This window comes from Pleurodeles waltl, chromosome 7 (genome assembly GCF_031143425.1).
Source record: "Pleurodeles waltl isolate 20211129_DDA chromosome 7, aPleWal1.hap1.20221129, whole genome shotgun sequence".
NCBI classification, from domain to species: domain Eukaryota; kingdom Metazoa; phylum Chordata; class Amphibia; order Caudata; family Salamandridae; genus Pleurodeles; species Pleurodeles waltl.
In genome coordinates this window covers 494,247,048-494,391,226 of record NC_090446.1, presented here as the reverse complement: position 1 = coordinate 494,391,226, position 144,179 = coordinate 494,247,048, and the positions used below count along the sequence as shown (strand labels likewise).

Sequence of the window (144,179 nt, the reverse complement as noted above, 5' to 3'; positions counted from 1 at the left end):
TACTTGGAGACATACGGCTGGCACTTGGATACTGGAGGTAATGAGTTGACAGATGGGTGAACCATAATGTACAGATTGCAATAAATGCAAAATTCTAGCGCTGGCATATTATATGTATGTTTTGGCACAGGGCACCCAATGCAAAATCCTGTCACAGTGAAGTTCATTTTTGATACATGGAGACAATCATAGCAAATTGGGAAAATAATAGGGTTAACTCCTGGGAAGTAACAGGTTTTATTGGGAATGGACTTGCAAATGAGGACCCCTTCAGACACTTTGAGCAAATTTATGTGGAAATTGTACTTTAAAATGTGCTATTTGACCTCGATTTTTCAAAATCTTCTCAGAGGAGAACCACCCCTCTCCCAAAATGAAAGTAAAGCTTACTAGCTTCTTCTGCTTGCTACAGTTGTGTGCAGTTGTTCAATACACCACTGTCAATGGTCTTGTCAGCACTTTATTATTGGTGGTATGCAAAACAGATATTTGTATGTGCTGTACTGTTACACCAATCATTCAGTTATAATCGAACTTAAGTGAAGTCAACCACTGTCTTGTCATTAGGATTAAAATCATGAGACCTTACTTTCTGGGAAGATTCAGTGCCAAAGGCCATATTAGGTCACTTCCTGTGATGTCACTTAGGCCAAAAGGTGTGTGATATCATTTTAATAAAACAATGTCAATGGTCATCATGTCTCATGTCATAATGTCTCTCCATTAATTTGATGTGAGTAAATCCTGTTTTTCGATACATCTGGATTTCTTGATTGTTCTGTTTTAATTCACAATTACTGAGCCTTGACTTTTAGTTTTTTCTCTTGTAATTTCTTTTGATAAATTATTTTAATTTTGGATTCACACAATCTAGACAATTGTGGTGTTTGTAATTAGAGATTGAAATGTTTTACTTTTATCTCAGGTCCTCTAACTTACATAGAAGGAATTTAACTTGTCCTCCAAAACCAATGTCGATAAGCTGTTCTGAGATTGTGAGAAGCCGCCAGACTTTTGAGTCTCTTTGGGTATTAGTGTATATGGAGAATCCAGGTCTTTAAGCCGACGGGTACTGCAAAGTTTAAGACCCCACAGTAATTAAACAGACTTTGAAACTGGCCCCTTTCAGGCTCTACATTAATACCCTTAACTTTATGGACAAAACACTGATCGATTTCTCAATAATGACTGTAAATACCCTTAAGGTAATGCAAGTCAGTTATGCAATCTCTGTTTATATTTCATGATTTATTTCATCTTGCACTACCTTTTAAGGCTTACCTATGGACTGTGCATGTGCTGTCCCTGGTAGGGGTATTGTTAGAAATGGGGTCTCTAGTTGGCAGTGGTTTGCACCCTGTACAAGCAGGGACCCTCACTCTGTCAGGGTAAGGGAGCCACACAGCTAAGATAACCCCTGCTCACCCCCTTGCTAGCTAGGCACAAGCAGTAAAACTTATCTCAGAGGCAATGTGTAAAGTATTTGTACACACACAGTAACACAGTGAAAACATCACAAATGTACTCCACTCCAGTGTAGAACAATAGTCAGTATTTATCTGTGTAAAACAAGACCAAAACGACAAAAATTCAACATACATAAGCAAAGAGACAAAATTTTAAAGATTAAATATCTCAGTTAAGTGCTTATAAACACAATAGCTCCAACTAGGGCTATAACCACATATTGACTGAGTCATTCCCAACAGTCCAACGCCACTCGCGAGGGAGGGCAGGCCGGTCCTGGAGTAGCATCGACCCCAGGTACAGTATCTTTGGAAAACGAGTAAACAAAGATGTAGCACAGAGTCGGGGAGCTGAGGCGTCGCTGGAGCTAGTGTGGCGTTGGTTCCTTACTGCTACCAGAGTGGTGAGGCATCGGTTCCTTATGATCTGGCAGGGTTGATGAATCCAGCAGGTCAAGGCGCAAGGTGTCGACTTTGTGGTGTCACGATAACACCACAGAACCACTGGTGCTGTGGTTGAGTTGGGTGTTATGGCCGTCGGGAACACAACTCGGACTCACAATGTCATGGGACTTCAGTGGCACTGCAGCAGCATTGAGCCTGTGGTGTTGACTGCGGTTGTTGCACTCAGCAGGGCCACAACTCCAGTGCAGGCAGCGAAACAGAGTCAGACAGCGGTGGCGGTCCTGAAGACACTCTGGAGTCGATGTAATTCTTTCTTCTTGGTTACACCCGAACTCACTCCCAAGGGCCCAGGAACTCGATTTGGCACCACTTGGCGAGTCAGGGCTCTCAGCAAGAGAGCCCAGGTGCTGGCAGATGAAGCCTTTGATGTCCCTGAGACTTCTAACAGGAGGCAAGCTTAGTCCAAGCCCTTGGAGAACCTTTGGAAGCAGGATTTAGAAATCAAAGTCCAGTCCTTTTACTCCCAAGACAGAAGCAGCAGGCCAGAAAAACAACAAAGCAACAGGCAGAGTGGCAGTTTCTCCTACAGAATCCAGCTCTTCTTCCTGACAGAATTTCCTCAGTCCAGAAGTGTTCTAAAGTTGTGGTCTCAGTGGTCCAGTACTTATACTCACTTCTGCCTTTGAAGTAGGCAAACTTCAAAGGAAAGTCTTTATAGTGCACAAGACCCTGCCTTTCCTGTCCTGGCACCAGACACATTCCAGAGGGTTGGAGACTGATTTGTTTAAGGAAAGGCACAACCCTATTCAGGTGCAAGTGCTAGCCTCTCCCAAAATCTCTAGCCCAGGAAGACCCATCAGGATAAGCAAGGCACACCTCAGCAACTGTCTAGAGTGAATTCCCAAACAGCCCAACTGTCATCCTGATCCAGACATGTATTCCACAGAAAGGCAGAGGCACAGAATTGTTAAGCAAGAAAATGCCCACTTTCCAAAAGTGGCATTTTCAAACTGCAATTTAAAAACCAATTTAATGTATTTTTAAATTGTGAGTTCAGAGACCCCAAACTCCAGGCCTTTATCTGCTCCCAATGGGAAATTGCACTTAAAAGCTATTTCAAGGCAATCCCCATGTTATTCTATAGGAGGGATAGGCCTTGCAATGGTAAAAAACAAATTTAGCAGTATTTCACTATCAGGACAGGTAAAACACACCAGGACACCACAACACTCTTTATCCTGGTTACATGGAATGTCCTGGGACCCCTAGTGGAGCCGCTCCCGACAGTCACTGTCTCGATCCAAGTCATCAGGTAAGTCCCACAAGACAAAGAAGACTAAGAAATCCAAGCGGTCTTCAACTTCTCCACACTGGTACACGAAGTCAGCTGGAGGTTGCCCCATCTGAACCTTCCCTCCCATTCAATGAAGCCCTTACAGATGTCCTCCTTGGGGCCTGGTCCAAGCCGTGCACAGGGACTCGTGTGCACAGGACAATTTCCTTCTGCCATCACCTCACTCCTGAGAACCCCAGTTTCCTCACCATGTTGAATCGCAATTTACTCAGCGGTAGACCCTGCTTCCTTCCCCAACCAAAACTGACTATAGTGACAGATGTGCGACTCCTGGGCTGGGGTGGCCATCTGGGGGGTGGTGGAGATCACAGGATTCTGGTCTCTGGTGGAGTCCTGGCTTCACATCAACCTGCTGGAGCTCCAGGCTATCTGATTGGGATTGAAAGCCTTTCTTCCTTCAGTCAAGGAAATGTCTGTGCAGTTGTTCATGGACAGCACCACCGCCATGTGGTACTACAACAGAGTGGGTTGGGGTCGTGGACCCTTTGTCAAGAAGCTCTGCTCCTCTCGATATTGCCGGAATGTCAGGGCATTTCCCTGCTGATTCAAGACCTGCCTATCTCTCTGAACGCCAGAGCAGACAAACTCAGCTGTTAATGGCTAGCAGATCATGAATGGCATCTCCGTCAGAAAGTGGTTCAAGGCCTCTTTCAAGAGTGGAGAGAGGCTAGGTTTGATCGATCTGTTTGCCACCGCTGAGAACCCACAATGTCAGAAGTTTTGCATGGTGGAGTTTCCTAGGTGGTTCTTGCTCGGAGACTCTTTTCATCTTGAGTGGAACTCCCTCCTTCTTTCTGCCAAAACCACTCCTGCCCAGAGTTCTCAAGATCAGGAATGTCGGGTCCAAGTCATTTTTGTGGCTCCGTATTGGCACTGAGAGTCTGGCATCCTGAACTCCTTAGCAAGACCATTGGTCATCTGTTCAGGCTGCCCCTTCGGAAGGACCTTCTGTCATAGCAGCAAGGCAGGGTCTTGCACCAGAACCTGAGCACCTTTTGAGCAGATGCACAGCTGCCTGCTTACCAATAAGGTGGCTTTTCTAGTAGCCATAAGATCAGCCCTTTAGGGACAGCGAACTGGAGACACTCTCTGTGCACCCTCCTTATACCACCTTGTACCCAGACAAGCTGGTTCTGCGGACCTGTACTTCATTTCTCCTGATGGTTGTGACATCTTTTTGCGTAGGTCAAACCATCAACTTGCGGCCCATCTTTGCTCTGCCTCACCCTCCTAAAGAATAGGGAAAATGCTGGTGCTAGGAAAGGGAAGGCCATGCAGAAGAGGACCATCTCACGATGGATAGCACTGCATCAAGATCTGCTACACATTGGCCAAAAATCATTCTACAAGATCCACTGCATTAGCTTGTGGAGTTCCTGTCCTGGTCATCTGTTGGAGACTAACGTGGGCATCTTTGCACACGTTTACCAAACACTACAGTCTGGTTGGTCAGTGTTGGGGAAAATATATATTCACATGTATGTACCTATAAATATTATACTTTAGTTCCAACTCTCTTTACCCTTATCTGAATCCCAGTAAGACTTCCCTACTGACCTCTCTGACACCTATGCCAGTTGTACAAACAAACCTCTCCAAGCCACGGTGTTAAGTTTAGCTCGGTCTCACACTTTAAGTTCAGCCAGCAACCCAGCCCCCATTTCTTTAGGGACCACCTGTTGTCTGTTCACGTGCTCATGCTCACACTGCATTCTGTATATTTTTACACTATGGACTTCTAGTTTTGTATGTGCAGCATTTCTTTTGTATGTGCGTGCCCATGTTTGGACTGTGTCACCTTTTTGGGTTGTACAGTGACAGCACTTATCAACATATATAAATGCCTGACTTATATGCTTCAGGGCAGAAGATGCCAGCTTGTAAGACGTTACACTGGGATGTGCGTCTGCCTTCTGCCTTGGCCTGCCAATAAACCTTGGTACCTCATAAAAGCATTTCATCTTTTCCGGAGCCTTGCCTGGTGTTTGTGTTTTCTTTGCGTCACTCTGAGGAGGGTTGAAGAATAGTTTCCTAACAAATGGCGTCAGAAGTGGGATGTGTGAAATGCCACCACGGGTAAGTTAATTGAATGCCTGTTGTTGTGGCCTTTCAACGCTTAGCTAAGAGTTAAACTGGGGATTGATATAAATAAAAATATAGCTGGCTATTTAATAGGTGACTGAGGAGTAACTAAGTTATCCGTATCATTGCGTTAAATGATAGTGGCAAATTTGTGCGGCGAATTTTAATTCCACGCAGGAGAACCTGGCCAGACTGAAGATAATTTTTTCTTAAATAGGTGACTGAGGAGTAACAAAGTTATCCGTATCATTGCGTTAAATGATAGTGGCAAATTCGTACGGCGAATTGTAATTCCACGCAGGAGATCCTGAACAGAAAGAAGAGAATTTTGTTTTTGTTTAACGGGAATCCCAGAGAGAAAATAAATTAATTAATTATTTAAAACCCTCCTGGAGTGTAGCTTGGGAAGCATTTGATCGGCTGGCGCCGGAACACAGGAAATGATTTTGAAATGCGCGCAAACAAATAGTCTGTCATTGATCAATGGCTGTATTTGAATTATGTGTTGATTAAGTGTAAATGCGTCACTATGTTTCATTGCAATGATTTTGAATTATTTGTAAAGTAGTGCAGCACTGCAATAGACAAGAAAAACATGTTTTATGTTGTGCCTCTAAATTGTCAACAGCTCTTGGTTTCTCTATCTCTCTCTCTATCCACCACTGCATAACATTTTTTCCCCTGTTTAACAATTTTTTTGCAGGATACAACCATTGTGTTTATTTTTTCAGATTATAAAATTGTGAGGGAAGGGCACAATGGGCAGCGGCAAGTCTAAAGGAAATGTAATGGTGGTAAGCCCTAGAATGCTGAAAAAGACTAAAAAGTTGTTTAAACAGTTGACAGGAGAGAAAGGTTTCAAATTACCTCCAGATAGCCCTGCAGCCCAGGTTCTAGAAGATACAAAATGTCTGGAATATGTGACACCTTTCTGCGCGCTAGTTTGGACTTGGAAAGGGAATAACGGGAAGTGGCCTAGATTTGGTTCTCTTGAGGTAGAGGATATTGAACTATTGACAGAAACTATAGAATTACGGGGTGACCCATCATGGGATTCACACTACATAAGCGATTGCTTGCAGCAGTGGCTTTCCATTGCTAAGAAGAAAGCTCTCCTTTCAAAAAGAAAAGGCAAGGAAATAGTCTCCACAGAGTCCAGAGACTGTTCTACAGTGGCAGTGGTGAACAGGGAATGCGAAAAACATAATAAAAAGGAGCTAGAATTAGCAAAGGATTGGCCCACAACATATAGCCAATGTTTATTGGAATTAAGTAACTATGTGCAAACAGAGCAGCATTTTTTGTCACTATGTAACCACTGTGGTTTGACAACAGCTGAAGTAGACAGAGTTAAAACAATACCAAATGCCACTACTTCAAGAAGGGCTGCTGCTCTGCTGTGTATTTGGACTCACCGCCAGGTGTATATTGATATAAATAAATTGAAGAAACTGTTTATCACCTCCAAGCCTCATGGCCTTTATGTAAAATTGGGGGAAGGAGGGAATAATGAGCAAATAATGAGTAGTACAATAACTGAGGAAGAGATACTGTTATTTACAGAGGAAGAAAGGAAAAGACAGAGATTGGATGTGAATAGTGAGTTCAATTCCTGGAACACAGGTAGAAATAACAATGAGAGCAGCCCCCTAAGATTGGATCAAAGCATCCATTCTGCAGGGCCAGTTCCACCTCCTCCAACAACTTCAATTTACCCATCACTTTCAGGCCCCTATGTACATTGTGAAAGAAATAACACACACATGCAGGCTCTGGGTCCAAAACAAGGCATGCCCTGTGTGCCTTATTTCCATATTTCCCTGGAGGGTGATTTAACTAGGGTATCTGACATGCCAACTAGTGCCAGAGAAGGTGGTGCCACAACACCGGTCCTGAATAGACACCTGTCCTTTGGGGGGGACATACCGCTTGCTTTTGAAACCCCTGTACCAACTTCCACTTTTGGTCTAAGGGAGGATTTAGGGATGAGTGCACAAGGAAAAAAGAATGAGGAGGAACACAGGCAGTTAGCTCAACGAAGGCGGGAGACAGACAGGTTCCAGGAAGAAGTGAACACAGAAAGGGAGAAAATACAACGCTCCATTCAGAATCTCCAAGATAAGATAGATAGCAGAGAACGGCTGATACTTACACAGTCTTGCACACGGGCGCTAAAAGGAAAGGGTGAGAACTCCTATACTGATGATGCACTATTAAACGCTAGAATGACTGCACCAAAAATAGTGTTAGGAGGGACAGCAATGTTAAAACCATGGACCCCCTTGGAAGCAGCTCAAATGGCTAAGGATGCCCCAGACCCATTCACAGCCAGTGTGAAATATAATGAATGGCTCCATAAAATATGCATTGCTTATACCCCCCTTCCCAGAGACGTAGAAATGTTACTAAAACTAGGATATGGTAGCAGATGGTCTTTAGTAAAGAGTGCGTTCCAAATTCCACAGGAGAGGGACTGGACAATACTGACTAATAATATAGATGTCACAGAAAATAGATTGATGAATTGGTTAGAGTCTGTCAGGGACACAATAAATGGCTTAGCAGTAAAACATGGTGATTTTTCTCAAGTAACAGCCACGTTGCAGAAATCAGGGGAATCAGTGGCTGATTACATCCTAAGGTTCAATGAAGCATGGGATAATAGTGCAGGTGTACCACGCACAACAGAGGCATATAAAGTATTGGCAACTCAGACCCTTATGAATGGATTATTAGCATCTGTGGCCCATAGTTGTAAACTACGCCACCCTGACTGGTCTGCTAAGGGATATCAAGAGTTGTGCACACTTCTGGCAACTATGGAAAGGGATGGCATTTTTAAAGTAAAGAAGGACTCAGCTAAAACTGACAAAGGAATGATGTTGCAACAAGTACAGCAAGAGGAGGAGCCAGAGGGAATGTACTATCAGGGGCGCATAATAGACAGGATGAAGGACAAGGATACCAGAGAAGAGACGTGGCTAGGGATCAGTGCTATGTTTGCCTGAGGTATGGGCACTGGGGCCGAAACTGTAAAAATTATAGAGGTAGAAGAGACAGAAATGACCGGTATGAGAGAAAAGACAGAAACAACAGGTATGACAGGTTTGACAGGGACAAGGTCCAGCCATCAGCACCACCCATGCCTAGAGACATCAACCAAACACAGCACTCCCTGAGGAATCCCTTTCAGGAGCGACATGGATCAGCATAGGACCACGTGGAGAGAGAGATGACCCAAACAACAGAAAACCGGCGAACACAGTGCTTTATGATGAAGGTATCTGACACGCCTGAGGAGAATCCCATGTTCCCAATTAAGGTAGGAGGTAAGGAAATTGATTTCCTAATAGACAGTGGTGCAACTATCTCTGCAGTAAGAAACAAATTGGGTCCCAGTAGTGGTAAAACAGTAACTACTGTAGCTGTAAATGGAATGCTGATGCATGAAGAGTTATCAGAACCCCTTCCTGTTTCTGTTGAGGATTTCACAACGACCCATCAGTTTCTCCTGTCACCAGATGCACCCATCAATTTGCTGGGAAGAGACCTCCTCTGTAAATTGCATGCAACATTATATTTTTCACAAAATGGGATTTACTTACAAGTGCCTGAGGACAGATTAGAATTGGCTAATAGAGCACTTACTGCTTGCAAATTGAGTGAGGACTCTATGCTATGTCCAAACCCAGTTTTGTCTCTCTCTCCAACACGATACCAATGGACCCCGTTACAGGGAGATTTCTACAATGACATGTTTAAAGAATTGTTTAAATACAGCACTGACATTGAGATTGACTTGATGACCAAGTTAGTACAGTTGGCATTAGTACCTGGGCCAAGACACTGTACTGCAGCATTTTTTACAGGCCCAGTGCCTGAATGGTACGCCTACATGGCAGACAAATATTTGTACTGGACAACGGAGTTGCATGAAGACACATTGTATGTAGGAAAAGAGGGTTGTGCTGTCAGCATTAAGCTAGGATCACAGGAAGAGAGGTTATTTCAAGTACCAGCTTCAGAACCACATGTGTCCATAGCTGTAGCACCAGGATTTTACCCTAAAGATTTGGGCCCCATGGTCCAACGTCTCCGGGTCTTACCAAGAACTAAGGACTTTACATTTCCTTTGGGAGTTGTGTCTGTGTTGGGAGATGGAGAAGGATGGTGTTGGACGTTGTGTATGCTCAGAAATGACAGGACTGCAGTTTTTGACAAGATTGAAGGGAATATGGCTTTACAGCTGACAAAAAACAAGGTCCTAGAACAAGTGAACTCAGAGGTTTGGGCAAAACACAAAAATGAGGCAGGATTGTTAAAAACATGCCCTCCCCATAAAGTGAAGCTTAAGGAGAATGCAGAACTACCTTATGTGCGTCAGTACAGACTGTCACCTCAGGCAGAGGAGGGAATTAAACCTGTGATTGAGTCCCTTTTACAACAGGGTATCATTAAAAAGACCACTAGCCCCTGTAACAGTCCAATAATTCCGTTGCCCAAGGGCAACACTGGGCAGTATAGATTCATACAGGATTTACGCCAGATAAACAACATTGTGGTTCCCTTAGCACCTGTTGTGCCTGACACCAATACTATATTATCTTCTATACCTGCTGAAGCAGAGTTCTTCTCAGTTATAGATCTCTCAAGTGCGTTTTTTAGTATTAGAGTCCATCCAGAGAGTGAGTACCTCTTTGCCTTCACAATAAAAGATACCCAGTACACTTTCACAAGACTGGCCCAAGGCTTCACAGAGAGTCCCACGGTCTATGCACAGGCAGTAAAGAGAGACCTGGACAGCCTACACCTGGAAGGCAACAGTGTCATCTTGCAGTACGCTGATGATCTGCTTGTGGCATCCCCATCACTAGAGGCTTGTGAAAAAGACACTGTAGCTCTGCTGAACCACCTCCAGAAGAGAGGACACAAAGCCTCATTGTCAAAATTTCAGTGCTGCCAAAAAGAGGTGACTTACCTTGGTTATGTGATATCCAAAAGTACGCGCTGCATATCACCTGACAGAATAAAAATGATTCAAAGCATGCAGCCACCGTCCACCAAGAAAGGAATGATGTCCTTCCTGGGGATAATGAACTACTGCCGCCAGTGGATCCCTGAGTACAGATCCTATGATGCATTATTGAGGAAATGCACACTACAGGATGCACCCAACAACATTGTATGGACTAATGAACTTGCAGAATGTTTCAAGAAACTGAAAGGGACATTGTGTACTGCGCCAGCATTGGGGCTCCCTGATTACAAACTACCCTTCCATCTCTATGTGTCAGAGCAAGACGGCATTGCAAATGGTGTACTGACACAGCAGCATGGCTCTGGAAAAAGACCTGTGGCGTATTACTCTGTGACTTTGCCTTCGGCAGTGACTGGGCATCCAGCCTGTTTGAGAGCAGTGGCGGCAGCCGCTGTGATGGTAGAGAGGTCGGCTCCCATTGTGATGGACTACCCTTGTATTGTTTATGTGCCACATTCGGTACAGTTGTTGTTGTCATCAGCAGCAACACAGCATTTTTCGGCAGCCAGGCGCACAGGTTATGAGGTCACATTGTTGTCTAACACTAATATTACCCTTAAAAAATGCCTCCCCTGTTAATTTGGCAACATTATTACCTGCCATAGGTGATTCTGATGAGACCCCTGACCATGATTGTGTTGAGGTTGTAGAAACATGCACCACACCCAGACCAGATTTACAACAGACACCTTTAGAAAAGGCAGACTATGAGTGGTACACTGATGGTTCCTCCAGTAGACTAACAGACACCGATTACAGAGCAGGGTATGCGATAACAACAGTAGACACCATAATTGAAAGTGCAGCTCTGCCCCCTGGCACATCTGCCCAGCAAGCTGAGCTGTATGCTGTAACAAGAGCATGCATCCTAGCCGATGGGAAAAGTGTTAACATTTATACTGACTCACGTTATGCCTTTGGAGTTGTCCACAATTTTGGCCAGCTGTGGCAGTATCGTGGTTTCATAACAGCAGCAGGGCGCCCCATCCAAAATGGCCTTTTAGTAAAGAACTTGTTAAAAGCAATACTACTACCCAACAGCATAGCAGTCATAAAATGCGAGGCACATACAGGGGCTAACACCAAGATAGCCAGAGGAAACGCCACGGCTGACACAGCAGCAAGAGAAAGCATGTTACAGCCAATACAAATGGTGCCCCTAATGGCAAAAAGCATTCCTAAAATTCAGCTTATTCAGAGACAGTTGTTACTAGCTGATGGAAAGGAAGCACAATGGTCTGCAGCACTAGCTGAGGAAAGAGTGTGGACTGATGCTGGGTGTTTGCAAAATGATGAGGGATTGTGGGTCCACCAGGATGGGAGACCTGTGGCTCCATGTAGTATGTTCCTTCCCCTTGCAAGGCTTGCTCATGGACCCACTCACATGGCACAAGGGGGGACGAATGAGCTAATTAGACAGGAATGGTTTGCACCAGGGATAACAGCCTTCACTGCACAATTCTGCTCCCAATGTCTTGTCTGTGCCCAGCATACTAAAGGCCGGTCCCCTGCTACACATGATCACTTACCAGTACCACAGGGGCCGTTTACCAATGTCCAAATAGACTTTGCCTATATGCCCCCAGTGAATGGATTAAAATATTTGCTGGTGTGTGTGGATCAATTTTCAAAATGGGTGGAGGCGTTTCCCACAAGGAAGAATGATGCGGCAACTGTGGTGCGATGCTTGATGAAAGATATCATACCCCGATTTGGGGTCTCCCAAGGCATTAATAGCGACAGAGGGGGTGAATTTGTGGCTGCAGTGGTGCAAAAGATGTGTGAATGTTTGGGAATAGAGTGGAAACTGCATGCCCCTTACCACCCCCAAAGTTCAGGACAGGTGGAGAGGATGAACTCCACTATAAAAAATAGATTAGCAAAAACAACTGATGCAACAGGCCTGAAATGGCCTGATGCTCTACCATTAGTGCTACATGCCATAAGGGCAACTCCATCTAGGACAACCCTTTTGTCCCCCCATGAGGTACTGATGGGGCGGCCTATGTCTGTGGGGTTGAGGTTGCCTCTACAAGCATCTCAAGCAGCACTGCTGTGGACAGATGAAAACATTTCTGACTATGCTATAAAATTGTCATCAGTCTTGAGGCATCACCATCTCCAGGTGAAGGAAGCCTTGCCCCATCCGTCCTCAGAGCCCACACATCCTTTTAAAGCTGGAGACATAGTCCTGGTGAGAAAAATAAAAGATGTTTCTCTTAGTTCTAGGTGGACTGGACCACACCTTGTGATACTGGTAACGCGGACGGCGGTGAAGGTACAGGGACGTCCTGAGTGGATTCACGGCACTAGGTGCAGATTCGCACCATCAACAACAAAGACCGACGTGCCTACAACGGATGAGCACATGCAACCCGTGGAGCAGCACAGCATACCAGAAAAAGGGGAGACAGACCAGACCATTCCCAAGAGCCACGCTGAGGGTCCGTCATCAAGTGTCAGGTGACACCAACTGAAGCAGTTGAGTGAAGCACACAACGTAGTCTCGAAGAAAGGTGATAGTCACACCTGCAGAAAAATAGACTGAAGAGGACACTGCAGGGCAGGTCAGTGAAACCGCCCTTGAACAAGACTACTGCAGACTAGTAGGGAAAGACGAGGACAGCACACTGCGTGCCATTGCCTTACTGAACAGACTTCATATCTATTTCTATAAATTTTGGAAAAAAAAAAAAATGCATTGCATAGTACAAATATTATTTTTTAGTACCTTAATTTTGTATGTACTAACAGTATTTAGACAAACAGCTGACCATCCCCTCATTGCGGTAGATGAGAAAGTAGCCCAAGTCTTAGGTCTTGAAAACTGCTGGATGTGTAGAGAATTATCCAGAAACCCCAATGACCCCATTGGCTTACATGGGACACCTGTGCCTATACAGAATTATGCACAAGGAAAAGGATGCCTTATACCAAATGTAACTTGGGACTGTGGAGAAGGAAGGATTGGATGGTACCCACGTTGTACTATACTGCCCAATATTCAAGCTGAATACCCAGTGTCACCTATGAGAGAGAACAATGCAGAGGACAGTGCTTTTCCTGTATGTATAAAGCATCAAGTTTCAGGATGTAACCCAGATTCCCGATACTTAGGATACCTCGCAAGTAGCAAGTGTCCTAACATATTAGAATTTGATGATACCACGGGTAATTGGAATTTAAAGGACAGACAGTTAATAAGTAGGATCTGGACAACTAAGAGGCAAGGAAAGAAAGTTACCTACACTTTACATTACTGGAACATCACTATTCTTGGAGAAACACTGTTGATAACACCTGATGGTCTTCTATATGATCCACTAATTGAACAAGAAAATTATTATACTAGGGCACCAAGTGTGATTTCTAAAATATTAGAATATCCTTTATGGTCAGCTCGCTGCTCTTACATGGCGCCGTGGGCAAATGTTACTTTTATAAACTCTGCATGGATTGATTATAAATGGTGTGACCAGTTTCAGAACTCTTTCCCTGAGGGGGTAGGCCTTCCTCTCAGTAAATATCACACATTGGACACACAGTTACAGGGCAGTATGTATTTCATTTGTGGAACTAAGGCTTACAAGGTGCTTCCGCGGCATTGGGAAGGCATGTGTACTATTTCTTATCTAACACCAAACATTTCAGTTGTACCGCATATTGCAGCGCATGAGCCATTAAACTTGGGGAGTTTTGCTCATAGGTATCAAAGAGATATACATACACCTATTCTGGAGGCTAGACAAGGTCTATTTTTTGAGCTAATGCGTATATTAATCCCTGGATATGGCGTATATGATTTGGAATTGGCCCTTGTTAACATGTCTGCTGAGCTAGCCATAGCATTCAATGCAACAAGAGATGCACTTCAAGAGTTGCAGGTGGAAATTAATTCAGTGGCTGCCATGACTATCCAACATAGAATTGCCCTTGACCTCCTGACACTACAACAAGGAGGACTGTGTGTTTTGTTGAATTCCTCTTGCTGTTATTTTTTAAATAAAAGTGGAAACATAGCAAGGGATGTCACCCAAATTAAAAAAGCAGTTAGAATATTTCATGGAGCAGAGAAAATGTCCGATTCTGATGATTGGTCCTGGCTTTGGTCATGGTTACCAACAGGATGGCTGAAGAGCTTAGTTCTAGCGCTATTCGGTATCTTTATAACAATAGTGGTACTTTTGTGTTGCCTCCAGTGCTGTTGCTCCATGCTCCAGCAGTTCTGTAGTAAGAACATCTATTCATTTTCTGCTGTTAAAGTCCTACATCCTACAGAGCAGGAGATAGCCCTCAGATATCTTACAATACAACAAGATGTAGAGGAAGCACACAAAGAAATGTTTGATTTAATGGCTATAGACCCATAACACATGAATGCTTTAGATTAAATACTAGCATATAATTTAGTCTATGTTTAAATAATGAATACCTCATAGATGTATATCTAGATTACAATATATGTGTTTCATCTGAACAAAATGTGTAATGCCATCCAAAGATATGTATTTTTGATACGTTATTACTATATTTCTGCAATGTATATATATATATTTTTGCAATCCAGTATGATATTACTATCAAAAAGGAGATATTGTTGGGAAAAATATATATTCACATGTATGTACCTATAAATATTATACTTTAGTTCCAACTCTCTTTACCCTTATCTGAATCCCAGTAAGACTTCCCTACTGACCTCTCCGACACCTATGCCAGCTGTACAAACAAACCTCTCCAAGCCACGGTGTTAAGTTTAGCTCGGTCTCACACTTTAAGTTCAGCCAGCAACCCAGCCCCCATTTCTTTAGGGACCACCTGTTGTCTGTTCACGTGCTCATGCTCACACTGCATTCTGTATATTTTTACACTATGGACTTCTAGTTTTGTATGTGCAGCATTTCTTTTGTATGTGCGTGCCCATGTTTGGACTGTGTCACCTTTTTGGGTTGTGCAGTGACAGCACTTATCAACATATATAAATGCCTGACTTATATGCTTCAGGGCAGAAGATGCCAGCTTGTAAGACGTTACACTGGGATGTGCGTCTGCCTTCTGCCTTGGCCTGCCAATAAACCTTGGTACCTCATAAAAGCATTTCATCTGTTCCGGAGCCTTGCCTGGTGTTTGTGTTTTCTTTGCGTCACTCTGAGGAGGGTTGAAGAATAGTTTCCTAACAGTCAGGTCCATCACGATGGACACTTTGCCCGTTCAGTCCTGCAGGATGTTTTAATTTAGGGGCTGATTACAAGTTTGGCGGTCAGAAAATCCAGACCGCCAAACTCCCAATAAGGAGACCGCCATGGTGCTGGCAGGCTCCCCACTGGGCCCATTACGTGGTACAGGAGGCCCCCCTAGCACCCTAGCATTCTGACAGTGCTGGGGAGGACGGCCCCAGCACTTGTTGTCCAGCTGAGCGGCCATGAAAAGGCTGGTGGAGAACTTGATTGTAATCAGCACGGTGGTGCTGCCATTAGCGCTGCCGTGGATGATTACAACCACGACCACCGTCATCCCATCGGGATCCAAGATCCTGGCAGCGACGACGACATTTTGGCGGTCCACCATGAGTCTGGCAGTCTTCGGACTGCCAGCCTCGTACTAGGGCACTTAATCTGTCTCGCAGCCCCACCTCAGGCGAGGTATTGCTTGGGTATCTCTTCTAAGGTGGCAAATCTACACCTTGAGGCCTCTATCAGGTGAAGAACTTACATGCCTTCAGTAATACCTTATTTGGTAGAGATACGATCTAGCCACAGCTTCCTTACAGACCCCGTTATCCTCCCTGCCCTGCAACTTGATTTTATAGGGTCACCCATCTAATGGCCTTAGCAATACACACCAATGTGTCAGCATTCTTTGTGGCTCTGCATTTCTGGCATGGAAAGTCACAAAAAGAAACTGACAACCAGCGCGCCGGGGTGGTGCCTTTGTAAGCACCGCGCATGTAAATTCTACTGTGGCAATGCAGAGCTGAACAATGCCACTTACCAACATTCAGGGGTACTGCTTGAATTTTTTTGGATCCAGTCTGATGCCTGGGGAACATTCTGAGGTAAGGAATCTGCAGCTAGACAGCGCTTCTACCAGATATGGGGGGTTATTACAACTTTGGAGGAGGTGTTAATCCGTCCCAAAAGTGACGGTAAAGTGACAGATATTCCACCAGCCGTATTACGAGTTCCATAGGATATAATGGATTCGTAATACGGCTGGTGGTATATCCGTCACTTTACCGTCACTTTTGGGACGGATTAACACCTCCTCCAAAGTTGTAATAACCCCCTTGGTGTTACTGGAGGTAAGTAACGTGTTTAACAAGCTCCTGTATCGGATGAAAGGCATGAGCTAGTTGCATATATATCGTAGGTCTAGATAACTGGTAACATGTTTGATTATATTTGCATTTATATAGGACATGTCTTTAAAACACTATAGAGCAATTCACTGGCAACTTAGGCGGCAACTTTCCATACCACACAATGCCACTCCATTCCACACCAAGCCACACAGTACCACTGCAAACCACACAATGCCAATATATTCAATTCCACTCCACAGAATTCCACTGCAATTTATGCTACACAACTCTAATCCATGTGACAGTTCCTCTCCACACCACTGCAACTCACACAGTTCCTCTCCGCTCTAAACAATTCCACACCACTATACGCCACAGAATTCCACTCCACGCAACACAATGCAACTCCACGCAAACCACTCCAGTTAACACAATTCCACTCAGCGCCACAGAATTCCATGCCACTTCACACAATTCCACGCCATACAATTGCATGCCACACAATTTCACACCATCTACGCCACACCATTCCACTCCATTAAGTTGGGTCTGGTTCCACACCCAAGCAAAAAGCACCAAGCAAAAAGGCTTAGAGTCATTACTGTTGGCAACCTGATCCTAAAACCACAAATTGGTGCTGTAATTCCATCCTGCAAACTAATGCTAAGAAAGATTTTAAAAATTGCTATGTCTCTCTCAGGCAAAGTGTTAAAAATGGTAATTTGGCTGTAGTAATATCTAAACTAGACTTTGCAAATTCCTTATACACAGACCTTGCCAAAATGTGGATGTATAGGCTAAAAGTGGTTCTGAATCAAGCAACTAGATTGATCTGTAAGGCATCAAGGTATTAACACATCTCAGAGAACTTCATTGGCTCGCTGTGGAATATAGGATCAAATTCAAGATCTGTTGTCCTACCTTCAAAGCGGTAGTACAGGGGTCTCCAAACTTTCTTGAAAGTGAGAGGTATTTCTTATCGGTGAAAATCATTGTGAGCTACTGAGGGCTAAGCAACTCATGCATTGTTATCAGACACCACCATGCCCAGCTTCTGTGACTTTGAGCCTAATGTCCATAGAGCCAGGTACTATGGTTTGAACAAAATAATTTGGCTGGGGACACTATGGCAGGGGTGACACCGCCTGTGGCATATACACTTGTGACACAGGCTATTTCTTTCACCATCTGTGGCACAATTACATGTATAACACAAACATAGCACCATTGTGTTTTAAATAGGAGAGATTTATATGGCAGAAAATTGTTTTGCGAAAATGTTCATAATATGGAACTTTTTTGCACTTCAAATTTCTCTCAATTAAAATAAGGGGTGTATTTTTCAGTTATAACAATGCACCAAATCTAACAGCCACTGAGAGCAAAATGCCTGCTGTGTGTAAAGGTGACACTTTGAAATGGAATAAAATTAAGCTGAAGACTTAACTTTATGTTTATATGGATTTCATAAAACTCATCATTTAAATTTTCTCCTGTTTCCAAGTGTCACATTTACAAACAGGCATCTTGCTCCCAGTAACCTGTGGACACTATGTCATATTTATAACGAACATTTCAGACATTCATTTAAATAGGGAACATTTAAAGTGAAGAAAAATGCTTCATAAAACAAGACATAATTGTCTTAATTGAAAGGGCAGAAAGACATTAGGGCAAAGTTTTATAGAAATATTTTTCCTCACTACGGCACCCAAAACTTTCTCTGAACTTCCCACCAAGCAAGCCTGGCCAATGTAAAATCCGTCCGTTGTTGTTTTTCCCTCGCGGAACCCTGATAAAAAGCTCCAGATGGCAGAAATCCAGCACACGGTCCCAAGTAATCACTGTAGCCAGCAGCAGCACAAGGGGTGTGATGGGAGGCATGGTGCAAGCTCAGAGGAGCACAGGCTCTGCGGGGGCAACTAGACCCACCTCCTGCCAAAGGAAGCCTCAAACAAGCCTAGCCTGCAGTGCGAGCCTGACAGACCACTGAGGTGGTCATTCTGACGGTCGTGAATGACGGAAGCACCGCCAACAGGCTGGCGGTGCTTCACTCGTCATTCCGACCGCCGCGGTCGCCCAGCCGGGTCTGGCGATTTCCCGCCGTTTATCCCCCGGCTGGGAGAATCCGCCATGGCAGTGCTGCAAGCAGCGCTGCCATGGGGATTCTGACCCCCTTTCCGCCAGCCTGTTTCTGGCAGTTGTCACCGGCCAGAAGAGGCTGGCGGGAACGGGTGTCTTGGGGCCCCTGGGGGCCCCTGCACTGCCCATGCCACTGCCCATGCCTAGCAGACAGTGAAAAGCGCGACGGGTGCAACTGCACCCGTCGCACGGCCGCAACACCACCGGCTCCATTCGGAGCCGGCTTCTGTGTTGCAGCCCTCCTTCCCGCTGGGCATGGTTAGCGCCCGCCGGCCCAACGGGAAGGTCGGAATGCCGGCAGCGGTCTTTTGACGGCATAGCGGCCAAATGGCGGTTCCTGCCTGGGGGGGGGCAACCGCCGCCCGCCAGAGTAGGAATGACCACCTGAGTGTTTACACAATAATTTTAGAAGGCAGCACAACTTATTCATGCGCCGCCCACTAAAGAGTAACTATAAACCCCTCAAATGTGATCTAAGGTGTGAGAGTGAGACGCTTCGGGTTTGAAAAGTGTCTGTTAAAGGGCATAGGCTCAAGTTCCCTGCAAAGGGCATAGACTTAAGTTCCCTGCAATGTGTGGTTTGTTTTCAGCACTTGGGGCCATATGTACAAACACATTTTCCCATAGACACAAAATGGGCAAAACGGTTTGATACATATGGCCATTGGAGAGGGCGATTGTGTTTTTGGCCACTCCAAACGCACATTTTATTTTTTGGTTTTCATCGTTTAACACAAGAGCTTATTTTTTCAGGCGCTTGTGTTGGGTGCTGAAAACAAACTAAAAAAGTAGCCCCTGAACACTAATCTAAAATGGGAGGAGTGGATGAATGGTAGTACTTGGTCCTTGCTCTGGGGGAGGGATAAAGACAGGAAGAGGCATGACAAATGAGGAGTATGATTAGAAGAGCAGCAATAGAGCAAGCAAATTAGAAGCTTATGGCTGGGCTGAAGCCCACGAAGTAGATACAACATCTCTCGGTTTGAGACAGCGCATTTACACTATCTACTACCGAGATCTAAAAATGACTGCACTTTTGTGTTTTATGTTTTAATCTGACCACTTCCTTGTATTGTGCGTTCCTGGTTTCCTGTTTTGCTCAATTTTTATGGTTAGGTGTTTTTAATATTGTGTGTGTACCTTTTATTAATAAAACTTTAACCTATTTGAGCTCCGATGTATTGCGTCCTAACATCAGCCTTGGCCTCAACTGTTGCAATGTGTTTTTAATCTGACAGTATTTTACTGTACATGTGTGATAGGTTTGCTTTTATGGTTTATTAATTTAAATCAAAATAAAGCTGATGAATTTGAATTTGATTGAACTTTTCAGTTATGAATATAGCAGAGTGTGCACTGCCAACTGAGAGTTAAAGGCCTCCGGTTTGCACATGAAACACTTTAAAATGGGAGAAAGTTAAAATGAAGAGTTTATTAATCATTAGGGTAATTTTTCATTTTAATTCCCTTACATTTAAAAGCACTTAAAAAACATAATTGTGTTCTAAGCTCTAATATTGAATGGACAAGGACTTATTTAAGTGTTAAATATCTCAGAGCTTCAGTTCTTCACCTCTGTGCCCTAGCCTGGGCCATAAATCTAACTTAGCACTGCTCATTATCAGGGCCTAAGGTCTGCAGCTGATGATAATAATGTAAAATAAACTTAAGGTTCCCATAACTTTAAAAGGAAAATGTGACCCTGTGCTTATATAAAAATGAACTCAAGGCTGTGAGTTACTCTGAAGGTGTCTGTGACTTATTGGTAGACTGCTATCAACAGGTTGGATACACCTGCTTTAGTAGGAGAGGGATCTCAATGAGGAAATATTACGGAGGTATTTTCTGATGTGGAAGCTTCACTCTTAATCTGGGTCTCTGCTGGCCATCTCTAGATTCAAGAAAGTAGGAATGGGTGACCGCAGTTTTCCTTTTATGCACCCCTCTATATGGAACTTTCTTCCTTTTTCTTTTGGGTCACATAGTAATTAGGTTTCCTTTCAAAAATAACTAAAACTTGGCTATTCAGACAGGCATATACAGGCTTTAGGTTTACTTTTTCGCTTCACCATCAATTCACCCCACATCACAAAGAAACCGTTGGAGGTGGTGTGCTCAATACATAAAAATTATCAGAACACTGCACGCCACACAATTTATTCCACCTAATGCAATGCCACACTGTTCCACAATTCCACGCCACACAATTCTGCTCTTCTCCACACACTTCTACTCTATGGCATACAATTCATGCCACTCCACACTTTACCACACCACTCAATTCCAGTCCACTCCACCCTTGCACTAATCCTCTCTACTCCACACAATCTCACACCACAACAATCTACTCCACACAATTAAACTCTACACAATTCTACTCTATTCCACACAGTTCCACTCCAGGCAATTCTGTGCTACATATTTCTACTCTATGCCATACAATTCCACTCCACACAATGCCCTTCAATCCATGCCACACAATTCCACCCCACATAATTAGACTACACAATTCCACTTCAAACCACACAATTCTACTATACTCCACACAGTTCCACTCCACACAGTAACATTCTACTCCACACAATTCCATTCAATTCCAGAAATTCCACTGTACTCCACAAAATTCCAGTGAACACCACACAATTGCACAACACATAATTACACTTGTCACCATACTATTCCACCCCATACAATTCGACTCCAATCCACTCGACTCAATCCCATGCCACTTCACAACATTCCACTCCACATAATTGCACTACATGCCACACAGATCTACTACATGCCTCACACTCTAACTTTACTCAATTCCACATCACACAGTTTTACTTCACAACAAACAATTCTACATCACAGAATTCCACTCCACACAACTTTATTCCATGCCACACAGGTTCATGCCACTCCACTCAATTCCACTCCACACCACACAATTCCACCCCATGCCACACAATTCTACTTCATGCCACACAATTCCACTCACACAGTTCCACTCCCTGCCACACAATCCTACTCCACACAATTCCACTCCACGCTGCACAATTACACACCACAGAATGCCACTCCATCCCCATACTCACAATTCCACTCCCCAACGTTTCATGCCACACAATTTCAGTCCACACAGTTCAGTGCCACTGCATGCCACACAATTCCACACCACACACTGCCACTCATCTCCAAGCCCCACAATGCCACTCCATTGTACACCATGCCACACAATGCCATTCTAATCCATGCCACATAATACTGTTCCACTCAAAACCAGTCCACTCTTCACAGTGGCACTTCACTGCACACCATATAATGCCACTCCACACCATATAATGCCACTCCACAACACACAATGCCACTCTGCTCCATGCCACCCAATGCCACACAATGCCACTACATACAACACAATGCCACCCCACTCTTTGCCACACAATGCCACTCCACACTACACAGTCACAAAACACAATGCCACCCCACTCCATGCTACACAGTGCCGCTTCATGCCACACAATGCTACTCCACTAAGTGGAGACCCACTCTATTGTAATTGTATGCAATTGTAACTGTTGTGTATTACCACTTACCTGACGATGCGTTGAACCACTTTACATGCCACTCCACCCAATGCCAACCTACTCCGTTCAGTGCTACTGCACAAAATGTCACTTCACAGTATGTAATATCACTCTACTCCACACAATGCCACCCCACACCAGTTCACTACACTCCATACCTCACAGTGCCATGCCACACAATGCCAGTGGTGTGTCAAAACTTGAGGAGACCCCCCGCAAAGTACTTGAAGGGGCCCCCTTCCGGACTCACTCTTGAGCTCTCGGGCCAGGGTACTGTGCTGAGGGAGGCCACTGAAACTCAGGGGCACCCCCACACTGCAGGAGCTTTTGTTAAACCACTGCACAAAGCTACTCCCTATTCCACCCGTCAAAATGCCACTCCACTCCAACAAAGCCAATAATTTCACATAGGTGAGAAATATTGGCTTTCCCAAACCTTGTTTGAAGATATGTTTCTATAGTTTGTTTTTTTTGCAACATCAACCCTTGTGTAGTGCATATTCTGAACTGATCCCCCTCCAAGTGTCTGAGTGAGTTCAGATTGTGGTTATTTATTTATGGAAGTGCATGATTGGGAAGTTGAGACTGAAGGCAGTGTGAGTTTCTCCCAGTGTCCGTCACTGGGTTATAGAGGAGTGCAAACTACATGAAAATCCATTGCTAGGCCTCTCTGCAGAGTGCCCAGAGTGACTGTTGCATATGTGCCAATGGCAATTGTGGAAAAGAGCGAGACAGACAGATGGAGGTCTTCAGAAAGATGTAGGGAGAAAAGGGGTGTAAGTATCCAACAAAGAGACTGTAGAAGAAAGTGGTGTGAAAGGTGAGCACTAGTGTCTGCAACCCTTTGAAGCCCACAAGCCATTGCACAGATCTTAGTAATGTTTAAGTTGTCATTTATTTATCTAGTACAGCATAACAAGCACTGGCAAAGCCAAAAGGACTGGTTTGTTTTGAGTATATGTATTTATTGTTGTGTAGCACGTCTAAGTGCAATACCAAAAAACTCACAGAGAGGTACCAAGTAATGATCAGCCTTCTGGAAAGGATTCTTAGTGATGCTTTTCTGGCCACACCCTTTTCAGAGACTGGCCCACTTTTTTCATCCCAACTAAAGCATTGGGGAAAGGATAAAAACATTATCATTAACATTTTTATTAGCTCTATTCTGTGGCACCTCTGTACCAACAACCCAATAAAAGCACAACAGGACATCCTACTAAAAATACTTTATTAAGTTAAAAAAGAATATTGCGGCATTAAAAGTCTTGTCCTATTTTGGAGATGAGGCAAAGGGGTCGTTAGAATACAAAGCGTAGGAGAGGGGTGGCTTGACAGTCTTTATAAAGGGTATTTCTTGGCCAGTAGGCCAATGTCCTTGTCGGTCCGGAGGAGCCAGTGGTGGTAGCTCCGGCACACATTGTAGCCAATTACCTTTTCCTGGAAGTGGTTGGTGGCGCTCAGCTTGGGTGGAATCGACACCGTGGGCAGGTGGCTACCCACCAACTGCAGCAAAACAGCCAGATTATTGTGCAGGCCCTGAGCCTGCGGTGCAGCGCTGCCGAGCAGGTCCAACAGGCGGATGGCATGGGGGTTCAGTTGCTGTTGCCAGTGTAGCACAGTGCGTAGGTGATCAGGCAGCACCCCATAGGCTACGTAGTTCTGACGCAGACGCTCTGAATCGCTCAGGCTGATCCAGGCCTCTTGGGAAATATCAGGCGATGGTAGGCCAGGGATCGGGCGAAGAGGCGGGATGAAGTCAGGTTGGCCAAAGGGGTCCCCTTGGCTCACCAACTGTGGAAGAGAGTTATAGGCATTATTACTGCACGTAACACTGCACATCACTGTATGTATTGTCAGTGCTCTATACCTCATCATGTCATACAGACTGAACTAACTGCACACATCTCTTTTCTGTTAGCATTGTGTATGTCCATTTTATTGAACCGAGTTCACTGCATTGGTCGTGCAGGTCAGTGAGGTATGGCATGCTCTAGCCTTGCTCTGGCCAAAAGCGTTGCTCTGACTCAGCTCTGACTCTAGCTACTACTGAAGAGCCAGGGCGCTACCCCCTACTACATGTAGCTTGGAAAACGGGAGTACAAGCAGGGTCCTCAAATGAGGAAGTGCCGTTGTAGCATAGTAGGGGCATAACTAAAATACAAGAGTTGTTCCTATTTAATTACACAGATCCATGGCTCAATGCTGTGCATTTGCATCTTCCTGCACACCTCTTCTTGTGTATCACTGTATGCCAGTGCTTAGAATGTGAAATATAAAAGTGCATGTACCTATTGCATCGCTGTGTAGGATTGATAACTTCCAGTGCACGCCAATTAAATGTATTTAGCCATTGAGGAGATATTTTGGTACTTTCCATTTAATATTAAGGTAGTACAGGTACTGATTAACACAGAATACTTGTCCATGTAAAGCGCTGCCATAAACATCCTGTGTACTTCACAGCATGGCATGCCTTCTCTGCAGTGAATGTACTATATCACGCCTGTAATCACCAAAGTACATAACTACCTCTTCAACACACTCTACAATGGTGCACTACACATGTAATTCACTATATAAATCACTGCACATATAATCTGAAAACTAAAAGTGCAGGGCTGCGCATGCATTAACCACTCGTCAGCAATACACTGTACAGACAATGTTTTACTGTGCAACACTTTTTATGGAACCTGCACTGCACAACACAGTACCTTGTCTATGGAAAAGCGCTACCCCCCAATATGGGGGGAGCGCGGCCCCTTAGGAATCAGGTGGCCTGAACCTTCCGCACTAGTTGTGTGTCGGGCTGGCCAGGAACTTCCACCCTCACACCTCGCGAGGTGAGGGGGCGGAAGTTAGGGTATGAGGAAGACGTGAGGGCAACGTCTTTCCAGTTCCAGCTGCCGCGCTCCAGTTGGGGGGCTACTTAAACACCCCCCAGAAAGGCTCGGCCTGGTTTCTGGCGCGGCGGCGAGGAGATACTTTGGATCCGGCATTGTCCCACCCACCCTCTCCCTTGTTTTATGGTTGGAGAAGAAGTACTAAAGTAACCAGAACCAACAGAGGGGTCCCCAAGGCTGTGGTCTCAGGATAACACCAGAGTTAGGATCCTGAAGCCCTGAAACAACCTGCGGATGTACACACCAGCTTAGGGGTAAGGAGCCCAGATAGCTGGGGTCGCCATGGGGCTCCCGCTCCTGGTCGCCCAGTTACACCCCTTGGCAGATTGGTGTTTGGAGAGGGGGCGAAACCCTGAACGTGAGGACAAGGAACAGTGAAGTCGGGGGAGCCGCCTCCCCTAGGGATACAGGTGAGGTACGGTTCACCTGTGTGGTCCAAAGGAGGTTCAGGAAGGGATCCTGTCACATTGATTTATGGTTATCGAATAAATCTTATTGAAATGGTTATTATGAAAACTTGTAAATATGTTTTGAAGTGATTTATTGCTAATTATGTTTTATGAAATGACTGGTAAAAAGTTATAAATAAAACTTCTTCCAACAAATGAGTTGGTCAGTCTGCGTGTAGCAGGTGGTGGGGTGAGGGCTTTCTGGTGGTCTCCGAGTTCTATGCAGTGTATGGCACTGCTCATTTATAGTGCTGCCCTGCACCCCGGTACTGCAACATACAGCACTTGCACATCTTCTACGGTCCACAACACTTCAGTGCATGTGCACCTTTACTGTAGAGTATGTAGTGTGAAACGTACGTGGTTCAGAAATCTGGAACAAGGGTGTAGATTGTCACCTCTAGCCCGAGGCGGGACCAGGAAGAACCACTGGTTTATTTACTTATTTTGAGGTTTCTCATTGGCAGTGCTGGTAACTCAGTGCTATGAGTGGGTGTGAGCATAGTTTCCCCCAGACATGGCCAGTTGTGTGTCAGGAGTTAGGGCGATCCGGGTCTGGGCATTTATGCACTGTGTAAGCAAACTTAAAAATGCTTCTGGCTTCGAGGTAGAGTCACATGGTGCAGTTCAGGATCTGAGTGATGTAGTCAGACTCCCATGTTCCTGGTATCAACCTCGCAGCTCCTCAGACTGCAGCCTTCAGGGGACACATGGAGTTTTGGGATCCCGGTTAGTACTGCATTTCTAGAGTCAATCCTAGAGCACACTAGCAAGTGACAGCCAGCCTCAGGGATGAAAGTGTTCATATAAGTTAAGTGTATAGTCTAATACTGTGTGCCTGTGGCTATGAAATTTAGGGATACTAAGCTTGTCACGGGCAACACAAGACTCTCATGTTACATCTTTCCCTCCTCTCTGTACCTTAGCGCTTCAAGAGTTAGCCCTAGTTTGAAAATTAAGTTGAGCTTCTGAGTTCATTTCTGATGGAGCACACTGCAGACTCTTGCATCAAGAATTAATGAGAGGTTCAAGGGAGCTGTTGGGGCTTCGATTTGGAGAAGCAGTTACATTTGAAGATTCTGGAGAAACGTCTTCCTGTTTATGTCATAGGGGATGCATTCTTAAATCAAGCAAATATTATTTCAAAACGTTGCTACGCTTGCTTGAATTAGAATTGAAATGGTCATGAAACTGCTTATTGAGTAAGTTGATGGGTCCGGGCAGGATTCTATTATTAGTTAGTTCCCTCTCCGATGATCTTTGTTGTATCTAGGGCAATGTGGAGAATTTGAGAGAACACCTTGTGACAGACTGTCCTACTTGGTTAAAAAATACCAGGCCTTTAATGGCTGGTAGAGCAAGCTACAGCAGGTTCTAAGGCTATTAGAACATTCTGCCACTCAAGGGCAGAATGTTCTATCAAATAAAACAAATTCCTCATGATGCCCGAGGGGATTAAACTCCCCTCAGACTCCGAAAGGCTTTGTTCACAGCTATTGCTGTGAACAAATAGTACATTGGAATATTGACGCTCCGGGCTTTTACCAGCCAGTAAAAGCCCGGAGCACTCCACTGTCTGCAATGGAGCCCCCAACATTCCAGTGTTCTAATATAGCCTTAGAACCCGCCGTAGAGGGCTCTACAGGCTATTAAAGTCCCGCTCCCACGTTAAAGGCCCGAGCCGAAGGCTATTAAAACGTTCTGCCATTAGAGGGCAGAATGTTCTCATAAATAAAACAAAGGCTTCATGGAACCGGAGGGGATTAAAATCCCCTCAGGCTCCGTGAGGCTTTGTTCACTGTGAACAAAGAAGATTGGAATGTTGGCGCTGCAGGCTTTTACCGGCCAGTAAAAGCCCGGAGCACTCCATTGTTTTCAATGGAGCTGCCAACATTTCAATATTCTAATAGGGATTTAAGGCTAGGAGTATCCATGAGTTTGTAGGTGTTTCCAGTAGATAAAGAAGTGTTTCTGATATTCTCTACTTTGCTAATAAAGAAGTTAGGTATTTTCTCACATTCTTATTGAGAAAGGGAAATAATGAGGGTTCAGTTTAATGAATCTGCAAGTGACGCCACCACCTTATAGAGTGTCCTGGGACAGTCTTTGATATCTGAGATTTTCTTGGTAAAGTAAGCAGCCTTGGTGAGTTTACAATTTTTCTAGTATGTCCTTAAAGCATTTTTATAAAATGCCTTTTCACTCTGTAGATATGACTTACGTCAATTTCTTTCCAATTTTTTTTTTACAAACTTTCTTCTCCTTATATAAAGAGTCAATGAACCAAGTAGCCGGGGGTAGGGATCTATCCTGGCTTCTCTAGCTCATTGGTGCCAACCTATCCACTGAAGTTCTAAGCCAATTATCTAGTGTTTGTACTGCAACATCTATTGAATTATCCAAAATAGACATTGATTCTTCTAACAGCGTATTCCATTTTTGAACATCTAGTTTAGACCAACTTCTCGCGTAGGACGTGGGCCGTTTGAGCCTATCCCATAAGCAAACATTAAATGAGAAGGAGCATGGGATGACAAAATGACCTGTCCATGTAAGGTGTAGGGGAAAATGAGACTGAATAGTGCCAAGGTTCGAGAAGATGGGGTCCAGTAAGTGCCCTGCTTTATAGGTAGGAAGATGGTAATCAATTCTAGCCGTATTGTTGAGAAACCCTCAATTAAGGACATGCCCATTTTGTCTTTTTGGTCCTCCAAATGGAGGTTTATATCTCCCATCACCGTAAAATTGGCGCATTTGAGTAAGGTAGATGATAATTCTTCGGCTATCTGTGACACTCAGTTATTGATTGCCTCAGGGAAGTGATGTATGAGGGCACCTGATATCATAAAATGTTTGGTTAAGCATATAGAAAAAACTCAAGGCCTTGCAATCTCGAATTGCAAGCTTCTCTGCAGAGCAATGAAATTAATCTTTTGTTTATAACTGCAATCCTGTCCCGTTTTTTGGCCTTGCAGCCAAAGTGTGATATACAGTATTCATACGGTAAGGCCGCTATGATATCTGGGCCAGAGGACTCTTTCAGCCATGGTTCTGAAAGGAACATAGCGTTAGTGTTATAGTCGGTTAACAAGTCAAATAAGTCTTGGTGGTGTTTGCCCAAGGACCCCCAGTTTAGGTTAAAAAAAACTAAAAACTCTTCCAGGTGCTCCCTCCAGGAAACTATCTTTCCTAATAAAGGTATTAGTGGAGTTCCCATCGGAGCTCCTGGTGATCCTAGGTGACAGAGGGGAGCCAATCCCTAGTAGTAAAGTGAAATGAACAGTGCTTACAGCTTACCACCTTCTCCTGAATATCATTTGAATGCCTACAATTCTTCTGAATATAAAGGCGTAGCCCAGGTAAGGCAGATGAGGAACAGCTGAGGAGACCTGAGCTCAGGGGTGCAGCCTCCCCGGCCCCATTCGCGCATGGAAGGGCACAGACAGGCTTGCCTTTTGTGTGCCAGCAGTGCCGCTGCACCGCAGCCACCATTAAATAGGTGAACTGTTGAAGGAATAAACCGCGGGGTCAGAAATGAAGTATTTCCTATTCCCTTTTCATTAGCCCAGGGTCAACTACAGTTAACATTCCCCCTCACACCAAAATTAGAGATTGATTCCATATATGAGGCTGTGAAATTTAAAAGTTAAAAGTCTGCAGTGCAGTGCAATATATATACAGATTACACTACACTACTCCCACTGATACAATCCAATCAGTTGAGAAGTCTGTGTGAGGATGACTGCAAATGGGTATTCTTTGTTATTAACATTACAGTGACAGGTATCAAACAGTTGCCACATCACACCAGATTTCAGTGCATTATCCCCTTTACAATACAGTGTAACTTCTTTCTCATTTGCTCTTGTCTTAGGCCAGGGGCATAGCAAGGGTGCCATGGGCCGCAATACAAACATGGAAAAATGCCCCTCCCATTTACACATGGGTGGATTAAGGTAAGATTAAGGTAATACCACAGGAGTATAATGCATATCTCCTCTAGGACTGGATGACCCGGGGAATCTGCACTGGGATGCACATCATGTCACATCTATGACTGTATGGGCTGTGGACATTGGCAAAAAGATATGACACCCATTATCTACACAGCTGGATGGGATCAGGGCATTGACTCATGGTACACAACGTATCATCTCAATAAGTATATAGGTTAAGGTCATTGGCAAAGCAGTGCACCTCAGGTCACTTCTAGGATTGGATGAGATAAAGGTGTTTTCTCAGGAGTTGTTCAGTATGCCACCTCTTGGACTGGTTGGGTGGGGCATGGCATATGGATGCACAACATGTCACCAACAGGACTTGATGGGTTTAGGAGATGGGAACAGCCACAATCGAGGATGTTGCTAGTTCTGCCCCAGTTGTATCCATGCATGCATGGCCTTTTCCAGTTCCCTCCAGACCATTTCACCTGTGCTCAAGCCCCTTGGCTCAGGACTGGGTACGACAAAGCGAGAGAAGTAGCAGGACCTGTGCACGTACATATTCCCGGAGAAGGCTCTCTGAGCGGTTCTTGTGCAGTGTCACCTGTCGCTGTAACTGGTCGATCTTCTGAGCAAGATCATGCGGCTGTATCGACGTTAACCGTGCTGCGCGTTCAACTGAAACAAGAAGAAACAAAGAAGTGTGAAATTCTAAAGCAACCCTACAAAGATGATTGGTAGGGAGGTTATGTCATTACATTATGGTTGAAATATTGAATACCGCATTATGTATATCAATTACCAATATATCGTTATGGTATGTAGATGCGGCGTTAAGAACAGTAAATCTATACTTACCTTAGTAGTATAGTGAAATACAATATTTTCTGCAGGTTATTTCGACTTTAATATAGCGACACAAAACCTTCCTTGTTCCTCCCAGTTTCTGACATGTCTTCTCTCTGTTCCTTTATGTTCTATATGTCTGTGACACTCTGGTCTATGGAGCCCGTTGCAATCCATGCAACCTCTCTACGGTAGTATCTCCTGCGATGCCCATTCCTCCATCTCAGATCTTATCCTTGGAGCCCTAAGCACTGTGATTGGATAAAGCCCCCTAAATACAAATAGTGTTCCGCGAGGTGTGCGTAATACCGAAACGAAAGCTCACCTCAGAGCCCTTCCACACAAGTGCGCTCACCAACTCCAGCATCAACATCTTTTGTGGTGGAGTATGGTATGACGGCCATCTATTCATTGTCAGTCTCTTGATTCTTCATCCATCACTTATATCTGTCACCTCTGCACTAGCGGTGCATCGCACCTACTGGGAATAAATGAAATGCGGCTATGATGTGTTTGACTAGCCTCCAGCTTCGGTATTCTTCCCTCAACCAGATCAGCATCCATGTCAAATGCATCTCAATCACTGGCTCATCCAGATCTACTTCACCCCACCCACCCCTCTCTTTATAAGTGGACAAAACAACTTGCCCACTTGTATTTAGAAACTCCACCCCTCCCCTCCGATATGCAGTGGTGATTGCCCGTGATCCTGGCATTAAACTTAGATCTCTGTCAAAAGCTTTTTTTGTTCTTCACTAGCAACATTTAAGATTAAGAAACTACAAGATCTTCCATAATCTTGTCTTCTGCAGACCAATCACTTCAAAAGACTGTTATCTGAAAGCTTCAATCCTCTACGCTAATTTAGACCAGGCAATACATCTGCAGAGGCCTCATATAAAGAAAAATGATTTTTTTAAAACAACTATTTTCAAAATAACTCAGCATATATGTCTCACTACCAAAATGTTTTTTAACAGCTTTATCCACTTTCCACCTGTTGTACAAGTGGATTGATTTTTTTATTCCAATTCCAATCTTAGCATATAGGCAAGTGCTTATCAGTGGGCAATAGTGCAAACTGATTTTTTTGTAGGGAGATGTTCTGTGTGATAAATACTTTGGCAGTTGATTTTTTGAGCCTACGTTTTTGCAATCCATGTTGTTCATTCTGTTTTCACAATGTTACCCTGTGTGATTTTCGAAAAAATGTTCAGCTCACCGTCTCTCCAACTGGCTTCTTGGTGGAAGTGAAATACCAGGGGGTTCGTGCACAAGAACCTGTTCCTCGTATTGTGATGCAGTGCACTTCAGAAACACTTGCAGCTAAAGGGGAGGCTTCACAAACAATAGCAAACCGCGTGCCTCATTAATATAAATGGGCGGCCCATTATCCCAGCATTCACAGCGTGAGTGCATTGTTACCGCTTGTTTCCACAAATAGTGGCGTACTGTGGACATTACCTCGGGGGCAGCATGCTGTTGTCGCCATACGCCACAAGAAAAGTGTAAAAATATTGGCAGCTTATGCTATGTATATGGTTGCCGCCTGACCTTGATAGGCACTAAAATTCTAAACTTTAAAAGTATAAAATCGATCGTAAAGCTTTTAAGGATGTTCCGATTGGCAAACGCTGGGAATTCAAGCTTTGTATTTTACTTCTGCACTGGCTTTACAAATACAGGCCCTTGTGTATACTTTTTGGGGCAAAACTGCACTAATGCAGTTTTGCACCAAAAAGTTTAGCACCGGCTTGCGCCATTTCTGTGCACCAGCCGGGCACCATAGTTATAGAATGGTGCAAGCCGGTGCAAAGGGTAGGTTAGTGTAAAAAAAAAAAAAAAAAAAAAATCACGTTAGTCGGGTGGGTCTGGCGGTATGGAAGAAGGGGGTTTTCCAACAAAAAATGACGTTAGGCAGGTTAGAGTAGAAAAAAATGACTCTAACCTGCCTAGAGTTATTTCCTGACACAAAACCATCCATACCACATGATTCCTGCCTTAGAAAAGACAGGAGTCATGCCCACCACCCCAATGGCCAGCACACGGGACCAGGGTCCCCTGGGCAAGGCCATTGCACCCAGTGCCATGTAGGGGGGGCCACTTCAGGGGCCCCTATGGCACTTTAAAAAATAAAATAAAATACTTACCTGTACTTACCTGCGATGGGGTCCTCCATCCTCCGCTGTCTATCTGGCGTAGGGGTGTCCCTGGGGCCTGGGGAAGGCACCCGTGGGCTTATTCCATGGTGTTCCACCATGGAAATAGGCCGACAGGTCCCCTAACGCCTGCTGTGACCCAGGTGTTAAAAAAATGTGGCAAAGCAAGCTTTGCACCATTTTTTTACCCCTCCTCCCTCCTGTGCACCATTTTTGCCCAGGAGTATAAATGTGGCGTTAAGGCCATAGAGTCATTTTTTGCACGGGAACACCTTCCTTGCATCTCATTAAGGCAAGGTAGGTTTCCACGTTCAAAAATGACTTTAACTCCATAAATTTGACGCTGGACGGGTCTAGCGCCAAAGTATAAATATGGAGTTAGTTTTGCACCGAATTAGAGTAAAAAACAATGACGCTAATTTGGTGCAAACAGAGTATAACTATGCCCCACAGTCTTCGGCTCATTAGGGCCGAGAGCACCAAAGAGTTTCCCCTCCGTGCGTGCCCACCTGGGAAGCGGTCGTCCTGCTCGTGCAGCACTTGTTCAGACATGAGACTGTCCAGAAAAAAACACTCTTATGTAAATACTAATTCACATACGTACAATGCCGTCTGCTGCTTACCCAAAGAGTACTTGCTCACTTACCGCTCCTTACCGAAGAGCATTGCAATCAGGTGACCAACGGGGGGATAGCGGGATGTGGCAGAAGGCCAGTTAACGTCACCCTCGTCCTTATTACCCTACTCCTAACATGTCTCCTCCTTGGTTCGCTCACCTTTCCATGCGCGAGGATGCAGCTTTACATTCAACTTTGACCTATTCGGTAATTTTGCTGAGTCCCCAATGGCCAAGATTGTGATCAGTGCACCAGTAAGTGCCCTTTCCTCTCTTTAGCTCAATCCCCACTGCAAGGTCACTCATTCTTCCCCCGGTGATGCCGCAACTTCTCCAACCATTTCCGGGCTACTATCCAGATTGTTCACCCTTCTCTGGTTCTTTCCATGTTCGCACCTTGTTAGGCGAGATGGAAAGTAAAATGCAAACTTGACTGTTTCTTCCTCACGTTTGTTTCATATCATTCTTATTTAAAAAAAATGAAGGCTCAGCAGTAAAATATTGCGATTTGTAAACAACTGATACTTATGTACGAATTAAATGAATAAAAAGTACTGTAAAAAATGTGGAGGCCCGGTCAATCGAAGATCTAATTAGTATGATGAACGCACGCTGGTATTGTACTAGTCATACAGAGAAAGCAAACATTCGTTTTTAAAACAGCGAAGTGCTGGTGATGTGCAATGTACATTGTTTTTGGACAATCCGGTGCAAGTAAAGGGTGAGTTTCTAGGGTTCCAAAATAAAAAAAATGAGGTAATTCATGCCATCTATTTAGTAGTAAACCCAAACATGGTTTTACTGCTCATGTGTCTGCTTGTAAAGCTGTCAATGCTTCCCTGTTGTCTAAAATGTTTGTGGGTCATCATCAGGACAACTAAACGTTATTAGGTTATCTGTTTGTTATCAAGTAATGCAATATTCTCAAAGGAGAAACGCTGAATGTCCTTTAAGGCATAAGGAGTCCAAAAACAAAAAAAACAAAAATTGTCAAGAAGTGAATTCAGAAAAAAAAGTTGTCCTATCAGTGCCTGGAACAAGAATTAAAATACTTTTCATGGATTTAATGCATACATAAATTTTGGATTGTTAGAAATGGGATCTTAGGTTGGCAGTCAGGTTACCCCCTGTCAAAGCAAGGACCCTCACTCTAGTCAGGGTAAGTCACACACAATCCAGATTATCCTGTGCCCACCCTCTGGTAGCTTGGCACGGAGCAGTCAGGCTTAATTTAGAAGGCAATGTGTAAAGTATTTGTGCAATAAATCATGCAATAACACAGTATTAACACCACAAAATACACCACACAGTGTTTAGAAAAATATAGAATATTTATCTGGTTAAATGCAGGTCAAAACAATCAAGATCTGATAAGTACACATTGAAATATCACTTCAGAGAATGATAAAAAGAGTCTTTAGACTTTAAAAACCAACAAGTGTCTCTTGCAAGCACAAAGTACCTGGTTTGCGTTGAAATTATCCGCAAAGGGCCGCTGAGGAGATGCATGGAAAATGGGGAGGTGTGCGTCAGTTTCTCCGGGCGCACAGAGACGATGCATCAATATTTTTCCACGCAGTCAGGGCCTTGCATCGATTTCCGGCACAAAATCCTGGATCCTCTTTGGGTTGCGGGGTATTTGGACGCCCCGGGGATAATGCGGAGAAATCCTGGGCGTGCAGGACAAAGGCACAGGAGCTGCGTCGATCCAGTGGGCGATGCGGGGAACTTTTTGTCGCACTGCAGGAGCTGCGTCAATTCTTCTTGCAGGAAGTCGGGCTGCATCATTTAGGCTTGGCTATGCATTGATCCAGTGGGCTGTGCGTCAAAGTTCTGGTTGCAACGCTGGCGATTTGTCAATCTCCTCTTGGGGAGCCGGGCTGCGTTGTTCCGGCTGGCGTGAAGTGATTTTCTCACTGCAATGCAGGCTGTGCGACGTTTCTGGCAGGCTAAGCGTCGACTTTTCGCAGAACAAAGAGTTTTTTGCAAGATGAAGTCTTTTTGGCCCTGAGACTTCAAGGAACAGTAGGCAAGCTCTATCCAAGCCATTGGAGAGCACTTCTCAGCATTGGCAGCAAGACAGCAGGGCAACAGCAGGACAGCAGTCCTTTGCAGAAAAGCAGTCAGGCGAGTCCTTTGGGCAGTCAGGAAGTTCCTCTTGGCAGGTTGCAGGTTCTCGTTCAGAGTTTCTTCATCAGTGGTATCTTGTCCAGAAGTGTCTGAGTTGGTAGGGTCAGAGGCCCTGTTTAATACCAAAATGTGCCTTTGAAGTGGGGGAGACTTCAAAGAGTGGCTTAGAAGTGTACCAGGTCCCCTTTCAGTCCCATCCTGTCTGCCAGGGTCAATCCTTTCACCTGTTGCATTTATGGCCATGCTTTCCTACTCAATTTGACTGTGATGCCACGCTCCTCCACCAGGTTATCTGTCTTACCTAGTTCTCTTTCTTCCAAACTCACCACTCCAGACCTAAACTGACAAATCCTGTGTACCTGTATCCTCCCTCCAGACTTTCTGAACACACTACTATATTCACTGCTTTCCTCTAATGTTGAATCACTTTCTCCTCCAAAGGATCGCCATTGATAATCATAAACACTGAATAGTCCCAGGATCCTGGAGCACTTCTCCCAAAGTTGTATTTTATTTAACAGCTTTGCCTTACTTCAAAACGGCCAGGAAGTACATCTGACATAAATGCACAATTTAGCAGTCTAAGGAGGCTCTACTACCAATTCCATTGATTTACTTCAAAGGTGTAAAAATATATAAAGCCTGAAAATGTCACTAGAAAGAAAGAAAACTTTTTTTTTTCTTTTAAAGTGAATAAATGGGGAAAACAGGGCAATGTAGGTCTGTAGGCTGCAGCTATGATAGAGTGAAAAAAGACACTGCACATTTACAGATTACCAGACATCGGTGTCTCATCATGCCCTGAGGATGGCAGTTACCACATCTCTTATTTATGGCTCTTGGTGACAGAGTCTTAAAGCACTGAGCTCAGCCTATTTAGGACTTTTGCCCCCTCAAAAACATTTCTGAACCTTCTGAAAATTGTTCACTCAACACCCTTAAAGAATGAAAGTATTTTTCTGCTTTTTTCTTGACTGGAACATATCTTTTTTTCTTAAAGACTAAGATGTGGATGAAAAATGGCTAAAAAGGACTGTAAACAGCTCTGCATATATTGTGCCTACCAGAATCTCACAGTTTCAGAAGGTGTCATCACTGCATCGTCCTCTCCAGGTGTATTTTGAGACTGCATGAAAAGAGTCGATTTCATGGTCAAGAAGAAAGGCAGAAGTGGCAAGAATCACTTTCTGGAGGAGGATCTGAGGAGCGAGGGGTGGTTGCTCCATCTATCAGTGATCCTGTCTCACTCTCTGAGAGCAGAGGGATCTTGCGGGGGGGATTCAAAAGGAAAAGACACAGTGAGAAACAACATCCTTACTCCATGTCAAGGACACTGATGTCCAGAAGAGGTGCAGTACCTTTCTACTCACATTTGAGGGCTGGGTTGATATCGAGGACACATTCGATGTTGAAGAGGAAGAGATCTCGACATTAAGGGATCATCAATGTCAAGACATCATTCACCATTGAGGCATTCATCTGTAGCTGAGGAGGAGACCGCAGGGTGGCTTAGAAAGATGAAACATCAGAGACTTCTTTTGGAATCCGACAGAGTGTATTCACTGTCTAGGACTTCTCCAATCCTCATACTGGACTCATCTTCGCCGCCACCATCAACGTATCCTCCACTTTCTCCTCTGCTTCTCCCGTCTCATCGACAATTAACACCTTCTCCATGTCCAGCACATCACCAGTTATTCCTGTTGAGCTGTCTCCTTCTAGACCTCCCCCAAAGATTCCTTCAGAACCCACAAATGTTCCTATGGGGCTGGTTCCAAGGTTTTACAGGGTTCTATGATAGAATATATCGAAACCACAAATCTTGTGATATGGAAATATCATGTCAAAAGTATAATTTTCATATACATATAAATGATAAGTACAAAAATATTGAAAAAAATGTTAACACTAATATTGAAAAAAATATATAGTTTTTTTCATAAATATATGTAGTTAAAAACAGTAAGGGCCTGATTATGATCCTGGCATTCGGACTGTCATACAGCCATGACAGTGGTCGAGAGAAAGCAGCCAAGCTGGCGGTCTCCTGACCATCGCATTGTAATGTTCCCATGGGGCTAGCGGTGCAGTCAATGCAGGAGCATTGGCTTCGACTCTCAAAAGAGAGCCGAAGCCAATGCCTTCTGTACTGACTGCACCGCCAGCAAGTCAGGTGCATTGTTGCCATGCACCATGTTAAACAAATACACACACAGATATATGTATAGGTTAATGTTTATATACATATATAACATGTATTGTAAGACTATTATAACAAATATTAATTATAACTTTCAATTTTTTAAATTTATTAATATATACATTTGCACAAGCATAAAAATACAACAAATACATTTAAAATAATTCCAATTTAATTATATATAAAAAGTAAACAATGGATAAAAATACATTCAACTAAAAATATGTTAAAAGCTACGTACATTTATACATATAAATTATATAAAATTAAATACACAAACATGTAATAGTAATATATATTTAAACAATATTAACAAAATTATTAAACTATAGCAATAATAAATATACTACTCCCACTCTAATCTATACAACAGTAGGGACAGCAGTGGACTCAGGCGGTGTAAAATTTACTATTCCCACTCCAATCTGTGCAACAGTATAGAAATCGTTGGACAATGGAAATATAAAATTTACTATTCCAATCCAGTGTATGCAACAGTAGGGAAAATGTTATACTCAGAAGAAGTAAAATTTACTATTCCTACTCCAGTCGGTGCAACAGTATGGAAAACATTGGACTCACGAAGGCTAAAATTTACTATGTGCAACAGTAGGGTAAGTGTTGGATACCAGAGGGGTGAAATTGACTATTTCCACTTAAATTCACGATTCCCACTCCAGTAAGTGTAACAGTAGGGAAAGCGTTGAACTCAGGAGGGGTAAAATGTCCTATCCCATTCCAGTGTGTGCAACACTAGGGGAACTGTTGGGCTCAGGATTGGCATAATTTACTACTCCCACTCAAATATGTGCAACAGTAGAGAAAGCGTTCGACTCAGGAGAGTTACATTTACTATTCTCACTCCAGTAACTGCAACAGTAGGGAAAGTGTTGGACTAAGGAGGAGTAAATTTACTATTCCCCCTCCAGTCAGTGCAACAGTGTAGAAAGCATTAGATTCAGAAGAGGTAACATGTACTACACTCACTTAATTCATTGGTTCAGTACAAAGAGAATACTTCACTTCAAACAAACAACATATTTTAACAACTCTATTACATACCCCAAAGTATAAAATTCTAATTATAAAAATGAAGGGCCTGGATAGGACTTTGACAGTCTGACCACCAGTCCGCCGCAGCGGTCGGGAGAATGCAGCCCAGTTGGCGCCATTCAGACCGCCGCATTGCGACATTCCCACTGGGCTTGAGGTGTGTCAGCGGCGCAGTGAAGAAAGCAGCATGCTTCGGTTTAGAAGAGAACCTGAAGCCAGTGCCTGCTGCCCTGCTGCGCCTTCAGCAAGTCGGACGCACCATTTCCTTGCACCATGTTGCGCATGGCAAACAAATGCATGCACCTAAATTGCAGGCATGGAGGGGGACAACATTAGCCCCAACCCCAATCCACATGGGCTTATTCTCCCTGGGGCCCTTTTTTGAGCCCTTTACCTGCCTTTCTGCTGACATTTTCGTGGCAGTGTCCCTGCCATAAAAAGGTTGGCGGAGAGGCAGATCATAATACACACAGCAGTGCCAATGTCAGCACCGCCACCATTGACCACTGCTGTCCCTACTGCCGCTGCTGCGTTAGATCAAATGTTGGCGGTGGTCTTGTGGTGGTCCAACGGCACAAATCGTAATCGGGCAGTTGGACCGCTGAGGAGGCGGCAGTCCAACCACCAAAGGCAGTATGGCGGTCCCAAGACAGCTGAAGTCATAATCGGCCCCTAAATCTCTTAATTTTAACAAAAACTCCAAAAATAGCATAACTATTACACATTTGAATAATTGTTATCAATTAACACAAATATTATTTATATAATTAAAATACCACATTATACTGATACAAACATAACAACCAACAATTAAAATGTAATAAAAAGAAAGAAAGTATAACACAATTAACCTATGAAATAATTAAAAAAGATTATTTTGAAAAACTGAACACCTTTCTTTTTAATTTATAATCAAATACCTTCCTCATTACTCTACAAACTAAACAACACACACCTAAAATATAACTTGACATATTTATCAGTTAAAAAATAAACAGTAACGTAATAATTACCAATAAATGATTTATTACCTTCTAACCCTATAACTTTTATTATAATTAATTTACTTTCCACCATATATCCCTACAAAACTTACAACCCAGACCTAAAACTTAACTGGAAAAACAAATTAAAGAATTTACATAATTTTCAATTAAATAATCAATAATAATAAAAAATGAATTGTAAATTAATTATAATTAAATTACCTCACACCCTATACGCCTACAAAACCAATAGCCGGCACCTGAAACTGAACTTAAAAAGTAAATCAGAGAATTTACATAATTATAAATAAAATCAGTAACAGTAATTACAAATTATTTTGTAATCAAATTACTTCCCACACTGTACCCCTAAAAAACCCACAACCTGCACCTAAAACATAAATTAAAAATAATTTAGAGAATTTAGTTATCAATTAAATCATTAATAATTAAAAAGTAATGATTAATTAATTGTAATTACATTACATCCCACCCTATAGCCCTACAAAACCTACAACCCGCTACAACACTAAAAATTACAATAAACAATTAAATTAAAAAACAACAAAAAACGTACATACTATATTAAAAAACATTAACAATATTTATACAATGTATAACATATACAATTAAAAAATATACTAAACATAAACAATATTAACAGATATTTTTAACATTGATATTTACAACATAGATATATTTAATATTGATATTACTTACCTCTATAATCGATACTCTTGCCAACGATATTTGTCCAAATACCATTTTCCATGTCTCCATCATGACATTCCAGACCTCCTCAAGGTCTGGGACAAGGTTAAGATCTCACCGGTGTACATATCGCTCAATGCATTTACATTTACAACGCAGACAGGGTTTCACATTCCAATATCTCTCATTAAGGGGCTCATATTCTACATTATCTAAGGGGAGATAGTCTCCTGCTCTGATAGACTCTCCTGATGTGAGAATTTCTCCTATTGACAACACTAACACCTCTGAGGATGTCGTTATAATAGGGACAACAAAATACAACCCCCCCTTTACAGCTACGTCATCCACCACTCCTGTCATTTTTGAGAAGACACTACAATATTGACTTCTAAGTAAATACAGACCTCCAGGTCAGGATGTAATGGCATGGACCTTCTTCTGGATTCCGTCTTTGTGTAGACTGCACACCAGTCCCATGCCACTGCTCCTCTGTGTACAGTGTCTCCTAACAAAGAGCGCAAGAAGCTGGCTTCTGTGGGGACAAATGTGTGCACTTCTGCAACTGCAATGACAACAGCGAGCTCCGCAGCATTGTTGGAAGGGTACGTCATATTGCCCCTGAAAGGCCTCAATATTAACACCAACATCAGCTGCAACATCTTTGTAGGTGCCAATCTGGAGGCGGAGGAGGCCATTGGCAGTCTGCCCCAGCCACTAAACCCATCACTGGTAGGAAACAACACGTTCCTGCTCCCCCCTTTTGCTGCCCACTTCTGTATGTAGAAGCATTTCATTTTACCAGAAAGAGTGGAAATCCATAGCCAGAAACAAATCTGAATATTGTTGAAAATGGATACTTTCTCAGGTTCAGATACCCTCCACCAGTGATTCCACCAAAGAAATCATCCCCTATACACAGGGAGCAACTTTGGCAAGAAGTCTTTATCCTCCTGTGAAAACAGGCTTTGTGGGAAATCCTTACACCTCAGAAAGAGATGTGAATGTGTTCCTGCTTCTTTCTAATGAAGAAAAAAGAATCAAGGCACTCATTTATTCTAAATCTCACGATGATGAAAAAATGGATTCGCAAAAAAAATTTAGAAATTTTGTAATGCATCAGATTAATCCAATTTCATTAAGGGATTCGGCAATGTTCCATAAACCTCCAAGATGCGTATGTAACAACAGACAAAAAACATACAAAATTAATGAAATTTAAAGTAGCAAACGACCATTAACTGCACAGGGTCCTTCCTTTTCATCTAAAGTCTGCACACAGGACCTTTTGTAAAGTTTGGCATCAGTGAAGCACATCTCAAGAAGCTGAAGATCTTAGTCTACCCCTGCCAAAACGATTGGCTGATCAAACCATTAATATATCTACATGCATGCCAGATTGCGATTGCTGCTCTCAACTGATCGGGCATGCATGTAATCACGAAAAACTGATTTCCTTCCCAGTGCAGTGTCTAAACTATCTGGAAGCAGTTTTGAATGCAGCAGAAACAAAACTGTTTCCTTTAGAAGAGAGAAGATTAGCTATACTTCTAAAATGGCACATTCTGAAGAAAAATTCCATCCAACATAAATTTAAATATTGCGTCTTCTATGTTCATTGGTGACCTGGATCTTCCAAGTTCCAAATACACACCTAAATACGGTCTGAAGTAAATTTCAGGTAAATGAAAAGACTATCACTGCTGGCGGCACAATCTCTCAGTTGGTGGTGTCGCCCAGAGAAACTGCTTTGCGGAGTGTAATCCCATCAAAACATCCCAAAGCAGGCAATAGTAACAGACACCTCTGTACCAGCCGTGGGTGCTTACATTGATCATCTTCAGATTCAAGGCACTTTGGCCCTCATTATGAGTTTGGCGGTCTTACAGCAAGACTGCCGCAGTTGCGTGTGCCAAAAGACCGCCAGTGTTGGCAGTATACCTCCTGTCGTATCAAGAGTTCACAAAGCATTTCACCCAAAAACAGCTGCAAATTCAACACCGCCAGGACAACCGAGGGAGGGATAGAGGTGGTCTTACCACCAGCACTGCCACGCCAAACAAATATCTCACTCCATATTACGACCCACAAATCAGCACAGTGGTCATTGCACTGTGGAAAACCCTTGGCGGTGTGAACCGCCGGGGCCCAAAAACACACTTCGATCAGAACACAGCACCACATTGGACAAATCGAATACTGAACACCTGACACACATACAAACATTAGACACAACAACACACACCACTACAAAACACACAACTCACAACCCTTTGCAACCAAAATGAAATACACCGACAGTGAGGACCACACAAACCAGAGACACTGCACATGTACACCATACGCACAATCACACACAACACTCAGCACACACCACACAACTGCACCATTGACACAATAAACACATCGTCACAGCACACAAATACCACAAACAAGCACCCCCACACTACCAAGTACCCAACACACCACCCTTGCAAACTACACACACCCCTACTCACAACCACCATGTCCCGTCAGAAACACCCACGCTTCACAGACGATGAGTTGAGGATCATGGTTGATGAAATCATCACAATAGAGTCACAACTGCACAGAGCACAGGTCCAGCAAAAAACCATAGCCAGGAAAATGGAATTATGGCAGAGAATCGTCGACAGGGTCAACTCAGTTGGCAACCATTCACACACAAGGGAGGCCATCCGGAAGAGGTGGAATGACCTTAGGGGGAAGGTGCTTTTCATGGCATCCAAGCACCAAATTGCTGTGATGAAGACTGGCGGTGGGCCCCCACCACCTCCACCATAGTTTGCATCGTGGGAGGAGAAGGTCTTGGACATCCTGCATCCTGAGGGCCTGACTGGAAAACCTGGAGGACTGGACACTGGTATTGTACCCACATGCCTCTAGCACTAATTCAACCCACCAGCATGCTACCCCACCATTCTATCACTTCCCAAGTCACCCCATCTTCCACTACACCTACCACAGCATCACCTAAAGCCCCTCCCCTGCATGCCACCCCACCACCCAGCCACAATGGGCAGAAAGTCCCTGCGCACTGCACAGATAGCACTGCCAAACACCATCACTACGACTCCCAAAATGCCCCTGCGCATCCACATAAAAAGCAGATCTGTCCACGTCACAGTGCAACACCCGCATGTACAACACCTGCATGTGCAACTATCACATCTGCAAAACCAACAGGATGCTGCGACTGGGGACCTATTCATGGCAATGACAGAAATGCAATCCTCATACAACAATCCTCAATGGAACTTGCAACCCATATCACTGTACATTACCTACAAAGTATGTAGTGCTGCATCTGTTATTGCCATAACTGGGAATTGAGTTAAGCCACTGTATGCATCAGACACAGAGACCAACATTCACATCCCCACCATGTGATATGCTCCCACTTACTTCGCAGCTACCCCTGCCACTGCCACAATGGAGAGGGCGCCAGAGACAGCCAGCCCTCCCAGGGATATTAGCCCCAGTCACACCAACGCTACAGGATGTCTAGACATCGACGACTTACATGGCTCATGTGGCCTCTGGTCAGTCCACCACTCCCAGCCTCAGCCTGCCCACATCCAACCTCACCCCAACCTTTGGCATCTACATCTCAACCAAACCTTGCTCCCCACACCTGTGTCCCAAGGACTGGTCAATCAGCAGCGTGCCCCACAGTATAGGGACCTGAGTCAACCCCTCACACCAAAGACAATGACAGTCATGGGGTAATTAGGAGTGGGCACACCGTGCCAGGGGCACAGGCACAGGGGGTCAAGGGCCATGGGAGGGCACTTCTGGGTCAGAGGATGGAGCCCATGGGAAACGACTTGCCAGGAAACCATCTCCCCAGTCCTGGGAGCATACTAGCAATCCCAGGGCAAGATGGGCCAAATAATCACCATTCTGGAGGAAAACCAAAGGCTGCAGAGGCAATACCACCATGAGGCCATGCAGCAGTGGCAGGCCCACAATGCCACCATGGCATCCATTGCAGTGGTGCTCAAGGAGCTCACAAGCATCCTGCGTGCTACCTCTGCCCTCAAGCAGGCCCCATCCAATAGCCAGATACCAACTGAACCATCAACATCAGCCTCAGATAGTGGAATGGAGCCCCTGCCAGAGGAACCGCAGGCCACTGGCACCCCACCTTCTGCAGCTAATGACCCCTCCCCCCCAGAAATGTGGTCACCAATCCAGACATCCTGCAGGAGATGATTCCAAGACCAAACCCCTGCCAGGAAGTGACCCTCTTCTGGACATTCTCCCTTGTGTGCCACTGAGTTATCCTGTTGGCTGTTCAATGTCATTACTCCATTTTCACATGGGCCTTGGATACTGGACCTGTACTGGCTACCGCTAGACCACCTACTCTGATGTTTACTCCAACCATGACCACACTCATCAACTCTTTCGCACTTTGTGCCCAATAAACACTATAGAACACAGGAACTGTCTTTGTGTCTTTATTCTCACATGTATGAAGGTCAGTCCTAGCAAAATGTAATGTGTGGTTATTCCCCTTCACCAAACGTATGTCACATGGACAGCAGAGGGAGCCATTCCTTGCAGGTGACACCCTACACCAGAGAGGGTCCAAATTCCAGTCTCAAGGGAGTCACAAGCCAAGCCACACACAGAAGAAGTTCCACAAATCCAACCTGCAAATAGACCAAGACAGGGACTCACATCAGGATAGTAGGCATGGTGGGAGCCACAGCACAATGTAGTACATTGTTGTCATGCACAGTGTGGATTGGCATCTACACAGAGGACAACAGAAGACAATGTCACACCCACAAGATCAGGAATCACATGACTATTACGCAGTAGATCACAGGTGAAATGATTAAATCACTACACTTACTACTGTTTTGTGAAAGGACAATGTTCATGAATTCCACAGTCAACAGTTTTGATAGGGAGTGAGACACACTACACAAATCTTCATTTGGGAAAGCACCTGCACAGGACCTTGCAGGACAAATGACACACCCCATGCATGTACATAGGAATTGTCAACCTACCAATCTGCATTCACCACATGTCAGTGAGATTTCATCAGTAACACAGCTTCTGTCTCACACCACTAGTCAGACCGAGGAATAGGTACACTGAACACCTCCAATGATGTACCAGACCATGAGCAGTACTGTCAGGAGGCTATTTGTAAATAATACACCTGACAATAAAAAACAACATACCTGTATGTTACTGGAAGGAATGAGTGATCAGCTCAGTCCTACATTCAGCTACACCTTCCTCATCAGCCTCCTCATCACTTTTCATGTCCCCAGCATCAGCCACTGGTGCAGCTGGCTCCTCCTCATTAGCCAGTAATGGAATCTGTCGTCTCAGGGCCAGATTGTGTAGCATGCAGCAGGCAACTATGATCTGGCATACCTTAATGAACTGTAGAGGAGGGCACCTCCAGAGACGTGGAGGCACCTGAATCTGGCCCTCAGGAGCCCAAATGTTCTTTTAATAACATGCCTCATTGTGCCAGGGGCCTCATTGAAACAGTGATGCCCCTCTGTGGTAGGGTACCTCACTGGTGCCAGCAGCGAGGGAAGGTTAGGATAGCCAGAGTAAGTAGGACCTGTCACAGTCTCGGTAGAGGCACAGGCCTGAATGGGATGACAGTTTACATTACAGTGACACACATCCTATTGCAAACTTACCACTGAGCCATGCTCTTTCTCTCTGTAGTTATGCCATCATGTGTGGGACATTGCTGTTTCTCAGAATGAAGGAGTCATGCACAGATCCTGGATACTTGGCCGTAACTTGGGAGATGTTCTGGTCCGCGAGACACACCACCTGTACATTGATGAAGTAGTAGTTTTTCATGTTCATACAGACTTGTTCATTAGCCCTGGGAGGGACCAAAGCAATGTGGGTGCCATCTATGGCCCCAATCACATGAGGGATGCATGCAATATGACAGAACTCAGCCTCAACAGTAGGCAAATCCACATGTTGCAGGAACCTGATGTAGCTATTCATATGTTTCAGTGAAGCAGACAGTACATCTGTCAACATAAGACTGAACATGGGCACTGACATCCCTGCTGCCAAACCCACTGTTATCTGGAAAGAGCCAGAGGCAAGGAAGTGTAGCACAGACAAGACCTGTACTGTGGGAGGGATGGCACAGGGATTATGTATAGCAGGCAATAGATCTGGCTCCAAATGGGGACATAGTTCCATTATGGTGTTACGATTCAGACGATGGGGCTAGATGATGTGTCGCTCCTCCAGGGTTGGGAGGTCCACTAGGAGGCGGGTCACTGGTGCATGTCTCCTTCTCCTCAATACCGGGTATCTAGGATAGAGAGGGGAGAATGTACAACTTGATGACCACACAACACATGCTAGATGACAAGACCCTCGTTGCAGACAGCATACACTTGTGACAGGCCCCCCAATATGGCCATGTACAGGGCCTATGTAGACCAACCTGTCCATTACAGGACCTGGACAACAGCATATCACACACATCACATGTCCAGTGGTCCATGTAAAAGCTGCATATTAGTCCAGCACGTCCCTCATATGTACAAATGCCACTGTATCATATGGTTACACCGCCTATGAGGTATTGAGCCGCTGTTCATGCCCTGGATTTGAGACCCACCCATCCTACAACACTGTGGCATGATTATCACATTCATGGGCCTAGCCATGATGGCTGAATTTAGGCCTACAGTGCATTCAGTACATATGTCTAGCATGACACACTTATTACTACTTTACAAACCATCATATGTGCCTAAAATGGCAGCCGCCTGTCCGGCGTGCACTGGACAGATGGAAGTGACCTAATTCGGCCAGCATATGTCATCATGGCGATAGGCGGTCTCAATAACCGTGCAACTCCTCATTGGATCACATTGCTGCCTATGGGGGACTGAGACCAATGAAGATAACCGACGGCATTGACGGTCATGTATGCGGCGGCCATAACTGCCATTTTGCGCCACCTAGCTCACTTGACTCCTGACACTCATGCAAGTAATACCTCCACTACGTGAGCTGCTGTGTACTGTCGCTGGGAGCCACCATGCCACGTTCTGCAGGAGATAGGGCCCCAGCCTTAAGCCAGGAGGAGCTGGAGAAGCTTGTGGACGAGGTCCTACCCCTGTATAGACAGCTGTATGGGGCACCAGAAGAGCAGGTGAGCCCAATTCCACTGGCCTGTCTGATAGGGGTGTTTGAGGCTGTAAAGCGTTTCCACACCACACAGGTAGTGGATGCATGCAGGGACCATGTAGTACATGCGTTTGTCCCGTGAAGACACATTGGTGTGGGCATGCGATGTGTATGATGTGAGTAGTCCATTACTGCTGATGTGTTGCCCCTGTACATGACCTTTTCCTTCTGTCTGTGCCACCCATGCAGGTCAGCGCCCACCAGAAGAAGGGGATATGGCATGCCATCGGTAAGCAAGTGTGGACCCTGGGGGTCCATAGCCAGCAGAGCACCCACTGCAGAAAGTGGTGGGAGGACCTGAAACCCTGGTCCCAGAAGACCGCAGAGGCCCAGCTTTTGACGTCCTCCCAATGAAGGATGAATGCCTGTCGGACCCTGACCCTTCTAATGGCCTGCATTTTGGGGGTGGCCTACCCTGAGGTAAATGGGTGCTTGAGGACAGCATGGCAGCCACAAGGGGGTGAGTACAGGCTCCCACCTCTCACATGATATGCCTTGTTTGGGATGGATGGGTTATATGTGTGCAGATGTGCATGTGATCAGTCGTCGATGGACATCCACAATAGGTATCAGTCACCCTGCCAGGCTCTGAATCAGTCATGCGTGGCTATACACTGCTTTCAGTGTATATCCAATGGACAATTTCAATGGTTGGGTGAGCGTGGGCAACAGACGCATTGTGTCAGACCAGCTTCTTCCATCTGCATCAATGTACCTGAGGTGTCAGTGCTATCACATCAGTATGTGTTTTCCCATTGTGACTGAGGATTTCTCTATCTTGCACAGCAGCTGCAATGGACTGATTCGGGTGTGGCATCAGGGATCTTCAACATGGATGGCCTAAATGGGACAATATTCAGGAAATGACTCCTTACCATGCTGCATATGTTGCCCTAAGAGTGTAGGATATGTGTTGGGAAACAACCATGGCATACTGCTACATCTGACTCTTTGTGTGCAAATAACACCGCACAATCTGTTGTAGCACCTATTATTATGTGGCCTGGCCTTTCCAACTATTCTATGGTAGTAGATGTGGTAAGTCCCATAGGGCTCCCTGGAATCTTACCCTATTGTTTAAATGTCATGCATGGCATCGCCCTGCCAATCACAATGTTGCTATGCAGTGTTTCAGCCTTGACAATTCACTGAGTCAAGATGTTCTCACTATAGCTGGAGTATGAGCATAGCATCTTGCAATTCACAATGTGTATTTACTGAAATGCACTCTCATTGTGATGGTATGGCATGCCATTTGGTAATTGGTGTGATGTACATGTTGATCTATGTTAATGGTTGGTAGGTATTGATCCTTTTCCACCCTATTTTTCTCTTTCTCCCTTCCTCCCTCTCCTCCTCTGTCTTTGTGTGCATCAGCATTATAGTCAAAGGAGAAAGGGCACTGGTGAATGAGGAAGCAGCAGCCCATGGGACCCAGGAGGCTGACACCAGTGAAACCGAAGGGACCAGAGGGATGGAGGGCAAGGGGAGTGCCATAGGGGAGACGGGATCATCTGCATCATCTATGGATTCCTCCTCCGATGGAAGCTCCCTGGTGGTGGTGGACCCATCTAGGAACAGCCCAGCAACATCTTTGCCCACCACCTCCCTTATGAGCACCACACTCCCTGTGCTCCCCACCCAGTTGCCCGTGCCCACTCCCCCAGGAGGGTGGGCATCTCCTTCACTGCAGGCACCTCAGCCCCTGCCCTAGTCAGCCCTGCTACCCTCAGTAAGGAGGCTATTGACCAACTGAGGTCCATCTCTGTGAGACAGGGACTGGCAATTCGGGTACAATAGAGCAATGTGTTCCTGGAAGGCATTCACTGTCCCGTGGCTGGCCTGCAGAGATCCTTTCAAGTTCTGGCCTCCTCGCTGACGACAGCCAGTGTCGCTTTTTCTTCCGTCCTCCCTTCAGCTACCTGTACCCAATCCCATACCCCTCTCCCACACCCATCCAGAGCACACAGTCAGATCGCTATTCATCCACCTCAACAGACACGGTTCGCAGTGACAAACACAAGCACCACAAGACCCACCACCGGCATACATACAGGCAACACCCACCTCCACACACAACAACATCCACCCCCTACACTGACCCCCACACCACCCCCTCCTTCACAGACACTACACCACTCACACCTGCTGGCAGAACACAAACACTCCCTGATCCAGCCACTAGTTCCATCATACCCACAGTCACCACACTTTCAGGCCGGCATAGATCCACCACATTCACCACATGCACACTCACCACAACTACCAACACCTTCACATGCAGCACATCCACCTTACCTGCAGGCACCACCCCAACAGACAGTCACCCATCCACAATGGCTTCTCCCTGCACCTCCTCCCCCTCCTCCCAAGACACCTAAACACCTGCAGTCACACAACCATCAGATACCCAGCACACACATGCCTTCCACCTACGCACCTGCACCCAAGACACCTGCATAAACACACCTCACTACCACTCCCCCTCCCTCCACTCTCAAACGCTTCCCATGACTGCCCTAGTGTCCCTAAGAAAAGGTTCCTATGTGAATTTTCCCCCTTCCCTATCACTTTCATACCCAGTGATTCCCCAAAACGCACTGTATCCCTCCCCGACACGAGCTCTTCCACCTCCCAGTCCTCCCTTGTCCCCCCTGGTGTTACCATGCCCCTCCCCCTGCCAAAAAAATCAACCCCCAAACCCAAGCTACCCCCTCCCAAGGACAAACCTAAAGAGCCACAAACTAAGCCGAAGGCCAAGCCCACCCATGCAAAGCCAAAAGCAAACCCAAACCCCCTCCTCGACCACCACCCCATCACCCCTGAGGTGCCTGCCTGCCCCCTGATGTCCCCACTATGGGGAGGCCACTTTGCAGTCAGGAGTCAAGTTGGGGCATTCACAAGTGCCATATGTGCCTGGTGGCACTTGGACTATTTGGACTGGCCAGTTGGCCCCATTTGTACTTTTTTTATAGTTTTAAATATGTATTAATAATATATATGGGCCGGCAAACCGCCTGTTGGTCTGGATGGAGACATACTTGTCCTTCCTTTCCTTCATAATGGGTGTGTTGTATTTGTGCAATTTGGTCTGTGTGTGTTTTATGTATGTGATGTGATTGTGTTGCAGCATGTGTTGTGTGGTTCCTTGTGCATTCTACTCGGTGTGATGTGTTGTGTGGCATTGTGTGGTTGTGTGTGCGTGCGTGTGTGGTGATTGATTTGTCATGTGCGTTGTGTTATGTGTGGGCATGGTGTGACATCTGGCACGTTAAGTGGCAGTGTTTTCGTATGAGTTGGTTGTATGTGGTGGTTACGTGTTGCTGTCAGTATGTGTTTTCATGTGGAAGTGTGCAGAGTTGTTCCTTGCCAATGGCTTTGTGTGTTTGCAGTAGTGATGTCATTGTGTGTGTCTGTGGTGTTGTGTATGTTTGGTTTAGACATTGGTGGTGATGTGTGTGTGGGGTGGTGTGTGGATGGCACATGTATGTTGACCTTGGTGTGTGTAGTTTGTGTGGGTGTATGAAGATTTGAGTATGTGGTTGGTACGGGTGTTTGCGTGTGTGTGTGGCTGTCGCTAGTCATCCCGGATATGTACGTAGTATGTGGGAATATACTAATGCCTTTCCCTCCAGTGTGTGTTAAGTAGGTGAAGTTACGGTTATTGTCTTTGTCGCTGGTTCTGGAGCGATCAGGAGCAGTGGGAAGACTTCAAGTTCAGGTTCCATGGCGGCTCCGGATGTGTCCGTGTTTCTGAAGGTGAGGGTTTCCTTTTAAACTGGCCATTTCCGCCAGGGTTTTAGTTGGGGTCTGACCGCGTCAGATATCCTGGCGGTGTGTAACCTCGTAATATGCTCAGCTGTAAAATAGTCTCTGATGGACTGGAGATGCCTGCCACCGACCACTGGTGGTACTGGTGGTCTATTTGCTGTATCCTGTTGGGAACAACGCCATACTCATAATATGGTGGTTTTCTCCGCCGGGCCTGTGGCGGTGCGACCTCCATCTCCACTGTGGCAGTCCTCGGACCGCCAAACTCGGAATAAGAGCCTTGGTCTCCAAAGGATCAGAGAGTTCACACTAACCTGCTAGAGTTGAGGGAGGTGCATTTAGAACTAAAGGCTTTCATTCCACCCTTGAAATCGGACTAGTTTCTTGTCCAGATGACAACATAACAGCCAGGTATTACCTGAGCGAGCGGGGAGAAATGAGGTCCAAAGCTGTACCCCTGGAGGATCAAACAGAAAGATCAGAATCTCAACGGACCATCTGTAAGGGACATGGAATGATCAAAGAGACTTTTTGAACTCAACAATCAAAGAGAACTGTGTTGCAAATGAAGACAATACGAAATTGCCAATTTTTGCCTCAAGATTTTATCAACCAGGTACAGTGGGGAATGACCAATGGATCAGCTGGTCAGGCAGATCTCTCGACAGCCTTTCCTTCCATTCCACTGTAACTATTAATAACTATAAAGCTGGCATACTTGAAGGCAAGAATGATTCTTATTGCACCAGTGTGGCCTCATCAGTGGTGGTTCACAGACCTTCTCCATCAGTCAGAATGACCACACAGGACGCTGTCATGAAGCCTAGACCATCCTCACCAAGTTTGGAGGTCTGCTACTATCCTCTAACCTCCCATCATGGAATCTGGCAGCCTGACTCATGAACTCAGACTATATGGATACCTGAATATTCCCCAGAAGTGTATTGATGTGCTAAAGGGAGCTAGAAGACATCTACAAGAGCTTCCTACTCCTTTAAGTGGAAGAGGTTCTCAATCTAGTTTGTACAGCACAATTCCGACAGTACCACCTGCCAAGAAGAAGCCATGCTTATATATTTTATCAGTTAAACTTCACCTTACAACAATCACTGCTTCAAAAAGATTTCCTTCACAAATTTATTTTCTCAGAATCCATGAAGTTGAATATATCGTGGTGGGCATTAAGAATGTTTTTCCCCATATTCAGAGGCCTTTTCCATGAGAAGTGAACATCGTTCTTTCATGTCTCATGAGCCTTTCCTTTGTACCTATTCTCAAGGGTTCATCACAACACCTTTCCTGGAAAACTGCTTTCTTGGTTGCAATAACATCTGCACACAGTGGTATTCAAGTTCTGTGTGCCATGATCCTTACACAATATCTCATAAAAATAGGTTAGTGATGAGGATTCACCCCAAATTCATACCTAAGGTGGTTTTGGGTTTTCCTGTTAATCAAAGAATTACTTTACCAACTTATTTTTTAGAATCCCTCTTGTCTGACAGAAAGGGCCCTGTACACACTTCAGAGAAGGTTGAAAGTCTAAACAGTTATTTGTCATCCATGGTCCTTTAAAGGCATGGTTTGGCACATCAAAACAATCTTTGTGTAGATGGACAGTTTGAGTGGGGTGGAACTGGATTGAGGTGGATTGGAGTGTAGTGGGCTGGATTTGAGTGAGGTGGATTGGATTGGAGTGGGATAGATTGGATTGAGGTTGAAAGAGATTGTTGTGGTTTGGATTGGTGTGGGATGGATTGGAGTGGCGTGGATTGTGGTGGATTAGAGTGGGGTGAATTGGGACGCAGTGGGGTGGATTGAGGTGAGGTGGATTGGATTGGAGTGGAACTGATTCTTTTGGATTGGAGTGGGCAGATTATTTTGGATTGTAGTGAGGTGGATTGGAGTGGGGCAGATTGTTTTGGATTGGAGGGGGAAGATTGGAGTGGGCAGATTGTTTTGAATTGGAGTGGGGCAGCTTGATTTGGACTGCAGTGGGGCAGAATGGAGTAGGGCAGAAAGGGTTGGGGCAAATTGGAGTGGGGTCGTTTTCATATTGAAGTGGGGCAGACTGTTTTGTATTGTAGTGGAGCAGATTGAAGTGGGGTGGGTTGGGAGGATTGGAGTGTTGTGGATTGGATTGAAGTGGTTTAGATTGATCTGGGGTGGGCTGGATTGGACTGGGCTGGGTTGGATTGAGTGGGGTGGATTGGATTGAGTGGGGTGGATTGGATTGAGTGGGGTGGATTGGATTAAGTGGGGTGGATTGGATTAAGTGGGGTGGATGGGTGTGGGGTGAGATAGGGTGGAATGGATTGGCATGGATTGGAGTAAGGTGGATTAGATAGGAGTGGGGTGTACTGCATGATTATGTGCTAAAGCAAAATTTTGGAAATGACAAATAAGAAATAAACAGTGTTGCTCTGAAATATTTAGAACAAGTTAACCATCATTTTATGAGAACAGCACCCACAATCCAAAAGAATACATGAGTGCAAAGTGAGAAAAGAAGATGTGGCGAACTAAAAGAAAAGAGTTAACTATAGAAAATAAAACTTTGCTTGTCCTGCTGGGTACATTTTTGCGAATCACACATCTTCTGTTTGAGGTACTATTTTGTTCTTTTTAACTTCTAGTGCCCCGCAGTCACATCAAGAGCAGCGGACGGGCACTGATTAAGCTGAATCAATCTGTGCTTGGTCCCTGCTCCACGGACAGGAACAGAAATGATTATAGGCATGCAGTGACCAATTATGAGGCTGTAAAGAAGAGTGCCACACAAACCAACAAATGGTAAGCATTAGGTGGGCTCCAAGCCCTTTTTCGGGGAAATTTGTTTTCAATTGGAGTGGGGCAGATTGAAGTGAGGTAGATTGAGTATCTTATTTGGATTGGAGTGGGGCATATCCCTTGGATTAGAGTGGGCATATTGTGTTGGATTGGAGTGGAACAAAAAGGAGTGGGGCAGATTGCTGTGGGGTGGGCAGATTATTTGGTTTGGAATGGGGCAGACTGTTTTGGATTGGAGTGAGGCACATTCTATTGGTTTGGTGTGGGGTGGATTGGGGTGGAGTGAGGTGGACTAGATTGGAGAGGGATCAATTGGATTGCGCTGGATTTGGGTTGAAAAGGATTGCTGTAGGTTGGATTGGATTAGAGTGGGGTTGATTGTGGTGGATTTGAGTCGGGTGAATTGGAATGGAGTAGGGTGGATTAGGGTGAAGTGAATTGCATTGGAGTGGGTTGAATTGGAGTGTGGCTGGTCGTTTTGGATTGGAGTGGGGCAGATTGGAGTAGGGCAGATTGAATTGTATTGGTGTGGGGCAGGTTGGAGTGGGGCAGATTGTTTTGGATTGGAGTGGGGCACATTTGTTTGCATTGAAGTGTGGCAGGTTGGAGTAGGGCACATTCTTTTGAATTGGAGTGGGGAAGATTGGTTTGGATTGGAGTGGGGCAGATTGGTTGGGATTTGAGTGAGGAAGACTGGAGTGGGGCAGGTTGCTTTGAGTTAGAATGGGGCAGACTGTAATAGGGCAGATTGTTTTGGATTGGAGTGGGGTAGTTTGGAGTGGGAAGATTGGTTTGGATTGGAGTGGGGCATATTGTTTTGGATTTGAGTGGGGCTGATTGTTTTGAATTTGAGGGGGTTGACTGTTTTGGATTGGAGTGGGGCAGATTGGAATGGGGCGGATTGGAGTGGGACTGATTGTTTTGGATTGGAGTGGGGCAGATTGTTTTGAATTGTAGTGGGGCACATTGGTTTGGATTTAAGTGTGGCAGGTTGGTTTGGTTTGGAGTCGGGCAGATTGATTTGGGTTGGAATGGGGCAGACTGTAATGGGACAGATTGTTTTGCATTGGTGTGCTGTAGATTGTAGTGGGCAGATTGGTTTGGATTGTAGTGGGACAGATTGGTTTGGATTGTAGTGTGGTAGAGTGTTTTGGATTGGAGTGGGCTAGTTTGGAGTGGGGTGGATTGGAGTGGGGCAGATTGTTTTGGATTTGAGTGGGGCTGATTGTTTTGAATTTGAGGGGGTTGACTGTTTTGGATTGGAGTGGGGCAGATTGGAATGGGGCGGATTGGAGTGGGACTGATTGTTTTGGATTGGAGTGGGGCAGATTGTTTTGAATTGTAGTGGGGCACATTGGTTTGGATTTAAGTGTGGCAGGTTGGTTTGGTTTGGAGTCGGGCAGGTTGCTTTGAGTTAGAATGGGGCAGACTGTAATAGGGCAGATTGTTTTGGATTGGAGTGGGGTAGTTTGGAGTGGGAAGATTGGTTTGGATTGGAGTGGGGCATATTGTTTTGGATTTGAGTGGGGCTGATTGTTTTGAATTTGAGGGGGTTGACTGTTTTGGATTGGAGTGGGGCAGATTGGAATGGGGCGGATTGGAGTGGGACTGATTGTTTTGGATTGGAGTGGGGCAGATTGTTTTGAATTGTAGTGGGGCACATTGGTTTGGATTTAAGTGTGGCAGGTTGGTTTGGTTTGGAGTCGGGCAGATTGATTTGGGTTGGAATGGGGCAGACTGTAATGGGACAGATTGTTTTGCATTGGTGTGCTGTAGATTGTAGTGGGCAGATTGGTTTGGATTGTAGTGGGACAGATTGGTTTGGATTGTAGTGTGGTAGAGTGTTTTGGATTGGAGTGGGCTAGTTTGGAGTGGGGTGGATTGGAGTGGGGCAGATTGTGCTCGATTGGAGTGGGGCAGGTTGGAGTGGGGCAGATTGTTTTGAACTGGAGTGGAGAAGATTGTTTTGATTGGAGTGGGGCAGACTGGATTTGGGTAGACTGTTTTGGATTGGAGTGGGACAGAATGGAAAAGCAGATTGCTTTGGATTGGAACGGACAAATTGTTTTGGATTGGAGTGGGGCAGATTGGAGAGGGTTGGCTGGGATTATTAGAGTGGGGTGGGTTGACTTGGTCTGGAGTGGATTGGATTGAGTGGGGTGGATTGGGTTGAGTGGGGTGGATGGGTGTGGGGTGAGATGAGGTAGATTGGATTTGGGTGGATTGGATTGGAGAGGAGTAGGGCGGACTGGGGTGTTCTGTGCTATTATGTGTTAAAGGATAATTTTGAAAATTACACATTAGAAAGAAGCAGTGCGGCTCTGCAATGTTTAGAACAAGATAATTGTCATCTTTTGAGAGCAGCGCCCACAATCAAATACAAAACGGATACATGAGTGCAAAGTGAGAAAATAATATTTGGCAAACTAAAAGAGAAGAGTTATCTATAGAAAATAAAACTTTGCAATTTTGTTTGTGCTGGTGGACGCATTTTTGCCAGTCACACGCCTTCTGTTTGTGGGGCACTAGAAGTTAAAAAGAACAAAATCGTACCTCAATCATGTCAGGAGCAGCGGACGGGCACTGATTAAGTTAAATCAATCAGTGCTTGGTCCCTACTCCATGAACAGGAATGGAAATGATATGCCTGCAGTGACCAATTATGAGGCTGTAAAAACGAGTGCCATGTAAGCCAACAAAGCCAACAAACAGTAAGCAACAAGTGGGCTCCTAGTCCTTTTTTGTTTACAAGAGTGTCTCGCAAGCTAGAGGCATGCACCAGTGCATGCTATCGAAGGCTACACCCTAAAAGGAACTGAGGTAGCTTCCATCTATAGGACATGCTGGGATGCAAGAGTTCCGGAAACCCATAAAGGTGTTGTGTCCTTTTTTATCTCTAACATAGCTGGTGCATACAGATCTACATTGACCTGTCATTCCTCTTCATTAACTTTAAGAGAAAATAAAAAGGGTTTGTGAAGGATGATTTAAAATGCAACTTTTCTTTCTTTCTAGTCACATTTCAGAGCTTTATGTATTTTCCCCGTTTTGAAAGTAAATTAATGGAAGTTGCAATATAGTCTTTTAAGCCTTCTAATCTGTGTATTTGTTCCACATGTACTTCCTGACTTTCTGGATTATGATGAACCTTACACAAAACTTCACTTTGGAAGAAAATGCTCCGATATACCAGACATGTCTGGGACTATTCAATGCTTATTATTTCAATTGAGTTTTCCTTGAAGCAGAACTATGATTACAGGTAAAAAACATATTCCTTCCTCCTCGTCCTCTAATCAGGCCATTTTACATACCATGTGATAATACCCAAGATCCGCATTCAGTCCTTCAAATTTCCCTTACCTATTACAGCCCCGCAGAGCCTCCTTGTCAGGTCTCGCTTACACAGTGCATGCAGTGTGCTGCGAGATGTATTGTTCACAATTCAGGGGGTTATAAGCCACCCACAGTATAACATTTTATTTTTCGTTGTCACTCTTATTTGCAATCTTCCAATTACTTAGCCCCCATAGGCTTCCCTTCTTTCTTGTGTTAGCTCCCCCCTGGAGCATGGACCAAAACATGTGGTCTTCCTCGTATTTGTTCTTCCTCATCTTTTTGTAACACAACATTTTTTATGTTATAAGCATTTCGGTATTAAGCATTAGGCAATGTGCTTTTCTACTTTTACCCCAGGCATACAGCTTCTGATTTATGTTCCTTTCATCCAGGCTGCCGTCTCTATTGATGCTTTTGTTACTTACACCCACAACTGTACTACTCTGCTCCACTCTCATCTGTGCCACTCCACTGTACTCCACTGTTCTCCATGCCACTCTACTATATGCCAGTCCATGCCACTATACTCTATGCCACTCAGTTCCACTCCAAAGCACTACACACAATGCCACTCTAATGTACTCCATGCCACTCCATTCTACACCACTCTACACCACTCCACGCTACTCCACGCTATAACACTCCACTCTATGCCACTCTAGTTGAGTCTACTCCATGCCACTCCAGTCTGCTCCACACAATGCCACTTTACGGCATTCGGTGCCACTCCATTCTACACCTGCTCTACGCCACTCTACCCTACTATTTGGCATCCCCACTCTGCCACTCTCCATTACACCACTGTATTGTAAGCCACTCCACTCTATTCCATTCTACTGTACACTACTCTACTGTACGCCATTTCTTCCACACAATACCTCTCTCTGCCACTCCAATATACGCCACTCTACATCACTCCATGCTGCCCCACTCTGATCCATACAATGCCCCTCTGCACCACTCCACTATACGCCATTCTACTGTAAGCCACTCTACTGTATGCCATTCCAAACCACCCTATTCCACTCCACCCCACTCTATGCCTTTCTGTCGCTCCAGTATATGCCACTTAACTGAATGACACCCTATAGCACTCTGTCACTCTACTCTAGGCCACACTACTCCATGCCATTCCACTCTATGCCACTGCACCCATGCCACTCCACCCTACACAATTCTACTCTGCTGTACTCCACCCTAAGCCACTACATGCCACTGTACTCCACACCACTCTACTTTACACCACTCTACTCTATGCCACTTCCTTCTATGCCAAGCCACTACCTTTTAGCCATGCTGAAAAGCAGCCATGCTCTACAACATGGCTAAAAGACATGGGTAAAGCCAGTAGCTCTTACATTGGTAAGACCTATTGGCTTTAGCAATGCTTGTTTTCTTGGTTTTCTACATGCTACATGTTTTCACAACTTGAAGTTTAGTAGCAATGCTTGTGACAGACGACATAACCCAACTGAAGTGAGCTTGCTTAATTCACCTTAGAAGAAAAACAGTTTGAGGTTGGTGAAAGAAGATTGGACTCGTGACCTCCAGGTTACTCCCAATTTGCCACAGTAGAAACATCAACCTCCAAGTTAATTTAGCGGCAGAATCTGTGGGTTAAGCGTACCTTTTGCCAAGTTGGCTTAGGGAGTTAAGGCATGTGTTATGGAGATCTGGATCTATCCAGCAACTCTTTGACATAATATTGGCATGTTAGCTCAGGTGATTTTCCCCTTGCTGCCGCTGTATGGAATCAGTTTGTCGCAGCTTTGAATCATCATAAAATAGTTTAGAGGGGTAGCGTGCTTCCGTGTGTCACTATGGGTGTCCTGCATTGCACGTCTGAATCCTGATAAATGATTCAGTTGGGTGTGTGCCTGCAGAAACATCTGCAAATAACAAGCAAAGCATAAGCTTGTATTAATTGTTCTAAGGCGGGCAAGGTTACTAGAGAGGAAAACATCATTGACTTTGGTATAACACATAGCCTGTCAGCGGTATGGCTTCATAGCACTGCCAATATTGAAAACCATTGTATGTCAAAATGAATTCCGTTTGTATTATGATGATTTTTATTGCTGTAATTATACACAAACACGTGCATACGATTGATACATTTTATTAGATATAAAATGCTTTGAAATGCATGTAGCCTGTTGTTGTCCCTGCCTGTCTGCAGCAAGCCTTCAACTGACTCTTCAGCGGGAACCTGCCGCTGTCGCTCCTATTTATTTTCTTCATTTTTAAAACTATTTTAGAGTGTATGAAAACAGTGAACTCTTATATTGTCTTATCTTTTGGCCCAGTGGCAGGAGGGGTGTGTCCGTGTTTCTACTGACAGCTTGCCGAGTCTCGAGGAAAGGCGTGGTAGCATGAAGGTGTGCTAACTTCTGGTCTACTCCAAGACACAAGTCTGAGGAAAGGCGTTCCTGATAGCTGTGTTTGTGTACTTACCTGTGCAGCGGGCCCTTCTTTCTTTCACTAATCATAGGTCCGTTCTGCAACGAAAAGCTTGTCTAAGATCCCCAGCGAGACTTAACAGCTGGACTCTGGAGCTGAAATCTGGCTGATTTAACAATATAAATGCGTCCCTCTCGTCAAAATTCAGAAGGATGGCAACTTTATCTCCACCCGAAGAATGACATCTAGCCTTTCTACTGTACCAGGGGCAGCTGCCGGTGCCTCACCTTCTCAAGTCATCCTGTGGGTGTTTCCTCATGCCAACTTTTATTTGCCTCACCAGGGACATGAATACATTTTGCTCTTCCTGACATTTCTCTCATCCACAGGGAGTGGTGCACTCGTCATCCCTCCAGTCTCGGTTTCCCATCAGCCTGGGCGCTGGCATGTGCCCATACAAAATGTTGCCCTTCACACAATGCTTTAGCCTTATCTCGCTTTTCTTCATTCACCAGCCTTGTGTGCGTCCTCTGCCCTTTTCGTTGACTCAGTTTTCTTTCAACACTGCTCCTGGGCCACTAAATCTACACCTGATAGCTTGTCCACTATTTTGGGCCATTTCTCTGTAGCCTTTTGTCCATTTGTCATCAAGTGTCGTTGACTGCCCTGTATACAAGGAGCCTGAGTGTCTAATAATCAAGTACAGCAATCCGTACATTGGCTGTGTGGCTAGCAGAACAGTGGGGAAATGACGAAAAATAACCGAGCTGACCATTTGGAAGGTCAGTGTTGGAAATGGCCCTTTTTGCAGGCTTATCCCCAAACTTTTTGCCTCTGACCTCCTGTTTTTGACTGTGCTGCACTTTACCACTGCGGACCAGTACTAAAGTGCAAGTGCTTGCTGTCTAAATTGCATTGGTGATTGGTTTATCCACGAATGGCATTTTTGATTTACTTGTAAGTCCCTAGTATGGTGCACCATGTGTGCCCAGGGCCTGTAAATCAAATGCTACTAGTGGGCCTGCAGCGCTGATTGTGCCACCCACATGAGTAGCTCTGTAAACATGTCTTGAATCTGCCACTGCTGTGTCTGTCTGTGCAGTTTTAAACTATCATTTCGACCTGGCAAGTGCATCCACTTGCCAGGCCCAACCTTCCCTTTTATTACATGTAAGTCACTCCTAAGGTAGGCACAAGGCAGCCCTGTGGGCAGGGTACATAGCATTTAAAAGGTAGGACATGTACTGGTGTGTTTTACATATCACCATAGTGAAACCATGCTACATTTGGTTTTCGCTAGTGCAAGGACTATCTCTCTCAAAGGATAACGTGGGGATTGCCTTGAAATATCCTTTAAGTGTAATTTTCCAGATAGAGAAATGGAGTTTGAGGTCTCTGAATTCACATTTTAAAAATACATCTTTTGGTGAAGTTGTTTTTTTAAATTGTAAGTTTGAAAATGCCACTTTTAGAAAGTGAGCATGTTTTTTGCTTAACCATTCTGTGCCCCTGCCTGTCTGTGGAATACATGTCTGGGTCAGGATAACAGTTGGGCTGTTTGTAAATTCACTCTAGACAGTCACAGAAAGTGAGCTGAGGTGTGCCCTGCATATCCTGTGGTGGGAGGGGCTGACACTTGCACCTGAATAGGGCTATGCCTGTTCTTACACAAAGCAGTCTCCAACCCCCTGGAGTGTGTCTGGGGCCAGGGCAGGTAAGGCAGGGTCTTGTGCACTACAAAGGCTTTTCATTGAAGTTTGCCTTCTTCAAAGGCAGAAATGGGTATAAGCACTGGACCTCTGACCCCACAGAGTTAGAATACTTCTGGACTGAGGGCATTCTGCCACTAAGAAGAGCTGGATGCTGTAGGAGGGACTGCCACTCTGCCTGTTGCTTTGGTGTACCGGCCTGCTTCTTCTGTCCTGGGAGTGAAAGGACTGAACTTTGCTGTCTACATCCTGCTTCCAAAGGTAACCCAAAACTGTAAACTTTGCACTTGTATAGCGCACTACTCACCCGTTAGGGTCTCAAGGCGCTGTACACATACCGCTGTGGAACCCTTCCTGGCTTTTCCCTGTGAGGTACCCACTCCTGGACAGCCCCAGGGTGAAGTCAGGCATCCAAGCGCTGTGAGGGCCGTTGTGGAGATTAAGCAAGCTATTGCACAGAGTTACAGAGTGGGACCCATTAATTAGATTAGGCACCGAGGCAAGAATTATTTGGTCCAAGGGAATTGAGCCCAAGACCCGCTGAGGTGGGAATTGAACCCTGGTCCCGGACCAGATTTCTGCATCAGGGTCTGCCGCTCTAACCACTGTGCCACACTTCTCCACCCAAGGACTTGGACTGAGCTTGCCTCATGTTAAGAAGTCTCAGGGGCATTAAAGATTTCATCTGCCAGCACCTGGGCGTTCTTGCTGAGAGTCCTGACTTGCCAAGTGGTGCCAAATACAGTTCCTGGGCTCTTTGGAGTGAGTTCTTGTGTAACCAAGAGAAACAAACACATTGATTCCAGAGCGACTTTGGAACCAGCGTGTTTTCACTGTGTTACTGTGTGTGTACAAATACTTTACACATTGCCTCTGGGATAAGCCTGACTGCTCGTGCCAAGCCGCCAAGGGGGTGAGGAGGGGTTATCTTAGCTGTGTGACTCCCTTACCCTGAGTAGAATGAGGGTCCCTACGTGGACAGGGTGCAAACCACTACCAACTAGAGACCCCATTTCTAACAGTCAGAATAAAGAGTAAGGCAGAGATTAAACCTGACTTCTCTCCACATCCATGCCGGATCTCACAACGTTGCAACTAACTTGATTGATGTAGGTGGCCACGAACCTATCCCTATACCTGCATGTACCTATGTGATGTTTTATAGCTCAAATCTATTCAAAGTGCAAAGGAGCACTGTAAAGAGTGGAAGACAAGCATACATTCAGCCAGCGACAGAAGTGATAACTGGGTTTTGTCCGGTTAATATACTTTCATTGAGACATTCATTTAATCAATAGCCCTCACTTTTTGGTGCTGTACCAACAACACTCTACAAATTCAGTGTACTCTTAGATGCTGCCCGCCAGCCATCACCCTGCAGTACATCTGCACTTATCTTTGAGCTCACCAGCTCCCTTCTGGAAAAAATGCACTGGTTTTACTTCAGCAGTTGTTCCTCTGTGTAACATAGTGGTGCACCAATCTATACATATAATGTTCCTCTCGGATCAAAGCTGGATCAAGCTGCCCTCTATCCAATATCATCTATGACTAAATAATAGCTGCAAGTCACAGAGAACGTGGCTTAGTCCCAGATAGGTGCACTCCTAGTAGATGAACGTTATACTTTTCGGTGTTGCTTAAGTAACAGAGGCTAGTGACTAAGCAGTTAGAAGAACTGAGAGAACTACCCTATACTAAACTCTCCAGGCCACCAGGTAATGTAAAGCACCCCTGCATAGTAAGCTACAAAACCAAACATGCTTTGCAGGTTCCCCAAAACAGTAAAGGTTGTCCAAGTTACAAAATCGGTACAGGACCTTACAGCAGGTAGTGAGTGACCGCTACATAAATAAATCTACGTAACGTTGCAGAACATAACGCTTATTTCTGCATCTGTTTTATCATATGCTTCTACGCCCATAACTCGCATTAAGGGAATCAGGATCGAGGACTCTCCCACACATCTATTCACAGGAAGCCCGCCACCCGGCTGTGCCGTGAGACGAGCTGTGTATGTATGTGTGTGAGAGACAACGTGACACTGAGTCACAGTCGGTCACTTGTGCGACTGGTGACCTCTGAGAGGTCAGCAGAGCCCGGGCGGAGTCAGTCACGTGCCGTACCATTGTGCTGGTGCGGCTAGGGGAGTTTCCTAACGGGAATGTGGCTGATGCCATCCGTGCTGACCCGGCAGGCCGGTTACTGGAAAAAGGCTTGAAGTGTATTAGCGCCGACAGCGGCTAGAGTGGGCTGCACGCCAAGCTGGTTGGGATCTTCACTCGGTTATTGCCGGTAACAGATTACTGAATGTGGAGCACAGGGGCGCCCACCCGGTAGCGGAGGTGAGGGGGAGGAGCCACACCGCGGGGCCTGAATTCTCTTGATAGATTAAGCTCTTCTGCAAGCTCGCACCCAAAAGACAGCAATAGGGCCTTCCTTCACAAAGCGGCCTTCACTGTGTCGCAGAGATAAGGCAGCAGTTTAGAACCCTTATCCGCGACCTCTAGCTCTAATGCTTTTGCAAATTCACGTTTTTTTAATCGAAGCAGCGCGTTCAGACATGAACTTTTATTAGTTGTTTCCACCAATAAAACCAATATCCTACAAGAGGAGAGGTAAGAGAGTTTTCGAAGGCCAAATCCGCATCCGAAGTGCACAGTAACTTAAACCAATAAGGAGATTATTTTATATTGTTTTTCCGGTCTTTGGCTTCCCCTGTTCCCAACTGTTAAAGAAAATGGAATTGGTACAAAGGCACCTCACCCACAGGGTTTCCGTGGCACGCTTTCATCATAGACCCAGTGCTCATGCCACGTGTTCATCCAGTTGAGATAATGTCTCTGGATGGCCTCACACTCCCCTGAGGGAGCCTTTGACCTTTGTGGATGTGATAGACCTTATAAAAGAATAGTTGAATTACCCCGAGGGGTTAGCGCCTGTATTGTTGAATTTTATTCACGATTCCCTGGTAAGATTAAACATGTATAAGCAGTGGAGATTGAAGCTTGGAGACAGTGAAGTGCTCTACTACCACTTCATTTGGCCTACATGTTAGGTCCTTCACCTGCCAACCTGGTCAATCGGTCTTCCTCAGGACCCAGAAACGGCCCCCTAATGATTTTCGGTATGAACCCAGCCATGGCTCGTGCAAAAGGGCCTTAATCATAGGAAGCATGCACACAATTACACACACGTGGAGCTGGACGCCACTGAGCCCCGTAATCGTCAGCAGGGGTACAGAGAGAAAAAGGAAATATGTTTTATCATAGTTTCACAAAAATGCACATGACTTTAGACTTCATTTTGTCTACAGCAGTGAAAGCATTCTTAGTGAGAAAAAGCACACCTAATAGTGTTGCCACTGGAAACCATACTCGGTGTTTCAAATGAAGTGCAACACAAGACTGTGTAGAGTAAAATAACATGCACACATGGAACACGTTGGTTTACGATGTAATGGGCCCTATCTGATGAATGCTGCGCACTCCGGTTCCATCTCAATTCTGTGGTCGCAACGTAATGCATCATCACGTTAGGTGCTTACAGTGACCTAAAGGGTCTAGATTAGATCATGTGTTGCGTAGGTTCGCAACTGACACAATGACAAACTGTGACATAAGAGGCACGTGATTGATCTCCCTCATCAGTCACACTGATATGCTAATGCTGAGGAACGTGACATTACAGTCAAATGGAAGGTTTTATTAAAATCTGTCCCGCTAGATATATGTTGGAAAATGTCACAAGATGTACATTGGCAATGGAAACAAACTAAATACATCGGTAAAAACTTTGAATAATGTCATTGATAATGTAATACTGTGTGAATAATACAGGTGTGATTAATATATATATATATATGCTATATAGTGATGCAAATGATCTTCTTTCGGCATGACCTACCCAGCTACTCGTAGGTAACAGCAACTCCAGTCTGAATCTGGTAAAAGTGGGACCCTAGTATTACCCATATAGAACCTTCATGGACATCTCTGGAGAACCACCAAGTTCTGATTGCGACATGAAGCAGGTCTTTGGAGATACATATGTCGCAATAGGTAGCCTGGTAGGTGGTGGTGGGCGATTTGACTCATCTACTGTACTCGGATAGATCACACACAAAAAAACTGCCTCCACAGACCCCCCAACCATAGGATAACGTTAAGGAAGAGCTTACTCACAAAGAAAGTCATCCTGCCACTCTGCCGACAGTGTAGGTTAAGTCACTGACTAGTTAGGCCTTTTGGGTTTTTTGTCAGAGTCCTGCTCAACTTGCTTTTTATTAAAATTATCCCCCAGAAAAGCCCAAGACACAGCAGTTCCAGCATCTGGTGCCATCTAGTGGTATGTTCATTTGAAACAGCCTTTTTAATAATAAACAGGCTCGTTTAAAGTCGTTTGATCAATTTTTGCAACTGCCGGGCAAAATGTTAAAAATCCCGGGGCCGGGTGCATAATGAGCCCACTGCCCTCGCCTCTGCAAGGGCCCCTTGTCTAGCTCCAACAATAGGCAAAATCTACTTAATTGACCAGTTTATCATTTGAGTACGTTTGGACGAGGAACTGTACCCACTACAAGTTCTACCAGCTGAACGATATACAAAGTGAACTTTAGCTCCCGCAGTTTACCCCCACTCAGATTTAGCTTCTGAAAAGGTTAGCTCGTTGTGTCTACTCTATTGGTAAGCTTACTCACTAAGGTAGACTACTACCAGCATATTACCTGACTTGATGCACTTCTGCAGCATATGAGCCATTCCGAATGAAACATGATGCTTGCCTTACAGCAGTGGTACCTAACCTGTGGTCAGTGGACTCCTGGTGGTCCGTAACACCTACTCAGGGGGTCTGCGACTGTTTAAATATTAGCTGATTAATCAATAAAATACACACAAAAGGGAAAAATCGAACATTTAAAAAAACGTTGTGTGAAGAAATGTAAGATTGGTGGCTAAAAATTAAGTTGGTATCCCTAGCTTGATTTGTTAGAGCAGCGCAAGCACAGCAGACAGTAGTATGGACAACTGATGGCCTCAAATGAAGCACAGTTAATGCACTGGCAAAAACAGAACATGCATTAGGAGCAAAAAAGGAAAACTGCTATGCTAGAGTAATTCGTATCGATTGGTGTTTTAGAAATAAATAAAAAAATGAAATGCTCTAAACTTCCCATTAAAATTTCATTTTTTGTATATATTTTTGTGTTTGTGAATCAAATAAAATATTTCATAATTAGTAAATTAGTTTGATGTACACTTGTTTCTGGAGTTGTATGCATTTTATTGGGGTTCAAATCACAGAAATTGCCTGGGCAGGCGTCCCCGGCTTCCAGCAGTGATTAAGTAGAGGTCCACAGATGTCAAACTACTGGCTTCAGGCACTTTGACATGGGGGATGTGTGCTCGCTGACCCATTTTTTGATAACAGGAAACGTTTTACTCTCTATAAGAAATTTCACGCAACTTCCTTTAGAAGAGAGAAGTTGTAGAAGCTATTAGCAGATAATCTGGACAGCAGGATTCAAGCAGAAATACTACTGAAAATAAACACTTTCTTTTTTTTAGCAGTTATGAGTCCCCAAGTATGCTTCAGGGCTACATTGCTGATTTAGTTGTCTGTGACTTTGAAATAAAATCAAAGGACGAAGGCCTGTAGTGACGGCAGGGCCAGAGGGCCGAGAATGGTACTAGATAAGACTAACTCATTGTTTTCCCCCCTTTTAATATTTTTGCCTGAATTATTACCACAGAGGAGTCACTCTCAGGCACGGTGCCTGAGACTACATTTTACCATCTTGCACTCTGAGCTTATTGTGGCAGAGAAGCACGAAGTCATTTTGGTGTTGTGGGCCTTTCTGTGTTTCTTACAGTATTACAATCATTGAGAAGAGATCTATGCAAATGAGAAAAGACGCAGTTTGTTTGTATCTCTACCACTTCTCATCAACTTCCATTCTGGCTATTGCCCCCCCCCCCCCCCCACACACTTAAACTGTTTTTTCCATTCCTACCATGCCTTTGTCTGCTTACACACCTCGGTACTGAACATAAATAAAATCCTAACTTTCATCTGAATCCACAAAATCAAAGCACTGACCAATTCTCTTGTTGTTAGCAACATGGATTACTGTAATAGTCTGCTTTTCGCCCTCTCTATGTTTTTTCTCCACTTTACAAGGTCATAACCTTTGCCATAAGGGCACCGCAGTCGCACCAGACACACCCACACCGCAGTCTCACCAGACACACCCGCACCTATTTCTGTACCTACCAGGTGGGCCGGGCGAGCTCGCTACAAAAACAGGGCTTTGAACAGGTCACTAATACCCGTGTTCAAAGCTGTTCATGGAGTAGCAGTCGGGTGTTTTCCACCTTACTCACAATACCACTACCTATAACCCGTGTCTTCCAACTAGAACATTTTGGTCTCACCCAAGACATCCTGTAGTACATAAAAAAAGGTCTTTATACCTGCTTGGTCCATGTTTCCCTCCAAAATCGTAGAACAATTACTTTCAAAAGATTGCGCTGCTAAATAAATACATGTACAAGTGTTGATACATACAGCCACGCACACACAAAGTAAAACACATCGAGAGACTGGGTGAAGTCCCAGGGTCCTTAGAAAATGGAGAAGTGAGGGGCAAACCTCGAAGGCTCCCTAGAACAGTTCCCCCAGACTGTAACGTGAAACAGCGGTTTCTGTGGCCCTTGCTAGAAATGTCTATTGCACAGTACCTTGCCCAGTTTCACCCTCGTAGTACGTGGCTTCTGGTTTCAGGCTCTGGTTTTGCATTCTGGGACGCTTGCTCTGGCGTCGGCTTCTCCGGCGAGGTTCCTGCTCCTGGGGTCCTTCTTGTCTCGTCTGCTGCCCAGGCAGTGACATCGTGGCATGGAACCCAGCTATTGTGATGTCTCTTCACCAGTTCTGAGCTTGAAGATCAGGGAAGCGTAGCTCTCAGCACCACGGACACAATTGTGATGTCACCGGACAGTCCTCATGTCGCAGGCCTTAAGGTGGAAACTACTGGCCTGGATTTTGTAAACTTCTTGTGTTCCAAGGTAAGCAGGAACAGTCCTTAATCAGGTTCATCTGGATCTTGAGCAGCATCTGACCCGTGGAGTTATGAAAGCACCATTGTTTCAGCGGCTGCTCTAGGCACACAGTGGAGGCACAGTCTGGACTTCTACCTGCAATTGCAATCCGGTGGCTTTGGCAGAGTGGCACAGTTGAGGCTTTCTTGTTTCCTTAGGATGGGGGAGGGAGTAGGAATGAATACTAGCTGGTGCGGTACGTAAACACAACTGTCCCAATGTTTACTCTATTGTTAGTAGTGCCTGTAGGAGGCTGGCCTGGCTTATAGTGGGTACCTTGTACTTACACCTTGTGCCAGGTCCAGTTATCCTTTATTAGTAGAATAGAGGTGTTCTAGCAGCTTAGGCTGATAGAGGTAGCTATAGCAGAGCAGTTTAGGCTGAACTAGGAGACATGCAAAGCTCCCACTATACCACTTATATCATATAGGACTATATCACAAGAAAACACAATACTCAGACTTACTAAAAAATAAAGGTACTTTATTTTAGCGACAAAATGCCAAAAGTATCTCAGAGGATACCCTCACTTAAGAGGTAAGTAATATACACAAATTATATGCACACAAACCAAAATCAGGTAAGTAACAGTTAGAAAAGTAGTGCAAACAATGTAGAATCACAATGCAACAGGTAGAAATAGGCCTAGGGGCAACCCAAACCATATACTCCAAAAGTGGAATGCGAATCACGAATGGACCCCAGGCCTATGGTAGGTTGTAGAGAGTCGCTGGGACTGTTAGAAAACACTAAGGATGTCCAAGATACCCAACCCCAAAACCCTGAAAGGTAGGAGTAAAGTTACCCTACTACCCAGAAAGACAGTATAGTCGAGATAGGGGATTCTGCAAGAACAACAACTGCCAGCAAAACACTGAAGACGGATTCCTGGACCTGAGGACCTGTAAAGGACGAGGACTAAGTCCAAGAGTCACGCAAGTGTCCAGGGGGGGCAGGAGCCCACTAAACCCCGGATGAAGGCGCAAAAGGACTGCCTCCGGGTGGAAGAAGCCAAAGATTCTGCAACAACGGTAGGTGACAGGAACTTCTCCTTTGGTCAGAAGATGTCCAATGGCGTGCTGGAGGATGCAGAGTTGTTTCCACGCAGAAAGACCACAAACAAGCCTTGTTAGCTTCAAGAGTCACAGTTGAGGATTTTGGGTGCTGCTGGGGACCAGGAAGGACCAGGATGTCATCCCTTGGAGTAAGAGATAGAGGAGGCACTCAGCAACTCAGAGAGCCCCTGCAGAAGCAGGCAGCACCCGCAGAAGTACTGGAACAGGCACTTAGAAGATCTGAGGACAGCAGTTGACTCAGAGTCACAAAGGAGGGTCCCACGATGTCGGAGTCCAACTCAGCGAATTGGGCAATGTAGGACGGGGTGCTGGGGACCTGGGCTAGGGTGTGCACACAGGAAGCCTTGGAAAAGCGCACAGAAGCCTGAGTAGCTGCAGATCACACAGTACACAGGATTACTGTCTGGCGTGGGGAGGCAAGGACTTACCTCCACCAAATTTGGGCAGAAGGGCCACTGGACTGTGGGAGACACTGGAACCCAGCTCCTGTGTTCCAGGGCCCACGCTCGTCAGGATGAGAGGGGACCCAGAGGACCGGTGATGCAGTAGTTTGGTGCCTTCGTTAGCAGGAGGAAGATTCCGTCGACCCACAGGAGATTTCTTCTTGGCTTCCAGTGCAAGGTGAAGGCAGACAGCCCTCAGAGCATGCACCACCAGGAAACAGTTGAGAAAGCCGGCAGGATGAGGCGCTACAATGTTGCTGGTAGTCTTCTTGCTACTTTGTTGTGGTTTTGCAGGCGTCCTGGAGCAGTCAGCGGTCGATCCTTGGCAGAAGTCGAAGAGGGAAGTGCAGAGGAATTCTGGTGAGCTCTTGCATTCGTTATCTGAGGAATAGCCCAGAGGAGAGACCCTAAATAGCCCACAGAGGAGGATTGGCTACTGAGAAAGGTAAGCACCTATCAGGAGGGGTCTCTGACGTCACCTTCTGGCACTGGCCACTCAGAGCTGTCCATTGTGCCCCAACACCTCTGTATCCAAGATGGCAGAGGTCTGGGACACACTGGAGGAGCTCTGGGCACCTCCCCTGGGAGGTGCTGGTCAGGGGAGCGGTCACTCCCCTTTCCTTTGTCCAGTTTTGCGCCAGAGCAGGGCTTGGGGATCCCTGAACCGATGTGGACTGGCTTATGCACAGAGGGAACCATCTGTGCCCATCAAAGCATTTCCAGAGGCTGAGGAGGCTACTCCTCCCCAGCCCTTCACACCTATTTCCAAAGGGAGAGGGTGTAACACCCTCTCTCAGACCCTCTCTCAGAGGAAATCCTTTGTTCTGCCTTCCTGGGACCAGGCTGCCCAGGCCCCAGGGGGGCAGAAATCCTGTCTGAGGGGTTGGCAGCATGAGTAGTAGCAGTGGAGACACCGGAAAGCAAGTTTGGCAGTACCTGGGTTCTGTGCTAGAGACCCGGGGATGCATGGAATTGTCCCCCCAACACCAGAGTGGTATTGGGGTGACAATTCCATGATCCTAGACATGTTACATAGCCATGTTCGGAGTTACCATTGTGACGCTACATATAGCTAGTGACCTATATCTAGTGCAAGCGTCTAATGGTGTCCCCGCACTCACAAGGTCCGGGGAATTTGCCCTGAACAATGTGGGGGCACCTTGGCTAGTGCCAGGGTGCCACCACACTAAATAACTTTGCACCTAACCTTCACACAAGTGAGGGTTAGACATATAGGTGACTTATAAGTTACTTATGTGCAGTGAACAATGGCTGTGAAATAACATGGACGTTATTCCACTCAGGCTGCAGTGACAGTCCTGTGTAAGAATTGTCTGGGCTCCCTATGGGAGGCAAAAGAAATGCTGCAGCCCATAGGGATCTCCTGGAACCCCAATACCCTGGGTACCTAGGTACCATATACAAGGGAATTATATGGGTGTTCCAGTGTGCCAATGAGAATTGGTAAAATTAGTCACTAGCCTGCAGTGACAATTTTAAAAGCAGAGAGAGCATAAACACTGAGGTTCTGGTTAGCAGAGCCTCGGTAATACACTGAGGCACCACACAGGGAACACATATAGGGCATACATTATGACCACTGGGGTCCTGCCTAGCAGGATCCCAGTGACAAATAGGCAAAAACAAACATACATACAGTGAAAATGGGGGTAATATGCCAGGCAAGAAGGTACTTTCCTACAGTGCCCTTTCTCTTTGTACCTTTATTGATCCAAGGGTGCTGGAAACGTATGACCTGAGTTACAGTACCAAGCAAGTACCATGTTGTTGGTGTGAAGATAGTGTTGAAGCAGTTATGCTGGTTAGAAATTATGAATTCATGTTTATGTGTTTTGATTAACAAAAGTTCATGGAGAAATTAATTGTAGAGGAAATAATATGCACGTTTGAAAATGTGCCAACGGAGAATGGTAGCCACTTATACGAATTTGTAATAAAATGATTAAAAATGCATAAAATATTGAAAATGTGTAATAAAAATGTAGTAATGTGCCATATTGAGATGTATAACCTATGTTTTGTATTATATTGTAGAGTTAACTTAGCCGAAGTTGTGGCCTTGTTTTGCCAGGCCTCATGCAGAAACTGAAATATTAGAGCATGCTGGAGGAAAGCGACCATGGTAAACTAGCTTTGAACCACTCAATGTTAAAGTCTGCTTAGCTAGAATTTTCTGCAATGTACCGACGGACAGGAGATGATGGAATCAAATTGCTACAATTATGTGTAAAGTAGACGAGATATACTTGCCCAGGAGTCAAACAATAAGAGACACTGACTGAAGAGGAAGATGCAACATTTTTGATACCTGATGAGCCGGATGATGAGGACATCGAACAGTGAACTAATCAATGAACTGAGAATGGCGAAATACTAGAAGTCATAGATTTGTAGAATTAAATGTATTGGGTAGCAACACATATGGTGATTAATTGACCAATTAGGAATTAGGGGGATGGACTGAAAAACTCTAATAAAAAGTCATGACAAGGGACTTAAACCAGAGATGCTAGGGGTGAAATGCTGACGTCAAGAGAAGTGGTTAGAGATTCTGCTACTGGGCTCATGTACCTGAAAGCCTGATGCATTGCTGATCAATTGATGACCTGAAGACAAAGACTGACTTTGTTGCTGATCCATTCTGTGGATAGGTAGCTATGATAATGTGACTGATTAACGTTTGTGCCTTTCTTTCCAGGTACCAACTGCGCTGTTTTATAGGTTTTCCTTTTAGCTAGAAATTTTCCAAATTCATGTTTTCTAAATTGATTTCGCATGAAGTCCCACATGCTGATGCTAATCTGGGTTAGGTAGGGTTTCTTTGGGTGACGTTGACAGTGACAAATGATTGACAAACTGATTGCTGAACTCTGCTATTAATGTCGATATATTCATCCTTGTTAGCTTATGCGGAAGCATTAGAGCATATGTTTTCTCAAGTTTTGATTAGATTGTGTTATTGGTGGTCGCTAATAAACTAATTCTAAGCTGATTGAATAAAGTTTGAGTTTACCTTATGCACTAGAATTGTAACTAATAGAGAAATATCAATTGTTAAAATGTATATTGAGTTGTGGTTTTCATGAATTGTTGATATAATTGTTTAATAATTAATGATTCTCATAGTGGACATTGATGAGTTGTGTTGAATTTTGATAACTATGGTCACTACATGGCTAGGATACTCCATGCGATCCAAAAGGTTCATCGACCTATACGCGTCCCCTTGTAAGTTTACTTACTAAGGACCAGGCGCGCTAGCAATAGGAAGCTCTGTGTTTATGATAACATGGCCTTCACTCCCTGCTGTCGTTGCTGCTGTGTAACATGTCTAAAAAGCAATGAAAAAACAACAGATTTCGCAGGGGCAAAACCTATTGGCTTTTCAAATGCTTTTTCCCTTTATGCCTGGTATACGGCGATAGTGGATCTTGTAGTAGAGTTCCAGGTGATGAGATATGGCAGAGAAGTCTGACATGCAGTGCTGTTCCTGAACAATATGGAGTGTAAGTGTAAATATGGGGGAAATGATTTTGAGAGTTCTCTGTTTTTAAGCTGTTTGTGGTGTGCTGCTGAGGCCAGGAGTTTGTGAGATGGATTGTTATGCTGTTTGTGAGGTTTTTGGTTATGTGATATTGCTTTTGGTCTCAATTGGGTGATTTGATCACTGTTGTGCTAATGTATTGTTCTTATTGGTGAATCTTGTTTTTAACGGTTTTATTATTGTTTGGTTATCGGATTCGTTAAAATACGAGATCTCCAGATATTATAGTTTACTTGTCTGCACACAGTAGTGTGTAGTGCAAGGTACCACATGCACACAGAACGGGGTTTTTTGAATGAATGAGTCTTCCTTTTCAGGGTAGTATGTGAAATGCAGATGTGTTGCTCCTCAGTACATGGGATTAGGTGCATTTGCCAGGGTGGATTACCGCTGGACGGGAGCCTACCTCGTGTGAATAGTGATTTAGGATGGTGCTTTTTTTGTTCCTGAGTCTATTGATGGTGAGATTTGTCCTACCTGAACTCGCTGGTTTATTTATTTTTTAGGTTGAGCAGACAAGGTTTATTTTGTGTAAAATTAGGTGAGAAGGATTTTGCAATTGGTTTTCCCATTCATGGAGAAGTTGGGCTGTGATTGGTTAGTCAGCAGAGGAAGTGTGCTGGGATTGATGAGACATCACCACAAAGCTGCACTGTCATTGGATGGTTGCTGACAGAGCCACATTGTGACAGGTTGACCTGTGACAGAGCGGAGCTGGGGCTAGTTTGTTATTTGCTAGTTTGTTTTATGTGATTTCTGCAATCAAATTGAGCAACAATTCTAGGTCCTATGTTGGAAATCCTAAAGTTTCTGTTTTACCTTCTACTGAGGATCAGGAATTACCTGCGAGGGAACACCGACATATAAAATGATGACAGACATTCGGTTCTATATGTTTACCTGGATTTCAGAAGGTCATGACTATACTGCTTCTGATAAGGACGTACAGTTTCCTTTAGAGAATACCTTTAACATTGGAAAGCTAGAGAATATCTTTAACATTGGAAAGCTAGATTTCCTGAGACAAACAATGAATGAAATAAAGCTCTTGCCCACACCCACACAGTTTGAGGCATTAAACAAATGGGATCGAATGGGTACAGAGAAGGAAATAAAGTGACAAAGCAAGTGAAGGGTTTGTTTAGAGAGTGGTTTAAGAACAAGTGGGATCAACAAGAATGATACCGGATGGAGAATACGATGGATGGTTGGAGAGTTTGTCCTGGAATAATTAAAGAAACTGAGAACAGAATGAAAACAAACTAATGAGGGAAAAGAATAAAATCATGATTCAGATGAGGAGGATAACTTTTTAAATGACCTTTTGAATTCTGGACCTCCTCCATACCCTGATAGAGCGCAGATAACTGGTGCTAGTCCTAATTGAGTGCCATTTGTGGGTACAGCAAGAGATTGTGCAACAGTTCAGAGACTGAGGCCACCTACAGCTGTGGCTGTTAGCACAACAGTGAAAGCTTAATCTGAAACTGCAATAACAGCATTGCCAAGTAATAGCAGAGATACCACAGGTGTTTCTCTAATTCAGATCAATCCACCTGTAACTACAGTTGTAGTTGAAAGGACTTCGAAAGAGAGAACTATTGATATTGGACTTTGGAAACTGAATTTGGAAAAATATTACAAAAGACAATTGATTTAAATACACTGTTGTCATATAATGTTAATGAAATGATGTAGTTAATCAAAAAAGCAGTGAGATGTGCAAATAAAACACATGACAAATTAGAAGAATTAGCTGATGAATGTAAAGTTGATGTTAGATGAAGAGTGTGAGAAAGAATTAGAAAATGCATTTGACTCACAATGTAGTAAAGGAATTGGGTTTGATGACTTTAAGCGCTCACATTAAGTATTTCATTGAGAAGACAAGGGGATGGAGCGATTTGAAGAAATACTGAGAAAGGAAGGCAGCAAGTAAAAAGAAAGTTAAAGAATTAGAGAGCAAGGTGAAGGGTTTGGCAATTTTCATTGAGATGTACATGTGCCATGGACAAAAGCTGACATTTATGCTCTTACTACATTTTTTTCAAAATTTTGTGAAGTGCCTGAAAGGTGGTAGAAGGAGGTTCATAGGTTTGTAAACAATTTCACAGATGCTGTGGGTTGATTTGAAGTCATTATTAGGGATTGTAATACTTCATAACTCATGGTCTGAATGTAAAGTTGCTGTCGCTGGGCTAACTTAAGAATCAGCTAGAGTTGCTCCTATTAATGCACCTTTTGGGGAGGTAGATAATAAATAAAGGCTGGTGAGTGGACATTTAAAAATGAAGGTTCCGGAAAAGGCTGTTACTTGGGAAAAGAATAAGAGAATGCTTATTATGAGCTGCTCATTTCGATTTTCAAGAGGCACAGGGGAATTGATCATTCCAAGAAAGATGGTGTCAGTGTTTTTTATTAATGCTTTCATTATGAGATTGCGTCCAAAATTGAATAGTCACATACAGCAAAGTAAAAAGTGTTGGAGACAAAGGCCACTGATGAGATCTTGAAGTTGGCTAAATGCATAAGGAATTAGTTTGATGCAAAGCAGAATAGAAGTCAGCAGAAGCTGATGATTTCCCAGACAAAACAATTTGAGAGGAATGCCATAATCAGGTGATGGTGTTAGACATCGGTTATGTTCAATCTGGAAATGCTGAAATGGCTTACATACAGAGTGAACATATAGAAAATGGGACAATGGAAATGCAGGTGGTGGAAAACGATTGATGAACAATTCTGGAATACATACAAATGTTAAAGAGGAACACTGTTTGTCACATCTGTGGTAAAATTGGGCATTGGAAACAGGAATGCAGACAATGTCCAGATAGAATCCAGAATTAGTTTGTTCCTCAGATACAGAAAAATACATAACCCAATCGACTTCTGTGAGGAGTGTGCATGATCAGAAACAGTTTCACATGACAATGCCTTCAGCCCCAGGAATACAGTAAAATATCAAAAATAAAATGCCAAATAGTTCAGGGTATCAACAGAATCCACTGATTCTGAGTAATGGTTTTTGTCAGTTTTCTTCAGGGAGTAATTCAGAATGACAGTGCCTGAGAGGAAAGGAAGATGACATACTTGGAGCAGTCTTCGAGGTAGATCAAAGTGGCCAATAACTTGATGGTGAAGTCAAAGGTCATCCTATTTCATTTTTAATTGACACATGTGCTATCCACTCACAATTTGATTTGTTCTGTGGAAGTACCAAACCAAATCTACCCCTCTCAGGAAGAGAAGTCAAAGTTGTATGGATCAGTAATAAACATTAATCAGGTTACAGCACATGTCTCAGTTAAAATAGGAAAAATGGAGCATAAACATCATTTCCATTTGTGTGATTCAAGTCCAGTGAACTTGTCGGAAAAGAACTTGCTTTTCAAAATGAATTGTGAGATTTACTATGCATCTGATAGTGTTGCAATTGAAACACAAGATGAAGACTCAGGGACTCATTAAGAGTTCGGCAGACGGAAAATTCCATCTGCCAAACTCCTCACAGGGTGGCTGCCGCCTACGTGGTGACCTCCCCGCCGGAGTCATTAAGAGTGTCCTGCTAGATCGGCTGGTGGAAACCTAAGTTTCCACCCACTGGCCTAATGGGAAACAGGCTACAGCATTGTCTCTGGCTCGTAACCGGCGGCAATGCTGTTGCAAGCAAGGTGCTGGGCAGGGAGGGCCCTGCACCTGTTCTCTGCTTGCCTTTTCATGGCAGTGCTACCGCCATGAAAAGGCTGGCAGAGAATGAGGTCGTAATCCACAGGGCAACGGGTCAGACCGCCAGGCTTGTTATGTGGTGGTTGGACCTCTGCATCCACGGTGGTACAGACCACCACTGCGAGTGTGGCTGTCGTAAGACCGCCACACTCATAATGAGGTCCTCAGTGTTCAAAATAAGATTTGAGAGTTCAGTTGTTTCCCGCTGTAACAAAAGATGACCTACTTCTGGGTATAAGACACACTGTCAAAGGAAAGATGTGGGATTTTTCTGTAAATGAAATAGGATTGATAAAAAGTGCAGAACCAGTTAAAATTAAAATTAAATATGATGCCATTTTACCCAGAATTATGCAATTTAAGCTTTCAAAAGAAGTGGAGGAAGGAACAAAACCATTTCTTGAAAAAAATGATCGCGCATGCAATCCTTCAGAATGTGCATGGTAGCCTTTGCAATTCTCTGATGAAGGAGATAAAGAAAGCCTGTGGAAAATGGCTCGTAGTGCAGGACCTAAAAAAATGAATGAAATGGTAATCCCATGTTGTCTTATAGTACCAAATGCAGCTGTGATTTATTTCAATATCCTTTCGATTCCGAATGGTATACAGTCATTGACTTATGCCAACCGTGCTTCTCAGTACCTGTTCATGAGGAGAGCCAATTCGTTTTTGCATTTCATTTTCAAGATAAAATTCTTATGTGGTGTAGAATTCTATAAGGGTATACTAAAAGTCCTTCAGTCTTTGGAACAAGACAAGATATTAAAGAAACTACTTAGGAAATGGCTGATTTTATTTTATTTGTTGATGTTGATGGTTCTAGTATGAGAGACCAGTGTGAAACTATGAAGGGTGCCTATGCATTATGTTCAATTTCTGAAATTCTTGAAGCATCCAATCTGCTGAATGTAACTTCCGCACAAGTGAGAGTTTGCTGCCTGTCAGAACATTTTAAATGTGACCATCTATACAGATTGTCAGTATGCATTTGGTGTGGTGTATGATTTTGGTCACATGTGGTTACAGAGAAGTTTTATGACATCTTCTTTAGCTCCCATAAAGAACAATCCCTATATACTTAATGTTTTGAAAGCATTACAGCAATCAAAGGAGATTGCTGAAGTCAAGTGTGCTGCCCATAAGGCTGGAAAAGATCTGGTTACTCTTGAAAGTAACTATTCTGATCAAGTAGCCAGATACTGTGCACTTAAAGATGAAACAGTGGTTTAAGAAACTGAAAGTGATGAATCAAGAATACGTACTATGCAAAATGCAGACAGTTAGAGTGAGTTGGGAAGCCTTCAAGCATTTGCTACAGAAGATCATCAAAAAAAGAAATTACAAGAAAAACATCAGGGTTTGTATGTCACCTCTGAAAGAGAACACATTCTTCCAGATGCCATATCATATTGTATTGCAAGGTGTTTCCATGGCCAGTCTCCTTGAGGGCTAGATTGTATGATTCACACATAAACGAAATATTGGGAAAACATACTTTTTAGAAATGTTGCCTAGAGTTTGTGCTCCAGGTGTTTGGTGTGTCAGAGGACTAATCAGAAAGAGAACATTGGCTATAATGAATCAAATGGGCAAAACAGAAGGGCCATTAAAAAAAGCAGACTTTGTTGAGTTGCCAGTTTGAAATGGCTTGAAATATATCTTAGTTATTGTCTGCTTGTTTTCTGAATGCATCAAGCCATAGCCCACTTAGAGATCAGATAGCCTTACTGTTGCTAAACATCTGTTGATGCCATTGTTTTGCTTGTCAGCTTTTATTGAGGCAAATTGTGGCTGTTACTTTTAAAATTAGTTTTTGCAACTAAATTTGTCGCCTTTCCATTGTAGGTATGGTTCTCACTCTTCTGGAGTTGTTGGAAAGATAAATGGAACTCTCAAGAACAAACCGGCCAAAGTCTGTGCTTTTACTGGTGTGAAATGGCTGGACGCTCTTTTTTTTTGGGCATCAGTGCACTCCCCAAGAAAAGTCTCTTACCTCATTAGGCGATCCAGGGCAGAGCAATGATATTGGCTTATATTCCTTCAACTGCATTAGTCCCAATAACTGAGACATTGAGCTAGAGTGCTGCAAAGGTCTGGCTGACATTGTGAAACCCATTTCTAATCAGGTAAATAAGGCAACAGGAGCAAAAAAGAAGGTATTGTGCCACAGATTGAGCCCTGAAGATCCAAAAACATATGAAGAAGAATTGTCATGAGGAGTGCTGGCGTGGGCAATAGCATGTTATCTTAACAAACAACACTGTGGTAAAGTGTGTTGGAGTACCACAGTAGATTCATACCACTCGCACAAAAAGAGTGACAAGGGAGATGAAGAAGTGGTGAAAATGCCACAGATACACAAAGTCACGCTCAAGTTCATTGTGTAGATCCAAAGGGGCGGGGGACTTCAAAACTGGTGAAGGCAATTAAGTCATAAAAGTCCAGATCAGTGAACGTGAAAGTTCTGGTGAAGAACCTGGTACCTCCACCAGTGGTGGTGCTGTCCAGCTTCAAAGCGGCAATCACAGAGAAGTGCATTAGTGGCAGTAAGAAGAAGTAGTCTCTGATCCAAACAATGAAGGAGTGCAGTTGAAAATTAGAGTCACAAGAACCCCTAAAGGAAGAAAACAGTTCACAGTGAATAATGCAATTGAAATTGGGCAAGGTTCAGTCTGTCAGTGAGTGAAGAAACAAGTGAAAAAGCGAAAGCAGAAGGAACAGAAGGAAACAAGTCATTGAAAGTAACCAGCAAAGAAAGCATTGTCAACCAGAAAGCAAGAAAGACTAAAGCCAATTAATGAAGTTTCTGAAGTAATTAAAACTAAATTCACAAAATAGTAAAAGTCAATCACCAGTTGCTACAAGCGCAGCTAGAATAAAGAGAACACCAAGTAGAAAGTAGGCATTGCCTGAATAAATATATATCTAGCTATAGTGTCAGACGAGTCATAGATAGTAACCACCAGTAAATTGTTACCAATACAGCTCCGAAAAGTGAGTCTGTAAGTGAATCAGAAGAATCACCTTGAAGGGTTTAAAGGACTGAACAGACTGAATTTTTCAAGTGAAATAAATGGAAGAAAATGTATTGAGGGTATGAAAGAAAAGACCTGAAAAAATATTATTTTGAAACGTTTGTTTTGAAAGAAATAAGAAAATAAATCTATTATTGTTTTAAATAATTCTTTTTTACTTTTTGAATTGCGAGCCTCACACTTTTTTTGTCGTATTAGAAGATGGCATACAGCAAATGCTATTAAATTATTGGTTTAGTTTTTTTTTTAACAGTATTAATAGTCTTAGTTAACCTGTTGGTGTGGAGACATTTCCCACTGTAGGCAATACGCACAAGAATTGAACTAACACAGAATATAATGAAGTGAAACATGATACATTAAATAAGGGAAAGCTTAGTAAGTGGATTTTAAGATAACATTTATACTAAAATTATAAATGAGTATTCAGACATTATGAAGGTTAAGAACTGCTTTATCTTCACTTTCCTTCCTTCTTCTGTAGGGGAGGGTGTTGCACACAAACAGCTTCCATTTTCTTAAGGGTTGTCATGCACATATTTAATACCAATTAAGTTATATGTCGAATTTCAATGTGTAGTTGAAGGATTTGTCTTTCTCTGAATAAAAAGACTATAATAATGGGGTTACGTATGGGGCATTTTTTTAAATTATTGCTAAAATTAAACATGAACCAAAACTATTAAACAAGGTACGTGTGTGGTTTGAGTGAAAACGAGCAAGAATTTATCAAGGAATGCAATGAGAGGACAGCACAAATTGGGAGAGATTGGAAAGATGAAACGTTGTAAGAGTAAAAAGGTTAAGAATTCAGATTGCTCATTCTCTTACATCACACCCAAGTCATGGAATGACCTCCTCCTACACATCAGAGCCTCCTCTTCAATTCTTGAGTTCCGCCTGAAGCTGAAGACTCGGCTCTTGGTATAAGCACCTTGGGGACCACAAAACTATACACAAGCCCAAGCGCCTGGATACCCTCTTGGGTGATTAGTAATCTATAAAAAATCAATATAACAGATTGTCAAATCTATGCCCTAGTTTGAGAATGGAGCAAGAAAGAAGGTGTGAAATGTGCATGGTGCGTCATGAACCTCTTAAAGGTAACAAGGCTGAATATGTGGTGAGAGTAAGTGTGAAAGGAGCTTACAAGTGGTGATTATTTGGTTGGCTGAGAGGAATGTATTACATGCGTGGTAATACTGCATGTTTTAATTTGCTGCAAAACTGGCCTGGATCTTGTTATCTTGCTTTGTTGTTTCCTAGAGTTTGTCATACGAGTGAAATTGGTGATCCAGTTGGTTTGAGGATTGTGAATTAAGGATTTTGAAAGGCAGTCCTAGATATACTAGGTGCTATTATTATTCCTATAGGTGTGGGAATGAATGATGTGAAATCTACATTAGTGGGTAGACTTGCTTTAAGTACAGCTGGAGAGCTAATTCAAATTAATTCACAACTAATTGCTGTTAGTTATGGTGATGCAGAACCACTTAGCGTTGGATATCCTTCTTTTGAACAAAGGTGATGTTTGCAAAGTACTACAGGTTAAGAGATGCTGTACTTTCATTCCAGATAACAGTCCTATCATTTAACTCTTATATTACGAACTTGACTAACATTTCACGTGAACTTTAATACTTGGAAGAGCATGGCTTATGGGAAGCTATATGTTTCTGGGTTAGTGAGACAGGCTAAGGTTTTAGTAAGATTGGTGCATAGATTAATCATTTGGGTGGGGAACCTTTTGTATTTTATTAACTCCTATAATAACCCTAATAATCTGTGCAATTCATAAACATTTTATGGATGTCTGATTAAAAATTGTGTGTAAAACAATAAAGGGACCATAAAAGAGGAAGGGGTCTGAAAATTACAAGATGGAGAATATGAACAACCATTTAAAGATGGCGGAGGGGAGTTTCAGAAAGAAGTGGAAAGTGTTGCAGACTCAATTTCTGATTAATAATATTTTTTCTTAATTATTTTAATGATTATAAATTATTCAGAGGGGGAGTTATTGTGGCGTTAGATTGTTTTCAGTTTATATTTTTTGTGCACCGATAATAACATGATATTCAGGTTTATACACAATACTGCATATTTAGACTGACTTAGTATAATTGCAATTAAAACACATTTCATACGATGTATAGAACTGTTGAATGCGTTTTAGTTAGGCCATATGTTTAGGTCTCAATTTTGAACAAGATGGATACTATCTCTGTCACTTACTCCTACTTTATCCCCGACACACATCTTCCACAGGCTTCACAGAGTACACAGTAAGCTGATGACATAAAGGTTAATTTCCACTGCAGTGATGTCTTGTCAGTGTTAAACTTGCTATGGTAGAGATGCAATATTACAATAAGTATATCTCTCATTTGGTTTCTTCACTGTGTCCATTCACTGGGAGAAAGTCTTATTGTCTAAATGTTTCATAGAAATGGGATGGTCCTTGTGTTTTAAGGTAATGACATGTATTATTTTTGGGCTCTGATTTGCTAAAGAAAGGAAACTGTTGGTCACACCATGATGATTCTGCAGCTTTCCTAATTTACTATGCAATAATTGTATATAACAGCCTCTTTATTTTGGGGGTAAACCAGAAGATTTTCTGTTCTGCTAGGGATGCTGCCCAATTTTCTTATGAGTTTGCTGCCCACTGAGACTTAGAATATTTCCGTTGAGTAATATTCAGTGGTAAGAATTTTGTAGATTCCTGCAGATTCTGGAAGCTTCCATCTCAGAAATGAAAGGAAAATGTGTGATTTAACCAAACTCTGAGGTTTGCATGGCATTGTAGATAGTAAAACTTCATGGTATCCACACAAGTCTCCCCATCCGGGGTTCCTCTATATGACCAATTGAAAAAGATGTGCAGGTTTGCTAAGTTTCCCTAGGTGCCGCCTGAGCCGGTGCCAAAAATCCACAGTTACCTACTTTTCAAAAGGTATGGGCCAGTTTTTAACGGAAAAATGTAATGTGCCCATGTTGCGTTTTGGGCCGTTTCCTGTCACGGGCACTAGGCCTACACACACAAGTGAGTTACCATTTTTATCTGAACACGTAGGGAAATGCTGGGTGGAAGGAAGTTTGTTGCTCCCTGCATATCCCAGAATTTTTTTATCTCAGACATGTTAGGAAAATGAGTTTTTAGTCAAAGTTTGAGGTTTGCAAGGGATTCTGAGCAAAACAATCTGGTGAGAGCCACACAAGTCACCCCATCCCGGATTCCACTACGTGTCTAGTTTCTCAAAATGCTGAGGTTCCTAGGTTTCCCTTTGGGCCGGCTGAGCTAAAGCCCAAAACCCAGAGCTACCTACTTTGCAAAAAAAAGGGTCCATTTTGGGGTGGAAAAATGTGATGTACCCATGTTGCATTTTGGACCGTTTCCTGTCACTAGCACTGGGCCTTCCCACACAAGTGAGGTACCATTTGTATTGGAAGACATGTGGTAGCATGGAATGGGAGGATATTTGGTATCAGCAATTGCATTTTGCTACATTTGTGTCTTCCAATTGTAAGCCATTGTGTAAGAAAGAAGACATTTTGAAAAATACCCTCCAGATCCTATGCTCCTACAGGTATCCACAAATTCAGAGATGTAGAAACAACCACTGCTCGTAAATTGAAATATCTTGTGCCCTTTTCAGAAATACATAGGTTACCTTGATACCTATTTTTCACTCTCCGTATTTCACCATATGAATTGGTCTATATTCAGTACACAATGAAAAACCTTTGTTCGGTGCAGCTCAGTTGTTAGCTCTGGATACACAAGTTCTTGAAGAACCTACAAACCTTTGACCCTGCTTCTGCAGGCAGGTCGCTGCCCGCTCCGCCATTCGTGCCACCTCCACTCCATTTTTTCTCTCCTCTTTTTCCCGCCGCTGCGCCCCCTGCAGCCCCTCCCGCCTCCCCCCTCCTCCTCACCGTCATAGTGTTTTCCCTAGTGCTTTCCTTGTTCCCATCGCTGCGTCCCCTGTGGCCCCTCCCGCTCCCCCCTCCTCCTCACCGTCTTAGTGTTTTACCTAGTGTTTTTCTTGTTCCCGCCGCTGCGTCCCCTGCGGCCCCACCCCCCAGCCCTCTCATTCGTCAAGCCCTCCCGCCTCCCAGCTGCCACTCCCACCCTCCCCTCCTCTTATGGCAGCCGCGGCGCGGTAACAGGGAGCAACCTTTGACCCTGCTTCTGCAGGCAGGTCGCTCCCCGCTCCGCCATCCACGCCACCTACACTCCGTTTTTTCTCTCCTCTTTTTCCCGCTGCTGCACCCCCTGCGGCCCCTCCCGCCTCCCCCCTCCTCCTCACCGTCTTAGTGTTTCCCCTAGTGCTTTCCTTGTTCCCGCCGCTGCGTCCCCTGCGGCCCCACCCCCCCAGCCCTCTCATTCGTCAAGCCCTCCCGCCTCCCAGCTGTCATTCCCACCCTCCCCTCCTCTTATGGCAGCTGCGGTGCAGCCGGCGCACCAAAGGCAAGCCCGTCTTCGCCCGTCCGTGCCAAGACCGCGCCCAGCGCCAGTCTCCCTGGCCCTCTCAGACACACCTACTCCCCCCTCACCCTCCACTCTCTCAACCCAGGCCCCTGCCCCACGTGCACCCCATCTAGCCCCACACACACTCATGGCCCCTTCACCTGCCACACCTGTCATTTCTCCTGCTCCTCATCCCTCACACCACACACCAACCATAGCGACCCCACCTTCAACAAACACAACACCCCCAACGCAAGACTCACCCGCTCTGCCCCCACCAACCAACCCCGCCGCACACCAGCCCACAACCAGAACACACCCCGCAACAACACCCTCACGCACCACACCAACACCACCCACCACAACCACCTCAACTGCCTGCTCCTCAACACCCGCTCCCTTCACAAACATGCCATAGAACTCTGGGACCTCATCACATCACACTCACCTGACATTGCCTTCCTCACGGAAACCTGGACCAACCCCTCCTCAGAACCCGACACAGCCATCGCCACCCCCGAGGGATATAAACTTCAACGCAAAGACACCATCAAAGTCACCACCAGCTCCCAAGACACAATTGACAACACAGAACACATGCACTTCCTACTCCACATTAACAACAACTCCACCCTCAGAGGTACACTAATCTACAGACCACCAGGACCACGCCCTGCCTTCTGCGACACCATCACCGACAGCATCAGCTTGAACGCTCTCACCTCCACAGACTACATCCTCCTCAGTGATTTCAACTTTCACTTAGAAAACCTACAAGACCACAACTCTACCTCCCTCATAGACAACCTCACCAACCTCGGACACAAACAACTGGTCACCGCACCCACCCACTCAGTAGGACACACGCTCGACGCAATTTTCACCGCAAGCCAACACATAGCCCACACCCACACCCACACCACCGAACTCCTCTGGACTGACCATCACTGCATCCACTTCTCCTTCACCAAACCCCCCACACACTACCATCAACACACCACACCCTACCGCATGTGGGACAAGATCCCCACAGAACGTCTAAACTCCCAACTGGCCCAAAACCCCCCCACGCCAACGACCCCAACATAGGAGCACACAACCTCTCCAAATGGATCACCATCTGCGCAGACACACTAGCCCCCCTAAGAAAACACATTGCCACCCGCAACATCAAGAACGCCCCATGGTTCACCCCTGAACTCCAAGACTCCAAACGCAAATGCTGCCAAGCTGAGAAACCATGGCGACTAGAACCCGCCACAACCAACTTCTCCACCCTCAAAACCACCATTCGCACCCATCACCAACTCATACGCACCGCCAAAAGAGATCACTACAAGACACGTCTTGACAACAACTCTCAAAACAGCAAAGAACTCTTCACCATCATTAATGAACTTGCCAAACCGAAAGCCAGCAACATAGACCCTACACACACATAGCCCCTATGTGACAACCTTTCCAACCACTTCCTCCACAAAATCCTGGACATTCACAACAGCTTCATATCACACCCACCCACCACACACACCCCTCACTCACCCGACCCAACCCCCACTCTTGACCACCACACTTTCCACCTGGACCCCCACCACAAACGAAGAAACCGAAAAAACCATGAACTCCATCCACTCCGGATCCCCCTCCGACCCCAGCCCACATCGCATCTACAACAAAGCCAGCCAAACCATTGCCCCCATACTCTACAACATAATCAACTCCTCTTTCGACTCCGCCACCTACCCAGAACCCTGGAAGCACGCAGAAATCACCGCTCTCCTAAAAAAAAACAAGCCGACCTGGAGATCCTCTCCAACTACCGCCCCATCTCCCTCCTCCCTTTCCCCACCAAGGTTGCAGAGAAATTAGTCAACGCCCGCCTATCCCACTTCCTCGAAGCAAACAACACTCTTGACCCCTCACAATCCGGGTTCCGCAAGAACCACAGCACGGAAACCGCCCTCATCGCATGCACTGACGACATCAGGACCAAAGTCGACAAAGGCGAGACCGTCGCACTCATCCTCCTACACTTCTCTGCAGCCTTTGACACCGTCTGCCACCACACACTCCGCACACGCCTCCACAACATAGGAATTCGCCACAAAGCCTTAGACTGGCTCACCTCCTTCCTCACCGACTGGACCCAGAGAGTCCGCCTTCCACCCTTCCACTCCAACACTACCAAGATCACCTGCGGGGTCCCCCAAGGGTCCTCCCTCAGCCCCACACTCTTCAACATCTACATGATCCCCCTAGCCAACATCCTCTGAGCACACGGAATCACTATCCTCTCCTATGCAGATGACACCCAACTCATCCTCTCCCTCACCCGCAACCCCTCCACCTCCAAAACCAACCTACACGCTGCTCTCCTCGACACCGCCAACTGGATGACCACTAACCACCTCAAGCTCAACTCAAACAAAACCGAGATCATCATCTTCGGCCCCAACAAAACCACATTGGATGACTCCTGGTGGCCCACCGCCCTAGGCCCCGCACCCACCCCCGCAATCCACGCACGCAACCTCAGCATCATCCTGGACCCTTCCCTCTCCACGACACAGAAAATCAATGTTCTAACCTCCTCCTGCTTCCACACACTCCGCACTCTAAAAGAATCCTTCAAATGGATTCTCCCAGAAACCAGGAAGACAGTCACCCACGCACTCATCAACAGCAGACTGGACTACGGTAACGCCCTCTACGCCGGCACCACACTCAAACTCAAACGCAAACTCCAGAGAATCCAGAACACAGCCGCACGCCTCGTCCTTGGCCTCCCCCGCCACGAACGAATCTCACCACACCTCAAATCCCTTCACTGGCTCCCCATAGACAAGAGAATCACATTCAAGATCCTCATCCATGCACACAAATCCCTTCACAACACCGGCCCAACCAACCTCAATGAAAGAGTGAACTTCCACACTCCCACACGCAACCTCCGATCAGCCGACCTTGCCCTAGCCACAGTCCCCCGCATCCAACGCACTACCACAGGAGGCAGGTCCTTCTCTTACCTTGCCCCCAAAAGTGGGAACTCCCTCCCCACCAACCTTTGCAAAACCAAAGACCTCCTGCTCTTCAGAAAGAACCTCAAGACATGGTTGTTCGATCAGTGACCCTCCCTGCCCCCTCCCTTTCCCCCCCCCAGCGCCTTGAGACCCTCGCGGGTGAGTAGCGCGCTCTACACTTTTTTGATTGATTGATTGAAACCTTATATATCCCCACAACCAAAAGGGTCTGGTGAAAGTAATGGTAAATTGCTTTTGAAAACCGGCCATTGTGACAAAAACTTACAGGTGAAAACATTACCACAAATGGCTGTTTTTTTCCTACTTGTTTTCAATATTTCCTTATTTTAACACTTAGGGCTTCATTAGGAGTTTGGCGGTCCCACCACAGGACCGCCAAACCCATGGGGAGGATGCCAGCGCCATGGTGGTGGCAATCCACCCCACTCTGTTGCAAGGTTTCCACCGGTCTGACTGGGCTATCCAGCAGAAACATTGAAATAGAGCATTCCGGCTGGTCAGACTGACAGGAACAGTGCTACGAGACAGCACTTGCCTCCCTTAAAGGAGCTGAGTGTAATCTTGTAGCACAGAGGGGGCTGACCAGGACCCTACGAGTGTGTTGGGCCGGGGGGCCCCTGCACTGCCCATGCCAGCGGCAATGGCAGTGCACTTGCTACCCTGTGGCCCCCAGTACTTGTTCCTTGCCAGGCTTTTCATGGCGTGGTCCCAGTCATGAAAAGGGCGGCTGAGAACAAGGTTGTTCAGTGCTGCCCTGGCCAAGACCGTCATCACCCCGTCGGTATCTGTGATCCTAGCGGGGATGGCGGTCTTTTGGTGGGTCTGCCCACATAACCTGTAATGTGGTGGTTGCACCACCACAGCCATGGCAGTCCGACTGCCAGTGAGATGCTAGCGGCCCTAGGACCACCAGCCTCGTAATGAGGCAGTTATGTTCTTTGGGAAACCCTTGAGGGATCTACAGGTATGACCCCTTCAAACTTTTGTCTACTTTTCAGAAATATATAGCCCTCCTGGATCACCTATGGATTTCAGGAAAAACAGAAAGGGAACACTCTGCCTCACACACCTATGGATTTCACACTGGTTTCCACCACAAACTGGTAGTAGGTTGAAAGCATGAAAACGATATAAAATGGTAAAACTGTGGTAAAAAAATAGTTGTTTTGATTCAGCTCTGGATGTTCCTAAAAGCTTTGAAGATGGTGACTTTAGCACAGCAAATTGTTCTTTGATGCCATTTTATGAAAAAACAACACTTTTATCCAGAGCACTTTTTCCTATTTTTCCCAAAAAACTCAAAATGTAGCTATATTTTAGTTATTTTTTCGGTCCCCTCTAGGGGAATCTACAAACCTGGGTACCTTTGGAGCCCCCAGGATGTTGGAAAAAAAGACTTAAATTTGCTGTGGATACCTTATGTGGACAAAACATTATGGAGGCCTAAGCATGAACTACCCCAAATAGCCAAGCACCTAAGGGGTTAATACCCTCCACATCATCACAAATATGGTCTGTTAACCACCTAGACTGTTTCCTCTATCTTTTACCCTGCAGAACATCAACCTTCTTAAACAACCCGTTCTTCTCAGCAGGTTGTTAATGAAAAATCACTTTCATAACGATCGTGCCCAAGCAAATCCGTGACCACTTCGAACAAACCCTATGAAGATAAACACTCCCTCCGATTATGCATTTGAGTACTTTCATTTACCGGAACATCCGCAGGGACCGTGAACTTACTGGGAACACGTCCAGAAGTTAGAACGCCAACACATCTGTGTGGGCTTGTAAAATGGGTTGTTACAACAAATACTCCTGCACTCATCAACCACAGGTGTAAATGTACCAGGGTCACAGTCATCGTAAGAAGCAACTGTGGAATCCTGCTGCAATTTGCATATTAAAACTGACTCTCTTAAGATTTCAAACCTTTTCTTCGATCAAACATGCAGCATTCCTTAACAAATTAAAAACCTTTAAAGGTTTAAAAACATACTCCCTTCACCACCCTTTACACAGTTTCTTCCCCTCAACCCACTGATCTACCTCAAAAAATCTTGAGTGCAACTCCTCTTATTATTAAAACACGATTTATATTTCTTATGTGTTCCTCACCTCAGACAGAGGAATATCCCTAATGGATGACTTCAACAACATTCTGGATCTTTTTTGTACTCAGACTCCTACACCACTTGATCTTAAAAGGAGTGAACCTGGTGGCATCATTTAAAATTGTTCTATACATCTAGACTGTCTATAAAACTTTTAATTCCCAATCCTTCTTAATTTTCATAGGCAACTGAACGACCCCTTCAGTGCTCTCAGTGCTTAATTTGTAAATAAAAATGTACCAGTGCTGAAAGCCCTCCTCTTAAACACATGGCTGCTGCAATTAAATGTGGGAACATAGAATATTGAGGTAGCGTAATGCTGAGGTCATCGCGGGCCTCTTCAATCCATTTAAAGCCACTCCCTGCCCCTTCAGCTCACTTTTACAGCTTTCTGCTTTTCCCCATTGTGACGTTTTTTCGTTTTTCTTCTCCTCTGTCTTTCTCATATGTCTTTTGCTCGCTGCAAATGCTTGGGGCAGAAGAATAAGCGCTGGCCCTCAAAAATAAGTGCTGGTGCTCAGCACTGGAAACAACAAGCCCAAATTAAGCACTGAGTGCTGTCTTAAAGAGATTCATGCCTACTCTATGTAAATTGGTCTTTGCTTTATGTGAAGAAAACTGCACGCCATTATCATTAATTAACTGTAATCTTTAGTTCGTAAAACTTAATCAAGAAAACCAAGAACGGAATCTGTATCAGCAGTAACATTAGTCCAATAAGAAAAAAACTTCAATTAGGCTAAAGACAAACTTGGAGAAGAAACTCACTGGACCCATAATGTCAATGGTAACCATAGCTCAAGGATTACTAGGAATAACCATGTCACACATAGGAGGTCTTACAGTTTTCAATGACTCGTTAGCTGCAACACACTAAGAGCAATCCCTTACAACCCTTTCAATACCCATATAAATACCCCACCACCTAAACAATTTCTTCACTTCCTGTTTAGTCTTTCTAATATCTAAATGTCCTTCATAACACTGTGTAATCACACTAGTTCTCCACTGTGGAGAAGGTGCAACTCTCTCACTTCCCATAGCTATCATGTTAAACCAACAACACATTCTGTACTCCTGAAAGGATTTTTATTTTTGTATTTTAATGAGTCTTTAGATCTGAATAATACTTTTAAGTGCAGATTCATTTTCTTTGCAGATTCCTTACCTTTGAATTCTCCTCAGGCGTCAGACTGGATCCAGAAGATATTTTGTGAGCAGTACCCATGTGCGCCAGGTGCGCCAGTAGGTGGCATCTACTGCCTTTGTGTCTGTTGTTGGTGTCGTCCACACCAGGAAGGAAATTGAGGTTCCTATATAGGTGCCACCCAGACACACAAATGTCAGTCCTTTTCTTTCTGTGCCAGCCATCGCAGATCTGAGAGAGAGCTACCTCTAAGTCATTTTGTGACCAGCCTTCTTCAACTTTTTGTCAAACCTTTTTTGAGGTTTCCTCCACCTGGTGGGTCGAGATGTCATCAAGTATGACAGGTTTTAAGCCCTACAGATCTGCTCATTGGGAGATGTCGGTGATGTATCTGCACCTCATCTGCTTGTGGTGTCTGGAGCACAACCACAACCAGAAGTCGTGTCCCACACTAGATTAATTCAGGTCGAGGTCCCGGTTGAGAGGAAGGTCCTGGGACCAGTCGTCAAGTCCCAAGTTGTTGTTGTCCCTCTCCAAGTCCTCGGGCAATTAGGTAATTTGAGGTACAAGAAGAAGAGTACGAAGTCGAAGCGGTCTTCGACTTCTCCTCGTCCGATGGCCGACTCAGCTTTGTCATCCTAGGCCTTGTTTTTCAGAACCTGCGCCGACTCTGCACCTCCCCGAGTTTCCGGGAGCCGGAGCAACCCCCGACCAATTAAAATAATTTTATGAGGCCATATGTCTCATTTCTGGCTAGTCCGACCCTTCCAGCGTGCCTTCAGGTCCAGTGGAGTTGGAGGGGGCACCATTGAGTTCCACACCGGCAGCGTTGGCCTTGGTGCTGATAGGCTCCCAGGGACCAAGTCCTGGATCCAGACTGGTGCTGGTCCTACCACCTCGATTTTTCCTGTCAGCGATCCCAATACAAATGCTCCCACTGCCACCAGTGGTGCTGTCCCAGTTGTATACCCAGACTCCAACACAGAGCCGAATGGGTGTCGCCCAATGCCGACTCTGACGCCGGCAGGCACTTTGTCTTCTCAATTGTATCCTGAGCTCTATTCTGCTGGATGAAGCCTTGGGGAGGACTGGGAGAGGTCGCTGGACCCTTTAGAATACCAGCTTTATGAGGAGGAAATGGACTGGCATGAGGATTTCGGTGAAGCCAGTGGACTGGACACATCTCCATATACTGGTATGCTTTCTCCCTCTACCATGGCTACGGAGGAGAGAGCCTCTTATGCAGTAGTGGTGAGGAGGTCCACTGAGGATCTGGACCTTCAGCTTCCTTTGGTGGTAGTCAAGACTAATCTCTTGACAGAGATATTGCAACCGGGAGCTTTCACATCCGAACCACTGCTCCTGATTAATGATGCCCTCATGGACGTCCTTTTTGGTACCTGATCCAAACCCAGCACAGGGGCTCCTGTGAATGGGACCATTGCTTGCTGCCATCGACCTGCACCTGGGTCCCAAGGGAACGCAACACCCCACTCCACCCCTGAGAGCTTGGTGATCCAAAGCTCTACATCTCATGGTACATTCCCGACTGCTCCCCCAGATAGGGAGTCCAAGAGGCTGGATTGAGTTGGGAAGGATATGTTTTCTTCCACCAGTCTGTAAACACTGCATGCATTTTGGGCCATTATTCCCACACTCTGTAGTACATGGTTGTGCAAATTCTGCTTCAAAAACCAACTAAAAGAGGGGTTTGGAAAAAGGGAGATTTGGATAGAAAAATCCTGGTCCTGTGTATAGAGCTCCCAATACATGTACAAAAACAAGGTATACACAGTTCCACAACGTAAGTATAATCAGGAAAACCACATTGGGTCCTGATCTAAGGAAAAGATCGTAAAAAAGAGAGAAGAAAGAAGAAAGAAAGCCAGGTCCCTGGAAAATTAATTATTTTGGAATCATGACAGTGGTTGGATTATTTAATAAAATTTGCCTAACCTCTAGTTATTTTTAAATAGAATTTTTCCAATCCTATACCCTATTCTTTCTAAACCGGGCATATATCTCAAAAGATCTCCGGCAAAGAGCCCCCCTTGAGGGGCCCGTCAGGCATTGCAGCGCCGGCCTGACGTGGAGCAAAGCCCGAGGATGAAGCATGTCACCTTTGGTGAATGAGGGCTCTTGTTCCAAAATAATTAATTTTCCAGGGACCTGGCTTTCTTTCTTCTTTCTTCTCTCTTTTTTACGATCTTTTCCTTAGATCAGGACCCAATGTGGTTTTCCTGATTATACTTACGTTGTGGAACTGTGTATACCTTGTTTTTGTACCTGTGCAAATTCTGCCACAGGTCCTGGAGGAGGCCCGGGATGTACTCTCTCAAACTGCTGCCAAATAGAGAGACACAGCAAAGTTTACAATCCATTATAGTCTGGACACAACCGACTCACTAGGCAGATCAGTTTCAAAGACAGTGGCCCTGAGGCGCCACGCTGGCTGAGGAGACCTGGTGTTCAGGGGATGTCCAAGCTTTCCTTATGGACATGCTCTTCAATGGCACCCTTCACTTCGGAGATGAGACAGATTCTGTGCTCGAGTGGTTCAAGGATGCTTTGGCTATGGCCGGGGTCCCCTAGCTCCTCACATACCCCACTGGCAATCCTTTACTTTTGACAGGTGGGTTTTGCAGATCGTCCAAAAGGGCTACTCCCTCCCCTTCAATACTACCCATCCCTCCATGTCACCATCTCACATCAGGATGACAAAGGATCATCTGTCCCTTCTCCACAAGGAAGTTGCTGCTCTCTTGGCCAAGGAATCCATAGAGAGGGTTCTGGTGCCGGAAGTAGGCTGTGGTTGTAATTCCAGCTACTTTATGGTTCCCTAAAGGAACAAGGGTGTTTGCCCTATTCTAGACATGTAAGCCCTACATTTCTTCCTCAAGAAGGAAAAGTTCAAAATGCTCACATTGGCTCAGGTCTTTTCTACCCTGGACCCAGGAGACTGGATAGTAGCGCTGGATTTGCAGGACGCTTATTTTCACATCCCCGTCCTGTCTGCCCACAGGCGTTACTTGCGGTTCATGGTAGGCCATGAGCACTTTCAGTTCACTGTGCTTCCCTTTGGTCTCATCAGCACCCCTTGGGTGTTAACCAAGGTGATGGCAGTAGTTGCATCTCATATGTGGAGATCAGGGGTATCAGTCTCCCCTATCTCAACAGCTGGCTGTTGAAGGCGGGCTCACCCCAGACTGCTATCTCCCACCTCCAGACTACGGTGAACCTTCTGCATCTCTGGGGTTCACTATAAATGTCCCAAAGTCATACCTGACTTCCTCTCAGACGCTTCCTTTCATCAGAGCTGTTCAGTTTGGGGCTTATTCTCCTGAGCGGAGAGTCCAGGATATTCAGGCCTTGATAACAATGTTTGAGCCTCTATCCTGGATTTCTGAGAGACTAACTCTGAGGCTACTGGGTCTCATGTCCTCCTACATACTGCTGGTGACACATATGCCAGGTGGCATATGTAGCCTCTGCAGTAGGACCTGAAGTTCCAGTGGATACAGCATCAGGGGATTTTCTCTTCAATAGTCCAGATTTCAGAGGGAACTGCAAAAGATCTGCAGTGGTGATTAAACCACAATTGGTCCAGAGGTAGATCCGTCTCCCTTCCCTAACCAGGTCTGACAGTAGTGACAGATGTGTCACTCTTTGGATGTTGTGCCCATCTCGGAGAGGTGGAGATCAGAGGAATCTGGTCTCCGGCGAAGCAAGACTCCACATCAACATGCAAGAACTCCAAGTGATCCGGTTGGCATTGAAAGCCTTTCTATCCTCCATCAAGGGAAAGGTAGTGCAGGTGTTCACAGACCAACTCTATGTGGTACTGCAACAAACAGGGCAGGGTGGGGTGGGGTCCTAGACCCTTTGCCAAGAGGTTCTACGCCTCTGGACATGGCTGGAACAGCAGGGCAAATCCCTGGGAGTTTAAAATCTGTTGGGCTCTCTGAATGTCAGACCAGACAAACTCAGCCAAAAATGCATAGTGGATCGCAAATTGTCTTCACCCAAAGGTAGCTCAAGGTCTCTTTCAGCAGTGGAGAGAGCCTTGGTTAGATCTGTTTGTCTCCATCAAGAACGTGCAACATCAGCAGTTTTGTGCATTGCAGTTTCCAATGCGGCTCTCGTTCGGAGACGATTTTCGTCCGGAGTGTTCTAGAAGATCAGGAATGACTTGCCCTCAAGTAAATCTTGTAGTGCCAGACTGGGCACAGAGTGTCTGGTGTCCAGAACTGCTGAGCATGACCATCGATCCTCTGGTCAGACTGCCCCTTCGGAAAGATCTTCTGTTGCAGCAACAAGGTAGGGTTCTTCACTCAAACCTGTCTACTATCTGCCTTCTTGTGTGGTGATTGAGCGGCAGCAGTTGACAGCTTTTGATATTCCTCCCAAAGTCTGTAATGTCATTTGGTAGCCAGGCATCCGTTCACCAAAATGGTACACCTATTGTTTGAAGACATTTGTGGCGTGGTGCACAGAAACATTTGTTGATCCCCTTTCTGCCCCTCTTTCTGAGGTTCTACTGTACATTCTTTCCTTTGCCCAGTAGGGCTCTGCCTTGAGTACTATTAAGGGCCAATTATCTGCCATTTGGGCCTGGTTGCCTGATCAATCCTCTTTGTTTAAGTTTCCTATTGTATATAGGTTCCTCAACAGTCTTACTCATCTCTTTCCTACTTTTCCATTTATTTTGCACCTCTGGGATCTTGATTTGGTTCTGACATTTTAATGTGTGCTCCTTTACAGCCTCTTCACAACTGTCCTTTCAGACTTCTTATTTTGAAAACAGCCTTCCTCGTGGCAATTACATCTGCCTGCAGACTGAGTGAGTTGTAGGTCTCATCATTCTAGGTGCCCTATCTATCCTGACAAAGTGCTTCGCATTAGGGCCTCTTTTGTCCGAAAAGTGGCCACGCCTTTTCATGAAGGCCAATCGATCACCTTTCCTACTTTTTACACACACCCATATCCTTCTAAGGAAGGGGGAGACTCGACCGCCTGGACCCAAAAGGAGCATTGGCGTGCTACCTTGATCATACAAAAGAGTTCCGGGTGGACAACCAACTCTTTGTGGGGTATGTGGGTGTGAAGAAAGGTCAGGTGGTGCAGAAGCGAACCATCTCTCAATAGGTCATTCCCTGCATCAAGATATAGTACACATTGGCCAAGAAGCAACCCCCTGAAGGCTTGCAAACATATTCTACCAGAGCTGAAGCTGCAACCACTGCGCTAGCATGTGGAGATTTGGTCCTGGGCATATGCCTGAGAGCAATGTGGGCATCTCTGCACATGTTTACCAAACACTACTGTCTGGAAAGACAGGTCCATAGAGATGGGTATTTTGCCTGTTCAGTCCTGCAGGACTCTCATTTGAAATTGGTTTGCAGACTCACCGCCAGGGATGGTATTACTTTGGTATCTATTCAAAGGTAAGGAATCTGCAACTAGAAGTCTCTATCAGATGGACAAATTATTAACCTTTGGTAACAGCTTATCTGGTAGGGACTATATCTAGCTGCAGGTTCCTTACTGAACAACCCATCCTCCCTGCTCTGTGAATGAACTTCTAGGGGCAGAGACTTCCCCTTTAGGGCCCTAGTGTTCATGGCTCCACGCATCTGGCATGGAAATTCACAAAAAGAAACTGGCATCAGCTCTCCTGCATTGTGTCTATATAGGAACTGTGACATAACTTCCAGCACGGATGACACCGATGAGGGATGCTGAGCTGTTCGACATCACCTACAGGCATGCAGGGCTACTGCTCATAAAAAATCTTCTGGATCCAGTCTGACGCCTGGGGAGAACTCAAAGGTAAGGAATCTGCAAAGGTATGGAATCTTCAGCTAGATATAGGCTCTATCGGATAAGGCATTACCAGAGGTAAGAAACTAGTTCTTTAATTACATGACACTTGGTAGTAAGCAATGGTAGCTGAATTCTAAAGGGGTACAGCATCAGGCGGCATGACTTTGCAAAGCAGATCAGAGAAGACTGCAAAATATCTCATGGATAGTAATCATGAACTTCACAACTGAAACCATTTACTATTGTTAATTGAAATGGTGACAGGGACAGAAAGAAACACAGTTCCTCTGGGCTAGAGATAAAGAAAGGAAACCTGTCTGAAAAGCAGTACAAGTGTAAATTGGCAGAATAGCATTCTTGGGTCCAACAGGAAACACCACAATGCATTCATGGGCTGATGTGAATATCACAGAGCCTCAAGCATTAGTGGGAATGGGCTGGGGCACAAGGGAAAAAGAAAAAACATTTTTTTGTTTTGTTGTTGTCATGGCCAATGCAAGAAATGAAGGTGATGATGTATCCTGCAGCTATTAATGAACCAGAACCAGGATCCAGGTGGGCCCCAGTGAAACATACTGAATTTGTATCTGCGTAATTTACCGGCACAGGGACATACTCAGCAGCGGCTGCATGTTACCTGCCTTCTGTTTGGAGTAGCAGCTTGGAAGGAGTGAGAGGGGTTTCTTATTTTCACTTTCAGCAGGGCCCAAAACAAATGCCTCCCTTCAAGGTTGCTAGACCCGTCAACCTTAGATTGGTCTTCCCCCAAATGGTTTGCCTTACTCCTCTATAATTTTCTGATATCATTTTTCGTTGACCTTAGGACTCTGTGCACTTTACCACCGCTAAACAGTGCAAAAGTGTGTTTGTTTGCTTCCTAAAAATTGGTAACATTAACTTGTCCCCAGTTTGGCATATTTAATTTACTTATAAGACCCAAGTAAAGTGGGACTGCATGTGCCCAGGACCTGGAAATTAAATGCTACTAGTGGGCCTCCAGCTCCGATAGTGCCACTCACTTAGGTAACCCTTTTAAGCATTTCTCAGGCCTGTCGTTGCAGCCTGTGTGTGCAGTTTTACACTACCTTTTCAACCTGGCAAAATACACCTCCAGTCAAGCCTAAACCTTCTTTTTTAATACAAACAGGTCCCCCCAAGAGTAGGCCCTAAACAGTCCACAGGACAGGGTGCAATTTATTTAAAAAGTAGTACTTTTAAACTTTACATGTTCTGGTAGTAAAAACTCTTCCATTTGTTTTTCACTATTGCAAGCTCTACCACTCCTATAGGATAACATTATAGTTACTTCCATACACTTAATGGGCTGTAGCTTCTAAATGGGAGCAGGTGAACCATTCATGTTTGGTGTCTTTGGAATTGTGATGAAAAATCTTCTTTATTGGTAAAATTGGATTTTAAATTACAATTTTGAAAATTATACTTTTAGAAAGTTGCCATTTTCCTGTCTTTGCTATTCAGTGCCAGTAGGCTGTCTCTGGATGACATGATGGTGTAGTAGGCAGATGGGCTTTGTTTATTCCTCCTATACAGCCACACACAATATAGGGCTTAGGTGTACCTGGATGGACCGTCACTGGCAGGAAGGGAAGGCTGAGATGGGCACAGCCCTACTTACACTTGAATAGATTTTGTCTTGCCTTCACACAAAGGATTGCATACTCCTTATAGTTAGTGTGGAGTGTGGAGCCAGGTTAGAGGAGGCAAGAAACCTGTGCACTTCAAAGGGAAACCTCTATAAGCTTCTCCCACTACAAAGGGGGCACCAGGTATGAATATTGTACTTCTGACAACAATTTCCTCGGTACACTTCTAGACTTGTGGAAGACACTGCCAGGAAGAAGGACTTCTGTGCTGCTGAAAGGACTGAGTGTGTAGCAATGTTAGAGGAGGCAAGAAACCCATGCACTTCAAAGGGAAACCTCTAGAATCTTCTCCCATTTTAAAGAAGGCAACAGGTATGAATATTGGACCTCCGACCCCAACTCTTCAGTACACTTCTGGACCTGTGGAAGACCGTGCCAGGAAGAAGGACTTACGTGCTGCTGAAAGGACTGCCGTACTGGAGGACTGCTGCCATGAAGGACTTCTGCTTGCTGAGCTGATCTGCTGCTTGCTATCCTCTTACCTGGGTGAGAAGGACTGTAACTGTAATCTGAACCCAGGACCACCAGAGTTACTCCAAGGACTAATCTCTTGAAACCGGCACCTGGACTCTGCAGCTGTGAGTCCTTCCCTGCCAAGTGGTGCCTCCCAAGTCCTGGACCCTTGGAAGTGGGCCTAAAGGGGCTCTGCCAGCCGACCTGTGGACCCAGCAGAAGTGACATCTCATCTGCTGGGTGGTGCAAACCCGAGCGGAACCGATGCATCACCTTTGCTGCATAGACTTTCCCGGCACCAGGACTTTGTGTTGCAGCCCCTCAGAACAGACGCATCTCCTCAGCTGTGCAACACATCCGGAACACCAGACTTTGCATCACAAGCCATCGTTGATGGTGTCCTCTGATGACGCAGGACCTCACATCACAGCCTTGCAGCTCTTCAGAACAGACGCATCGCGTCCGCTGCGTGACACATCCTCAGTGCTGGACTTTGCATCACAAGCCCTCGTTGATGAGATCCTCAACAATGATGCATGACCTCATATATCGTCCTCCCAGCACCTGGGAACTGACTCATCACCTTGGCTGTGTGATGAATCCTAGACGCTGGACCTTGGAACGCTCCACAACCAGGATTTAAGGTACTCTTGTTCAGCCAGCCTAAGTCCCTGTAGCCGGCCCAATCTCCATCGCGGTCAGCTTGATCTTGTGGCTTTGTCCTGGTCTGGAGCGTCCAAAAATACAAAGTTGTCTCTTTGCGCTTTTTTGTGCTATTTTCACTTAAACATTTTTAATTGCATATCTCTGGTTATAGTAATTGATTTTTTGTTGTTTTGCTGTCAAATTATTTAATACATTTTACTACATTTTTCTTAATTGGTGTGGGATTTTTCTTGTTGTGTTTTCACTTTATTGCTGTTTGAAGTACTGCATAAATACTTTACACATTGACTTTAAGTTAAGCTTGACTGCTCTGTGCCAAGTTACCAGACGGTTGAGCACTTATTAATTTGGGTTTTGTGTGTGACTTCACCCTGACAAGGATTTTGGGTGGTGCTTGAGTTGGGTTTCAACCCTCTAGACCAGTAATCCAATTTCTTAGAAAGGCCAATCAGTCCTCCTCATGTTGGTGTCTCTTTCTGGCTGTGCGGTATGTCGAGTCTTACACGTAGATACCAAAGCAATGAAAACTCAGGTTATCCCCTCATAAGTGTACGTTTTGGAGGCATTTTTTTTTATTTTCTTGAACCCTCAGATGTTAGAAATGCATGCACCGTAAGAATGTCAGCTATATCTGTCTGAGCACACTAATAAGTTAAATATTACTTATGAATTATTGAATTTATTTTATAGTTTTATAGTGCTATTCATCCCAGTGGGGGGCTTCACAAAACTCATCATCGCATATGCATATACAATGGATCGTAGAAGTATATATGTCAATGTACAGGAAATGGCGCATAAGACACAAGGGATACACCATGTAGGAATTGTATATCATCCATACAGGCAAGTGTTGGATGTTAATACTGCTTGGTCTGGAGGAATGCAAAGTCAGGATTTAAAATGAAACATAGATGTTGGGGCTGTACTAATAAGGCTTCAAAATTACCCAAAGGAACGATTTGGGTAAATTTAAACTAACGAGGTGAAAATCCAATGAGGTTATAATGCTATGCTGGTTCATAACTCACTGTGGTACATTATAATGATTGCTTATCAACTGCAAGTAACAAAAACATCTCTGTGGCAAAAGAGTAACCTATCGAGCTATCTACATAAAATATAAATCTGATGTTACACATTGTGCTTTACAGCAGGCACGTTAACTCTCTATGCTACTCTATGAGGTAAAACTGTAACTTGTTAAAACACAGAGCTCTCCAGCAAGTGCACTAACCAGTTATCTGATCATTACTATTATCCTCTACAAACTGCTGTTTGCACAACGATCTTTGCAGTGTGTCTTAACCCCGTAAGGAAGCATGACCAATAAGTAGACCAGAACAAATGTTCTATCACATTTGTCCTTGTTGCTAATTTCTTGTAGCAGATTTTTTTTGAATATATTTTTGTAAGTTGACTCTCAGAGTCCACTTTTCATGACTCGCCCCTCGTAACTTGACACCCTTTCTGCTGCCAACCCTCGAACCCGAGTTTATGGGATCCTGGGGTTGTTTTTTTCTATTTCCAGCACTGGTCATGACTGGTCCTGCTACTTTTCTTATTGCGTACCTACCGTAAGGGTTGTCCACACAAGTTTTAACTGGTCTTGAAATTTGCATATGGAGGTGTTGCTTCCCTCTGCTCAAGTCCAGTTCCAGACTTTCTCTATCGTTTCTTTCTGTATCCCATCTGGAGTAGGGCGGACTTTGTTTTCTGTAGTCTGGCAGATTAAGCCCCTGGCCCTTTCCCTCCTCCAAGGTGCCCAGCCCTTGTATCCAGGTATAAGGCAGAGAGGTTAAGGGCCTTCTCTTGCAGCGTCTTGGTCTGGGGCCAGAATCAACACCTAGTTCACTCCTCACCCATTCTTCTTTGACCTACCCCCATAAGTCGTCTCAGTAAGTGAGGAAGATTTACAGTTCATATCTCCTAAAACCAGATATGACAACCCCTGCTCTTACCTAACAGCCAAAAAAAAAGAGCAACAATATCTCATTTAGTGAGGTCAGGAGGGGTAGAAGTTTAACCCCACTGACCAGTGGTAATATTTTTTTGAGAAAAAAAATAAGTTTGAAATAATATCCTTGCAAGGGTTATAAATAACGACTGCATCCATAAGTAGATAAAGATATTTCTTCTTTCCAAGTGCGTGCTTGGAGGCATGGAGGCAGGACTGACAATTCACTCCATCATCTTTCCAAGATCAATACAATGACTGGCGCTGAGCTGGGTAATAATAATAACAGATCTTTGATCACCTAACAGTTTCCTACGTGTTTTTTTTTTCACCAATCTTCATTAATCTCCTCTGAAAACCCTATCGGCTTTGAAAAATAAGTATTTATAGAAAACTTCGAAGGTGCCCCTAATGCCCATGCTTAAGAAGGAGACACTTGGAAGAGTAAGGGCCATATTTATACTTTTTGATGCAAACCAGCGGCGGTTTGCGTAAAAATTTTTACCGCCGGCTAACGCCATTGCAACGCTCCGGGCGGGAGCCTTATTTATGGATTGACGTTAGCCGGCGCTGCGGGCTGTTTAGAGTAAAAAGGGGGTTGTGCGTCAAAAAATGGTGCAAGTCAGGTTAGAGTCAAAAATCATGGCTCTAACCGGACTTGCGCCATTTTTTGACAAAAAACCCCCATTGAAATGACTCCTGTCTTAGGAATGACAGGAGTCATGCCCCCTGCCCAATGGCCATGCCCAGGGGATTTCTGTCCCCTGGCCATGGTCATTGGGCACACTGGCATATAGGGGGGCCCAAGTTGGGCCCATCTATGCCACTTAAATTTTTTTTACAAATGTACTTACCTAAAATTACCTGTACTTACCTGGGATGGGTCCTCCCTGTCCTCCAGGGGTGGGCGAGGGTGGCAGGGGGTGTCCCTGGGGGCAGGGAAGGGCACTTGTGGACTGCTTCTATGGTAAGAGACCATGGAAATGAGCCCACAGTTCCCTTAACGCCTGCCCTCACCCAGGTGTTAAAAAAACAGCACAAATCAGGCTGTGCGCCATTTTTTAAGGCCCGTTCCCTCCTGTGCGTCAAAATGACGCAGGAGTATAAATAAGGCGCACATGCCTTAAAGTCATGTTTTGGACGGGAACGCCTACCTTGCATGTCATTAAAGCAAGGTGGTTTCCCGCATCCAAAAAAATTCGCACACCGAGGAATTTTGACGTCCGCTGGCTCGGGCGTCAAAGTTTAAATATGGTGCACGATTTGCGCCGAATGTGTGTCAAAACCTTTGACGCACATTCGGTGCAAACAGAGTATCAATACGCCCCTAAATGTGAACGGAATAAATAGCCTCGCGTTGAACTCAATTGTGCGCAGGAAAACGGCCAAACGACTTCGATTAGTTCCCTCAAGGTGTTTTACCAACATAACATTATCAGAAGGATATTGTAAAAGACCAACAAAGTTTCCCTTCACCTCTAAAATGTCTACTTCGTGCATTGATTACTTAAAATGAATAACTTACAATGACGCAAGCCACATAACTTGAGAAGTGTATCCGGCTTTACCCTTCGGGAAGGGAGCGCAGGGGGGGGGGAGGCAGGCTGCTCTAAACTTTATGAGCAGGAGTTCTGGCTTCCATCTTACGGCCTCGCAGAGAATGTGGAATGAGGGCCCTTTAATGGCGCCCCGTGAAGAGATCTTCAAGCTCAGGCGCCCGGGGGGTTGAGTTTTCAGTGAAACGCTTACAAAGACATTGATGATTTCCATGTGCAGGGCTCCACTACACATGGCACTACTGACAGTAGGAAAGAACAAGATACCCGACGATTAGTTTAATTGCTATTTATTTATGCATTTTTGTAAAATGCCTGCGCAACTATCGGATGCTTTCCCACAGTAGCTTATGAGGCAGCAGACGAGAAATGAAACGGAGGCAGAATTTTTATAGTCATTCTAGTCAGGTCAAGCGAAATGTATAATTTCTGCCTCAAGGCAAAAAGAAAGGGGAAGAAAGATGACCCCTCACGCTCTACTCTTAATGTCGTTACATTCATTTTGTTTTTGTCCTAAACGTCCTATGCTTCAGCACTCAGGCTTCAAAGTCCCTCTAGTCCGGTTTCCCTTTGGTCCCTCATAGGCAGTGCTTTAAATGGGCCGGTACTCTCCGGTACTGAGTACCGGCACTTTTTTATTTTGAGAGGGAGAGTACCGGCATATCTCAAGAAAAACGTAATACTTTTAATTGGAGAGTACCTGCACTTCTCAGAAACAAGAAGGTACTCTGGTACAGAGTACCTGCACTTCTATTTTTCCATTTAAAGCACTGCTCATAGGTCTAGGGCTGGCTTTTTGCATGGGCGAGCTGGGCCCAAGTCCAGGCCGCCAATCCTCAGGGGGGTGAAAGAAACTGTATAAATTGAGGTCATGCAAACAGCAGGGCCCTTCTCACATGCCACCAATGATCCCATTTCAAGTGCAGTGTTTTTCATCATTGTTAAACATGCTGCACGTTCTAAGTTTAACTCTTTCAGCATCTTACCTTCCCCTCTCACCTGGCTTGCAACCCTTATCGCAGTCCCTCACACACCAACACCCTCCCTCCCAACAAACAACTTGGGTGTAAGGAGGAAGGTGTGGGAGTTGTGAAGATGCTGGTGTTCTGGCAGAACCCGCCCCCAAAGGGGGCATCAGGGGCTGACGCATTAACAGTTGCCGGGGGACCCGGAAATTACCGGTTCATGCCGCCTCAGCGGCAAACCAACAAAAGGGTCCAAGGCTGGCCCAAGGACATCGGCCAATGAAGGCCCAGCAAGTACAAAGACATTTTTCAAATCCCCCTATGGGGGGACACCGTTGCGCCCTCAGCATGGAAGGCAGACTGCAGCCAAGCATTTCCACAGTAAAATGCGAACTCACACGGCTGTTGTGAGTTTGTCAAAAACGTATATGGGGAATTACATTAATTGAAGTGGGCCAAGTGCGGGGGTTCAAAGGCTAGTCACTGCTCTGAAGTAATCAGCAAGGCCTGACCTGAGAACCTAAATGGCACTCCCTTGTTGCTTTATTTTATTCACCAGCAGTAGGCAATGGTGCCACATTTCTTCCCGCCCAGGGCACTAATTGTGTAAGGGCCAGCTCTGCGTAGGTGCCTTACCCACTGCTACTCTAACGTCCCCAAACATAGTGTTTGTTCCATTTCATCCCACTGAGTTTTTTTACATTTTAATTCGTTCCATTGTTCCTTTTTGCCCGAAAGTGTACCTGAAAAAGTCAGCCAGGACACAAGTCATTGACCAACAAGATGAGAATGTCTCCAAGGTTTGAGAAAGGCTATTTTGTGCTTGAACTCTGGTTAAAACAAGCATTGACAAATCCAATATGTGTGGTCTGTCTTTTAAGTCGTTAATCATTAAAGCATACTGCAGTATAAAAACAAAACACAATCATTTCTTGTATCTATGAGATATAGAGTTAAATGTTGGATGATTCAGAGCAATCTCGAGATGCAAAATAATGACCAATGTATTGCAGTGCAAGCACTCTATTTGAGGTGGAATGACACATCAAACAGCAAATAGCATGACAAGAGCAAATACTCATGTGAGCAGAGCTAAAGACTTCTCTAAGTAAATTTCAAACTAATGACAAAAGGCAATTGAGACAGCTCTGTTGTCAGGCCAAACCAAATAATGCATTGCAGTGCAAGCACTCCATAGGAGATGGTATGATGCACCAAACAGCCAGTAGCATAAGATGAGAGAGGATTACTCCCCTCAGTGAAGCCAAATCAGTTGTGTCTGGTGGTGGGGTAAAGTGGCAGAGGGGGGCACAAAACCAACAACAAAAAAATAATAATAAACTTACCTGAATCCCCCCTGCATCAGCATGGACGCTCGTGTTGGCTCCACCAGGCACAGGCTCCCAGACTGCCTTGTGGTCAATCCTAATGCTGCTCTCATATTGCTGGCTGCATGAGAGCAGCATCAGGATTGGCCTGAGTGCCCTCACTTTGCGCTTCCAGACAGACTGGGAACCTGTGCCTCCTGACTTCAACCCCACAACACAGCTCGGGTTTGGGAGGGAGCTCAGTGCGTATGTGGGTTTGGCCGTCCTGAGACGACTGGCCAACCCACATGCACACTGATAGCAGTGCCACCACTCCTCCGCGTCACTCTCCATGCCCTTGCCCCCTAGAAAAATGAAACGATAATAAACATGGTTTATTATTGTTTTATTTTTAAAGTTTTGCAGCTGCTGCTGCTGGCAGGGGGTGACACTCCTCCACCATAGCAGAGGAGCCACCGCTGAGCCAAAGCCCACATAATGAGCCTGATTAAAAAAAGTTAAGTTTGCACGTGTGGATTTACTCCCAGTCTCAGGTGTATATCTGCACCGTTTTGCTAGTTACCATTTCCGAGGGGAGATTTACACCTCAATGTGGACTTAAGAATATCAGCTGCCGTTTTGATACCTCACAAATAATTACAATAAAGTTTGTTTATTATGTGTAATATAAATTGAGTGAGACTGAAATATAAATGATAACACCCTAAGACTGCACGCTTATTTTTTGCATTTTTAATATTATATACACATTCCATTGCATGTAGGAGGCTGGACTGGCTTGTAGTGAGTACCAAGGGGTACTTACACCTTGCACCAGGCCCAGGTAGCCCTTATTAGTGTAGAGGGGTGTCTAGCAGCTTAGGCTGATAGAAAAGGTAGCTTAGCAGAGCAGCTTAGGCTGAACTAGGAGACGAGTGAAGCTCCTACAGTACCACTAGTGTCACCTGCACAATATCATAAGAAAACACAATACACAGATATACTAAAAATAAAGATGCTTTATTTTTATGACAATATGCCAAAGTATCTCAGTGAGTACCCTCAGTATGAGGATAGCAAATATACACAAGATGTATGTACACAATACCAAAATATGCAGCAATAGCAATAGAAAACAGTGCAAACAATGTATAGTCACAATAGAATGCAATGGGGGCACATAGGGATAGGGGCAACACAAACCATATACTCTAGAAGTGGAATGCGAACCACGAATGGACCCCAAACCTATGTGACCTTGTAGAGGGTCGCTGGGACTGTAAGGAAACAGTGAAGATTAGAAAAATAGCCCACCCCAAGACCCTGAAAAGAGGGTGCAAAGTGCACCTAAGTTCCCCAAAGAGCACAGAAGTCGTGATAGGGGAATTCTGCAGGAAAGACCAACACCGACAATGCAACAACAATGGATTTCCAGACGAGAGTACCTGTGGAACAAGGGGACCAAGTCCAAAAGTCATGATCAAGTCGGGAGTGGGCAGATGCCCAGGAAATGCCAGCTGTGGGTGCAAAGAAGCTGCCACCGGATGGTAGAAGCTGTGGATTCTGCCAGAACGACAAGGGCTAGAAACGTTCCCTTTGGAGGATGGATGTCCCACATCGTGAAGAGTCGTGCAGAAGTGTTTTCCCGCAGAAAGACCGCAAACAAGCCTTGCTAGCTGCAAGGGTTGCGGTTAGGGTTTTTGGATGCTGCTGTGGCCCAGGAGGGACCAGGATGTCGCCAATTGCGTGAGGAGACAGAGGGGGCATCCAGCAAGACAAAGAGCCCACTCAGAAGCAAGCAGCACCTGCAGAGGTGCCGGAACAGGCACTACGAAGTGGAGTGAATCGGTGCCCACCCGAAGTTGCACAAGAGAGTCCCACACCGCCGGAGGACAACTCAGGAGGTCGTGCAATGCAGGTTAGAGTGCCGGGGACCCAGGCTTGGCTGTGCACAAAGGAAATCCTCGAAGAGTGCACTGGAGCCGGAGTAGCTGCAAAACACATGGTTCCCAGCAATGCAGTCTAGCATGGGGAGGCAAGGACTTACCTCCACCAAACTTGGACTGAGGAGTCACTGGACTGTGAGAGTCACTTGGACAGAGTTGCTGAGTTCAAGGGACCTCGCTCGTCGTGCTGAGAGGTGACCCAGAGGACCGGTGATGCAGTTCTTTGGTGCCTGCGGTTGCAGGGGGAAGATTCCATCGACCCACTGGAGATTTCTTCGGAGCTTCTAGTGCAGAGAGGAGGCAGGCTACCCCCACAGCATGCACCACCAGGAAAACAGTCGAGAAGGCGGCAGGATCAGCGTTACAAGGTCACAGTAGTTGTCGTTGCTACTTTGTTGCTGTTTTGCAGGCTTCCAGCGCGGTCAGCAGTCGATTCCTTGGCAGAAGGTGAAGAGAGAGATGCAGAGGAACTCTGATGAGCTCTTGCATTCGTTATCTCAGGAATTCCCCAAAGCAGAGACCCTAAATAGCCAGAAAAGGAGGTTTGGCTACTTAGGAGAGAGGATAGGCTAGCAACACCTGAAGGAGCCTATCAGAAGGAGTCTCTGACGTCACCTGCTGGCACTGGCCACTCAGAGCAGTCCAGTGTGCCAGCAGCACCTCTGTTTCCAAGATGGCAGAGGTCTGGAGCACACTGGAGGAGCTCTGGGCACCTCCCAGGGGAGGTGCAGGTCAGGGGAGTGGTCACTCCCCTTTCCTTTGTCCAGTTCCGTGCCAGAGCAGGGCTGAGGGATCCCTGAACCGGTGCATACTGGCTTATGCAGAGATGGGCACCATCTGTGCCCATCAAAGCATTTCCAGAGGCTGGGGGAGGCTACTCCTCCCCAGCCCTAACTCCTTTTTCCAAAGGGAGAGGGTGTAACACCCTCTCTCTGAGGAAGTCCTTTGTTCTGCCTTCCTGGGCCAAGCCTGGCTGGACCCCAGGAGGGCAGAAACCTGTCTGAGGGGTTGGCAGCAGCAGCAGCTGCAGTGAAACCCCAGGAAAGGCAGTTTGGCAGTACCCGGGTCTGAGCTAGAGACTCGGGGGATCATGAAATTGTCTCCCCAATGCCAGAATGGCATTGGGGTGACAATTTCATGATCCTAGACATGTTACATGGCCACGTTCAGAGTTACCATTGTGACGCTATACATATGTCGTGACATGTATAGTGCACGTGTGTAATGGTGTCCCCGCACTCACAAAGTCCGGAGAATTTGCCCTGAACAATGTGGGAGCACCTTGGCTAGTGCCAGGATGCCCACACACTAAGTAACTTAGCACCCAACCTTTACCAGGTAAAGGTTAGACATATAGGTGACTTATAAGTTACTTAAGTGTAGTGGTAAATGGCTGTGAAATAACGTGGACGTTATTTCACTCAGGCTGCACTGGCAGGCCTGTGTAAGAATTGTCAGATCTCCCTATGGGTGGCACAAGAAATGCTGCAGCCCATAGGGATCTCCTGGAACCCCAATACCCTGGGTACCTCAGTACCATATACTAGGGAATTATAAGGGTGTTCCAGTATGCCAATGTAAATTGGTGAAATTGGTCACTAGCCTGTTAGTGACAATTTGGAAAGAAATGAGAGAGCATAACCACTGAGGTTCTGGTTAGCAGAGCCTCAGTGAGACAGTTAGTCATAACACAGGTAACACATACAGGGCACACTTATGAGCACTGGGGCCCTGGCTGGCAGGGTCCCAGTGACACATACAACTAAAACAACATATATACAGTGAAATATGGGGGTAACATGCCAGGCAATATGGTACTTTCCTACAATTGCACTGCAGAATGACCATTTGTTAGCTATTTTTACTGTGCAGAATATTAAATAATTATAAATGCTTGCGTTATTCTTCAAATGTAAACTCATGGACTGTCAAAAATGTTGAGGTCTTCGCACTCACAAACAAGCAGGAAGACAATAATTTATGGTGAAAATATGATTATATACATTTTATATATGTACATTTGTACCATATGTATATTTATGCAATACTGAAAATCCGGGTGTCCCAATAAAACAAAGTAAGGTGGAGTAAATATAGTGCAAATTAGGACATTTATTAGTATAATGCAAATGTCAAATTCCTCAATATTATCATAGTAGAGACATTTCTTTGGCGCATCACACTTTTAATTTTAGCGGCATCAGCACCTATGCAAGGACCTTGCAAACATTGTTTTTATTTACATGGGCTTAGAGCCCTCTGATTTCTTACCATTGATTGGCTCATCGCCACTCTCATTTCATTGCTTCTCTTTGGTCAGAGCGAGCCAAGCTACTGTACAAAATGGCTAAAAGACATTGACAAAGCCATTAGCTCTCACACAGGCAAGACCTATGAGCTTTGCTTATACATATCTACTCAGTACCCATTCTACTCATTCACACCTGGCAACACTCTATTTTGTGGCCCACCACAAACCTGAGAAGAAAGTGTGGGAAGCAAGGATAACAGGGCATCCAAGTCTCATCCCTGTTGTGGGAAAGTTGTCTTGGGTGTGGAGAGATAGTGCTCTGTGGCCTAGACAGCCAATCGTCCTATGAGTCTGTGAGATGGAGAAAGGGTATAGGTTTCTCTACCCTCACCTAGGCATTAGATCTCTGCTCATTCAGCCGCAGGAGCAGGTTTATAGCTCATGGAATTCAAGGGTAGGTTGTCCTCGAGCCACCAAGGAGGACATTTGTCTTCTGTACCTGCCCGTTGGCACAAATGACTTCAGTGCCTAGAGGTGTTTGCAGACCGCACTGTGCTTTATGAAAAATTAGTTGTGTTTTATACTCTACTTGATGAACAGGGGAGTGCCTTCACTAGTTTGTAATAAAGCTAGTTAAAAAAGCGTAAAAGCCATCAACGAACTGCTGGGTCCAATACCAGTGCCAGATGTTCCATTAGTCCCTCTTCCTCACCTCCCCAATCAATGCATTGCTTACACATTGAATAATATAATAATCCTCACACTTCCCTCCGTTTCCCCTTTTATGGTTGAAGCCTAGGTTTGCAAGGACATCTTGGGGACATTCTGAAAGATTCCATTGGAATGCATTCTGGCAATTGCTTACCAATGGCTTTATGGTTTGTAACTCACATTTGTTTGCTTCCTATTTGCTGGCTTTATTTGTTTTAGTCTGCCCAGCATGTTCTTGTCCCTCCTTTAGAGGATAGCTTGTTCACCATTGCTCCTTGTATTCTTCTACAAGCGTTTGCTTTCTATTGATAGGCCTTCAAATCTTGTTCTTATCTTGTCACATTTGCTGTGCAGTCAAGGACAGAGGTCAAATGTCAGGGTCTGTCTTCTGAGGGTGCTTGGTGTTTACTCTTTTTCCTCTGACTTCAAAGTGAGAGGATTTATGTGACAATCCTGTTGGATACCCATGTGAGGGTATGTGTAGCACACAAAAACATTTATATTTCTGTAAATGAACTATGCAGATATTTCAGAATATGTCAGAATTAGGAAAGCACAAATGAAGCACTTTTTTTGTAATTCTAAAGTGTGGAGGAACAAATGTTTTAATAGGATCAGAACAAATCAATACACTTGTTGTCATTTCCACACATAATTGTTTGTGCACTGTATATTTTTATCAGTACAACTGCATGTCTTTGCAACTGTAATGGTCATTTAATTGAAAAAGAGTTGTCTGCAATGGCACTGTGCTACGACACCATGCATATTCCACTCTGTGCACCTCCACTCTATGACACTGTTTTCCATGACACTCCACTTTACAACACTCCACCACTCCACACAACTCTACGCCACTCTATGCCATGCCACTGCACTCTATGACACTCTATGCCATTTCACTCTAGACCACTATACCCCACTCTATGCCACTCTACTCTACGCCAGTCAACGACACTCCACTATGACACTCTACTCCATTTGACTCTATTCCACTCAACGACACTCTTCTCCTCTCTACAACACTCTGCTCCACTCCACTCTACGCCACTTCACTATAGGCCACTCTACTCCACCCTACAATACTCCACTCATTATACTCTACTCTGTGACACTCTACTTCATTACACTCTAATTCACTCCACTCTCCGCCACTCCACTGTACTCTACTCCTCTCTGCCACACTGCATTCTATGACACTCCACTCTACGATACTCTACTCAATTCACTCTACAAAACTCTACTCCTCTCTATGCCCCTCCTCCCCATAACACTCCACTCCACAACACTGCACTCTATGACACTCCACGACACACCACTCTATGACACTCCACTCTACGACACTCCATGTCACTCTACTCTACACTACTTCACTCTAGGCCAGGCTTCTCCACTCTACGACACTGCAATCCAGGATACTCTCCTCTACGACACTCTACTCCTTTCCACTCAATGTCACTCTATGCCACTTCACTCTACTCCAGTCTATGACAATCTACGCCACTTCACTCTAAACCACTGTACTCCAGCCTATGCCATAGCAATCTACGACCCTCCATGGCACTTCACTCTACGACGGTCTGCTCTATGACACTCTGCCACTCTACATCACTCTATGCCACTCTGCCACTTTATTCCACTCTAATCTGTGACACTTTAAGCCACTTTACATCAGTCTGCACCATTCCTTGCTACACCACTCACTATCAACTCTGACACTTCACTCCCCTCTACACTATGCCACTCCACTCTGTCACTCCACTCCACTCAGTGACATTTTACTCTGCAGCACTCCATGCTACGACACTTTACTCCACTCTATGCCACACCACCCTATGCCCCGCTAATTTACGTCACTCTACTCTGACTCTACTCCACTCAATGCCACTCTATGCCCCTCCATTCTTTGCCCCTCCTTGCTACGACCTACCATGCTGCGTCACTCCTCTGTACACCACTCCACGACAATTCTCTACACGACATTCCAAGCAACCCTATGACACTCCCCTCTACGCCATGCCACTCTACTTTGCTCTGTGCCATCCACTCCACTCTCCTCTATACCAGAAACTTTTAGTCATGTTGAACAGTAGTCATGGTGGTGTACAACATGAATAAAACATATTGGTAGGGTCAATAGCTCCTGAACAGACAAGACCTATTGACTTTGCCAATGAGTGTTACATGTCGCCTTTGAACCTCTCTCCTTGCGGGATAGCTCATTTCTTCCCTGTCTCCTTTCTCATAGCTTTGTGGGTACCACTATACACACCTATTCCAGAAAAAATATACTGCCTGCAATATACTGGTGCTAAGGTAATCTTTAACCCTAGGAAACAGGTATTTAGGTTGCCTGAGAGATTAGTAAGCAATCAGTAAAGCCCTGCGGCCAACCCATATCACAATTAAAATCATATGTGAAACACAAGACCTTGGCGCGAGGTCTAGAGTGAACCAGGACATAGTGATCAAATATATCACCATAGCATAAGATGACTCCTGCCCGAGTCTGTATGGAATCTTCAGAACCGTTTGTAAAGGTACCGCCAAATAGCCGACTGTGCTACGATGCCACACAGCGGCAGACTGCGTGCCATACAAATGCCAAGGATAAAATAGAGCATTCGGTCTCCCTTTAGAACCATCTCTGTGAACGCAGTGAGCGCTGCCTTCCAAACACTTTGAACAGTCTCGAGCGTTCTCTAGATCCTACTCCGCACTCCCTTGTATGATCCTGTTCTTCTGATTCCTCCTCTCTTCTATCTTGCATGCACCTCTCGTCCTCTCCCACCCCCAGCACCGCCAAGGAACACTGCAGCCTCTTCTGGGAACATGAAAGCCACTGACAAATGAAGAGACCTGGTGATGAGCCAAAAGTGAACTCGAGAGGCATGCCCGACCATCCTGTGACGTGCCACGAGGCTACTGAAAGAGTGTGTCCTTGGCCGTACGACATTGTGCGCAACACTCCATCACCAGTGAATGGTGCCGGAGGGCCACTTTACTCCTTGATCCTACATCATTATGGACGATGAACAAACTCTGGCAGCCAGGGGATCTGCTGTTGCACCATCTGAAGTAATCACTCAGAACCAAAGTGTAGTTGCCCATCTCAAAGGACAGCTAGTTGTTGGACACACATTAGAAACGTTTGCACAAAAACGAGAGGCACCATAACACAATATATACAAAGAAGATGATTCACTGAGGCAGAGGCAGACGGGTCCGCCGTTTTCAATATATCCAATGAAAGGTTGTTAGACGTGACTCCTTTGCGAGCACAGCATGGATGGTCTATTCAAAGACCTGGAACCCTGAACTTCTCTACATTGCAGATCAATTAACTGCTAAGCCAGGACCTATGCAAATCTTTTTAATAGGTACAGTCTGGGAAATGGGTTGTCCTCCACAATGCTGTTTGCTTATACACGTTGATAATGTATGTCTTTCTATTTCTGCCCCGAGGAAGCCTTTGACAAGGTGAAACGCGTTGACTATGGTTTTTTGGCATATGTTGAAGAATTAACAGGATTAAGGAAGAGGAAAAATTAAAAAAAAAAAAAAGCAACGGACCTGTCTGCCTTGTGTTTGTTTGCATAATTTCACCATTTTCTTTGTATACGTTGTGTTAATTTGCCTCTCGTTTTTGTTTAAACATCATTATGAACGAGCCTGCAGTGGGCATACCCTGCTCATACTCAGATCCTGCACTCCCTCTTGCATGATCTGTGCCCATCGGCAAAGCCCTCAGTGCCTGGAAAGGTGGCTTCTAGATGCAGGAAGCTTCATGAAAAGCCTGGCTTCTCCTCTGGATATGCACACCTATAAACCACCTACCACCATGGCTACAATGTACAAGGCTCAAACACCAAAACAGGGTTGGGCTTGATCAAAGAATAGATTCATAGCGGCGAGCAGGTGGGCACGTGTGCTACCCAGTGAATCAATTTCTGTGCCTTCACCTAACTAAAGCCATTGGCCTACTTCTTGAAGCTCTGGTTCCTTCACAGAAAACTACAAATCTATGGGTGTCAGGGCTGGACTGGGAACCAAAGTCAGCCCCACACTGCAGATCCCATAGATAGAATGGCGCAAGGGGTGCATGGCTGGGTTATAGTGACCCATCATGCTGGGGGTCCCAGTCTGTAGCTGACAGAGCAAATGCCACAGATGCAAAATGGCCGGTCCGGCCCTAGATCTGTTATTTACGGTAATTTGCGTCTGGAGTAATAGAACTGAACTGTGCAATCCGCTATGAGTCCTATGAGATCATATAGGCAGGTACTCATTATGGGTGCTTTACCTGTGCCTCTCTCCTTCTTGCACACTTGTAGCACTATTTGTGATAGAACTATACATATTGGTTTTATGTTATGTTTTTCTATTTACATATGTAAGTTTTTGTGTTATCCACACACTAAATGTATTCTTATGCCCAGTATATTTACTATGTACATTTAATGTGACAGGTAATTAAATTGCCCTTAACATTGCTCTAAATTTACATGTTGCCTCATAGGTCACGTGGAATTAATTTGTTTAACCCTCGCTGTTCAAGCAACGTTTCACTAATTGTACCTGAAGAAACCACCGACCTTTTCTATATATTTAACAACTATGCAGCCTTCTGCTGTCCTCAGAAGTTGTAGCTCTTCCAACAGCATTGATTGTATGGAATTTCTCTGAGAAAGCTTCCTACTGGTCCTCTCGATCTTATTTAAGCAGTTATTGGGATCTAAAATAAGCATTAATTGAGCTACAGGTCGATGAAGTTATCTTGAAGGGGTGCTGTCTTTGTTAGTGTGCAGACTTTTGTATTGCCCCCCACCCCCGTTGCGTCTCTGACACTTTCACCATCGGGCTTGAAACTTGAATAGGTGAATAGGTGAATAGGTGGGTGCCTCCAGTGGATGATATCTGCACTCTAGCCACGTGGGCTTGCCCTCATACCTTCATGCAACACAAAAGCTCCTCTTTTGTGGGTTCTTTGTTATCTGATTTGGGTTTAAGATTGTGTTTGATATTTTCTTGTAGAAAGATGATGGGTATAGTGGCATTGTTTACATGAGAGTCAGTTTTCTGCTTCCTTGGACGTGATGGTTACATGCTCCTTCTGGCTCGGGCATATGCTCCAGTAGTAAGGAATGGGAGGAGCAGGATGGACGCTGTGGTAATGGCGACTGCTGGTAAGTAATGCCACTATGCTTTGAAGGGAGGGGAGAGGGGTTGATTTACTGAACCTGCCACGTGCCAGACTCCACCGCTTGCGATGTCTGCCATCTGTAGAACCTCATGAATAAAGGAGGAGACACTGATACTTCGCTCACTGCAAAATAGATTCTTCGCATGGTATGTCTACAACTTGATAGAACAGAGTTACAGGGACTTGGCCGCTATCTAAAACAAGAGACTTTAACGAAATAGACAAATTATTTCGTGCATGGATCCTGGATTCAAACTCGTAATGAAATCCAGATCTAGGAGCCCAGATCGCAGGAGTACCCGTCTCTCATATTTGTGCCATTGAGTTCTGTAAGGCTTACGGCTCTGCAGCAGTGAATCCCAGGCTCTGCCTGCACTGTGTGCCTACCGACACCTTCTGAAGTAGAGGGACTTTATGATTGCCAAGTATTTGTTTGGATATCTTGAGAACTGTGCTATACTAAACCCTGATGCTTTTATTCGGACTAGACCTCGCTGTGTCAACATCTAAGACTCTAGGGGAAGGGCTGGGTGGAGATCGTCCCGCCATAGCCAGCTATTCGCCATCCTGGAATGTTTTAAATTATGAAGTGCTGATAACGACGGAGTTATTGATTTGCATGCGGGATCCTGGCCGACTCAGTTAAATATTCTGATTGTCTCCTGGCGACAGGAAAAATTCGGCAGCATTGCTCTTAGTATTCCCTGGAACCTGTTTGGTACACAAGGATCTCTGCAGCAGGTGACGTTCGATATTTTAAAAGGCTGCTTGTTTCTGGCCAATTAAGTAAGTCAGGCCAATTTTACTTTTCTATTTGTTGCCAATTTCTTTCAAGCAGTTCCTTTTTTGGAAAAAATAATAATGTATACGTTGACTTTTACATTCTGCTCCTCGTGACTTCAGCACTCGTGTCTGCACCCCCCTCAGGGGTATATGAAATGGTTTAATTTTCTTTCTTCCTGAAATCTTTAAAAAAATCCATTTAAATATTGCAAAGTTCCACTTTCATTCCGAAACGTTGTTAACTGGTATCTTGCATAACATTTTTTACCTGAGAATGCACCTTTGATAAAAATTCTTGCACAATATTGAAAGGAGACTGGTTCGAGCAGAAAATATCTTTTGACAAGGCATTTTCGGTACAAATCAGTCTCCTGTTGGTATCTCGCAAGACTTTCTTATGGGAGCTGCTCTGGTAAAAAAAAAAAACACACAAGTGAAATTGCACAATGCTTATTGTGAATTTGAGAATTTAGCAATTTTCAATGGGGCAATTACATTTTCTTGACTCTGAATATATAGGATCCCAGAGTACATTTTTCCATTTCTAACACTGATGTTATGAAAATAACTTTATAAGGTGTGACTTTGATGGACTACTTTCTGAAATACTGGAGGGCGCCATTAGTGTGTAACTGACAAGACACAATACGATGGTTCATCCATTCCTATACAAAATAGTGCCTAGACGAACAAGGTGCTTGCTATGTTGCTATAATACTGTTATGACGCACTATAAAAGGGAAACGTTCTTAAGGACGCAGATATTTCCCACGTATGTGTCACCACGCTTGCCTGAAGAACGCTTTTTCTGTGCCTTAACCACGCATGTGCTGAACTACGCATGTGTGTGGTTAAGGCACAGAAAATGCCATGCGTTGTTCGGGAGAGGACGTGGAGGACACAGTGAGGTAGTGGGGTTGGGGGTGGATTAAGGGAGAGGAGGGTTGGTGGTTGCCTATTTTTTTTAAGTGGTGGAGTGGGGGTTTGGGGTATATTTTAAGGGCTTAGGGTGTGGGGGGCAGGCTATTTATTTCTAGGGGGAGTGGGGAGGTTTGGGTTTTTTAAAATGTATTTAGGACTTAGGGTAGGGGGGCAGGGTAGTTTATTTTAAAAGGGGCGGGGGAAGGTTTAAGGAAGGGCAGGAGGAAGGAGGAGAGAAGAGGAGGAAGGTTCGGGAGAGGACATTGTGAGGTAAGTAGGGTTGGGGCAGGGTTGGTGGGTAGTTTCTAGTGGTGGGGTGGATTTAAGGCTTAGGGTGGGGGAAAAGGTTTTTTTTGGGGTTGTAGGTGGAGGGGTAATTACATTTTTAGGGGTGGGGTGTGGGTTGGGATAATTCTTTTTTATGGCTTAGGGTGGGTGGGGGGCTCGGGTAGTTTACTTATTGGGGCAAGGTTTTAGGGCTCAGGGCATGTGGAGGTGTCGGGGTAGTTTAATTTTTTAGGGTCGGGTAGTTTCTTTTAGGGTTCAGGGCGTGTAGGGTTCAGGGTAGTTTACTTTTTAGGGTTGGGGTCGGCATAGGTCTTTTTATTAGGGCTCAGGGCAGGTGGAGGTGTCAGGGTACTTTATAGGGGCAGGGGTGGAGGTTAGGATAGTTTTTTTTTAGGGCTCAAGGAGGGTAGGAGGGTTGAGGAAGTTTAGGTATTAGGGATGGGGGTAGTTTGCATGACAGAACCATGCATGCCGTTTTGCATGCGTTTCCACACATGCCTTTATTAGGCATGCTTTTACAACTAAATTTGTGGTGAAGGCATGCGTGGAAACAACACAGTCATGGTTCTGACAGTGTTGTTAAGGCATGCGATGTTCCAGCATGCATGGTTCCATCATACAACCACTATAAAATGCCAATGAAAGTATGTAACATGGTGCTTTCAAGTGAACCACTGGTCACAATGTTTCCCTAAAACGGTTAATAAAGAATCTCCGTAAAGTAGCCATTAAGCCTACCAACTGTAACCAAGGCTACTACTGGCCTAATGTGTTTAGAAATGTACCATTTCCATCTATATTTCCCAGTAGCGGCTCGCAGGGCGCGGAAAGGGTGGGGTGGCGCGTGGGGGGAGGAAATAAACAATTTAATTAAAAAAAACAAAAAACACTTACCTTCACTCGCCGCCGCTCCTCTCCTCCGTTGCAGGCTGCAGGCACAAGCTCCCAGCCTGCCCTGTGGATAATCCTGATGCTGCTCAGAGCGGCATTAGGGTTGGCTGGGAGCACCCAGGCAGGGCGTTCCCAGGAGGTAGACTGGGAGCCTGTGCATGCTCTCTCCAGCCCAGCAACTGTGTTGCTGGGCTTGAGAGAGCCTACTGAGCATGTGTGTTTGGCCGGCCAGAGATGGCCAGCCAAACACACATGCGCTCTGAGGGGGAGAGCTGTGTACTCCCCTTCACCCACTGCTCGTCACCCCTGTGGCCCGCCCCTTTACAAGGAAACGATAATAAACATAGTTTATTATTAATAAACATAGTTTATTATCGTTTTCTTGTAAAGGTTTTGCAGCTGCCGCTGCTGGCGGGGTGCAATGCTCCTGCGCCTTAACGGCGGATCTGCCCCTGATATTTCCATAACATTCTTAGGATGCGAGTCTTCAGCACCCATCATAAAGTGGTCTTTATGTCCATGACCAATGTTAATATATTTAATTACAAATGTATCTATTGCAACAAAATTTATTTCCAAGTTCTCCAGCTGCACATTCATCAGCCCCTTGGCCCACCCTGCCCTGACTTACAAAGTTCACCTTTCACCCTTGCCAAACTGGCTGTACCCACATGGGGGTACAAATATAGTAAATGAAAGATAACACGTCTAACAGTGTACGAACCTACAGCAGGAGAGTAGCCAGAAAATTAAAATATTCCTTATGTGTATCATACTTCTACTCAGGCGAAGCACATGAGGAACGCAAAGCCTACTCACCTTGGAGAGTTACCACCACCCTTTAATCATCCATCCAAATATACATCCACCCTTCCCTGCATTCACCCATCTATATGTTTGCATATCCACCCATCCATACTTTACCTGTCCATCATTTCACTTTTCCCCATGTTTCCGTTCCTCATCCTTCCACGCTTTTACCCTATAACCTATCGATCCTTCTGCTCTTTCATCCATCCTATCACCCTTCCACCTATTCATCTTTTTACCCTTCTATCCTGCCTTTTACCCATTATTCCTTACTTCCTTTTACCTTTCCTTTCAACCTTCCTTTCTCTTCCCATTCTTTCCTCCTATTTGCCCATCTTTTGACTTTCATCATTACTTTTTCTTTCTTACCTTTCTCTCGTGCTTACTTTTTTATTTGTGCCTCTGTGTTTCCACTATTTTCGTGATTTCCACCTTTCCTTTCTCTTTCCTTTGCATGTCTGCCCATCTCCTACACCCCTCTGCCACTTATTGCCTCATACTTTTATTTATGAGTACTTTGTCGCAAAATCTGGAGACAAACGGAGGGCCATAAACAATTAATTAAAGTTTAGTGGGACCCATTTTACCAGCCCATGAAACCCAGTGGCAGCCCCTGCTTAAGCGTTAGTGGGGGGAGGGCGGGTTCCCTGTGCCCCTGTCTCAGAGTCCACCATGTTTTTGCTACCCTGGCAGCCGGCTTAAAGGACACTTTTGTATTTATCAAGAAAAAGGATATAAACACTGCAACGCAGCCACTTCTGGCGCAAGACATTTTTAAATGGCATGTTAAATTGTGCCAAAATCACCGACTAGTCAAACATGAACATTCCTTCAAATTGCTCCTCATCTGCAGGTCGGGCAGCAACACAAGTGACCTGGAGAACAACATTAGTTCCCAGTTCGAGACATGAGTTGAATCGATCAAGCTAAGCTTGAAAATGTTGAGTCTGCTCACCACAATCAATTTCCTAATCTTTAACCCCTGTGGTTAAGCCAACTATTAGACAATGGGTGCAGAGTTCATGCCCATATGAACTTTTATGTCACTGTAGAAATGGCTTTAGCTGTCTGCCACACCACCTCATTACAAAAAAAGAATGTAACAGCTGTGAAGAGAAAGGGGCTTTGATTCTACCCCTTTGTAATGTATCTTCTTTATTGGCTTTTGATTGGGTCACAGTTAGATTAGCACTCATATGACGTAGTTGCTTTGCTCATAACTGATAGGGACAGTGTTCACAAATAACTCATATCAAATACAATAGGAAACGGTTTAGCGTATTCTATCCCAGTGACAGATACAGTAGGACAAAGGTTTTACGTTATGAACTTTATGATAAACACCACAGGATAAGACTTTACATTTTTTACCTTTGAGAGGCCTTGTTACACAGAGAGTCCTGGCTTTCATGGTGTACATTTGTCATTTTATGGTGAGTATTTAGATCTGTACTAACCTATAACCCAAAAAAGAAAAATATTTCAGCAACCACCTAGAACAATTCTGGATGTTGCTAGGCAGGCAGTCTGCCATCAATGATGGCCACACCATGTACATCAGGTGTGCCAAAGAGAAGCTAATATCCCCAGGTGAGTACAGGGAGACTGAAATGATGCCCTCCAATGGGCTGGTCAAAAATGTAAATACAGAGTGGTAACTAGAAGCCCAGCCACTTCAATGGACTCTATGGGTTAGGGCTAGGATGATACCTGTGGCCTTCAGCAGGCTACAGAGACTAGCAAATGGTTGTGAGAGACCAGTCATGGACCTGAATGTCTGTTGGTTCGTGGTGCAGATGGGCACAAGGTAGCAGCGGCTGCTGCAAATCTGAAGGGGAGGGGCAGGTGGGGGAAGAGGTGGTACAGGGGACATAAAATAATAATAAAAATAAAAAAACATACCTGTTTCTGCAGCTGCCACCGCCCGCCTAAATCCTCTTGCCTGTGCTGGTGTTGATGTCCCTGCAGTACTTGGAACACCAGCACAGGCTCCCCATGCAATCCTGGTGCTGCTGTCATGCTATACCCAGCATCAGAGCAGCATCAGGATTGGTCGGAGCAGCTTGGTCTGCAGCTCAGACACTGCATTGGGGTCTGTGCAGTTTCTCCAACCTAGCTGTGTTGCACAGTCAGGTTGGAGAAACCTGAGTGAGGAAGTCAGTTTGGCCGTCCAAACTGACATGCACACTTAGTGCACTGACTCCAATCCTCCTCCTTCCCCTCCCATGGACCAGCCCCATCCCTCCCTGAACATGCTGGCTGAGTCAGCAGCTGAAAAATAAAACAATATTAAAATATCGTTTTATTTTTCACCTGCTGGCTCAGCCAGTGGGTCGACACTCCTTCTCCATTGCGAAGGAGCCACCCCTGGCACAAGGACAGGATTCCTGTATCAAGGGCAGCACTGAAGATGGAAGGGATGAAGACATCCATAAATTATTCCTGTGGAGTGTGACCATTTGCCAGAACATTGTAGTCCACTGTTGCATGGATAATCCACATTGTTCCACCTTCCCCGTTAAATAAGAAGGAACATATTGTACAATGCAGGTCCTGAGTTTACTCTGCCTTTGCTACCCTAGTGACTGAATGAAGCAACAGTGTAATATGTATCTTGTAAGAATCATATAAGCCATTAGCACAGCCACCTGACCAAGACATTTTAATAACGGCATGGTATTCTGTGCCAGAGCCCACTAACCAATCAAAGATGAGCATTGCTACTAATTTTCTACTTATCTGCTGCTAGGATAGCAAGACATGGTCGGGAAAGCAGTTTTAGTTTCAAAACTGGGGCATAACATGACTGGAAGTAGGGGTGTGGCCGACGCTGGTGCAGCACCCCATAAATATTCATGCTGGAGTTTAGAAGGTGAATGAGCAATAAAGATGACTGTACATTTTGTTTTTAGTTTGTCACAGAGGTCAACTGTTAGGCATTGTCTTCTGACAAATAGCTTCTTATCCTTTAACCTGGAGACTGATGTTTACTTTACTTTCCTTGGCTGCAAAGTGAGAGGATTTTGTAACCTGAAGTATATGACAATCTTACCAAGTATGAAAGGAAAGGAAAGGCTGTAGGATATTACATTTTTTAAGCACACAAAACAAATCTTGAACTGTACATATATTTTAAAATAAAATATTTCAGCTGTTAGGAAAGCACAAATGAAGCATTTTCCTTTGTAATTATGAAGTGTGATGGAAACAATTATTCTAATAGGATCAAAGCAAATGAAAACACTTTACGGGGGACTTCCCAAATGAGAACTATTCACTGAATCTCAATTTCCACACATTATCATTTGGGTGATGTATAATTTTATCAGCAAACTATATGCCTGTGCAAATCTAGCACCCATTTCAAGGGCAATTGCACTCTCTGTAAAAGTGTACTGCAAGATTATACGTTAACAATATATTTGCAAAAGTATGCTCCACCAGCCTCATAGTAAACCCTTACCACTCGGAGTGTCTCATGTTCTCACAATCTCTAGGACTTCAGTGGTGTGACGGTGACGGCAGCACCCCCACTCTGAAAATTGTTCCAGCACCACTGGGCTTGAGCTACAGTGAGAAGATCACCGGTTGCAGTCCTATGTGAAGTCAAGGTTGCTTTCTCTGTGTGCTGCTGCTGAGTGCCAGGCGCCAAACATTCATGAGATTCCGATGATGCAAGATGGAGGACAGGAGACAGGAGGAACATACATTCCCCCAGAGACTTGCTATTGAGCCAGGAATTATGGAGCCCTGAACAGCATTGCATCCTGGCCATTTGGCAAATAGCAGAATTCCAGGGACTGTAACAGGGAAGGATACACCTTTTTTGGAAGGTTATATTCTGTCCAGTCCTGAATTGGTGCAGGTGGTGGGCAGCGGAACCCATATTTGGCAAGGGGGCACGTTTTTAATTATCAGACTGACCAAGCATGAATGAGTAAAACAGAAGGAGACAGGAGGAAGTATTGGTGGGTGGGGCTTTGTTTTTCTTGTTGTTACATTTTGCTTCTTACACGTTTTATGTTGCACGCGGTGAATGCTAAATTCCTTGCATTGCTCTCTTTACAGCTCATGGTCTGTAAGCCGGGGCCTTCTAGGATCTAGCAGACGGGGATGATGCGCGCTAAGCCCTCCCCATCCTATGGTATTATCCAGTGTTCTTTTCCACGTGCATGCATGCACAGGAATGTTAATGGTCGGCTCGAATGGGTGAGGAGAGGCACTGTCCTGCAGTTTACATGACACCACGCACCAGCAATCCTGCTGCTCCCAGGCACCCATCTCCTGAGCACCAAATGTGCATTGCTAGGGCAATATGGATACAACACTGGTATATCATGCAAGTCATTCCCGAGGTTCTGGGGAGGGGGGATTTTCCTTCAAAAAACCTTTGGCCTTGCTGTCCTTGGATTTCTCTTGACACACTGAGGAGATATGTGATTATTGAGGGCTCACTTGAGGGCACCCGCTACAACATCTTGTGTTTACGTTCCCCCTACAATAGCCAAAACCTCTTTGGACACCTCATGTAACTCATGCTAGGGCTCCCCAATGCCATCGTGATCACTGGGGCAGGTTTCAAAGAGATCATGGGATCCTTTGACTCAACCTGGCATCTGGGTGAGACACAAAGGGTGGGTAAAGGCCTCGCTGACTGGATGGATGGCCTGGGGCTGTGTGATGCATGGAGGGTCTGGAATACACAGACCTGAGTGGAAAGGGAGAGGGAAGATTGGCAGGGGGAACTAAGTGAGGGAAAACACAGTATCTTGTAAACTTACCAAAACAGACCAACGATTAGAGTGTGTGCATTTTTGTCTGTGTGTATGTAAAAAATCCTGGTGAAATCTAACAAACACCTCACCATACCCAATTGAAAGCACCTGTACCCACCTATTTACCAAAACATAAATTTATTAGGGGGGTGTAATACCACAAACACTCCCCCCAAAGTCACCCCCTTGTAGCCAGATCAGTGCGGCTTCATCCCACAATGTGGCACAAGACACTGGTCATGCAGTGCTCATTTAGCCCTTGCACATTCTCAGTCCTTACAGGTCTCCAATGCCTTAGTTCTCATTGATTTCGAAAAATATTTCGATTTAGTGAGCATTCCTGGAGGAGGAACTGGGTAACATGGGCTTTTGACACAAGTTCAGGCCATATATTCACATACTATACAGAAGGCCACTAGCCCAGGTGTGAGTGAATGGAGTCTTTTCCTCCCAGTTCCCAATCTGCAGAAGGACCAGACAGGGCTGTCCCCTCCTTCCACTCTTCTTACTCTGCCCATAGAACCACTGGCTACACCCAGGACTGGGGTTTTGACTGTGAGATGTCAACAGTGGGCAGGATTGCTTTGTATGCAGATGATGTTCTTTATTTTTGGCTCCCCCATCTGTAGCATGACCCTGGCTAATTCATATTCAGGATACCTTTGGTGAGGCACCTCCCTTCATGTCAATTGGGCTAAATCCCTTGTTGCCCTAATGCGGGATGACAAAAGGGATGAGACCTGGCAGCCGCAACTCCTGATGTGCCGCCCACTACTTGGGCATATACATCACTCAGGAACCAGGCCTTACCTGGAGCTTGAACTTCTGACCGCTTCTACACAAAATTCAAGACAACCTGGATCGAGGGGCCAAATTACCACTCAACTTTTTGGGCAGGGCTGCACGATTCAAGGAGAAGGTATTACCACATATGATTTATGTGCTTCAGAACTTTCCTCTTCTTATCACGTAGAGCTAGTTCCATCCCTGATGATTAAGGTATGCGTGTTCCTCTGGTCAAGCAAACCCCAGAGGAGAGCCTTTGGCAAGAGTGTACAATCCACATTTGGCAGCGGGCTTGCCATTGCAGATGTGTCTATAATATTGGGTGATACAGTTTCTGGTTATCAATGACTGGCTGCACATTGGTTGGACAACCCTGCATGTAAGTGAGAGATAGCACTGATAAGCCTGGACAATATATCAGATCTTTTGTATGGTGAGCCCATTCCCAGAATACTCCCAGAGGTGACCAAGGTGGTGTTACAGATGTGGAGATTGTGCTGTGATAGCTTGGCGGGGACCGAACAGTGATACTTGAAACTCCCCTTTGGAGAGGCCATTGGCTGGGCCATGCAGCACCACTGGAGGGGTTACATAGTTGGGACTGGATCAGAATAGGAAAGGTCAGGGATGTAGGGGATGGTGCACACATGATGTCCTTTCACAAGCTCCTGGCAGACAACCACCTACATAAATCCCAGTTCTATCAATACTTACAATTGCGCCATGCCCTCTGAAAGTCACTTTCAGGCGCCTCCAAATACAGACCACAGGAACACGACTGCTTATGAGCCCCCTAGGGAAGAGAATGATTGCTCAGATTTATAATAAAATACTGGTTATTCACTTCCCTGACCTCTTGCTGAGCCTGCGAACGAGGTAGAAGGATGGCTGGGTCCTATGGATGATGGCAACTGGAGGGATGCATGCATGGCTCCCCGGACCCTTGTTATACCAGCATACTTGCATCTTGTTTAACTTATGTACCTCTATCTCACATTCCTTACGCTGCTCTGCAATTGTGGAGAGCCAACAGATTGCCTGAACCTACGTTTTTTCCGACTTCCAAAACTTAAGGGAGACTTCTTTTATATGGGATGGGCTGCCCTGTCATGGCCGCATAATGGCAAAATATCTTTGCCTCCCTGTTGAGAGTCCTGGGGGCCCGATCCACCGTTCACCGAGGATTGTTCTATTGGGATCCTGGACTAGCTGGGGAGCCCTCTGGGTGACCGGACCCTGGTGGGTATTGATATGATGATTGGTAAGAGAGACATTGCCAAACTCTGGATTTCCCTATATCCCACCCACCCCACACACACACCCCTCCCATCACAGCTACCCACGTGGCCAATGGCACGAAGGAGTGGACTGGTGTGCAAACCACGGGAAAATGCCAAAAGTTGGGGAAAGTCAGGGACCTATTATGGACTGGGATAACGTTTCTTGGGCGCTGGCATTAAGATATAAGTAATGTCGACGGATATACAGATGTCTCTTTTCTGCACTATGTGCTGTTTTTTGTCACTCAAACTAATAAAAAAAAGTGGAAAAAAAACTAGTTCCGAAACGTAAGTTGCCACCAAAAGGACTGGTCTGACAGCCTTCCTGCACAGTTGGAAGGCCACTGGTGGCTCAAGTCTACAGGTCGGCGGAGAAGGAGCGGCCTTGGGCCCACCATTGTGGCACCGGCAGGGAGCCCCGAGCCTCACTTATCGCAGGCTCAGCTGACACCGTCCACAAAGCAGCAAGGCTATCTCTCTTTATTTGTCAGAGGCGCCGGCCCCGAGGTTCAGGGGGTGAAATGCAAGCCAGGCGTCCTTTAATTAAAGTTTACACCAACAAGTTTCCAAGTATGGTCCCCTCAGAAGGGGGGGCTGGTATTTCTTTTGAAGTTATTTTAGTCGAGGTATGTCTGGTAAAAAACAAGGATAATAAACGTGAAATTCTTTACTACTAATAATAAGCAAGCAGATCTGTTCTGCTCCTCTGAGCAGCTGCAAAGGCCAATGACAGCTGAGTGCAGCGTTTATGCCCCAATTTAAATGTCACCAAATTAAAAGAAAACTACAGAGCACTTAGTAAGGCTTAAAACGGGTGAAGCGATGCAAAATTAAGCACCGAGAGCAAGGTGCGGGACAGCAGGGTGTGGCGTTCAAGCCACGGAATAGTGAAAATCTGCCATAAAACCAGTGAACAAAGTGAATATTAAAACTTGTCAGCGGTCTAGCACCATGAATGATAATAAACAGCACTGACTTCTGGATTTCAGCCTGCGACCTGCACAGAATATGGTTTGGCGGGAGTCTGGGATAAACTGACCATCTGTACATAATCCTTAAACAAATTTGTTTCCTCTGTAGCTCGTTCTTGCAGATATTTTAATGTTGTGATTATTTTCGTTAATAGTTTCCAAATATAAATGGGAATCGGTAGGAGAGATAAATCTCAGTATTTTCCTCGGCACACTTCACTGCTTTGATCATTTCATCTATTGTCCATTCATTAGTCACGGCAATGGTGCCTTCAAATTCTTGAAAGAGATTCATTTGTGCAGAAATTATACAACATAGGCTTGACCTCTGCCTGACCACACACTGTGGGCCAAACTCCTCTCTCTAGTCAACCACTAAGCACGGCATGAAGACTTGCAGACCAGGGCGGGTGCGGTAGCTAAATGATACAGAACTAGTGTGCAGCAGTAAAACAAATGCAACCATAGCCTATTGATCAAAATATATAGTCCTGATCAGTGGCAAACAATGAAGGTGGCTGACATCAATGATCATGGCAAACTTGAAGCTGCCTGGTGGTCACTCAGACTGCAGTCACTCAACATGAAGTTGCTGCATCTAAAAGAAAAATAAAACCACCACACTCATGGCTCTGTAAGGTTGGGTATCAAAAAGGTAGGCTGTTTAATGAATAGTTACCTAAAACATGGACTAGTTTAATAGAGAATCGTGTCTGGGTCTGCTTCAGTAGTTTAATTAATACAGTATGCAGTACCTAGATGGTGTGGGTGATGATGCCCTCTTTTGTGTGCTGGCCTCTCTGGCCCTTTTTAGGTCGAAGCCTAGACTTCTTAGGGACTTTGAGAAAGCTTATCTGGAAATGCACTCTACCCATTGCTCACCATTGTATTTCTGTTGTATAACTGACAGTCACTTGCCTTCTAATTGCTGGCTTTGTTTTATTCTGTCCAATATATCTTTGTCCCTCTTGTGGAGCATATCATGTTTACTGTACTCTTCCACGAGTGTTCGCTTTCTGTTAACAGGCCTTTACATTTTGCTTTTATCATGTCACACTTGTTGTGCTTTCAAAGAAAGAGGTCAAAGTTTAGGCTCTGTCTTCCAGGGAGCTTGGTGTTTAATTTCGCAGACTTCAAAGTGAAAGGATTTATGCGACAATCATGCTGAGTACTAGGGTACTTGGGGTGTGCTGGAAGAAGACTGTACAGTGTTATTATTTTTCTAACACACATCAAAATTCAAATGTATGTAAATGAACTGTACAGGTATTCCAGAAAATATAAAATTTAGGAAAGCACAAATGAAGCACGTTTTTGTAATTCCGAAGAGTGATGGAAACAAATATTTTAATGTAATAAAAAAAAAAAATCAATGCACTAGGTGATTCTATTTGCACACATTGTTTGAGCACCCTATAGTTTTATCAGTGAAACTGTAGGTCTGTGCAAATGCAAAGGTCATTTTAATTGAAAATGCGTTGTCTGTAATGACAATGCACTACCACACCCTCTACTCCATGACACTGTACTCCCCTCTATGCTACGCCACTTTGCTTTACGCCACTCCACTCTAAGACACTTTATACCACTCCACTTTACTCTACTCCACTCTACATCACTCTACGCCACTCCATTCTACTCCAGTCCACAATGACACTAATCCACTCTATGGCCTTGCACTCTGTGCCACTTCACGCTAGGTCACATTGCTCCCTCTATGACACTCCATGCCACAAAACTCTACTCTACTCCATTCCAGTCTATAATACCCTACTACACTCTATGCCACCTCACTCTAGGCTACTCTATTCTGTGACACTCCACTCTATGACTCTTTATGCATTTTTACTTCACTCTATGCCACTCCACTCTATGACACGTTATTCCACTCTACGGCACTCCATTATACTACACTTTACTCCAATTTATGCTATGCCCCCCTCTCAACGCCACTCCATTCTATGGCATTCCATCTCTAGGACACTCCACTCTACGACATACCATGCCACAACACTCTTCTTAATTCCACTTTATAACACTCTACTCCACTCCATTCTATGACACTCTGCTTTACGACACTCTATACCACTTTACTTCACTCTGCGCCACTCCACGCTGTGCCAGTTCACTCTAGGACACTCTACGCGACTCAAGTCACTCCACTATACTACACTTTACTTCACTCTAAGCTACACCCACTCCACTTTAAATCACTCCATTTTATGGCACTCTACTCCACTCTATGACATTCTTCTCCACTCTATGTCATTCTATGCCAGTCTGCTCCAAGACACTCCGTGCCCCTCCACTCTACTCCATGCCGTGCCACTCTATGCCACCCCACTCAATGCCACTTTACTCCACTATACGACCCTTCACTTTATGGCACTCCACTCTACGACCCTCTACTCCAAGGTATGCCATTCCATTCTACAGCAGTCTGCTCAACTCTGTGCCACTCTACAACACTCTACTCCCCTCTACTCTCTGAAACTCTATTCCACAACAGTCTACTCCAGACTATGCCATGACAATCTATGACATTGTGTTCCACTCTGTGTCCCTCCACTCTGTGCCACTGTACTCCACTCTACTACCCTCCAATCTACAACACTATAATCTACGACCATCTGTGATACCGCACTCTACAACTACGCCTCTCCGCTATACGAAACTCTACATCAATCCACTCTACACCACAGCACTCTATGATGCTACATGACACTCCACTATATGCCATGCAACTCTAAGCCATTCCACGAGACTCCACTCTATACCACACTACTCCACTCTATGCCGCTCTTCTCAAAACTACTAACTTTTTGCCTTGTTGAACAGCAGCCACGCTGGTGTACAACATGGCTACAACACACTGGCAAAGCCAATAGCTTTTACATAGACGAGACCTTTTGGCTTTGCCAATGCTTGTTATTTCTCCACCTCTTGCTATTTTATTTTTCCACATGCCATTGAGGACCCTGATCTTGCTTGACATTCGTCTCTCCCTCCTCTGTCAGTGCGAGTAGCTGTCGTCTTTGTTGGTGGATGGGCATTATGGGTGCTCGATTATGGTTGCTATACAATGCTGTGTTGGTAGTTAAGTCTCAATCCATTATCAGTGAAACCACCGACACTAAAAAAGCAACCCAAAGAAAGTGACCAAAACTCACTGACTACCTATATAAATAGAAAGAGAAGGCTCACGCGATAAAACAAAAAATAAATAAAACGTTTGAAGGAAAAAAAATTGATCCAATGGCAGCGGCTTATTCATTTTAAATATTTTGTGCAGCACTGCCTGAAAGGTCATGACTGCTTCGGTGCGCTACAGGTGTCAGTGTCTTCTTTAGTGTAAGGTCAGGTACTTCTCAGTTGAGTCAGCGAGTGGAAAGGGGCTGCCTCACTGCAGGCTTTACACTTAAAAGTAGAGTTCTCTAAGTGTACATTAGAGCGCAGAGAGGCACAGCTCTCTTCCAGCTCTCTTCAAGCTCTCTTCCATTCCCCATTTTCTTCACTGTGGGGCGATGTTTGTTTGAGGTGCTTGGAAGGTTATTTAATGAACACTATTGACGTTCTCTTTTTTGGTACTTTTATATGTCTCCGTGAATTGGAGAGGGGTTAGCGGTCCACATTGGTTCGACACCAGTCCTGTCCTGCAGCCAGGCTGTGTGCCACCCCATGCACGGTGCTGGGTTGGCCTGGTTAAGCATGGCATTAGGATATTCATTTATGGGGGGGGGGGGGAAACCTTAGAAATTCAGTGGAAAAAAAATAAGTTTGAAAGTGACATATTTACCTGAAAATGTCAGTTAAATAATTACATTTTAGACCGAACAAAATCGGTGAAATTCCCCAGTTATAAGTAACTGAAGTAACTATACTTCACACCCTCGCCATGCACCGCTTATTACTACACATATTACATCACTCATGACACATTCTACAACATCATTAAAAACATCAATGCAACATCTCAAAGGGCATCATTAATGACACTATGCATAGCACAAGCACTGGCAAAGCCAAAAAGTCTTGCTTTTGGTTAGGTGAAGAGACTGGCGATGGTGGGGAAACTCTGTATTTGTTCCTCCAAGCTGTTTTAGAAAGAAAATGTGATAACGAAGCAACCTCCTAGGCTGGGACTTCATGAAAGCTGAAAGTAAGGTCCCTATGTTGTTAATCACACTACCTTAGTATAGTGAAATTGTAATCTCAGGAAAGAGTATTTTTAAAGCTAATCAGAAAATGGAAATTTACATTGTAGATGGGATGCTTAAAACACATAAACAATTGACAAGTTTATTTATGTACTTTTAACAGCGGGCAAGTATATTCATAACAGCTGTAGGAAACGTTATATGTACAGCCGTCTTTATGTAGTCAATACGAAAAAAGATGTAAATCCAACAATGTCATAAAGGGAGACAAGTAGAACAAACTAACTTTTAAGGGCCATTCGTGAATAGCCAGTTGTCTTCCATAAAAACAACCAGGACCCTTTTTAACAAAAAGTCATGAACTAGCAGCTAAAAATGCCATGTCAGTAAAGCAAATACATCATAGAACACACACTGACCCCGAATTACACGTCATGCTGCTTCTGCAGTCTAACAACATGTCTGCTTCAGCAACATCAGCAATGGGAACAAATGAGACAAAGTTACATCCTTCTCAGAATGCCATGGCCATGATGGGCACACCTTCTGGGTACCAGTTCTGACTCATCCTCTTGACAGCGTGTATGATGCATCGTTCCAGTGGCCCTTCAAGCTAAAGAAGCACAATAAAGATGCCATACAGTCTGGTCTGCCAGGTTTCAACACTCTTCTCATAAGGGTGAAGGTTGTAGTGATGTTTTCTCTGCCAACATCAACCTCAAGATCCTGAACCCCATTACCTCTTCACCGAAGCAGGTAGCTGGGGGCATTTTCGCTACAAACACACAATAAACTTATTTAGCTTTTTGGGGGTACATTCCACGAGAGTGCCTGAGAAATGTTACACAAAACGGGACTCGACTTGCAAAATGTTTTAAAAATTGTGTTTGGGGGATTCTAAACACATATTAGCTCATAGGAAAGTCTTCAAATATCAATGACTGAGATTAAACAGATACAATAAAATACATTACTTGCTTTTACCGTATTTACTAACAGAATCAATTACTTTAATAAGAGAACACCTTACCCCAAAAGAGCATCAAGATGTTAGCAATGGGGCATGTTTTCCATGGTCCATAGCAGACCACAGGGCGTTGCTGCATAGGAGTGCAACCAACTATACAAAATAGTGGCTGTTGCGGCTGTTACTGGTTACTGGTTTAAGGGAGACTACAGGGCTGACACCGTAAACAACCCCAATTTTTATCTTTACCTACACACATTTTCGTAGAATATCAACCCAGCCCCCATATCTGGGCTACCTGTATATAGTAAATTGAGTAATATGTGGTTTTCTCTATAGTGGTGGTTTCATGTTGAAAGCCTGCAAATCCATGTGCTCGGTGAATGGTGTGCTCTAAAAAAGCATGAGTTTTAAAGCACAAGATAGGTCAGAGTTGTGCGACTCAGGTCCCAGGGAGCTGACTCTAGTCCAGGTAAATGCTGACTTAAAGACCAGTTCCGGTAGATTAATTGTATGTAAAGTTACCCAACAATCTGGGATAGAATCGTCTCTCCAGTGCTTACATTATGCATCCCTGACACAAAGGTCCTTTTCTATGACACCTTACCAGATGCCCCGGCCTATGGGTGAGACAACGAGTTTTCCCTTTCGTTTTAGGGCACTGGACCATGTTCCATTGACAGAAGCTAGTAACCCTATTTCCCAATTTAAACCACCCAACTACTGTGAGGCTTCTGGAGACATAGTAGAGTGTGATTGGTAGATGTGGTGGCACCCTGACCACACACCCACGTTTGTGTGTCATTTTAGGTACCCAGTAGATTGTCCATGCTCTCTGGATGTTGCTGAGTCAGGAAAATTCTGACTGCGATTAGATGCTAAACAGTTAACAGACAATACAGTTTGGTATCCCCTGGGGGCCTCTTTTGTGGGTCCAAGGCTGGTTCAGCACCAGCTCCTGCCCCCTTCAAAAACTGAACCTTAACCATGGATCCAGTAAGAGCTGTAACTAGAACTAACTTGCCCAGCGTCTTGTTTCACCAAACACAATTTCCCCGGTGGCCATCCTTAGCTGGATGCTTGGAGGCATTTTTACCAGCTTTGCTCAAGAACCAGCTCAAACCCAGTGGGATGTGCTCTCAGACTCACTGGTAAACTAGGACAAATGGAAACATGTCATATCACGCTTTATACATTTGTAACGTTCTACCTGACATTGTTGATCATTGCAAAATACTGCCCTTAGTAACTAACTGAAACTAAAGGTTTCCGGATATCTCCGCAGTTTTGCAATCTGCACCGCGCAGAACAAGTGTGTTCTAGACTCCCATGTATTATGGTTTCAGTGCCCTACCACATACACATAACAGGTCACAACGTGGCCCAAGATGATGTTGTGGAATTGTTTTATGCGGATAATTATATTAAATGCCACAGAAGTGTGGCCTTGGTTATTACAGTGCCAAATGGTATCTGAGTTACAAACTTACAACAACCTCCCGGAGATGTTCTCTCCAACTTTGCTACCACTGGGGAGTTAAGCATGCAAAGGGAGTATCTTTGATCACCTGATGGAGTTCCTTATTACTGGAGGCCTTTCGTACATTCATGGGCTGCCCGAAAAAGATAGTGTCATCCTTCATAACAACAGTAAGAGAAGCGGGTCGGGTAGCTGCTATCCCATCACTTTTACTTCTCGCCTTTCTAGGAACTCATTTTAGCTTTTCTGTAGAACGCAAAATATATTTGGAAAAATGCGTATTCTGACCTGCCATTAAGGTACATTGGTAAGCTGTTCCTCGGCTTTAATTGGCAACACATCTGATTATATATTTGTTAAACTGCTATAAATTATTGTGGTTAGGAGTCGCGTGTGGTTACATTGTTATTTCGGCTTTAGCCCGAACAGCGAGCAAAATGAAAAGCGTCGAAGAAAGGACTAAGTCAAAGAAACTTGGCACCTGCCAGAGAGATGTCTGGGAGTCTGGAAAACATACCCGTGTTGGTCCCCGCTGGATACACCCGGTCTGTGCCGGGGAAGTAGTGGGAAATGAATAGTTATGCAAATGCAAGGTCGGCAAGGAATGCACTAACCCCAAAGTCCCCCCCAACTACCACCAGTAACACGACCTCAAGGAAGAGAAGGGGGTATGAAACGTATGAAAGGGGGGTTAGTGGGACCCTTCACTTACTGTAGGGGTCCGTGAACCCTACCTGTATGACAGCAGACGGGCTCGACTGTGTTTACGGAGGCGGAGTGGATTCTGCAATCGAGAGGGGACACAATCACCCCCAACACAAACACAGAAGAACAGCGACGGGCATTAACCCACCGAGTTATCTCACTTGATTTTAACTTATGGCCCGAAGGTTGTCCAAACATCCCCGGGACAGCCGCAGCGATCACCTACAGGGTCCTCTTTAGGACTAAACCCCGTGACCCGCAGATGCTACTTAAGTACTTCCGTAAGGATGCCGACGAGAGCCGGTCTAAAACTGTTCTTTCCTGTGCTGCAGTTACTTAGGACCTGAACTTAAGTGATGTGAAGGCATTGCCATCCAAACTTGGGAAGGAGGCGGGGGGTCGCGTGACTTGAATAAATATCGACGGTTCTCGCCTCCCTCTGCTCCTCTTCTATGACCACGCGGTTAGAAAGACCTATATAGCGCACAGCATGTTGTTTTAGCGGGGAAAAGTCAACATCGCGTTTTCTGCGTACCTGTCAGGATCTCCATGCTGCTCCCACAAGCCCGGGCGTCTCTCCTGAAACTCTCCGCCCGCTTGGTCTCTTTAACTAAACCCTCCCCCAGCCCATGTGCCTGTAATCCCTCCTCTGAAGTTGGCAGGCCTGCATCCTCCCATAATCCCCCGCCCCCTGCCATTCCTTTGAAATTCCACCACCGTGATGTCAAGTGCCAGGATCCGTTTCAGAAATAAGGGGGGACGTCCCCTGCACAGAGAGGGAAGCCAGGGAGTAGGAACGTTCAAAGCGACAGTACCCGACCCCCCACACCAACACACACACATACGTGTACAGGGGCACCTTTCAAAGAACTTCCCAGGAAATTCCAAAACCGTGTCAAGCGGTGGGCCTCTGTCCAACCAGTGGAGTATCTCAGAGGCCGAATGCACCTGCTACATAGATCACAGGGGCGTCTCCAATCCTAAAACATAGTTCATCGGGTTAACGCACTGACTGCCGAGGAAGATATAGGTATCATTTTCACGAACCAAGATCAGGTGCAAAAAACGCAGTAAATTCGATATGGCTGTTGCTTCAGAGGTCTGCCTGCTGCCTTCTGCCTTCGAGCTCATTCCACGGCAAGAGAGCCTGGTGGGTTAATGTGCCTGCGGAAGAGAGGTCGCTGTAACCTGCAGATCACTAATTCCTTCCAGTCCAAATGAGCTCATTTGGCCCTGACGAGACGTCCCGGATTTCCCCGGAAAGTCCCGGTTTTCAGTGGACTGTCCCGGTGTTCCGACGGTTCTCCTTATATCCCTTTTTTTTGGACAAAGGTCAGGTCATTACATAAATGTCCCGGTTTTTGAGACAAGTTAAAGGTATGCTGTCCCTTAACAGACGCTTACAAAGTATGCAATAATTAATTTATCTGTTACTGTCAGGCCATATAGTCCCCTGTCTGCTCCCAGCAGAGAGATGGAGTGGGGAGCAGAGAGAAGTGGGTGGGGGCGGGCTAGGGGTGCAGGGTGGGAGGTCAAGCAATAGCTAATTTTATATGTGTAGTTTTGTCAGTGTGTGTGTGTGTGTGTGTGTGTATATATATATATATATATATATATATATATATATATATATATATATATATATATATATATATATGTAAACACACACATGTATAGGCACACATTCACAAAGCTACGCAAAAAACGGGTCAGGCCAGATATAAAAGTTAGTGTAAAGTCTTTAGTCCTTTTTTTATGTCTGACCTGGCCCAGTTTTTGCTTCTCAAAATCTAGTCAAACCATTTGAAAGAGAGTGACTAGGTGAGGGATGGGTGATGGCTCGGACTGAAACGGAAAAAATGCTCGGGTGCAGAAATAAAAATGGCCTTTATTACCGAATCAGATGGCTAAAATGTAGTCCACCTTTTGCAAATCGTGGCGGTTTTGAACTTGTAAAGACAAGCTGTCTAGGTGCCTGACAAGATATGGGACACCGCAGGCATCTGTAAAATAAACAATCAACAATTAAATGTCCGGCCACCACACCCTAATACTGGCTCAAAACTTCCAAAAAAGTGGCCCACGCACTGGCCTGTGAGGCCAGGTCCTCTGTCACTGCCAGATTGCCTTATAGGCAGGGCAGCTGGAATTACGCGGCATAAGAGGGTCAAATTATGCAACATGGTTTAGTAAATCATGTGGCAGGAAACGGCAAATTATACGACATAATGCAGCACATTTCTTAATAATACTACTTCATTATTTCAACATTTTTAAACTTCATAACACATTGGGCATTGGTTGTGCCTTGTTAGTACCATTCCAATACCCAAACGTAGCAATAAGTAACAAAAAGGTGACAAGTCCAGTTTTGCAAATGGCCTTTCACTACACAGCAACACATGTCCCTGCACTTTTAGTAACTTTTAAACCGTTTGAGCAAAAAACACTTTTTTTGTTAAAATCTGCAGTTTATGCGTCAGATGATGGATCATGTGGCAAGCGTAGTAAATCTGTAATCATGGGAAAATCGTAGCAGCCACACAATCGCATATTTCCAGTGGCCCTGCCTATGGGCCAGTCCGATCCTGGAGAGGTGTAAACCCTGCAGGTGAAAGGGTCCAATCTCTTTATAGCAGTGGTCTTCCAATCCACCTTATTAATGCTGTGTCCCCCGCAGTGAAAAAAGGAAAACCAGGCTCCCCTACGTATTTTTCATACTTATTCTATTATATTGGCAATGTTTAAATATGTGTAGACTTATTTAAACATTGCAGTCACATCCTGTACTATTTTAAAAATGCAATCAAATATGTATTTGTGGGGAAGGGGGTTGGATAGTATTTGGAGTCCCTTCCCTTTTGCCACATTCTCCCAGCTTGGATATACATGACAAAACATGTTAATGATGCCCTATTACAGAGTGGTTTACTGCTGCTCATTATTTTCAACTTAAGACAAAGCCCTGCTAACAGCATAATGCTTCTTTTGGGCAGGGCCTGGCGTACTCCTGGGGTCACTTGAGGCCACCCCCAGTTGGAAGCCCCCTGCTTTATGGTAACGTGTCAAGTTTCAGCACCTCATCTGGGTATAGTGAACAGGGTGTGGCCATTAGCTAAGTCATTCTATGTAGCTGGGGTAAAAATGTATCATGTCAATGTATTACTTCATTTATTTAGAACAAGGGTGCCCTCAGATGCAGTCATCTTCAACACAGACAAAATATGTTTCGCTCCGATGAGCTGTTTCAAGGCAAAAGGTTCAAATTCCAAGTCTTAGTTGAAATTTGTTTTTGTTCATCGGTTAAGACCAGATACTTGTGTATCAGGCAGATGGAGCACAGGTTCAAATCATGTTAATAAAGCAAGTTTAGGGCTACCGGTTCCAACATAAGTGACTTAGATCAGTGCTTTAAATGGAATATATAAGTGCAGGTACTCACTATCTACAGTACCCGTTTGCTTCCGAGAAGTGCCGGTACTCTCCCATTCAAAGTATTGCACAAGTACTGAGAAGTGCAGGTACTCTCCTTTTCCAAAAACGAACGTAAGGTACTTAGTACCAGGCAGTATCCACCCATTTAAAGCACTGACTCAGGTAAGGTTTTAACGTGCTGCAAAACTTGTGACATAGAGGAGAAGGCTTCTGCCTCAGAAACCAGCTCAGTGGGTCAGTCCCTCTGGCTGGTCACAGGTTCAGATTGCGATGAGGTTAAAGCAACCTTTCATCATTCAAAGGGGTGGTTGAAGTGGGGGTGGTCTGAAGGGCACGATGTGCCCATACTTTTTTAAATTTAGAAAAACGTCCCGTACTTTCTGTGAAAAGGCAGCTGTCTTGGGACAGTTAATTCTGACAGTTGAAATGCTTTAGACTCCTGAGCTGTGAAACCGAAGGTGGGCAGACAGCTAAACAAGCCTTTCAGCCAGGGTGCCTCCAGAAATGTAAATGTGCAAAAATGGTAAATCTGCAAATGTAAACCGGTATTGGCTTTAATTTATGGAATCACTTGAAGCTTCCTGAGGGCACACATTTATTCTTTTTGAGAGATATTGTAAGCTGTGTAATGTGTCCTTTTAAAAACAGTTCTGAAACAAATTTTCACTATGCACGGTCTGAGTATTACTAAAATCTATATTATGGAAGCTCTTTTTTGTCCTAAAGGTTTTCGAGCATTTTGTAGCAACCTACCTTATGCTGTGTGTGATGCAAGTTTAAAACAGTGACGTGAATGTTCACAGTGCTTTTTGTCACAGACTGGGATCTCAAGGCCCTAAATATACACGTCACTATCCTCCACTGCACCAGCCAGGATTCAGTTCTCTGGCTCTCTGTTGCACTGCATTAACTAGAAAATGTTTTATAATGTAGAATTGTGCATTTCCTACTGGTTAAATGTAGCTTCATTTGATTTTCATTGAGGCTGTGCGGTATTTTATATATACTTAACTGAAGGTGAAAGACGAACATAGTTACAGAATATTTTGTTTTTTTCAGCCACGCCTTTGACCATGCCTCCGCACTCACTCACCCCACCCCGATTGCGCGCAGCATCACAGGTCCCATAACTTCAAATACGCTTCGACCACTGATTCAGAGTAAAAACAAGAGTTCCTTTCAGTCGGGGTAGTACCACTCCTGTCATTCAAAGCACTTTGAGTGTTAGACTAATTAGCATATAGATTAACAAAAACATTTGTTACAATAACATTATTTTGAGGTACTGCAGTGGCGTAACGAAACTGGAGACCACCCCTTGCAAAGAACATGAAGACCCCTCTTTCGGTCCAAGTGCTGTGCTGAGGCGGCCCTCTGAAGGTCGAACACCCTCCCCCACCCCTCCCGCGGGAGCTGCGGAGGCCTTTGTTACGCCACTGAGGTGCTGAAGAAACTGTGCCGGGTGACAGCTGATGCTCCTGCCGTCAGCTGGATACAAGACGCAGCTTGGACCAGTCCTGTTTCCCTGGCATTCTGCCACACGAGGCCCCGTGCACAGAAACACGGAGGTCAGGTTACTGTGGCTAGCACCGGAGGACTCATCCTGGGTTTTTGTGTGCAGCTCCTTTGTTACATCCGAAGTTGTGCGCGGAGCTCTGAAAGCCTCACCTGCAGTGCTGCGACCGGCCATGGAATCTACAAACGAGACTTGTGTCCACTACTGAAAAACACGTTAATAAACATGATGCTACTAATGTTATCTTGTTTTTTTAATACATCGCCTAGTGATACACATTTTGACCTTTCAAGGCACAGAAAACAACTGTATTATTTCGTAATTCAGTAATGCACGTGCTAGTGCAGAGACAGCGCCTGAGGTTCTGCGTCCCGCACTGGTGGTCGAGAATACTGTGCGCGGTTCTGGCGGCTTTGTCTCCAGCATTGTGTACATTTCTGGTGGCTACACCTGAACTACTGGGTGGGCAGCCGGGGACTCCTCTAGTTCTGAACGTCTCGCTGGAGTGCGGCAGACGTTTGTGGAGGTCTCAGATGTTCACAGTTCTGGAGGCCTCATCTCCAGTACTGTGCACCTTTCTGGGCCCACATCTGGATTATGGGGCCTCCCCTCGCGAGGACATTTCGGGAGAATTGTGCCCTGTTCTGGGGTCACATTTGCAATTCTGGGTTGTCTCCCAGAGACCAAGGCAGTGGGATTGTGCACAGTTCTGGAGGCCTCTCCTGCAGCATTGTGGGTAGTTATGGAGGCCGCATGCGGATCTCGGGATCTGGGAGCTTCCTCGGACTTTCTGCCCAGTTCTCGGTGCTCTGGTAACACCTGGAGGAATAGTAAAGTGAAATCTACACTGATTCAGAAAGGAGTGGGGCAGTCTTTTTTTTTAAATAACAAAGTATATATTTCAGAAGCCTCTTTGAATGTAGCATTGTTTTATTAATTTACATTTTGAATCGTTCTTAAACTTTGCGCAATGGATGTATTGTTGTTTGTGCTTTTATGACTATTTTAGCAGGATAAATTCAAATATCTGATGTGACTGGGGCAGTCGGAGAGCCAATAGTAGTGGACCGAGTAAAAGGCTCGTCTGGGGACGTACATGGCTGCAGCTTCAAGAACAGAAATTGAAACAATCACTCTGGACTGGACCCCACCTGATTTTCCCATGATTAACACATCCATCGAACTTCCCGTCCGCTTCGATTCAGCCGTTTACTGCATTTTGTTCGGGGACTCATGGCCTGGCCTTTTATGCCAAGAACACGGCAACTTCCGTTTGCCATTCGGAGCCTCCATGGCTCTTTCAGTTGTTTCTTTTATCGAATGTACAAACAGAGGCGTGGAAAGGCTTCTTCCGACGCGTGAAGTTGAGTTTGCGAAAGGTCAGTGGGGCCAGGGCGGGACAGCATGTGCGAGTTGGGCTCACGCCCAGGGCGCTGACCTGCAACTGGGAGCTGGAGCTCTCTGCATCAGTATTCCTACCACTTAGATTCACCCAGGATCCACAGAAAAGTGCATTTAAATACTTATTTTCTGAAGGCTGCAGGCGCCCTCGTCTGTGTTTGTTTTTTCTTTTCATGGCGCTCCTTAATATTGCATCCCTCACATTCCTTTTACTCCTCCCAGATTTTCAATAGATAGGCGATTAAAGAGGACAAGAGGGAGGGCGCAAAACTTGGCTTCGCCCAGGGCGCTCTACGAGCACAGGCCATCTCTGAATGGGGCTGCTGGGATGGGGCTGTTAGGATAGGGCTTGGCTGCACCCTTAATCAGAAGTTAAGTGAGACTGCGTGCCAGCAAGCCAGCCATGTGACCAATGGATGTCAGGATATCCGTGTGGCATCGAGTCAAACTACTATTTGTTGAAGGTACTTGTGAACACTTGATCTGAAAATATTTGTGCACCCTTCTCAGAGACTTCGTTCTCTTTCTACCTTTCTGTTATCTTTCTATGCAGTTTTTCCTTCTGTGCCCCTTTTCTTTCACTCGTCTTACTTTTTTCTCATTTTCTTTCTTTCTCTCTCCATCTTTATGTAGTTTTCTCCCAACATAGTCTTTCTCTTTCCAATGTTTCCTTGTTTTTCTTCTTGCTTTCTTTCCAATCCGTCTTTGCTCCTTGTCTTTTCTTACTTAATTTTTTATTTATACATTTTCTTCTTCACCAGTTTCTTCTTTCACTGCCTTCTCCCTTTGTGATTTTTTTCCACTCGATTTTTCTTTCATTTTTCTTTTGTGCTTGTTTTTCCTATATTTCTCTACTTGTTTCCCTTTCTCCCTTTTCATGGCTGGCAAGTGGATGCATTAAATTTGTGACATCTGCAGCCAACTCTGTCTGCTTAGCCAAAAACAATTTGTATTTTGGTTATTGTAGTTTTTTTCATTTACTTTATAAGACTGGCCCTAAAATTTCAAGTATTGTTGGCTAAAAGACCGAGCCAGGATAACCCCATATTAAAGAATTCTGCTTGACAACTGCTACACTCTTTTTCTTATTTTACCTTTCCTTTTTAGGTTGCATCCTACAAGACAGCCCAGCTGTCTGGTTGCGAAAAGACTTATTATGGGCATTCTGAAAGCTTCCCTGGGAATGCATTTCACCTATTGTTTTCCTTTGGCTTTGTGGTTTGTGACTCAGATTTTCTGCTTTTATTTGTTTTAGGTTGTCCAGCATGCCTTCCTCCCTTCTGTGGAGCAAAGCATCTTCACCATTACTCATTGTATTCTCCCACAAGCCCTCGTTTTCTGTAATCAGGCCTTTACATTTTGTTCTTATCTTGTCACATTTGCTGTGCGTTTAAAGACAGAGGCTAGATTTCAAGCTCTCTTTTCCAAGGGAGCCTGGCGTTTACTTTTCTTTCTCTGACTTCAAAGTGAGAGGATTTGTGGGACAATCTTGCTGAGAACAGGGAAAGAAAGTTTTTTTTCTAACACAAAAAATTTAAATATCTGTAAATTAACTGTGCAAATATTTCGGAATTAGGAAAGCACAAATGAAGTACTTTCTTTGTAATTCAGAAGTGTGGTGGAAACAAATATTTTAATATGATCAAAACAAATCAGTGCACCAAGTGAGGCCATTTCCACACATTATCGCTTGTGGGCTGAAAAGTTTTATCAACAAAAATGTAAGTGCAAATGTAATGTTAAGTTCAATTGAACATGTGTTGTCTGTAACAGCAGTGAGCTCCCACACCATGCATATTCCACAGTCTGCCACTCCTTTGTACACTACTACACTCTACAGCACTCTACTCCACTGTATGCCCCTCCACTCTAAGCTGCTCTACTCTACACCATTCTATTCCACTGTAAAACACTCTACTGCACACTACAAGACTCTACTCAACTCTACCACACTCTTTGACACTCCACCCCCCACAGTCCAGTCTATGCCACTCTGTACTACTTCACTCTAGGCCATTCTACTCCACTTTATGACACTTTACAACACTCTTCTGCACTGTACAGCACTGTACGTCAGTGTACCGCTTTGCTCTAAGCCATTCTATGACACTCCACTCTATGACACTCGTTGCCACTCTACTCTGACACTCTACTCGACTCTACGGCACTTTTTACACCACTCCAAGTTATGACACTCCACTCTATGACACTTCACTCTACACCACTCCATTCTACGGCACTACATTTTATGTCACGCCACTCTACGATACTTTACTCCACTCTACGCCCCTCCACTCTACACACCTCCATTCTTTGACACTCTGCTCCACTCTCCACCACTCTTCTGTGTTGCTGGCTGGAGCTGGCCGTGTTGAGCCTTCAGGGCACTCCAGTTATAGGGCTGTTAAGGGAAATGTCACTGAGAAGTTAGGGCTTGGTGTTGGTAGGAGAGTGGGTGTTAATAGAAACTCTAAAAACAGCAGAGTATTGACACGATCGGTATTAGTACACCAAGACACATTGCTTGCAGATACACTGCATAAATGGAGTTGCAGGATAATGGTGACTGGAGAAAAGAGTGAGTCTGTGGCTTCACTGGCAGTTAAGATGATGACATGGAATGTGAGGGGGCTGAACAACCATTGCAAGTCTCATCAGGTAATGGCATACGTAAAGAGACACAATGTAGAAATTGCCTTTTTAAAAGAGAACACCTTGCTGGAGACCGTCCCTGTAGTCTTGCTGGGAATGAAAAGGCCACTGGTTCTTTTCCTCTTGTCCCACATAGTCCTGGAGTAGGGTAAAAGTGAGGTATCTTTTCTAATAAAACAAAGTGTGAAATTCAGGCACCTTAACACTATTTCAGATCGCAAGGGATAATATTTAAATGTTCTGAGGATTCTTGGTGTATCACATATCACGCAGATAAACACATACAACACAAATTATGACAATCTTGAATTTCTCTCTAATGTAATGATGAAACATGCAGGCCTCTCCCCACAGACGACTAAATAGGGTGGAGTCTTCAACTTCATTTTACACACAGACTAAGTACAGGTGCCAGAGCTAGAAAGCATATTTGAGTGAAGTGAAGATATGCTAATTAATATAATGTGTCAGTATGAGTTTCCAGACCTTTTGCACACCAGGGGTCATTTTACAGAAAGTTCCACTGGGGCGCAACAGGCATTTCCTCC

At 44.8% G+C, this 144,179-nt stretch overlaps 1 protein-coding gene across 4 annotated transcripts; it reads right to left on the bottom strand.

The window, feature by feature from the left end:
* Positions 1–23,568: 23,568 nt before the first annotated feature.
* CTF1 (cardiotrophin 1) lies at positions 23,569–135,248 on the bottom strand. Of its 4 annotated transcripts, none has more exons than XM_069244155.1 (3): positions 135,163–135,248; positions 30,198–30,328; positions 23,569–24,148 (listed from the first exon to the last, which is right to left on the bottom strand). In XM_069244155.1, the coding sequence occupies exons 1-3, from the start codon at positions 135,176–135,178 to the stop codon at positions 23,696–23,698; spliced, it is 600 nt and encodes a 199-aa protein (XP_069100256.1). In that variant the 5' UTR covers positions 135,179–135,248; the 3' UTR covers positions 23,569–23,695. The 4 variants fall into 4 exon arrangements, with proteins under 4 accessions (XP_069100256.1, XP_069100258.1, XP_069100254.1 ...); XM_069244157.1 differs by having other exon boundaries at positions 30,210–30,328; XM_069244153.1 differs by lacking the exon at positions 135,163–135,248 and adding an exon at positions 68,331–68,520.
* Between the last annotated feature and the right edge of the window lie 8,931 nt (positions 135,249–144,179).

What these genes read in the sequence shown, in the direction of transcription:
- CTF1 (XM_069244153.1), bottom strand. Translation starts at nt 68,478, where the DNA reads ATGTCACTGCCTGGGCAGCAGACGAGACAAGAAGGACCCCAGGAGCAG. An exon ending in CGAGGGTGAAACTGGGCAAG is followed by an intron (nt 30,329 to 68,330) that starts GTACTGTGCAAT and finishes TTCTTGTTTCAG; the next exon opens with TTGAACGCGCAGCACGGTTA. An exon ending in GGGAATATGTACGTGCACAG is followed by an intron (nt 24,149 to 30,197) that starts GTCCTGCTACTT and finishes TCTCTTCCACAG; the next exon opens with TTGGTGAGCCAAGGGGACCC.